Below are 120000 nucleotides of genomic sequence, written 5' to 3'. Positions count from 1 at the left end.
AACGAGAAGTCTGAAATACTGGAGAATACAGTCTGGTCAGATGAGACCAAAACTGAACTCTTTGGAGGTCATAATACACACCATGTTTGGAGGCCAAAAGGTAAAATAACCCCAAAAACACCAACAACAGTGAAGTGTGGAGGTGGGGACATCACGGTGTGGGGCTGTTTTTCAGCAGACGGCACTGGCAAACTTCATATAATTGAAGGAAGGATGAATGGAGAAATGCACAGAGACATTCCTGATGAAAAATCTGCTGCCATCTACCAGGATGATGAAGATGAATCGAGGCAGGACATTTCAGCAGACAATGATCCCAAACGCACAGCTGAGGAAACACTCAACTGGTTCCAGAGAAAGAAAATGAATCTGCTAGAATGGCCGAGCCGATCACCAGAGCTGAATCCAATAGAAAACATATGGAAGGAACTAAAGCTCAGAGATCATAGAAGGAGCCGGGACCTGCAGGATGTGGGGAGTGTGTGTGGAAGAATGGACAAAAATCCCACCTGAGCAATGCACGCGCCTAGTGTCTCCATACAGGAGGCGTCTGGAAGCTTCATCACCAACAAAAGCTTTTGTGAGAAGTATTAAATAAATTGCAGTAACGTGTTCAATACTTTTTCCCTGAGTTATTTCTATCATTCTAATTTATATTATTACACATCACTAGATCTATGAACATCTATTGTTTGATTTTTTTTGCCTGTGTGCATTGGATGGGTTGTTACCGACATCTGGTGAAAAATTCATGTTGATAGCACCTTTACAAATCACTTTTACATTATATCACAAAAGTGAGTACACCCCTCACATTTTTGTAAATATTTTATTTTATCCTTTCATGGCACAGCACTGAAGATCTGACACTTTGATACAATGTACAATGTCAGTGTGCAAATTGTATAACCGTGTAACTTTGGTGTCCACTAAATAACCCAACACACAGCCACTAATGTCTACACAGCTGGCAACAAAAGTGAGTACACCCCTAAGTGAAAATGGCCAAATTGTGCCCAAAGTATAAATATTTTGTGTGGCCCAATTTTTCTCCTTAACTCTCTTGGACATGGAGTTCACTAGGGCTTCACAGGTTGGACGTAAGCCCCGATGGGACCAACGAAGCAATGTGAAAGCACCGAAGACCTGTCAAATATTGCACATTAAAGTTGTTGTTTCATCTGCATTAATGGGTAAAATAGCAACACGCTGCAAGAACTAACAACTGTGCAATTTGCCTTTTTCTAAATCTTCTCCAGACTCATGAACAATGGGATTTTTTTTATTCTATGGTTTATAGCTTATTGCCTAGGTTACCAACTACCTCAGAGGAGGCCAGTTTCCTAGGCAAGGAAAGTGCGCTTGCAAGCTGTTTGCTATAGAGCTTGTAAGTGCTGCTCTAACGCCGGTTGGTTGGGGTGCGCTTCAGTGCCCTTGTGCTTCTTTGATGCTGCACAGTTTTGGGCTAGCAGCTCTGCCATGCCATCGGCCTGAATTGTCAGTCATCAGGATTGCACCTCAAGATGGCAGGAAGCTGGAAGACTGGGGGAATGGGGCACTCCGGAATATTGAGGATGAGGACACCACTTCAATAATAAAATTACCTTTTCTGCACAACCTTTTAAGCTTGGTAGCCACTTCACAATATTAGATAACGGCAGGAGAGCAATGTGTCAAATGTCAGTTGTTAATGTAGAATTTTGCACAAATTGCAACATAACACCTAGTCTCTTTTTCCATTAATTGTAGGGGCCAAAAATATATCAGTACTCCCTCTTCTCTCCAATAAGTGTTGGTGCCAAAAAGATATCTGTGCCCCCTCTTCTCTCCATTAAGTGTTGGTGCCAAAAAGATATCTGTGCCCCCTCTTCTCTCCATTAAGTGTTGGTGCCAAAAAGATATCTGTGCCCCCTCTTCTCTCCATTAAGTGTTGGTGCCAAAAAGATATCCATGCCCCCTCTTCTCTCCATTAAGTGTTGGTGCCAAAAAGATATCTGTGCCCCCTCTTCTCTCCAATAAGTGTTGGTGCCAAAAAGATATCTGTGCCCCCTCTTCTCTCCATTAAGTGTTGGTGCCAAAAAGATATCTGTGCCCCCTCTTCTCTCCAATAAGTGTTGGTGCCAAAAAGATATCTGTGCCCCCTCTTCTCTCCATTAAGTGTTGGTGCCAGACAGATATCCATGCCCCCTCTTCTCTCCATCAAGTGTTGTTGCCAAAAAGATATCCATGCCCCCTCTTCTCTCCATCAAGTGTTAGTGCCAAAAAGATATCTGTGCTCCCTCTTCTCTCCATTAAGTATTGGTGTCAGAAAGAGATCCGTGCCCCGTCTTCTCTCCATTAAGTGTTGGTGCAAAAAGATATCTGTGCCCCGTCTTCTCTCCATTAAGTTTTGGTGCCAAAAAGATATCCGTGCCCCCTCTTCTCTCCATTAAGTGTTGGTGCCAAAAAGATATCCATGCCCCAGCGGCATGGCTCCGGGCCCGAACGGCGGGGATCTGCTGACGCTACCGGAATCAGATATGTCTTCTGATGGAGCAGTGGACCGCGGGGTTGAACTAGATGGACTTAAGGCAACTTTACACACAGAGATAAATCTTTGGCAGATCTGTGGTTGCAGTGAAATCATGGACATATTGTTTCATTTGTACACAGCCACAAACCTGGCACTGATTGTCCACAATTTCACTGCAACCACAGATCTGCCGCAGATTTATCTCTGTGTGTAAAGTGGCCTTTAGAGTCTCCCTTCAACCTTAAAAAAAACTATGCCCCCTCTTCTCTCCAATAAGTGTTAGTGCCAAAAAGATATCCATGCCCCCTCTTCTCTCCAATAAGTGTTAGTGCCAAAAAGATATCTGTGCCCCCTCTTCTCTCCAATAAGTGTTGGTGCAAAAAGATATCCGTGCCCCCTCTTCTCTCCAATAAGTGTTGGTGCCAAAAAGATATCTGTGCTCCCTCTTCTCTCCATCAAGTGTTAGTGCCAAAAAGATATCCGTGCCCCCTCTCTTCTCTCCATTAAGTGTTTGTGCCTAAAAGATATCTGTGCCCCCTCTTCTCTCCATTAAGTGTGGGTGCCAAAAAGATATCCGTGCCCCCTCTTCTCTCCATTAAGTGTGGGTGCCAAAAAGATATCCGGGCCCCCTCTACTCTCCATTAAGTGTTAGTGTAAGGGCCAAAAATGGAGTAAAATATTGATAGATTTGGGGAATTAAATGTTGCAAATTGTGCAGCGATACATGTCCTAGAGAATGTGACTAGATGTTTTCTAGAGGTTCTAGAAGTTCTTGAAGTGATAAAAATGGGTAGGAAGGGATAGAAGAGAGAAGTATCATCTAAGAAGCACTGACCACTGGACCCAGTTTTAGGGAAGTTGGAGACGTCTTTAATGTTCATTGTATAGAGGATGAGAATAAGAATGAAAGTTACCATGTTCTGGTAGAAGACAGGAGACGGCTGGAAGGCTTCTTCCTGGAAGCACAAAGACTGGTTCTGGAATATGGTGAAGCTGGAGTCTGTGATGGGCTCGGGGTGCAGGTAGGCGTCCACAAGGCTTTCCTCCGGGGCACCATAGATGGGGGGCTGTCGGGTCTCGTGGTAACTGGGTGCGCAGGGCGCCGTATGTTCGTATGCACTTATCATGTCTAGGATTAGGACACAAGACCATGGTTAGTTTCACCTATACACTGGAAGATTTGCATATCAAACATGAACACAATCTTTTGCATAATCTTATTTGCCTTGAACAACAGACTTTATATTTTGATCCTGGTCAGGAGTGGACGCCGGCTCCTCACATAAGCCTCATTGTTCTTATCTACAATCTTAGATGCTTCCATTCATAATATTTCAAGGATCTGATGTCACATAAGATACAATATCGATTTGCTACAAATTGGTGATGCCGGTGTCCTTAATGACTCGGGGTGACCTTACAAGCCATTTCCATTCTCCTCCAGCTCCTACCAATCTCCAATGATAATCTAAAAAAAAAAAAAAAACCACCAAACCCCTTATCTGAAATGAGGATCAGCATAAGAATAAAGCGGCCGCTATAAACCTGCGAGACGTAAACCAGATTTAATCTCTTCTCTGCAACAAAGAAACCAGTTTGCAGGTTTAAGGGTAATATTCTATTTCTTAAGGTTCCGAGATCAATTATGTCACCAATTAACCCTTTATACGGTTTTCTCCTTCTCGTCTGCATTCCTTCTGATCCTATTGGTCGGAGTAATGATTGAGTGGATCTTAAATCGAGCCGCCAGCTTTAAGCCTGACATCTATGAAGAATTTCCTCTGGCTTTGTCACGATTTTAACATTTTTTTTTAGATTTTTTTTTTTTTTAAAATACCAACCTGACGAAGGAGGAGGAGGAGGAGGAAGGATTGGATGGGAAGCTTGCATTTTGTTCTGTCTGGACTCCTGCAGAAAAGATAAATTTTGGATTAGATAAGATAAAGAAGAAGATATTGGGGGTAAGTTTATATTTCATTTTTTGCTGGTCTTTTTTGAGATGTGTTCATTTCTTGTGTTGTTTTGGTAACATTATGTCTGCAAGTATGATACAATGTTGCAAGAATCTTCAATATTTATGGAAAAAATAAGTAAACAAAATGCACTGCAAGATACAATGTTGCAAGAATAGTCAATATTTATGGAAAAATAAATAAAATGCACTGCAAGATACAATGTTGCAAGAATGGTTACTATTTATGGAAATATAAGTAAATAAAATGCTCTGCAGGATACAATGTTGCAAAAATAGTCAATATTTATGGAAAAATAAATAAAATGCACTGCAAGATACAATGTTGCAAGAATGGTCAATATTTATGGAAATATAAGTAAATAAATGCACTGCAGGCTACAATGTTGCAAGAATTTTCAATATTTATGGAAAAATAAATAAATAAAATTCACTGCAAGATACAAAGTTGCAGAATGGTCAATATTTATGGAAAAATAAATAAATAAAATGCACTGCAAGATACAATGTTGCAGAATGTTCAATATTTATGGAAAATTAAATAAATAAAAAGCACTGCAAGATACAATGTTGCAAGAATGGTCAATATTTATGGAAATATAAGTAAATAAATGCACTGCAGGATACAATGTTGCAGAATGTTCAATATTTATGGAAAATTAAATAAATAAAATTCACTGCAAGATACAAAGTTGCAGAATGGTCAATATTTATGGAAAAATAAATAAATAAAATGCACTGCAAGATACAATGTTGCAAGAATGTTCAATATTTATGGAAAACAAGTAAATAAAATGCACTGCAGGATACAAAGTTGCAAGAATAGTCAATATTTATGGAAAAATAAATAAAATGACTGCAAGATACAATGTTGCAGAATGTTCAATATTTATGCAAAAATAAATAAATAAAATGCACTACATTATTAGAACTATATTATTGCTGTTCATCTTAAAATCCCCAACGTCTCCCATTAATTTTATTTCTATAGTGAAATCTTAAAATCATGTGCCTTGCTTTAGATTTCCCATAAAGGATCATTGCAGAGGTAAAACCAATCCAGCAAGGAGGGCGTTAATGTTTAAAGGGACTAAGGTGTCCCAGGAGCTGCTAATTGAGGGGGGGAGGAGGGGGGAGCGGTGCCCTCTATTGTGTTTTATTGTTCCAGATTTCAATGATGTGAACCAGGAAGAGCTAATGATTTACCCGGCTGCTCCCAAGACAAATATTTCCTAGTGCAAAACCCTTCAAACTGTTATTAATGAAAGCAGAATGAAAACATCAAATCTAAACTAGGAAAAAAAAAAAAGGAAATAAAGGAATAAATATTGAAATAAAAACAATAAATATTGAAATAAAAAATAAATAAATAAATGTGGATGCTTTTGTTTAGTGCACTTTGTCAAAGTGTAATAAGGCCCTGTATCCAAGCTGCGGATTTTGACGCAGATTTTCAGAAATCCGCAGCAAAATCTGCATGTCCATTGTGAAGCCAGCAAAGTCTATGAGAATTCAGAAGTGCTGTGGCCACGTTGAGTATTTTTCCCTTGCGCATTTGGTGCAGATTTCTTTTTTTCTGCACCAAATATGCAAGGGAAAAATAAGCAACGTGGGCACATCACTTCTGAATTCTCATAGACTTTGCCGGCTTCACAATGGACATGCAGATTTTGCTGCGGATTTCTGAAAATACGCGTCAAAACTACACAACGTGGGCACTGGGTCTTAGGCTGTGGGAGCACGCTGCAAATTTGGGGCAGACATTTTCTGCATGAAATCTTCACCTTTTCGCAGAAAAAGGCGCTAAAAACGCACCAAAGCCACAACAAAAAAGGCACCAAAACCACAACAAAATAAGCACCAAAAATGCACCAGAACCACAACAAAAAAAATGCACCAAAAACGCACCAAAACCACAACAAAAAATGCACCAAAAAAGCACCAAAATCACAACAAAAAATGCACCAAAAACAACCACAACAAAAAGTGCATTAATAAGGCACCAAAACCACAACAAAAAATGCACCAAAACCAGAACAAAAAAATGCATCAAAAAAGCACAAAAAATGCATCAAAAATGCACAAAAAAATGCACCAAAATCACACCAAAAAACGCATGCGTTTTAGTGCGTTTTTGTGCCGTGCGTTTTTCTTAATAAGGTCAATGGGTGGAAAGGCTAAAAACCGCTAGAAAAAAAAAGAAAAAATGCACCATCAATCGACATGCTGCAGATTATTTTCTGCAACAAATCTGCACGTAAAAAATAAGTGCGCACAGCACTTCAGAATTCTCCTTGACTTTGCTAGGATAAGGATAGGCATGCAGATTTGGGCCACAATCTGCACCAAATCTGCATCAAAAAACGAACTGTGCGCATATAAAAGAACATAGAGGAAGAGGACGATCCTCAGCATCTGATTTATTGTGCTTGCTGAGAGTTGTAATTTTTGCAGCCTTTTTGGACTCGGCTGACTATCATTTTGCACTTTTTTTGGCTCCATTCACTCATCCGTGTGTTACGGTCCAAGTTTTGGACCGGCTGAGGGTCTCCTGAGCTCAACTCAATAGCCTCAAAGGCTTATATGAAGCTGTGGAGTTTGGTACCGTGCCGCCTGTGTTTTTGGTGGGCAGCACACTACCTTGCCGCCTGTGCTTGGTGGGCAGCACACGGATGTATGAATGTCGCCTTACACTGCGATGTTGGTGTCTTGGAATGGAATATACCGGCATGGAGTTTGTATGTTCTACATGAGTTTGCACGGATTGTCTATGGGGACCTCCTTGTAGGTGGCGCAAGGAGAGGGAAGGATAGAGCTGTTGCATTTCCAGCCTCATTCCACTCTCTCCATTCAAAGCAAGTGCTGAACTGAGCATGCACATTAATGTGGGGGATGGGAGAGGTATCTGGCAAACGAAGCATAGGCTTCAAGGTGCACCTTCATCAATTTCTAGGCAGTCCTCTCATCTTGGGATCTTCCATATCTCTTTTATTGAGGTTTTGGATTTTTGCAAGGGGAGGTGATAACTTGATTTTCTTGGGGGTCTGACCACTGGGACCCCCAGCGATTTGGAGAAAAGGGCTAGTGAAATGCGTTGTTCTCGATCAATGAGCGGAGCCGCGGTGCATCCACAACCCCATCACACCAGGACAATTCACAGCCATCACTGAGCGGAGCCACGGTGCATCCACAGCCCCATTAACACCAGGACACTTCACAGCCATCAATGAGCGGAACCGTGGTGCATCCACAGCCCCATCACACCAGGGCAATTCACAGCCATCAATGAGCGGAGCCGCGGACCATCCACAGCCCCATCCAATGAGCGGAGCCGCAGTGCATCCACAGCCCCATCACACCAGGGCAATTCACAGCCATCAATGAGCGGAGCCGCGGACCATCCACAGCCCCATCCAATGAGCGGAGCCGCAGTGCATCCACAGCCCTATTGCACCAGGGCAATTCACAGCCATCAATGAGCGGAGCCGCGGACCATCCACAGCCCCATCCAATGAGCGGAGCCGCAGTGCATCCACAGCCCCATCCAATGAGCGGAGCCGCAGTGCATCCACAGCCCCATTGCACCAGGGCAATTCACAGCCATCAATGAGCGGAGCCGCGGTGCATCCACAGCCCCATTAACACCAGGACACTTCACAGCCATCACTGAGCGGAGCCGCGGTGCATCCACAGCCCCATCACACCAGGACAATTCACAGCCATCACTGAGCGGAACCGTGGTGCATCCACAGCCCCATCCAGTGAGCGGAGCCGCAGTGCATCCACAGCCCCATCACACCAGGACAATTCACAGCCATCACTGAGCGGAGCCGCGGTGCATCCACAGCCCCATTAACACCAGGACACTTCACAGCCATCACTGAGCGGAGCCGCGGTGCATCCACAGCCCCATCACACCAGGACAATTCACAGCCATCACTGAGCGGAACCGTGGTGCATCCACAGCCCCATCCAGTGAGCGGAGCCGCAGTGCATCCACAGCCCCATTGCACCAGGGCATTTCACAGCCATCACTGAGCGGAGCCGCGGTGCATCCACAGCCCCATCCAATGAGCGGAGCCACGGTGCATCCACAGCCCCATTAACACCAGGACAATTCACAGCCATCAATGAGCGGAACCGTGGTGCATCCACAGCCCCATCCAATGAGCGGAGCCGCAGTGCATCCACAGCCCCATTGCACGAGGGCATTTCACAGCCATCAATGAGCGGAGCCGCGGACCATCCACAGCCCCATCCAATGAGCGGAGCCGCGGTGCATCCACAGCCCCATTGCACCAGGGCAATTCACAGCCATCACTGAGCGGAGCCGCGGTGCATCCACAGCCCCATCCAATGAGCGGAGCCACGGTGCATCCACAGCCCCATCCAATGAGCGGAGCCACGGTGCATCCACAGCCCCATCCAATGAGCGGAGCCGCGGTGCATCCACAGCCCCATTACACCAGGACAATTCACAGATCCACCCCTGAGTGGGGGTCCCGGCAGACAGGGGATCGCTTGTGAAGATGGAGAGAAACGCTAATGAAACCTACAATCCACCTGTCTTATATTAATCACCAAATCCCAGAATTACATAAGTGACTCCATGGCGTCTCACACACGCGGACAGTCCTATAATGCATGTAGACGGATCAGCGTAATATGGAGGCGGAGGACCAAACCGCACTTTCATGCAGCACAAAGCCATTGTTCTCCTGGAACCGGCCCTATTAATAATTACATATATCTGGCAGGGACTTAGCACAGGTGAGAAAAGCAAATAGCGCTATGCGTCTGTGGCGGCAGATGGCGGTATTAACGCTTGGTGTCATGGTCTGGTTGTCTGCAGCGCTGCAGTGTGGGGGATGGGAGACTTACTGAGTTGGTCTTTTCTGCTTGTAGCGCCCTCCGCTGTTCCAGCATCTCCTTCACAGTCATCCTAACTTTAACCCCTTGGTACACCTTCGGTTTGGCTGAAAAACAAATGTCAGAAAATGAACATTTGCATCATGAGAAAAGCAAATAAGAGAGTTCAAAACATTGAACCGGTTACACTGCCGATCAAGAGCAAGCAGACAGTGTCTGGGTAAATAACGGGCATATTACACTTTTTGTAGTGCAATATTGATAACCTACGATCAGGCACTCCCACAATCAGCTGATTAATGGTTGTGAACGGTACTGTGCGCTCCCATACACAAATATGGGAGACAGCTTGCAGTACCAATCATAGTCACTATAGAATATATAGCGCTGTTCCTCTTCTGTGGCTCAGCTCTACATCACATAGTGGCCATGAAAGGTACTACATCTCCCATATATTGTAAGTGTATGTGCGCAGTACCAGTCACAAACACTATACATTGTATGGCGCTGTTCCACTTCTGTGGCTCAGCTCTGTACATCGCATAGTGGCCATGAATGGTACTGCATCTCCTATATATTGTAAGTGGATGACTGCAGTACCACTCACAACCACTATACATTGTATGACACTGTTCCACTTCTGGGGATCAGCTCTATACATCACATAGTGGCCATGAAAGGTACTACATCTCCCATATATTGTAAGTGTATGTGCGCAGTACCAGTCACAAACACTATATATTGTATGGCGCTGTTCCACTTCTGTGGCTCAGCTCTGTACATCGCATAGTGGCCATGAATGGTACTGCATCTCCTATATATTGTAAGTGGATGACTGCAGTACCACTCACAACCACTATACATTGTATGGCACTGTTCCACTTCTGTGGCTCAGCTCTATACATCACATAGTGGCCATAAAAGGTACTACATCTCCCATATATTGTAAGTGTATGTGCGCAGTACCACTCACAACCACTATAAATTGTATAGCACTGTGCCACTTTTAGTGCAATCTGCTGATCAGTAGGATTTGACCTCCATTGGGTGAATGGAGATCTATGGATGTATTTGCCCTACAGGCCAAACACTTTACTGCAGAATATGGCAACTTATTTTGAATGCACCCTTATCTGTGTGCATAGTCTTATTATCCTCTATTACGCAAGTCTCCAGTAATACAATGGGGCAGGTATAAGGTGTCCCGCCCACTGCTGACCCTCCCCCAGTCTACAAAAAACCTGGAAATATCAACCTATTCTCACAATATCAATGGCCAGCGAGAAAAGGAAAAATTTAGCCTTTTGTATAAAGACATATTTTGCCCATAAGTCTTATTAGGACATAGTAGGGGGTCAGGACCACCCAGTAGGAACCAGGATGGACTGACTTTTATTTAAATGAGCTCATTGTAACAATTGCAAGAAATAAAAATATACTTTGTGTCAAACTCTTAAAAATGATACATTTGGATTGATACATTCGGAATGATAGATTCAGATTGATCGATTCGGATTGATACATTCAGAGTGATACATTCAGAGTGATACATTCAGAGTGATACATTCGGATTGCTACATTCGTAATGATACATTCGGATTGCTACATTTGGAATGATACATTCAGATTGATACATTTGGATTGATACATTTGGATTGATACATTCAGAGTGATACATTCGGATTGCTTCATTCGTAATGATACATTCAGATTGATACATTTGGATTGATACATTTGGATTGATACATTTGGATTGATACATTCAGATTGATACATTCAGAGTGATACATTCGGATTGCTACATTTGGATTGATACATTCGGAATGATACATTTGGATTGATACATTCGGATTGCTACATTTGGAATGATACATACGGATTGATACATTTGGATTGATACATTCGGAATGATACATTCGGATTGATACATTTGGATTGATACATTTGGATTGATACATTTGGAATGATACATTCGGATTGCTACATTTGGATTGATACATTCGGATTGCTACATTCGGATTGCTACATTTGGATTGATACATTCGGATTGATACATTCGGATTGATACATTCGGATTGCTACATTTGGAATGATACATTCGGATTGATACATTCGGATTGATACATTCGGATTGATACATTTGGATTGATACATTTGGAATGTTACATTTGGAGTGATACATTTGGTGAAGCGCTTACACAATTTATCTCACGTCGCCCCGTGGTTTGCATACTGTAAATTGCAGCACTATTTTTTATGAAAAAAAATGGTGACCAAACTGAAAAAAACTTTGAATCCACTTAAAGAGGAGATCTTTTAAAAAATAAACTGCAAAAATGTCCCAGATTATTCAGTAAAACACAAAAAGACACAGTCCTTATTGGCAGCCGTCTGTCGTCTCTGTCTGGATTCTGTGTCGCTCCGATAGTCGCGCCTATTCTTCTGTACAAAGGATCAGAGAAGTTGAGTCCACCACGCCCAATCCCTTTTGCCCTGATAACTGCCCCTATATTATAAACATAAGATAGTTTTACCAATATTTCTCTTATGTGTGTATAAATCCCTCCCGTTCAAATTAGAGAAAAGTTGGCCAAACCTAACAATTTCGACAGGTCTTGCCCAAAATTAGAGGCAAGTGAATCTTTTGAGTTTTTGAGTTTTTTTTCCCCAAAAATTAGACTACAGGTGACAAAGATCTGATTGTCCCGACACTTTGAGGTTTTCTAATTGTGTATCAAAACCATTTTCAGCTCTTAAATGCAAGAACAGCGTTAGTAATGTCAAAGTGATCTCAATATATATGGCTGCGGGTAACGGATGGTAACTTTATCACTGCTGTCCCGTCACACAAACTATCTGTAATGTTTATTCAGTGTTTTATGGATTTCTCTCCCTATCTCTATGGCCCCCTTCACACGCACGTGTCTCTGGTACGTGTTAGGTCCGTTCCTGCATGTTCCTGAGACACAGACACACGTACTCCAATGTTAATCAATGTATGGAGTTACACGTGCGTTATTCCATACGGTGTGTGTGTCCGTGTGCGTGATACGTTTGTTTGTCCGTAAAACATGGATGCATGTTCGTTTTCTGCACGGAACACGCACACACGCACCCATTAAACTCAATGGCTCCGTGAGCACACGTACGTGACACGGATGCATCTCCGTGTGGTCTGTGTCCGTTTTGTGCTTTTTTGAAGCGATGTCGGTCAATCTTTTTTTTTCTGTGTATGTCAGTCAATCTCCCTCAGTCCGTCAGTCGGTCTCTCTCTCTGTCTCTCCCTCTCGCTGTCTGTCGGTCAGTCTCCCCCCTCTCTCATACTCACGGATCCCCGATCACCGGCGCGGCGCTACATGGCTGTCACAAAGCTCTGGCGGCTTTTACTATTTTGAAAATGCCGGCCGCTCATTATTCCATCTCGTATTCTCTGCTTTCCCCGCCCACCGGCGCCTATGATTGGTTGCAGTGAGACACGCCCCCACGCTGAGTGACAGCTGACTCACTGCAACCAATCACAGCCGCCGGTGGGCGTGTCAATATCGAGCAGTAAAAAAAATTAAAAAATAATCAAAAAAAAAAGACGTACGGTCCTCCCCAATTTGGATACCAGCCAGGGTAAAGCCACACGGCTGAAGGTTGGTATTCTCAGGATGGGGAGCTCCACGTTATGGGGAGCCCCACGTTATGGGGAGCCCCCCAGCCTAAAAATATCAGCCAGCAGCCGCCCAGAATTGCCGCATACATTAGATGCGACAGTTCCGGGACTCTACCCGACTCATCCCGAATTGCCCTGGTGCGGTGGCAATCGGGGTAATAAGGAGTTAATGGCAGCAGCCCATAGCTGCCACTAAGTCCTAGGTTAATCATGGCAGGCGTCTCCCCGAGAAACCTTCCATGATTAATCTGTAAGTTTAAGTAAATAAACACACAAAAAGAAAAATCCTTTATTTGAAATAATAAACAATAAAAAACACCCTCGTTCACCACTTTATTAAGCCCCAAAAACCCCTCCATGTCCGGTGTAATCCACAGAGGTCCCACGATGCTCTCAGCTCAGCTACATGAAGCTGACAAGAGCTGCAGTAGAACACCGCCGCTCCTGCCAGCACCACACAGCAACTGAAGTGAGTCGCACGATCACCGATGATGTCACTCAGGTTACTTGCGGCCACCACTGGATCCTCCAACTGTGACAGCAAGTCGCCCAAGTGACTGAAGTGAGCTGCGCGATCAGCGCTGAAGTCACAGGTGAGTTGCGGTTGCGGGTGGAGGACTCCAGCTAGCCGCAGATAGCCTGAGTGACAGCAGCGCTAATCACGCAAACAATTGACTTCCATTATTCTCGGTACACGAGTCGGGCTCATCTGAGCATCCGACTGCTGGTTACGAGTACCGAGCACTAGAGTATGGTAGTGCCCTTCATCACTAGTTATGAGTACTGAGTACCCGAGCATGGTAGTGCCCACTCATTACTAGTTACAAGTACCCAGCACGCGAGCATGGTAGTGCCCGCTCATCACTAGTTACAAGCACTGAGCACCTGAGCATGGTAGTGCCCGCTCATCACTAGTTACAAGCACTGAGCACCTGAGCATGGTAGTGCCCGCTCATCACTAGTTACGAGTACTGAGCTCCTGAGCATGGTAGTGCTCGCCCATCACTAGTTATGAGTACTGAGCTCCTGAGCATCGTAGTGCCCACTCATCACTAGTTATGAGTACTGAGCTCCTGAGCATGGTAGTGCTCGCTCATCACTATTTATGAGTACTGAGCACCCGAGCATGGTAGTGCCCGCTCATCACTAGTTACCAGTACTGAGCACCTGAGCATGGTAGTGCCCGCTCACCACTAGTTACCAGTACTGAGCACCCGAGCATGGTAGTGCCCGCTCATCACTAGTTACCAGTACTGAGCACCCGAGCATGGTAGTGCCCGCTCATCACTAGTTACCAGTACTGAGCACCCGAGCATGGTAGTGCCCGCTCATCACTAGTTACCAGTACCGAGCACCCGAGCATGGTAGTGCCTGCTCATCACTAGTTACCAGTACTGAGCACCCGAGCATGGTAGTGCCTGCTCATCACTAGTTACCAGTACTGAGCACCCGAGCATGGTAGTGCACGCTCATCACTAGTTACCAGTACTGAGCACCTGAGCATGGTAGTGCCCGCTCATCACCAGTTACGAGTACTGAGCACCTGAGCATGGTAGTGCCCGCTCATCACTAGTTACCAGTACTGAGCACCCGAGCATGGTAGTGCCCGCTCATCACTAGTTACCAGTACTGAGCACCCGAGCATGGTAGTGCCCGCTTATCACTAGTTACGAGTATTGAGCACCTGAGCATGGTAGTGCCCGCTCATCACTAGTTACCAGTACTGAGCACCCGAGCATGGTAGTGCCCGCTTATCACTAGTTACGAGTATTGAGCACCTGAGCATGGTAGTGCCCGCTCATCACTAAAGCTTGTCAATCGCAAAAATTATTTATTATAGGAGCTGCTATTTGTGGTGCCAGGCCCTGAAACCCCCACGACTGGTCAAAGCATTGGTCTGTACTCCCCTCTGTCCGGACTCCACCAATCAGCAGCCTTTACATACTATATGTAAGTTGGATAAGAATTTTGAGCCTGTGTTAGAGATAAGCCACAGCCAGAGACCTGGAGGGGGGAGGGGAGGGGGGGTGTTGATCAGGAGGATGAAAACTCAAGTGATCTTTTGGATGTAATGTACAACTACATAAAGGGTTATGGATATATATATATATATATAGGGATGGATGAGGAAGCTACAGACTAATGTGTACAGCCACCCAGGACTCTGCATGTCAGTGGAGGCAGGCGCTGGTTCTGCACTGTCTCTGATCCGCTGAGCACAGAAGCTGCACACATAGAATGTAGAATAATTACTTATTATCAAACCCAATTCCTGTTTTGCCGCCAGAGCTGATAGTTTCTAATACAAAATAAGATACATATAGCATTAACCCATTAATCACCAAAATGTAGGAGCTCGTCCCCTGCAGGCAGCCACAGACTTCACAGCATCTACTACGGCTCGGGAGACTCCGATATGCCCGACCAAAGGTGACCGGGGAGTGGAGGCAGGGTGAGGGGTAGGGGCGCAAGGTGAGGGGCAGGGGTGCAGGGTGAGGGGCAGGGGCGCAGGGGCAGGGGCGCAGGGTGAGGGGCAGGGGCGCAGGGTGAGGGGCAGGGGCGCAGGGTGAGGGGCAGGGGCGCAGGGTGAGGGGCAGGGGCGCAGGATGAGGGGCAGGGGCGCAGGATGAGGGGCAGGGGCGCAGGGTGAGCGGCAGGGGCGCAGGGTGAGGGGCAGGGGCGCAGGGTGAGGGGTAGGGGCGCAAGGTGAGGGGCAGGGGCGCAGGGTGAGGGGTAGGGGTGCAAGGTGAGGGGCAGGGGCGCAGGGTGAGGTGCGTAGGGTGAGGGGCAGGGGCGCAGGGTGAGTGGCGCAGGGTGAGGGGCAGGGGCGCAAGGTGAGGGGCGCAGGGTGAGGGGCAGGGGTGCAGGGTGAGGGTCAGGGGTGCAGGGTGAGGGGCAGGGGCGCAGGGTGAGGGGAGCAGGGTGAGGAGAGCAGGGTGAGGGGCACAGGGTGAGGGGCGCAAGGTGAGGGGCGCAGGGTGAGGGGAGCAGGGTGAGGGGCGCAAGGTGAGGGGCGCAGGGTGAGGGGCCGGCGCAAGGTGAGGGGCGCAGGGTGAGGGGAGCAGGGTGAGGGGCGCAAGGTGAGGGGCGCAGGGTGAGGGGAGCAGGGTGAGGGGCGCAGGGTGAGGGGCGGGCGCAAGGTGAGGGGCGCAGGGTGAGGGGCGGGCGCAAGGTGAGGGGAGCAGGGTCAGGGGCGCAGGGTGAGGGTCAGGGGCGCAGGGTGAGGGGCAGGGGTGCAGGGTGAGGGGCAGGGGTGCAGGGTGAGGGACGCAGGGGCGCCTCCGTGCACGGTTCCTGCTGCTGCTGCTGCGCTCAGGGCTCCAGGTAACTGCCGGGGCGAGGACAGAAGCGAAGGAAGCAGGAAACGGAGGGAGCGAGAAGAGAACGGAAGCGGGAGACGGAGGATCCGAGGAGAGGAAGGGAACGGAGGGTCTGAGGAGAGGACAGAAGTGAGAGACAGAAGGTCCGGGGACAGGGCAGAGGCAGAGAAAGGAGAGTCCGGGGAGATGGCAGAGGTGGGAAACTAAAGGTCTGGGATGCGGACATAGGCAGGGAATGAGTGTACCAGGGTTCGGGAAGAGGGCAGAAGCGGGGACAGAGGGAACGGAGGGTCCGGGGAGAGGATACAAGCTGGGGACAGAGGGAACGGAAAGTCGAGGGAGAGTGCAGAAACAGTGAAGGAGGGAACGGAGCAAGGACAGGAGCAGTGACAGAGGGTCTAGGAGAGGACAGAAGCAGGAGATGGAAGGTCTGGGCGAGGGCAGAGGCAGGGAATAGAAGGTCCTGGCAGAGGCAGGGAGTGGAAGCTTCGGGGTCGAGGAGAGGTGAAAGGAAACGGAGGGTCCAGGGACAGGGCAGAAGTAGGGGATGGAGGGACCAGGGTGAGCACAGAAGCAGGGAACTAAAGGTCTGGGGAGAGGACAGAAGCAGGAGACAGAAGATGAGGGGAGAGGACAGAAGCAGGAGACAGAAGATGAGGGGAGAGGACAGAAGCAGGAGACAGAAGATGAGGGGAGAGGACAGAAGCAGGAGACAGAAGATGAGGGGAGAGGACAGAAGCAGGAGACAGAAGATGAGGGGAGAGGACAGAAGCAGGAGACAGAAGATGAGAGGAGAGGACAGAAGCAGGAAACGGAGGGTCCAGGGAGAGGGCAGAAGTGGTGACAGAGAGAACAGGGCAAGGACAGAAGCAGTGACTGAGGATCCAGGGAGACGACAGAAGCAGGAGACAGAAGGTCAAGGGAGAGGACAGAAGCAGGAGATGTAAAGTCCAGGGCGAGGGCAGAGGCAGAGAACAAAAGGCACGGAGAGAGCGCAGAGGCAGGGAACGGAGGGTCCAGGAAGAAGGCAGAGGCAGGGAACGAAGGGTCCGGGAAGAAGGGAGAGGCAGGGAACGGAGGGTCCGGGCAGAAGGCAGAGGCAGGGGTCCAGGGATAGGGTAGAGGCAGGGAACGGAGGGTCCGGGAAGAAGGCAGAGGCAGGGAACGGAGGATCCGGGAAGAAGGCAGAGGCAGGGAACGGAGGGTCCGGGAAGAAGGCAGAGGCAGGGAACGGAGGGTCCAGGAAGAAGGCAGAGGCAGGGAACGAAGGGTCCGGGAAGAAGGGAGAGGCAGGGAACGGAGGGTCCGGGCAGAAGGCAGAGGCAGGGGTCCAGGGATAGGGCAGAGGCAGGGAACGGAGGGTCCGGGAAGAAGGCAGAGGCAGGGAACGGAGGATCCGGGAAGAAGGCAGAGGCAGGGAACGGAGGGTCCGGGAAGAAGGCAGAGGCAGGGAACGGAGGGTCCAGGAAGAAGGCAGAGGCAGGGAACGAAGGGTCCGGGAAGAAGGGAGAGGCAGGGAACGGAGGGTCCGGGCAGAAGGCAGAGGCAGGGGTCCAGGGATAGGGCAGAGGCAGGGAACGGAGGGTCCGGGAAGAAGGCAGAGGCAGGGAACGGAGGATCCGGGAAGAAGGCAGAGGCAGGGAACGGAGGGTCCGGGAAGAAGGCAGAGGCAGGGAACGGAGGGTCCGGGAAGAAGGCAGAGGCAGGGAACGGAGGGTCCGGGAAGAAGGCAGAGGCAGGGAACGGAGGGTCCGGGAAGAAGGCAGAGGCAGGGAACGGAGGGTCTGGGGAGAGGGCAAAGGCAGGCAATGCAGAGGCCTGAAAGAATGCAGAAGCAGGGAATGGAGGGAGAGGGCAAGGGGCAGGGATCGGAGGCTCCAGGGAGAGGGCAGAGGCAGGGAACGCAGCGGTCCATGTGGGCTCCAACCTGCCTGTATACAGTATATAGCGGCCTGCCGAGGATACAGCCCTGCTGTGTATACTGTGCCCTGCATGTCTGGAGATAAAGGGACAGAAATGTGTGTATATGGGGTACGCAGCGTATCCCTGACCCCTCCTTATATACAGCCTGGATCCCTGATCCGGGGAGGGACACAGAAGAGGCCGCTATGCAAGAACAGTAAGTGGGCCCTTTCAATCCAATAGTTCCTAATTCTCAATTCCACCTACTCTTGAGGTGGCCCCTTAGGCCAGTTTCACACTGCGTTCTTTCCCCCCAATTCAGTGGTCCCGTCAGCGCTTATGTCTGACCCCCTGCAAAACGAGATACGGATGAATGTACCAATCGGGCCATTGACTATAATGGTGCAGATGGGGTCATTATGTGCCCTGTAGTGCACCAGTGTCAGGCGTATACACCTTTGAGAGGCGGACATTAGTCTAAGTCTGGGTGTCCACCTCCAGTAGACGAATACGCCCAAAAATGGGGCACGACAGAATACACGGTGACTCTTGTCACCACAATTATAGTCAATGTCCCCATCGGTGCCTACAGTCTCATTATGCGGAGGGTTCAGACATAAGCCCCGACGGGACCACTGAATGGGGGGGAAGAACGCAGTGTGAATGCACCCTTACTTTTTGGGCTACTGGAGGGTGCAGCTGCAGAGGTTGGACCAATGGTATGTTCACCCTGCCCTAAACTCCCCTAGTATATAGTATAGACACTGCCCTCCCCTTGTATACAGTATAGACACTGCCCTCCCCTTGTATACAGTATATCCAGTGCCCTCACCCAGTGTTGAGCGAGTGGTTGACTATTCGTCCTCGCTATGCTGTTAGTGAGTACTGTCCGCTATTCGCATATTCCTTACGAGTAGTGAGCACAATGTAAGTCAATGGGAAATACTCGCTAAATAGAGAATATCGTGAAAGCCGCGCTAGTCGTGTGAGTAGAAAATAATACGGCTTTTGGGTTATTCTCTGCTTAGCGAGTATTTCCCATTGACTTACATTGTGCCCGCTACTCGTAAGGAATATGCACATAGCGGACAATACTCGCTAACAACATAGAGAGTACAAATAGTCAACTACTTGCTCAACACTCCCCTCACCTTATATACAGCATATACCTAACCTCAATCTATGTACAGCATATCCCTGACCTAAACATATACACAGTATATCCACTGCTCTCACCTTATATACAGCATATCCACTGCCCTCAACTTATATACAGCATATCCCTGACCTAAACATATACACAGTATATCCACTGCTCTCACCTTATATACAGCATATCCACTGCCCTCAACTTATATACAGCATATCCCTGACCTAAACATATACACAGTATATCCACTGCTCTCACCTTATATACAGCATATCCACTGCTCTCACCTTATATACAGCATATCCACTGCTCTCACCTTATATACAGTATATCCACTGCTCTCACCTTATATACAGTATATTCACTGCCCTCACTTTATATACAGTATATTCACTGCCTACACTTTATATACAGCATATCACTGCCCTCACCTTATATACAGCATATCCACTGCCCTCACTTTATATACAGCATATCCACTGCCCTCACCTTATATACAGCATATCACTGCCCTCACCTTATATACAGCATATACACTGCCCTCACCTTATATACAGCATATCCACTGCCCTCACCTTATATACAGCATATCCACTGCCCTCACTTTATATACAGCATATCCACTGCCCTCACCTTATATACAGCATATCACTGCCCTCACCTTATATACAGCATATACACTGCCCTCACCTTATATACAGCATATCCACTGCCCTCACCTTATATACAGCATATCCACTGCCCTCACTTTATATACAGCATATCCACTGCTCTCACCTTATATACAGCATATCCACTGCCCTCACTTTATATACAGCATATCCACTGCCCTCACCTTATATACAGCATATCACTGCCCTCACCTTATATACAGTATATCACTGCCCTCACCTTATATACAGTGTATCCACTACCCTCACCTTATATACAGTATATCACTGCCCTCACCTTATATACAGTGTATCCACTACCCTCACCTTATATACAGCATATCACTGCTCTCACCTTATACACAGTATATCACTGCCCTCACCTTATATACAGTATATCACTGCTCTCACTTTATTTACAGCATATCACTGCTTTCACCTTATATACAGCATATCACTGCCCTCACCTTATATACAGTGTATCCACTACCCTCACCTTATATACAGCATATCACTGCCCTCACCTTATATACAGTGTATCCACTACCCTCACCTTATATACAGCATATCACTGCTCTCACCTTATATACAGCATATCCACTGCCCTCACCTTATATACAGTGTATCCACTACCCTCACCTTATATACAGCATATCACTGCTCTCACCTTATACACAGTATATCACTGCCCTCACCTTATATACAGTGTATCCACTACCCTCACCTTATATACAGCATATCACTGCCCTCACCTTATATACAGCATATCCACTGCCCTCACCTTATATACAGTGTATCTCCTACCCTCACCTTATATACAGCATATCACTGCTCTCACCTTATACACAGTATATCACTGCCCTCACCTTATATACAGTGTATCCACTACCCTCACCTTATATACAGTATATCCGCTGCCCTCACCTTATACACAGTATATCACTGCCCTCACCTTATATACAGTATATCACTGCTCTCACCTTATTTACAGCATATCACTGCCCTCACCTTATATACAGTGTATCCACTACCCTCACCTTATATACAGCATATCACTGCTTTCACCTTATATACAGCATATCACTGCCCTCACCTTATATACAGTGTATCCACTACCCTCACCTTATATACAGCATATCACTGCCCTCACCTTATATACAGCATATCCACTGCCCTCACCTTATATACAGTGTATCCACTACCCTCACCTTATATACAGCATATCACTGCTCTCACCTTATACACAGTATATCACTGCCCTCACCTTATATACAGTGTATCCACTACCCTCACCTTATATACAGTATATCCACTGACCCCACCTTATATACAGTATATCACTGCCCTCACCTTATATACAGTGTATCCACTACCCTCACCTTATATACAGTATATCCACTGCCCTCACCTTATATACAGCATATCCACTGCCCTCACCTTATATACAGTGTATCCACTGCCCTCACCTTATATACAGTATATCCACTACCCTCACCTTATATACAGTATATCACTGCCCTCACCTTATACACAGTATATCACTGCCCTCACCTTATATACAGCATATCCACTGCCCTCATCTTATATACAGTATATCACTGCCCCCACCCAGTATAGGGACAGGCAGAATATTACTACGCGCTGTATATGGGATATTTGTGCATATTTAGGTCTTTGATGTGTTCTGTGCATTATAGTCTCTCCATATTAGTGTTATATAATTGTATGTGATCTGATATATATATATACAGACAGTATATAGGAATGTGTATACTTTATGGTGTGAATACTATGGTGCATTTGATCTGTTAGGTGCATGTGCAGAAATGTCCGCAGAATATGAGTGTTACATTGTATCTGCTGCAGGAGGTGACTGATCACAGCAGTGCAGAATATGAGTGTTACATTGTATCTGCTGCAGGAGGTGACTGATCACAGCAGTGCAGAATATGAGCGTTACATTGTATCTGCTGCAGGAGGTGACTGATCACAGCAGTGCAGAATATGAGCGTTACATTGTATCTGCTGCAGGAGGTGACTGATCACAGCAGTGCAGAATATGAGCGTTACATTGTATCTGCTGCAGGAGGTGACTGATCACAGCAGTGCAGAATATGAGTGTTACATTGTATCTGCTGCAGGAGGTGACTGATCACAGCAGTGCAGAATATGAGTGTTACATTGTATCTGCTGCAGGAGGTGACTGATCACAGCAGTGCAGAATATGAGCGTTACATTGTATCTCTGCTGCAGGAGGTGACTGATCACAGCAGTGCAGAATATGAGTGTTACATTGTATCTGCTGCAGGAGGTGACTGATCACAGCAGTGCAGAATATGAGCGTTACATTGTATCTCCGCTGCAGGAGGTGACTGATCACAGCAGTGCAGAATATGAGTGTTACATTGTATCTGCTGCAGGAGGTGACTGATCACAGCAGTGCAGAATATGAGCGTTACATTGTATCTGCTGCAGGAGGTGACTGATCACAGCAGTGCAGAATATGAGTGTTACATTGTATCTGCTGCAGGAGGTGACTGATCACAGCAGTGCAGAATATGAGCGTTACATTGTATCTGCTGCAGGAGGTGACTGATCACAGCAGTGCAGAATATGAGTGTTACATTGTATCTGCTGCAGGAGGTGACTGATCACAGCAGTGCAGAATATGAGCGTTACATTGTATCTCTGCTGCAGGAGGTGACTGATCACAGCAGTGCAGAATATGAGTGTTACATTGTATCTGCTGCAGGAGGTGACTGATCTCAGCAGTGCAGAATATGAGCGTTACATTGTATCTCCGCTGCAGGAGGTGACTGATCACAGCAGTGCAGAATATGAGTGTTACATTGTATCTGCTGCAGGAGGTGACTGATCACAGCAGTGCAGAATATGAGTGTTACATTGTATCTGCTGCAGGAGGTGACTGATCACAGCAGTGCAGAATATGAGCGTTACATTGTATCTGCTGCAGGAGGTGACTGATCTCAGCAGTGCAGAATATGAGTGTTACATTGTATCTGCTGCAGGAGGTGACTGATCACAGCAGTGCAGAATATGAGTGTTACATTGTATCTGCTGCAGGAGGTGACTGATCACAGCAGTGCAGAATATGAGCGTTACATTGTATCTGCTGCAGGAGGTGACTGATCACAGCAGTGCAGAATATGAGTGTTACATTGTATCCGCTGCAGGAGGTGACTGATCACAGCAGTGCAGAATATGAGTGTTACATTGTATCTGCTGCAGGAGGTGACTGATCACAGCAGTGCAGAATATGAGTGTTACATTGTATCTGCTGCAGGAGGTGACTGATCACAGCAGTGCAGAATATGAGCGTTACATTGTATCTGCTGCAGGAGGTGACTGATCACAGCAGTGCAGAATATGAGTGTTACATTGTATCCGCTGCAGGAGGTGACTGATCACAGCAGTGCAGAATATGAGTGTTACATTGTATCTGCTGCAGGAGGTGACTGATCACAGCAGTGCAGAATATGAGTGTTACATTGTATCTGCTGCAGGAGGTGACTGATCACAGCAGTGCAGAATATGAGCGTTACATTGTATCTGCTGCAGGAGGTGACTGATCACAGCAGTGCAGAATATGAGCGTTACATTGTATCTGCTGCAGGAGGTGACTGATCTCAGCAGTGCAGAATATGAGTGTTACATTGTATCTGCTGCAGGAGGTGACTGATCACAGCAGTGCAGAATATGAGTGTTACATTGTATCTGCTGCAGGAGGTGACTGATCTCAGCAGTGCAGAATATGAGTGTTACATTGTATCCCTGCTGCAGGAGGTGACTGATCACAGCAGTGCAGAATATGAGTGTTACATTGTATCTGCTGCAGGAGGTGACTGATCTCAGCAGTGCAGAATATGAGTGTTACATTGTATCTGCTGCAGGAGGTGACTGATCACAGCAGTGCAGAATATGAGTGTTACATTGTATCTGCTGCAGGAGGTGACTGATCACAGCAGTGCAGAATATGAGTGTTACATTGTATCTCCGCTGCAGGAGGTGACTGATCTCAGCAGTGCAGAATATGAGTGTTACATTGTATCTGCTGCAGGAGGTGACTGATCACAGCAGTGCAGAATATGAGTGTTACATTGTATCTGCTGCAGGAGGTGACTGATCTCAGCAGTGCAGAATATGAGTGTTACATTGTATCTGCTGCAGGAGGTGACTGATCACAGCAGTGCGGTGTCACATAGCCCGGGCCGAGGCTAAATAAACAGTTATTTGCATGTGGAATCCTGGTGTATGATGCGCGCACAAGCTCCGGGTGACAGGGGCTAAAGATGCGCTGCAGCAGCCGCGGGAGCAGGGGCTCGGGCCGGGGGAGAGGGGACGAGCGCCCGCACACAGCGACGCCTGCCGGTGACAGGCGGAACAGCCGCGCCGTCCTCTGCGAGTCCCGAGCGCACGGAGATCAGACCCCCGGGGAAAGAAATCCGGCTTAAAGGGACTTGCCAGTGACCCTTGTATTTGTGCGGATATGAGAGGGAGGAGGGGATCCTCCTGCAATCCCCTATGGCTCTGATCGCTGCTTCTAGCCATAGGGGAAAAGAGAAACGCCCAGTTTCCCCGGGCAGAGATAGGGGGGGATCCACAATGTGCGATTTCTAATCTCTCTCCTTTTTTTTTTTTTTTTTTAAAGTTCAATGTCACTAAAATCATTGGAATTGTCCTTGAATTGTCACGATCATCCCAGCTGCAGCAATGCACTGAGTGCGAACAATGGCAAAGTGCATTGTGTCCTGCAATTGTTAGCACTAAATCATGCAAAATGCAAAATATGCAACAAAAAGTGCAATAAACCACAATGCAGAAATGCCATCCACCTGCAGGGAAATGCACCAGCAGCCCTGATCCCCCCAATGCCATAGTCACCTGCCTGCATGCCCCCCACCCCCCATTATAATATCAATAAAAAGTGCAAAAGTAGCAAAAAGTACAAAGTATCTGCAGAGTATCTTTGTTTTGTAAATATGCAAAATATTGAGCATTCAGCCTTTGTGTGATTTGCACTTTACAGCAATCTGCATATTAATGAAGTCTCTCCTTTCTCTTTTAAAGGTACAGCATATAGGAAGAAAAAGTCTGCAAATCTGCCCCCCCCCAAAAAAAAAAATAAGGGGGGACACAATAAGAATAAAATCAACTTACCAGACATTGGAGAAGATTAATTTTTCCTTTCTCTGATTTTAAAGGAGAAATCTCCAGGGAGGCTGCAAGCCTTGTACAGGAGCAATTCCCTCTCTAGAAAGGCAAAATAAGGCTGAAGAGTGTAAATTCTCCAAAGTTCACGAAATAAAGCAAGTCCCCGGCCGCAATAAAGACTGAGGCTCCAGAATACAAAGGTATTATGGCTACAGATATAGGTTTGGATTTTTTCCCCACCATGCCATCTATTTAAAAACTCTAGAAACCAATGATTTGACAATCAATGATTGCGCGATAGTTTCAATTTGAATATTCAAAGCCCTAACAAAAAGACAGATCTTTTGGTGAAACAAAGCCCTTGTGCCTGGAACTGAGGGTCTTTAGGAATAAGATTTGATGTCAATCCCTCCCACAATGCTTTTTTGGAAGAAATTTTCAATATTTTATAAAGGTTTCCCCCAAATTAGGAGTAAGAAGGCAAATAAGCCCAGTAATTGTGCAGCAGAGAGCTGCAGAGCCCCACACACTGGTTTCTATGGCAGAGCTTTTGTTGTGGGATCTTATGGGGCAGGGGACACATTTTGGGGGGTCACATAGGGCTGATTAGAGGGGATTTTTGGGGGATACAAGGCAGGTAGGCCAGCAGGGGGCGTGGCAGCTGAGCAGACAGCATTGTGTGAGAGGAGCAGGCCGGGCGCCTCTGCTCTGTGCAGCCTTATGGCACTAACCCTGCACCTCCGGGCCGGAATCACAGAGCGCTGCAGATATAGGGGTGCACAAAAGCAAGGGACGCACCGAGTTCTAGTGTCCTTATAGTGCTACATTGTAATGTTTAATATAGTAAGTGTTCATCACGTATGGGATTACTAGGCATTCTGATACTATATTAGATAGATAGATACTAGATCACACACAAATATATATATATATATTCTGCAGATATAGGGGTGCACAAAAGCAAGAAACGCAAAGAGTTCTAGTGTCATTATATTGTTACATTGTAATGTTTAATATAGTAAGTGAACATCACGTATGGGACTGCAATGCACACTCACACTATATAATCACACACAAGTGTGTGTCTGTATAGATATATTCTGCTGATATAGGGGTGCATAAAATCAAGGAACGCACCGAGTTCTAGTGTCCTTATAGTGCTACATTGTAATGCTTAATATAGTAAGTGAACATCTCATATGGGACTGCAATGCATGCTCACACTATATAATCACACACAAGTGTGTGTTTGTATATATACTCTTCAGATATAGGGGTGCACAAAATCAATAAATGCACCAAAATTCAATAGTTCTTATATTGTTACATTGTAATTCTTAATTCAGTAACATCACGCACAGGATTACAATGCACATGCTCACCCTATATACTCACACACAAGTGTGTATATATATATATATATATATATATATATATATATACACACGTACATATATATATTCTGCAGATATAGGGTTCACAAAAGCAAGAAATGCACAGAGTTCAAGTGTCCGTATATTGTTGCAATGTAATCCTTAAATTAATAAGTGAACATCACGTATGTAATCGCTATACATGCTCACGCTATATAATCACACACAAATATATTTCTACATATATATATATTCTTCAAATATAAGGGTGCACAAAATCAATAAATGCACCAAGTTCAAGTGTCCATATATTGTTACACTGCAATCCTCAATTTAGTAAGTGAACATAACGTATGGGATTACTATGCATGCTCACACTATATAATTACATATAACACACACACACACACACATGTGTTCATATTCTGCAGATATGGGGGTGCACATAATAAATGCACCAGAGTTCGATAGTTCTTATATTAGTGAACATCACATACGGGATTCTTATGTATGCTCACACTGTATAATCACACACAAGTGTGTGTATATATACATACATATACATATTCTGCAGATATAGGGGTGCACAAAACCAATAAAAGCACCTGAGTTCCAAGTGTCCTTATATTGTTACATTGTAATTCTTAATATAGTAAGTGAACATCGCATATGGGATTGCAATGCATGCTCACACTATATAATCACACACAAATATATACATAATATATATACATATACCGTGGGCACAAAATCAATGAATGCATCATGTTCAATATTCTCATATTGTTACATTGTAATCGTTAATATAGTAAGTGAACATCACAGATGGGTCTGCAATGCATGCTCACACTATATAATTACACTATATGTATATTTATATTCTGATTATATATATTTATATTCTAGAGATATAGAGGTGCCCAAAATCAATAAATGCACCCGAGTCCAAAAATATAGTAACATAGGCACAAATTGCAAACATACTATGCAATAAAATATACAGTCAGTATATAACAACTACATGTTAGTATATAGACCATATATTACAGATCAACACTGTCTAATGACATATATACACTACTACCATATACACACTTTATAAAAAGATGTAGCCGGAATAATACAGCAAATTTACAGTATATAAACCTTATAATGAAATGTGCGCACTATATGACTAATAAACAGTAAATAACAAGATATACAAGTTGTAATTGGATGAATAATACACCATACAATAAGACATACGCATTATATAATAAGATGTTAGCCCTTTATACATGACATAACATGCACATATTACAGTATTAGTGTATATATATATATATATATATATATATATATATAAAAATATATATATATTTATTTATACAGATATACACAATAGAAACATACTGCACAATAACATTTACACTGTGTAAAAATATGTTACCTATCTAATAACGGATATGATTGATAGAATACAATATATACCCTATAATAAAGTACATTTTGCACCTTTGCCCTCCTGTGTGTGATATATGGCGATATATTGGGCAGTTTGCAGTGACATGTCTGCACTCTGTAACTTTTCAGTTCTATTCTTGACCTTTGGGGGATTTTTCCGTGTCTTGTCTACTGCTGGAATACAGGTACCATGATAAAAAATAGTCATTGGGGGTGTAGAATAGTGTGTAGCATAATTATGTTTTTATTATATATTTGTATTTTTTTTATATATTTGTTAGGGATTATCAAAAATAATAAAAATATGACTTGATTGTGACTTTTATTCAAGTTCTGTGCGCAAAAGTTTTGAAGATGTGAGTTTGTGCTTCGCTGTGAATAGTAATGGTTACACCGCCACCTGCTGGATCCAAAGAGTACTGCACCTTTGTGTTGGGTTTTGGTCTTTTCTACGCTTCCTATCCAGTAAGTATAATTGTGATGTTACATTGTTGTTTTTGTTCCTGGCTTATGAATTTTTAATGTTTTATAAAAAGAAAAATAATTCTGTTTTTGTCATTTATTTTGTATATTTTTGTCATGTTATGTTTATTGTAATAATATCTGGTTGTTGCTGCTTCTTCGTTTCTGGTCGTTTTCTGATACATGTGACGGAGGTTTTTCGTTGTTTGATATCACATTCTGCCCCCTCTCACCGGTATATAAGTCTCCTGTGTGTTTTATTTTAGTGTAAAAGACCAATTTGGTCCCGAATTTCTAATGAATAAAAAGAAGAAGAGAACAACTGGTAAAAGTTCCTGTAAACTCGATGTGCCGGAGTTTTATCAGGTCAAAAAGGTGAGGATTTATTTATTTTATTCCCTTGCACAGCCCCATTAATTCCACAACGCTTTACAAATTTTCGGCAACCCTGTCCCCATTGGGGCTCGCAATCTAAATTCCCTATCAATATGTCTTTGGTGTGTGGGAGGAAACCTATGAAATATGGGGAGAACATACAAACTCCTGGCAGATGTTGTCCTTGGAAAGGATTTGAACCCAGGACCCAAGCGCTGCAAGACTCCAGTGCTAACCACTGAACCACCATAGAGTGTTAACCACTGAGCCTCTGTGCTGCCCTATATATAGTGCAGTGCTAACCACTGAGCCACAGTGCTACCCTATATATAAGACAGTGATGACCACTGAGCCTCTATGCTGCCCTATATCAAGTAGAGTGCTAACCACTGAGCCACCCTGCTGCCCTATATAAAGTACAATGCTAACCACTGAGCCACCATGCTGCCCTATATATAGCACAGTGCTAACCACTGAGCCACCATGCTTCCCTATATATAGCACAGTGCTAACCACTGAGCCACCATGCTGCCCTATATATAGCACAGTGCTAACCACTGAGCCACCATGCTGCCCTATATATAGCATAGTGCTAACTATTGAGCCACCATGCTGCCCTATATATAGTGCAGTGCTAACCACTGATCCACCGTGCTGCCCTATATATATATATATATTAGTACAGTGACAGCGCTAACCACTGAGCCACCATGCTTTTCTACATAGTACAATGCTGACAAATCAGCCACCATGCTGCCCTATATATAGTACAGTGCTAACTATTGAGCCACCATGCTGCCCTATATATAGGGCAGTGATAACCACTGATCCACCGTGCTGCTCTATATATATATATATATATATATATATATATTAGTACAGTGACCGCGCTAACCACTGAGCCACCATGCTTTCCTATATAGTACAATGCTGACCACTCAGCCACCATGCTGCCCTATATATAGTACAGTGCTAACCACTGAGCTACCGTGCTGCCCTATATATAGTACAGTGCTAGGGACTGAGCCACTGTGCTGCGCTGTTTCCAGTGTACAGCGTGCGGATGAGGGCATTGTGTGGTTTGGGGGATTGTGCGGATGTGGGCAGCGTGCATATGTGGGCAGTGTGCGGATGGATGCAGCATGCGGATGGGGGCAGCGTGCATATGTGGGCAGTGTGCGGATGGATGCAGCATGCGGATGGGGGCAGCGTGCATATGTGGGCAGTGTGCGGATGGATGCAGCATGCGGATGGGAGCAGCGTGCAGATGGATGCAGTGTGTGGATGTTGGCAGCGTGCGGATGTGGGCAGCGTGCGGATGGATGCAGCATGCGGATGGATGCAGTGTGCGGATGGAGGCGGTGTGCAGATGGATGCAGTGTGTGGGTGTATGCAGTATGCGGATGGATGCAGCGTGCGGATGGATGCAGCGTGCGGATGGGTGCAGTGTGCGGATGGAGGCGGTGTGCAGATGGATGCAGTGTGTGGGTGTATGCAGTATGTGGATGGATGCAGCACTCGGATGGAGGCAGCGTGCGGATGGAGGCAGCGTGTGGATGGATGCAGCGTGTGGATGGATGCAGCGTGTGGATGGATACAGCATTTGGATGGATGCAGCGTGTGGATGGATGCAGTGTGTGGATGGATGCAGCGTGTGGATGGATGCAGCGTGTGGATGGATACAGCATTTGGATGGATGCAGTGTGTGGATGGATGCAGCGTGTGGATGGATACAGCATTTGGATGGATGCAGCGTGTGGATGGATGCAGTGTGTGGATGGATGCAGCGTGTGGATGGATACAGTGTTTGGATGGATGCAGCGTGCGGATGCGGGCAGCGTGCGGATTGGGGCGGTGTGCGGATGGATGCAGCATGCGGATGGGGGTGGTGTGTGGATGGATGCAGCGTTTGGATGGATGAATTGTTTGGATGGATGCAGCGTTCGGATGGATGCAGCATTTGGATGGATGCAGTGTGTGGATGGATGCAGTGTTTGGATGGATGCAGCGTTCGGATGGATGCAGCGTGTGGATGGATGCAGCGTGTGGATGAATGCAGCGTTTGGATGGATGCAGCGTTCGGATGGATGCAGCGTTTGGATGGATGCAGCGTGTGGATGGATGCAGCGTGTGGATGGATGCAGCGTGTGGATGGATGCAGCGTGTGGATGGATGCAGCGTGTGGATGAATGCAGCGTGTGGATGGATGCAGCGTGTGGATGAATGCAGCGTGTGGATGGATGCAGCGTGTGGATGGATGCAGCGTGTGGATGGATGCAGCGTGTGGATGGATGCAGCGTTCAGATGGATGCAGCGTGCGGATGCGGGCAGCGTGCGGATTGGGGCGGTGTGTGGATGGATGCAGCGTGCGGATGGGGGTGGTGTGTGGATGGATGCAGTGTGTGGGTGTATGCAGTATGTGGATAGATGCAGCGTTCGGATGGATGCAGCGTGTGGATGGATGCAGCGTGTGGATGGATGCAGCTCTCGGATGGATGCAGCATTTGGATGGATGCAGTTTGTGGATGCAGCGTTCGGATGGATGCAGCGTGTGGATGGATGCAGCGTGTGGATGGATGCAGCGTGTGGATGGATGCAGCATTTGGATGGATGCAGCGTTCGGATGGATGCAGCATTTGGATGGATGCAGTGTGAGGATGGATGCAGCGTGCGGATGTGGGCATTGTGCGGATTGGGGCGGTGTGCGGATGGATGCAGCGTGCGGATGGGGGCGGTGTGCGGATGGGGGCAGTGTGCAGATGGATGCAGTGTGTGGGTGTATGCAGTATGTGGATGGATGCAGCGTTCGGATGGATGCAGCGTTCAGAGGGATGCAGCGTGCGGATGCGGGCAGCGTGCGGATTGGGGCGGTGTGCGGATGGATGCAGCGTGCGGATGGGTGCAGCGTGCGGATGGGGGCGGTGTGTGGATGGATGCAGCATGTGGATGGATGCAGTGTGTGGATGGATGCAGCGTGTGGATGGATGCAGCGTGTGGATGGATGCAGTGTGTGGATGGATGCAGCGTGTGGATGGATGCAGTGTGTGGATGGATGCAGCGTGTGGATGGATGCAGCGTGTGGATGGATGCAGTGTGTGGATGGATGCAGTGTTCAGATGGATGCAGCGTGCGGATGCGGGCAGCGTGCGGATTGGGGCGGTGTGCGGATGGATGCAGCATGTGGATGGATGCAGCGTTCAGATGGATGCAGCGTGCGGATGCGGGCAGCGTGCGGATTGGGGCGGTGTGCGGATGGATGCAGCGTGTGGATGGATGCAGCGTGTGGATGGATGCAGCGTTTGGATGGATGCAGCGTTTGGATGGATGCAGCGTTTGGATGGATGCAGCGTTTGGATGGATGCAGCGTTCAGATGGATGCAGCGTGCGGATGCGGGCAGCGTGCGGATTGGGGCGGTGTGTGGATGGATGCAGCGTGCGGATGGGGGTGGTGTGTGGATGGATGCAGTGTGTGGGTGTATGCAGTATGTGGATGGATGCAGCGTTCGGATGGTGGCAGCGTGCGGATGGATGCAGCGTTTGGATGGATGCAGTGTGCGGATGGTGGCAGTGTGCGGATGTGGGCAGTGTGCGGATTAGGGCGGTGTGCGGATGGGTGCAGTGTGCGGATGGGTGCAGTGTGCGGATTGGGGCGGTGTGCGGATGGGTGCAGTGTGCGGATTGGGGCGGTGTGCGGATGGGTGCAGTGTGCGGATTGGGGCGGTGTGCGGATGGGGGCAGCTTGCGGATTGGGGCGGTGTGTGGATGGATGCAGCGTGCGGATGGGGGCAGTGTGCGGATGGGTGCAGTGTGCGGATGGGGGCAGTGTGCGGATGGGGGCAGTGTGCGGATGGGTGCAGTGTGCGGATGGGGGCAGTGTGCGGATGGGTGCAGTGTGCGGATGGGGGCAGTGTGCGGATGGGGGCAGTGTGCGGATGGGTGCAGTGTGCGGATGGGTGCAGTGTGCGGATGGGGGCAGTGTGCGGATGGGTGCAGTGTGCGGATGGGGGCAGTGTGCGGATGGGGGCAGTGTGCGGATGGGGGCAGTGTGCGGATGGGTGCAGTGTGCGGATGGGGGTAGTGTGCGGATGGGGGCAGTGTGCGGATGGGTGCAGTGTGCGGATGGGTGCAGTGTGCGGATGGGGGCAGTGTGCGGATGGGGGCAGTGTGCGGATTGGGGCGGTGTGCGGATGGGTGCAGTGTGCGGATTGGGGCGGTGTGCGGATGGGGGCAGCTTGCGGATTGGGGCGGTGTGTGGATGGATGCAGCGTGCGGATGGGGGCAGTGTGCGGATGGGTGCAGCGTGCGGATGGGGGCAGTGTGCGGATGGGGGCAGTGTGCGGATGGGTGCAGTGTGCGGATGGGGGCAGTGTGCGGATGGGGGCAGTGTGCGGATGGGGGCAGTGTGCGGATGGGGGCAGTGTGCGGATGGGGGCAGTGTGCGGATGGGTGCAGTGTGCGGATGGGGGCAGTGTGCGGATGGGGGCAGTGTGCGGATGGGTGCAGTGTGCGGATGGGTGCAGTGTGCGGATGGGGGCAGTGTGCGGATGGGGGCAGTGTGCGGATGGGTGCAGTGTGCGGATGGGGGCAGTGTGCGGATGGGGGCAGTGTGCGGATGGGGGCAGTGTGCGGATGGGTGCAGTGTGCGGATGGGGGTAGTGTGCGGATGGGGGCAGTGTGCGGATGGGTGCAGTGTGCGGATGGGTGCAGTGTGCGGATGGGGGCAGTGTGCGGATGGGGGCAGTGTGCGGATGGGGGCAGTGTGCGGATGGGGGCAGTGTGCGGATGGGTGCAGTGTGCGGATGGGTGCAGTGTGCGGATGGGGGCAGTGTGCGGATGGATGCAGCGTGCGGATGGGTGCAGTGTGCGGATGGGTGCAGTGTGCGGATGGGTGCAGTGTGCGGATGGGTGCAGTGTGCGGATGGGTGCAGTGTGCGGATGGGTGCAGTGTGCGGATGGGTGCAGTGTGCGGATGGGGGCAGTGTGCGGATGGGTGCAGTGTGCGGATGGGTGCAGTGTGCGGATGTGATTTGCAGGATCCCACTCATTTTCCCGCTTCTTTAATCCACGTGATCATGAATGCGGTTCCCGTCTGATCGCTCCTCCAGGGCCGGTGCTGCACTCTCCATGTATAAAGGAGAGGGAATGCAGAAGTGTTTATTTACAATAGTAATGTATTATTTATGTACACAGTATAAATCCCAGTGCGGGGTCTGTGGAGCGGATTGCTCATTGTGGATAGGTTCACGGCTCTATCGCTTGCAGTGATGTAGCGCGGTGCACTTTTTGGGGTGCGATCTGGGTGCAGCTGGGATCAGACCCGAGGCTCCACAACTTCAAACGACCGACCCACAACACAGAAGGTTTGCTCAGCAATTGAGGAGCTTTACTGCTCCGCCTCATGCACACAGCGGCTCAGCGCGCCTTTCACTGTATATAAGCTTCTATTAATGCTGTTGATTTACGGCTGCGCTCTGGAGCCTCCGCACACACCTTGTACATGTCCTAGCGGCTGCGCTCTGGAGCCTCCGCACACACCTTGTACATGTCCTAGTGGCTGCGCTCTGGAGCCTCCGCACACACCTTGTACATGTCCTAGCGGCTGCGCTCTAGAGCCTCCGCACACACCTTGTACATGTCCTAGCGGCTGCGCTCTGGAGCCTCCGCACACACCTTGTACATGTCCTAGCGGCTGCGCTCTAGAGCCTCCGCACACACCTTGTACATGTCCTAGCGGCTGCGCTCTGGAGCCTCCGCACACACCTTGTACATGTCCTAGCGGCTGCGCTCTGGAGCCTCCGCACACACCTTGTACATGTCCTAGCGGCTGCGCTCTGGAGCCTCCGCACACACCTTGTACATGTCCTAGCGGCTGCGCTCTGGAGCCTCCGCACACACCTTGTACATGTCCTAGCGGCTGCGCTCTAGAGCCTCCGCACACACCTTGTACATGTCCTAGCGGCTGCGCTCTGGAGCCTCCGCACACACCTTGTACATGTCCTAGCGGCTGCGCTCTGGAGCCTCCGCACACACCTTGTACATGTCCTAGCGGCTGCGCTCTGGAGCCTCCGCACACACCTTGTACATGTCCTAGCGGCTGCGCTCTGGAGCCTCCGCACACACCTTGTACATGTCCTAGCGGCTGCGCTCTGGAGCCTCCGCACACACCTTGTACATGTCCTAGCGGCTGCGCTCTGGAGCCTCCGCACACACCTTGTACATGTCCTAGCGGCTGCGCTCTGGAGCCTCCGCACACACCTTGTACATGTCCTAGCGGCTGCGCTCTAGAGCCTCCGCACACACCTTGTACATGTCCTAGCGGCTGCGCTCTGGAGCCTCCGCACACACCTTGTACATGTCCTAGCGGCTGCGCTCTGGAGCCTCCGCACACACCTTGTACATGTCCTAGCGGCTGCGCTCTGGAGCCTCCGCACACACCTTGTACATGTCCTAGCGGCTGCGCTCTGGAGCCTCCGCACACACCTTGTACATGTCCTAGCGGCTGCGCTCTGGAGCCTCCGCACACACCTTGTACATGTCCTAGCGGCTGCGCTCTGGAGCCTCCGCACACACCTTGTACATGTCCTAGCGGCTGCGCTCTAGAGCCTCCGCACACACCTTGTACATGTCCTAGCGGCTGCGCTCTGGAGCCTCCGCACACACCTTGTACATGTCCTAGCGGCTGCGCTCTGGAGCCTCCGCACACACCTTGTACATGTCCTAGCGGCTGCGGAGACACAGGATCAGGGCTTTGTTTGCTGCAAAATGTGTAAAATGGTTTTCAGCGGCCGGTGATGTAAATGGGGCAACACCTCAGTATGTGGAGGAGTTGATACAAGTGCTTTCCTGACAGATCCCATAGGGTTTACCTTTCCTTTCACACAAACCAGGTAGAAATAGTTGATCGTGCTGTTCTCAACCCCCACAACAAGGTAAAACGTCTTCTGGTGCATATAATAATAATAATAATAATATTTATTCATTTATATAGCGCTTTACATACATCAGGAACGCTGTCCCCATTGGGGCTCACAATCTAAATTCCCTATCTGTATGTTTTTGGAGTGTGGGAGGAAACCAGAGAACCCGGAGGAAACCCACGCAAACACGGGGAGAACATACAACTCCTTGCAGATGTTGTCCTTAGTGGGACTAGAGCCCAGGACCCCAGCGCTGCAAGGCTGCAGTGCTAACCACTGAGCCACCGTGCTGCCCTATAGCAGTCTATATGAGCAGGCACTGCCCTGGCTCTTTTGTTCTGAAATTTGCCTTCCACTCTTGTGCCATGGGTAATTTTTCTCCATCAGCATTCTGTTAGCACTATAGGTGCTGGAGCTTCATTTCCCCTCATTTTCAAGCATGTATTGCTCTTTTCTAATGTTTAATGGCTTAGCTGCTGTGAACTGAAAGCCTGCCTCTCTGTTCTGCCTGTATGTTGTTTGCCAGACAGAACGTGTAATGAAACCAAGACCCACCCCAGTTCTCATAGATAGAGACAAAGACCCGCCTCCACTTCCTGTAGATCTTCCAAGACCCACCTCCACTTCCTGTAGATCTTCCAAGACCCACCTCTATTTCCTGTAGATCTACCAAGAGCCGCCTCCACTTCCTATAGATCTATCCAAGACCCAAACTCCATATGTCAAACTTTGGTGGCGTATAATGGTCACAGTAAGGGGTACTTTGCACACTACGACATTGCAGGTGCGATGTCGGTGGGGTCAAATTGAAAGTGACGCACATCCGGCATCGCATGCGACATCGTAGTGTGTAAAGCCTAGATGATACGATTAACGAGCGCAAAAGCGTCGTAATCGTATCATCGGTGTAGCGTTGGCGTAATCCATAATTACGCTGACGCGACGGTCCGATGTTGTTCCTGGTTCCTGTTGCAGCACACATCGCTGTGTGTGAAGCTGCAGGAGCGAGGAACATCTCCTACCGGCGTCACCGCGGCTCCCATAGGATATGCATAAGGGAGAAGGTGGGCGGGATGTTTATATCCCGCTCATCTCCGCCCCTCCGCTCCTATTGGCCGCCTGCCGTGTGACATAGCAGTGACGCCGTACGACCCGCCCCCTTAATAAGGAGGCGGGTCGCCGGCTAGAGCGACGTCCCAGGACAGGTGAGTCCATGTGAAGCTGCCGTAGTGATAATGTTTGCTACAGCAGCTATCACAAGGATATCGCAGCTGCGACGGGGCGGGTACTATCGTGCTCGGCATCGCAGCATCGGCTTGCGATGTCGCAGCGTGCAAAGTGCCCCTAAGGGCTAAGGGCCTGCAGAAGGAAGAAAAGTGGGAGCAATCGCCCTGCAAACAATTGCAGATAGGTAATAAAAAAAAAAGGCGTGGGTTTCCTCCCTTTGTTGATAACCAGCGCAGGTAAAGCAGACAACTGGAGGCTGCAACTCTCAGCTGTCTGTTTTATCTTGGCTGGTTATGAAAAATAGGGGGATCCCACGCTGTTTTAGAAATTATTATTTTTTTTAAACAGCGTGAGGTGCCCCCATTTTTGATAATCAGAAATTGTAAAGCAGACAGCTGATGGCCTGTATTAGACTGGGAAGGCCTGAGGATATTTGGCCCTTCCCAGCCTAAAAATACAAGCCCTCAGCTGCCCCAGAATCGGTGTATCCATTAGTTGAGTGAATTCTGGCGCTTTTGTCCGGCTCTTCCTGATTGCCCTGGTGTGGTGGGAATAATGGTAATACTTGTGGGACTTATGTCAGCTGTAAATTGACAGCTGGCATCAAGCTCAGGGGTTAGTAATGGAAAGGCGTCTATCATATACACCCATTACTAACCCAGTAAGTGTAGAGTTAAAAAAACACACACACAGAGGAAAAAATTGTTTATTTAAATAAACACTCCATCACACTATCACTTGTTCACCAATTTACAGTATTAATTAAAAAAAATCCTTGAAGCTCCGACGTAATCCAGTGGAGTAATGTCTCACAACGACCATCAAATCCTATGGAGCTTCATTCATAGAACAAAGCTCCATAGGATTCGATGGTTATCATGGGACATTACACCACTGGATTATATCGGAGCTTTGAGGATTCCTTTTTAATCAATAAATTGGTGAAACAGGGGCTTAACTTGTGATTTCCGGCCAGCCAGAATTTACAGTCACAAAATGGTGACTCCAAAACATGGTGCAGACACTGGATGGCGACTATAAGAATGGAGTCAGGGAAATTGCACTCCAGCAGTGGAAAAAAACAACAAAATATTGGAGTGTTGCTTCACCTGTCCGGTGATTTCATGAAAACTTCACCCACTGAACTCTGCGGTTTTGGTGTTTTGTTTTTAGTTTTTTTCTTCTAGTGGCGTCTATCTGGAACCTAAATAAAGTACTGTATGTAAAACATCAAAGTTTCTCATTTTCAGTGCAGAATCAAAGAAAATTGCAACTTTCTGTCCAGCGGCCGGGGATGCTACAGGTAAGAGATTGCAGCTTTCTGTCCAGCGGCCGGGGATGCTACAGGTAAGAGATTGCAGCTTTCTGTCCAGCGGCCGGGGATGCTACAGGTAAGAGATTGCAGCTTCCTGTCCAGCGGCCGGGGATGCTACAGGTAAGAGATTGCAGCTTTCTGTCCAGCGGCCGGGGATGCTACAGGTAAGAGATTGCAGCTTCCTGTCCAGCGGCCGGGGATGCTACAGGTAAGAGATTGCAGCTTTCTGTCCAGCGGCCGGGGATGCTACAGGTAAGAGATTGCAGCTTCCTGTCCAGCGGCCGGGGATGCTACAGGTAAGAGATTGCAGCTTTCTGTCCAGCGGCCGGGGATGCTACAGGTAAGAGATTGCAGCTTCCTGTCCAGCGGCCGGGGATGCTACAGGTAAGAGATTGCAGCTTCCTGTCCAGCGGCCGGGGATGCTACAAGGTAAGAGATTTGCGGCCTCCAATCCAGTGGCCGGAGATGCTAGAAGGTAAGAGTTTTGTGGCCGCCCATCCAGCCGCCGAGGATGCTGGAAGATAAGAGATTTGCGGCCTCTCGTTCAGCCGCCAGAGATGTCACATGGTAACAGATTTGTGGCCTTCCATCTTGTTGCCGGGGTTGCAGCCTCCCGTCCAACTGCTGGGGGTGCCAGAAGATAAGAGACTTGTGACTTCCTGTCCAACTGCTGTGGATGCCGGAATATAAGAGATTCATGGCCTCCCGTCCAACTGCCAGGGACGCCGGAAAGTGAGAGATTTGCAGCCTCCCTTCCAGCTGCCGTTGATGCCTGAGGGTTAGAGATTTGCAGCCTCCCTTCCAGCTGCCGTTGATGCCTGAGGGTTAGAGATTTGTGGCCTCCTGTCTAGCCCCCGGGGATGTTGGAAGGTAAGAGATTCATTGCTTCCCGTCCAGCCACTGGGGATGCCGGAAGATAAGAAATATACGACCTCCCGCCCAGCCACCGGGGACCACTGACCTGGACACTGGACCGGAGTCCTATGAATTGGTCTGATCATCTCTAGTCCCAACCTTACCATATACAGAGGACAGCCCCGGATTCAGGTCTACACCGCACTGCCCCGGGTGTTTGCTGAATGTCCCTCGCTGCTACCGCCGCTCTGAAAACTCCTGCTACCAAGGTAGAAAGAAATGGCAAATAGGTGTGGTTTGGTTGTGACTAGGCGCATGGACAAAATTTGCCGCAGCTCGTGTAGTGCCCCTCATAATTTGTCCCTCTTTCTGTACCTCCAAAGTTGGGAGCTATGGTTTAGGTGAATATCTGGCTAAATCCATTTTATACCTGTCCTCAGAATAGAAAATGTCTGATTAATGGGGGTCCAGCTGCGGGAATGAGGGTCCCAAAGTCCTCTGTGTGGAGCAATAGTGCGCATGCTCGGCCTTCACTCCATTCTCTGTGGGAGCCGTGGTTGAGCATGCGCACTTCTGCTGTTTTCATGGGATTTCTTTTCCAAAAGAATAAGATCCCGTTAGCCATTCTCCAGCCCTCCACATCCAGGACCCCACATTGCCCCACAGCGCCCGCTGGCTCCTCTGTCTATGATGTCTACTCTTTTCGGGGTCAATTTGCTGTTGATTTTCTAAAATTCTGTCCTACAATAAAATTCATGAAGTGCCCTTTAAAGTCCAGGTCACCGTCTAGTAAACGTCCCCCCTGAGGGCGTGAGGAGTTTATAACCTTTATCACAAACATTCCCTAGATCCACATCTTTACTTTTGGACACACGAGTAGTTATAATGTACTGTGTATACTGTGTATTCTGTGTATACTGTGTATAATGTCTATACTGTGTATTCTGTGTATAATGTCTATACTGTGTATTCTGTATATTCTGTGTATTCTGTGTATACTGTGTATTCTGTGTATACTGTGTATTCTGTGTATAATGTCTATACTGTGTATTCTGTGTATAATGTCTATACTGTGTATTTTGTATATTCTGTGTATTCTGTGTATACTGTGTATACTGTGTATTCTGTGTATACTGTGTATAATGTGTATACTGTGTATTCTGTGTATACTGTGTATTCTGTGTATTCTGTGTATAATGTGTATAATGTCTATACTGTGTATTCTGTGTATTCTGTGTATACTGTGTATTCTGTGTATACTGTGTATACTGTGTATTCTGTGTATAATGTGTATAATGTCTATACTGTGTATTCTGTATATTCTGTGTATACTGTGTATTCTGTGTATACTGTGTATACTGTGTATTCTGTGTATACTGTGTATTCTGTGTATTCTGTGTATGATGTGTATAATGTCTATACTGTGTATTCTGTATATTCTGTGTATACTGTGTATTCTGTGTATACTGTGTATTCTGTGTATACTGTGTATTCTGTGTATTCTGTGTATGATGTGTATAATGTCTATACTGTGTATTCTGTATATTCTGTGTATACTGTGTATACTGTGTATACTGTGTATTCTGTGTATAATGTGTATAATGTCTATACTGTGTATTCTGTATATTCTGTGTATTCTGTGTATTCTGTGTATACTGTGTATAATGTGTATTCTGTGTATATTGTGTATACTGTGTATAATGTGTATTCTGTGTATACTGTGTATACTGTGTATAATGTGTATTCTGTGTATTCTGTGTATACGGTCGTGATGAAGACTGCGGGAAGAAATCTGTAACAAGAATGTAGCAAAGCCGATGGAGGATCCCTGCCATCCTGGAACATTACAGCTCCCGATACTTCATAGTGACTTTTGGATGCAAGGTATATACAGTATATAATGTTTCTGTCTCATGTTTCCATACGGTTAAATTCTGAAGCGCTTGTAACAATAATTTTGCCATTTGTTACTTATAATAAGTCCTTGTGGCCAGTAACCAAAGTAAGGAGAGTGCGCCAGGGGTGAGCTCTGCGCTGTAGAACCTTCTATAGTAGATAACACAGGATCCACCATTCACAATAGGTGATGTCACAGCTCACCTCCTCCTTCTGTACTATGACTGATAACACCTCTATATACAGTAGATAACACAGGATCCATCAATCATAATGTGATGTCACAGCTCACCTCCTCCTGTACACTGATTGATAACACTTCTATATATAGTAGGTAACAGGATCCACCATTCACAATAGTGATGTCTCAGCTCACCTCCTCCTCCTCCTGTACAATGACTGATAACACTTCTATATACAGTAGATAACACAGGATCCACCATTCACAATAGGCGATGTCACAGCTCACCTGCTCCTGTACATTGAGAACAGCTCTATATACAGTAGATAACAGGGTCCACCATTCACAATAGGTGATATCACAGCTCACCTCCTCCGCCTGTACAGTGACTGATAACACCTCTATATACAGTAGATAACACAGGTTCCACCATTCACAATAGGTGATATCACAGCTCACCTCCCCTTTCTGTATAATGACATAACCTCTATATACAGCAGATAACACAGGATCGACCATTCACACTAGGTGATGTCACAGCTCACGTCCTCCGCCTGTACAATGACTGATAACACCTCTATATAAATATTAGATAACACAAGATCCACCATTCACAATAGGTGATGTCACAGCTCACCTCCTCCTCCTGTATAATGACTGATAACACCTCTATATACAGTAGATAACAGGATCCATCATTTATAATAAGTGATGTCACAGCTCACCTCCTGCTAATGTACAATGACTGAAAACACTTCTATATAAATATTAGATAACACCGGATGCTCCATTCACAATAGGTGATGTCACAGATCACCTCCTCCTCCTGTACAATGACTGATAACACTTCTATATACAGTAGATAACACAGGATCCAGCATTCAGAATAGGTGATGTCTCAGCTCACCTCCTCCTGTACAATGACTGATAACACTTCTATATACAGTAGATAACACAGCATCCACCATTCACAATAGGTGATGTCACAGCTCACCTCCTCCTCCTACACAATAACTGATAACACCTCTATACACAGTAGATAACACAGTATCCATCATTCATAATCAGTGATGTCACAGCTCACCTCCTCCTCCTTCTGTACAGTGGGTTAATCTTCATTCTTGTCTATGTGATTTGTGACTCCTGTGGAGTCGGGATTGTTAGAAGTGCAGCAATTAGTAGCGTCTGATTTCTCTGTGAGTCTCTTTGCACTTTTCTTTGTTGTTGTTTAAAAAGATGCAAAATTATTCATACCCTCTGAGCATAGTGAGGTGTTTTCCCCGTTTTAAGGGAAGGTTGGGGGTTGAATAGTTTTCCCCGTCACCTTCTTGTTGCATTATGCAGGCAGAGCTCCTCCTCAGTCCATGGCATCAGTCTGAAATAAATATTCTATACATTTCTAACATATTATTGCGCTTTTAATGACAAAACAACCTCCCGTGGGTTCGATTTTTACAATATTTTCTTATATTTAATATCAACTATAATACAAAAATAGCAAAAATCAGAGTCATATCTTGTTGCTCCATATTAAAAATGTACGGACATAAGCAATAATGCCCCTAGGTGGTCCCTGTCCCCCCTCCCCTCCCCTTCCCCTCCCCCCTCCGTACCTTTCAGATTAGAAAACCAACACCAAAAAAGTAAACCTTTCACTTCCGCACCTAAATGTATCTCTGGGACAACAACACCCGTAAATATTTACACTTTTATACATATCTCACAAAATACTGTTTGGTTAAAACCAAGTCCGTTCTAAGCAGAAATGTGACGCTTCAAAAATCAAAATATTTTTTTATTGGTACGATTGCACCATTATATATAAAAACAACGTCTAATATGTTCCAAATAAAAATCTATTGTCCGATACCGCAGATGGCGTAAATGTGTACCTGGCTGTACAGGGTTAAGCTCGGTACAGAAGATTTGTCCCAAGATTTTGCAAGATAAGCTGCATACATTAGACCCGATGGGGCTGGTGTACTTACTTTCTTTGATATCCATGTCAAAATGGCCAATCTTTTTTTTTAAAGTTTACATGTAATCTCTGCACTCCTAGAAGGTTGTCAGCTCCTCAGTGTACCTCTTCCCTGCTGCTGCTTAATCTCTACCAATCTAGGTTGATTGACAGCCCCTCAGTGTCCCTCCTCCCTGCTACTGCTCAATTTCTGAGCACCCAAACTAATTGACAATCCCTCATCATCCTCCTCCCTGCTGCAGCAGCTGAATCTCTGACCACCTAGCTTGACTGTCAGTTACTCAATGTCCCTCCTCCCTGTTGCAGCTGAATCTCTCCTTAACTAGCTTGACTGAGAGTTAGTCAGTGTCCCTCCTCCCTGCTGCTATTGAATTTCTGCCCACATTACTAATTGACAGCCCTGCAGTGTCCCTTCTCCCTCCTACTGCAGAATCTCTGCCCACCTAGTCTGACTGACAGCTCCTCATTGTCCTCCTCCCTGCTGCTGCTTAATCTCCACCAATCTAGACTGACAGCTCCTCATTGTCCTCCTCCCTGCTGCTGCTTAATCTCCACCGATCTAGACTGACAGCTCCTCATTGTCCTCCTCCCTGCTGCTGCTTAATCTCCACCGATCTAGACTGACAGCTCCTCATTGTCCTCCTCCCTGCTGCTGCAGCTGAATCTCTGCCCACCTAGATTGACTGACAGTTACTCAGTGTCCCTCCTCCCTGCTGCTACTGAATCTCTGCCCACCTAGCCTAATTTACAGCTCCTCAGTGTACCTCCTCACTGCTGCTGCTTAATCTCCACCAATGTAGACTGACTGACAGCAACTCGGTGTCCATTCTCCCTACTGCTGTTTAATTTGAGCACTTAAACTGATTGACAATTTCTCATTGTCCTCCTCTATGCTGCAGCTTAATCTCTGACCACCTAGCTTGACTGAGAGTTACTCAGTGTCCCTCCTCCCTGCTACTACTGAATCTCTGCCCACCTAACCTAACTGACAGCCCTTCAGTGTCCCTTCTCCCTGCTACTGCAGAATCTCTGCTCACCTATCCTAATTTATAGCTCCTCAGTGTACCTCCTCACTGCTGCTGCTTAATCTCCACCAATCTAGACTGACAGCTTCTCATTATCATCCTCCCTGCTGCTGCTGCAGCTGATTATCTGCCCACCTAGACTGACTGACAGCTCCTCAGTGTACCTCCTCCCTGCTACTACTGAATCTATTCCCAACTAGCCTAATTTACAGCTCCTCATTGTCCTCCTCCCTGCTGCTGCAGCTGAATCTCCACCCACCTAGCTTGACTGATAGTTACTCAGTGTCCCTCCTCCCTGCTGCTACTGAAAATCTGCTCACCTAGCCTGAATGGCAGCTCCTCAGTGTACCTCTTCCCTGCTGCTGATATTGAGATTTCACACTGCTCAGTACAAGCTGCAGCTGTCAGTCAAATCGGGTGGGTGGAGACGGGAGTCTACTTGGACTTATAAAATGCACAAAGTAAGTACACCAGCTTCATCAGGTTTGAGTATCTATTTAATAGTGCATTCAGCTTGTATTGTGAAATGTGGCAGATGCACTCTAAGAGCAATGTGATTGACCAGCGCATTAAACATATCGCTATATATACATAGGAACTTCATAGAAATATAGATAAATATTCTCGGATTAAATCTTGTGCAAGTCTGATTCAAAGAACTTCTCCTTTAAGAAGAAATTGAGGTTTGAAAATGAGTGGATGGAAATGTTTCATTCACGAATCCAAGTGTAAAAGTTTAAAGGGAACCTGTCATGTCCCCAATTGCTATTAACCTGCGGGTATAGGGTTAATCTACTGGTTAATAGTGATGCAATGTTGTCTCCCCTCCTTACTGAAAGTGTGGCTATTGGTAGGAAATGAGCTTGATTTCTGCTGTGATCCGCCGGCTTTCAGTCGTAGAGGCGTTACTAGGGCAGGGAAAATAAACACGCTCCAGAAGGAAATGAGCTTGATTTCTCGTGGGATCCGATAGCTTTTAGTCGTAGAGGCGTGACCAGAGCAGGGGACATAAACACCCTCCAGAAGGAAATGAGCTTGATTTCTTCCGGGAGCTGCCGGCTTACAGTTATAGAGGCGTGACTAGAGTAGGTGATATAAACAAGCTCCAGAAGGAAATGAGCTTGATTTTTCCTTGGAGCCGCTGGCTTTCAGTTGTAGTGGTTGGACTAGAGCAGGTGATTATAAACACGCTCCAGAAGGAAATGAGCTTGATTTCTCCTGGGAGCCGCCGGCTTTCAGTCATTTAGGCATAGCTAGAGCAGGGGATATAAACACGCTTCAGAAGGAAATGAGCTTGATTTCTCCTGGGAGCCGCCAGCTTTCAGTTATTTAGGCATAGCTAGAGCAGGGGATATAAACACGCTTCAGTAGGAAATGAGCTTGATTTCTCCTGGGAGCCGCCGGCTTTCAGTTTTACTGGTGTAACTAAAGCAGGGGATATAAACACTCTCTAGAAAGAAATGAGCTTGATTTCTTCCAGGAGCCGCCGGCTTTCAGTCGTAGAGGCGTGCCCGGAGCAGCAGATATAAACACATCCCGCCAGCTCACCGTGCACAGCTGTGTTGTAGAGCCGGCTGTCAAATCAAAGTGTCAGGACATGTTTAGAGTTGCTGCTCCCAGTATAATGAGCGATGACTTTCTGCTCCGCCTCTCCGACTGAAAGCTGGCAGCTCCTGGGAGAAATCAAGACTAATTTCCTATGGATAGCCGCACTTTCATTTAGAATGGTGGACAACATTGTATCACTATTAACCTGCAAAGTATCCCTATATCTGAAGGTTAACGCATTTTGAGACCTGACAAGTTCCCTTTAAAGTTGCTTGAATTCGAGAAGCGTCCTTCATATGGTGATCGGCCTCTGAGACCCTCTCAAAGGTGGAGAAAAGTCACATTAACCATAATCTAAAATTAGGCACTAAAATAGCGACAAAACATTACACAAAAGTATAAATAATACAAGTGTTAGTAGTTTCTCCGAAGTTCGTACGGGCCCCATACTGTGTTTGCGTCATCCTTTGGCCAAGAATTGTCTTGCAGAGTATTTGTCTCCGAAGAGTCCTCCGGGGAAAGATGGTGGTGGACCATCTTGGGGGTCAGTTCATTGGAAACTGTCATAAATGGAGGGAATGTATATGAAGAAGTGGTCGGAAAGTTTCTTGGGTAATGGACGTCGTCCAGAGAGTGCAGGGAGTAAGACTGGGTGCCTTGCGTGGATGAAGACCCTCTGCTCGCACTCCGGTAGTGGACGGCGCCATTTTCAGAGGGAAGACAACTGGTGGAGGATGAGACGGTCTGTGACGCGTCGGCGCACAATACATCCAGCTGGTTCATGTTGTCAGGGACAGTCTGCTCCCAGGACTCTCTCTGAGGACCAAACATAGCCGTGATGAGATGATGAGAACATAAAGACGGTCACATTGCAAAAATCGTCAACTGCAGGAAACCTTTACGATGATTGAGACCTGCGTATCATGAAACTCTTCAGAATTTGTGTGAACAAAAATAACACTATTTTCCACTCTGCAAGCTCTAGCTTTAATTTTCAGTTGTCTCTGAGCTGGTGGGGGGAGTGTCATGGGTGACTAGGGGGCACAGGGGGAACCTATGCTGGAAGTAAGACTGCGACCCCTGCGCTCACTCTTACACTGGAGGTACCTTTAAAGGTAGGGAGGTCCGGGCCCCCGACCTGGCCTTGTCTCCTGCCGAGCCCTGACCTAATACCCATGAACCTTTTCAGAATTTGTGTGAACAAAAGACATAACACTACTTCTAACCATTATAAGACTTGTATTTTCCTTACTTTTCCACTCTTCAAGCTCTAGCTTTAATTTTCAGTTGTCTCTGAGCTGGTGGGGGGAGTGTCACGGGTGACTAGGGGGCACAGAGGGGGGAATCTATGCTGGAAGACTGCGACCCCTGCGCTCACCCTCACACTGGAGGTACCTTTAAAGGTAGGGAGGTCCGGGCCCCCGACCTGGCCTTGTCTCCTGCCGGGCCCTGACCTAATACCCATGAATCTTTTCAGAATTTGTGTGACCAAAAGGAATAACACTACTTCTAACCATTATAAGACTTGTATTTTCCTTACTTTTCCACTCTTCAAGCTCTAGCTTTAATTTTCAGTTGTCTCTGAGCTGGTGGGGGGAGTGTTATGGGTGACTAGGGGATCTATGCTGGAAGTAAGACTGCGATCCCTGCGCTCACCCTCACACTGGAGGTACCTTTAAAGGTAGGGAGGTCCGGGCCCCCGACTTGGCCTTGTCTCCTGCCGGGCCCTGACCTAATACCCCCGCACTCCCAACCCCCTTATTGGACAGTACACAAAGTAATAAACCTCCCACAAGACAAAAACAAGGGGGTAAAAGTGAAATTCCTGCACACCGCAAATATCCACAGAGGAGAGGCAAAAAGACACCGGAGGAGATAAATCAAAGGGGAAGGAGAAAGTCACACCAATGTACTTTCATACAGCGCAGACAACAAGTCGCAGGTCACCAAACAGAAGATCACCATGGAAGCCAGGATATCGCAACAGCCAAGCAGAAACTATCTTCGGCAATCTCCTACTACACTCCCTAGTTTTAAATAGGAGGAGGCCAGCTGTGGAAGGAAATCAGCAGCCTGGCTCTCAGAGGAGTTGCACACTGCTCCAAAAAGGATTAACTCCTGCACGACTGGGAGCAGTGAAACAACTCAGCCGACGCCCAGGTGAGCTGAGCACTTAAAAGAGACCAGGTTGCTTGTCGGACTCTGCGATGTGAACAGAGTTTGATATGTGTGGATTCGGACAGCGCATAACAGGGAGACTATCTGCTATTGCATTCCTGCTCTCCCTGTAGCACATTTTCCAAAAATCAGCATCATAGAGTAAATTATGCAGCAGTACTGAGCGGTGTAGCTGTGAATCCAGCACTGGGGTGAGATAACACTAGAAACTAGCAGCACCTCTCCCACTATTCTCCTCTTTATCCCCTCTCCTCTTATTATCTGATTATTGAGTTAGCTGACTGTCCATCCTGTTTTCACCATACAAATGTAAGCTTTTTTCAGAGTGAATGATGAGATCAGGATGCAAGTGGAGGGAAAGAAGTGGCTCATAAGTGGAGAAAAAAGTAGATTTTTTTTGCTAAGATATATTACAAAGGTTCTTATATTCCCTAGTGCTTGTGATTTGTACCAAGTTTGTTGAAATGACCACAAGATTTTAAGTGAAACGATTCTTCGTTATCTTTTTAACACCTTACGACATCCGGTCAACACAGACCAAAACCTCACTTTGTCTTTAAAGGGAACCTGCCATCATGAAAATATAGGGCAATCTACCAGCATCATGTAACAGAGCAGATTGATATCATTCCGGTTACATTGTATCTTATTCATTCAAATCTGTCACAATGAGTATGTGCTCCTAAGCTGTCACTATCCCTAACCTCAGGGATACTCCTGGTGGTGGAGATGCCTGAGTCTCCTTCTCCGGACCAGTCCTGATCTGATTTTCCCTCCCTCTTCCCTCAGGAAGGGACAGAACAGAAGTTTGATGAAACCCACAAATAAAAACAGACAAGGGTAAACCAAAACTCTGTCACATGCACACACGCACGCACGTGAAAAGACAATAAGTGGTTCAGGAGGAAATCAAGAGCAGAAAGGGAGTACAAAACAACAGGGGAAAACTCCACAGCCACACCAAACAATAAGTACATCTTTCACTAGACAGTCTGAGACACCACACCTCACAGACCAACATATAACAAACTATAGCTGGCATGGGTGTAAGGGTTCAACCAGCATAAATAGGAGAGGAGCAGATATGATTAACTCTTGCTAGCCTGCACTGTCACTGGCTCGGATATGCATGTAAAAGTGATGACTATTTGATATTTCTTACCAATAAATAATGGGATGGGTCACCGGAGAAATGAGGTAGAAGAGGCGGCAGCGATGAGGCGCTGAACAGCGAGCTACCGGCCGATGATAACGATGAGCTCCTGTAGTCACCTATAGTGTCGGAGAAATAGGGATCCAGCAGTGGTGGATAGCTCTGTATGGACGTGGGCTCACATCCTATAGACTTGGACCCCAGGGGTGACGGGTAGAGGTCAGACGAGTATTGCTTCGCAGAATGGAACTCGGAGTCGGGAAGGAAAGATCCTCTGACTCCATAATATCCCGATAATACCGGAGAACCTGGCGGGAAAAGAAGCAACTTCATCAGCTCTGGACACATTAAGTGGATATTCAGCGAGAAAGTGGGAAACAAAACACTAGGGGGCGCCATAACGAGTATATAACAGCGATATTTACACATAGATACATTTTATTAAAAAAAAAACCTAAATTTAAAAAATGTAATGTTTTGCCAGATCAAACAGAGAAATGTAACCTCTTAGCGACATCCACTGTATGGAGCTGAAAAAATCCAGTCCAGGTTTTGTTGTGTCAGTCTGTTTGCAGATTTTGGTGCAGATTTTGGTGCAGATTTTAGCCTCTGCATAACAAAAAGGAAAATCCTTGGTGAAAATCCACAGAAAGAAAATAACAATGCAGATTAAAAGCAACAGCATGTTTCTGCGAAGAAATGATTGTCAGCACGTAGATGAGATTTTTTCAGTTATATTCACTTTGCTGAAATCCACAGATTTTACAGACAGAAGCGTAAAAATCATTAGGCTATGTTCACATAGTGGGTTTGTGCTGCATTTTTCTGCAGCAAACCTGATCTCTTGGTAGTAAAAAAGCTGTATTTTTTGCTGGGTTTCTGCTGCATTATTGTTATTGAGTTTTCTTTTGCTGTGATTTTTGCTGCTTTTTTTTTTGCAGCTTTTTTTTCCTGTTTTATGCTGTATTTTTTGCTGCATTTTTACTGCTTATTTGCTCCATTATTGCTTCTTCTTTTGCTGCTTTTTTGGTGCGATATCGCTTCTTTTTTTGCTGAGTTATTGCTGCGTTTTTGCAGCTTTTTTTTGCTGCTTTTTTTTTTGCTGTTTTATGTTGTATTTTTTGCTGCATTTTTACTGCTTTTTTGCTCCATTATTGCTTCTTCTTTTGCTGCTTTTTTGCTGCGATATCGTTGCTTTTTTTGCTGCGTTATTGCTGTATTATTGCTGTGTTTTTGCTGCGTTATTGCCGTGTTTTTGCTGCATTTTTGCTGCTTTTTTTTGTGTATTTTTGCTGTATATTTCCAGGCAGGTTTGCATCTAGAATATATAGCGTAATACCATCCTAAGTAGATAGTCAACAAATATCTTCACATTGCAGATATTGTAAACCCATGTGCACATGATGAGTATTTGGTGCAGAAATTTTCTTCCCCATATCTGCATCTTGAAGCAGAAAAATGCACCAAAAACACAGTACTTGTTTGCAGTTTTTTGTTTCATGTTTTTGCATGTGTTTTTCATAATGAAGTCAATGGGTGGAAGGGCTGAAAAAACGCAATAATTGAGATGCTGCAGGTTATTTTCTGCACCAAGTCTGGAAGGAAAAAATAAGCAACGTGAACACAACACTTCAAGATTCTCATTGACTTTGCTGGCATAAAGATGGTCATGTAGATCTGTGACAAATCTGCAAAAAAAAAACAAACAAAAAAACGCAGTGTCTGCACATGGCCTTTTATAGTGCAGATTTTAAAATCTGTGGCATCATTTATTTTTGCAGATTTTGCAATGGAAAAGGCAAAATCTGCAAGAAAATCAGCAGCAAAATCTATATGCAACACGCACAGATTGTTCTGCAAATATTTAGCGGAAATATCCACATCAAATATTGAACTTATCCCGAGCTTTGTAGTAAAATACAAAGTGGAGAAATCCGCTCCAAATCCTGAATTTATTGCAATGTGCAAAAACACCCCAATTTTTTTCTGCTGTGTTTTTCTACAGGTGTCAACACCAAAATACTCAGTAATATTCTGCTCTGATTATTGCATTTTTTTTTCATGTATTGCCCCCATTTATTTATTGAGTTCAGATTTAAAGCTGCTTTTTTTTTTCTTGTATTTTTAGAGTAGAAATGTTGGGATTCAGCACTTAAAGAGCACCAATCACCAGGATTTTCCTAGATAGCGCCAGTATAGCACTGGCTATAGGTTATCAGGCTGATTCTATGCATACCTTTAGTTGTCAGCTAGGATGTATAGGTTTTGAAACACAAGCAAGTAAAGTTTGTAAAATGAGCAGCTTTTTGAGTGACAGCAGCTGCCGATCAGCTGATAGCTGGGGTGGGTATTCATAGTTATTCCCGTCCCCCTGCCTGTTTGTCCTCCCCCTGTTATTTATGCTAATTCTATTATAGAATCATTTTACTAAGTGGCTAGAAGGACCTGTGCTGATGTCATACCCATGTGACCAGAAGGGGCCGGACCCCGGCCAACAGAAAAGTAATGTTGCTTCCTGGTATCAGCTATGTTGGCTGAGGCTCCACCCTTTCTGGTCACATGGGTATGACATCAGCACAGGTCCTTCTAGTCACTTAGTAAGACGATTGTATAATAAAAATAGAATAAATAATGGGGAGAATGGACTTTCAGGGGAGGGAATCACTATGAATACCCACCCCAGCTATCAGCTGATCGGCAGCTGCTGCCACTCAAAAAGCTGCTAATTTTCCAAACTTTACTTGCTTGTGTTTCAAAACGTATACATCCGATCTCACAGCTAAAGATATGTATAGAATCAGCCTGATAGTGCCAGTATAGCACTGGCTTTAGGTTATATAGGAAAAGCCGAGGCAATAGCATTTTTTGTAAGAATTTTTTTAGGTTAAATGAATCAAGAATCGCACATTTCATCTGCATATTTAAAGGCACAGTGGGCATAATTTCCATGAAATCACATCCACTTTGTCTGAACTGGTAAATACAGCGGATTTTCTGCACAAAAAATGGAATGGTTACAATATGAGGAACATGGCCAAAAGTGTGCAGATTTTTAGCAATAGTTAAAAATACTTGATATAATCCATCAACAGTAAATAATAATCCATTTGATTAAGGATCCATCCTACCTGTCACAGCTATAAACAAAAATTATGACCTTAGGCTAAAAAAAGAAGCTAAAAATACTGATCTCGGTGATAATAAAAACAATATTTAATACTTTATCATAAAATATTATAAGTGGATTTTGTGTAGGAGAAGTTTAGTCATAGAAATTGGATAAAATAAGAACATTTTCACGGTACGTTTTTCGCCAAACGCTAGACGTGCCGTGATTGATATTACCTTGCACAAAATACTTACTTGACATTTGGACAAATGGAGTCTGGGAAGCGTTGGTACCGCCCTGCAAATGAAAGACACGTTTCAACCCTTTAATACCAAGAGCGATCCAAGTTTTAAACAAAATTGTAAAACATGCAATATATCAGCCATTCCTGAATTCCAGAGCAAAACTATGTAAAATAGTAAGAATGGGCTCAAAATCCAGCAAAAATAGAGAAAATATTGCAAAATGCAAAGAGTCATGTCCCAATGATCCTCAGTATATGGACCGTTCCGCGGCTGTGAGTCCTTGTATAATGAAGACCTTGCACCCCACCAACCATATGAGAGTTTAGAGGGAGCAGTGCTAGATTTTGAGGGGTCCAAAGACTTTAATGCCAGGTAGAAAGACACCGATGTTAAAAAGGGCATGTGGAAGACGGGGCTTACAACCTCTCTTAAATGTTGCCTTCATAGGCCCTGGGATGTCTGTAATGAGAATATTGCTCCACTCCGGTGATATGTGAGTATCAGTGAGGTATCAGTTTTGTTTTTTGAGGGGTCTAAAGACCCTAAAGCCAAGTAGAAAGACACCGATTTTAAAAAGAGCATGTGGAAGACGGGGCTCACAACCTCTAAGCTATGCAAAATAGGATTAAATGTTGCCTTCATAGGCCCTGGGATGTGTGTAATGAGAATATTGCTCCACTCCGGTCATATGTGAGTGTAGAGGTATCAGTTTTGTTTTTTGAGGGGTCTAAAGACCCTAAAGCCAAATAGAAAGACACCGGTTTTAAAAAGGAGACATGGAAGACGGGGCTCACAACCTCTAAGCTATGCAAAATAGGATTAAATGTTGCCCTCATCTGATATTATAGGCAATCTGTCAGCACAAAATGACTGATCAAACCAAGCACAGGAAATAGGTGCACCCCTGGTGTGTGTATAATGAGAATATTGAACCCCACCGGTCATATGACAGTGTACAGGTAGCAGTCCTGGTTTTTTAGGGGTCCAAAGACCTTAATGCCAAATAGAAAGACACCAGTTTTAAAAAGGACACATGGAAGACAGGACTCACAACCTCTAACCTATGCAAAATAGGATTAAATATTGCCCTCATCTGCTATTATAGGGAATCCGTCAGCACAAAATGACATGTCAAACCAAGCACAGGCGCTCGGTGCACCCCTGAGGTGTGTATAATGAGAACATTGCACCCCACCGGTCATATGAGAGTGTACAGGTAACAGTCCGAGTTTTTGAGAGGTCTAAAGACCCTAATGCCAAATAGAAAGACACCTGTTTTAAAAAGGGCACTTGGAAGACGGGGCTCACAACCTCTAAGCTAGGCAAAATAGTATTAAATTTTGACTTCATCTGGCATTATAAGCTATCTATCTCTTATCTATTATCAGCACAAAATGACTGATCAAACCAAGCACAGGAGCTCGGTGCAGCCCTGGTGTGTGTATAAGGAGAACATTTCACCCCTCCGGTCATATGAGAGTGTAGAGGTAGCAGTCCTGTTTTTTGAGGGGTCCAAAGACCCTAATGCCAAGTAGAAAGACAAAAAGTGCACCTGGGTGACGGGGCTCACAACCTATAAGCTATGCAAAAAAGAATGAAATGTTGCCTTCATCTACTATTATAGGGAATCTGTTAGCACAAGATAACTGTTCAAACCAAGCAGAGGCGCTCAGTGCACCCCTGGTGTGTGTATAATGAGAACATTGCACCCCACCGCTCATATGAAAGTGTAGAGGTAGCAGTTTGGGTTTTTGAGGGGTTCAAAGACCCTAATGCCAAAGATCAAGACACTGGTGTTAAAAAGGGCATGTGGAAGATGGGGCTCACAACCTCTAAGCTATGCAAAATAGTATTAAATGTTGCCTTCATCTGGTATTATAAGCAAGCTGTCAGCACAAAATGACTGATCAAACCAAGCACAGGCATTTAGTGCACCTCTGGGGTGTGTATAATGTGAACATTGCACCCCACCGATCATATGAGAGTGTAGAGGTAGCAGTCCTGGTTTTTGAGGGGTTCAAAGACCCTAATGTCAAGTAGAAAGACACCAGTATTTAAATAGGCACTTGGAAGACGGGGCTCACAACCTCTAAGTTATGCAAAACAGTATTAAATGTTGCGTTCATCTGCTATTATGGGCAATCTGTCAGCACAAAATGACTGATCAAACAAAGCACAGGAGCTCGGTGCACCCCTGCTATGAATGAACAGTTCAGTGCACCTTTCCACAGACTTGTTTTCTACCTCCTCCCTCCTCTTCAATGATTGACAGCTCTGGCTTTACAGGGGATAAGGAAGTCTGCGATTGACGAAAAATGAGTAGGTGGGAAAGTGCCTGGAAATGCTCCGCCACAACAGGGGTGCACCGAGCGCCTGTGCTTGGTTTGATCAGTCATTTTATGCTGACAGGCCCCCTTTATAACCAAGCTGGATTCTGTCGCTGTGTGCGCGCGCTGAGTTTTTTTGTTGCAGATTTGATGCAGTTTATGATGCAGATTATGGCCCAAATTGGCATGTTTATCCTTATCCCAGCAAAGTCAATGAGAATTCTGAAGTGCTGTGCACACGTCGCTTCTTTTTTTCTTGCAGTTTTGGGTGCAGATAAAACCTGCAGCATGTCAATTGTTGGTGCATTTTTTTCCTGCATTTTTTAGCACTTCCATGCATTGATTTCACAGAAAAACACAATGCACAAAATACATCAAACAATGCACCAAAAATGCACCAATAATCGCATGCATTTTTTTTAATGTGTTTTTCTGCCACAAGGTGCGTTTTTTTGGTGTAGAAAATTTCTGCACCAAAAACTCAGTGTGCGCACATACCCCTATTGCTTTGAGAGGAGGCACCACATATATACAAAGTATCAGTTATTACTGCATTGACACCAATTATACAGAGGAAATTGCAACTTTTTGTGCTTTTTACAGCATGAGCCAAACTTATAAAACAATTGCAACATATTTCTATTATTTGTCAACTTATCTGCCACTTTTCTATTTTGTTGGCCATAATTGGCACAATTTTAGCATTTCCTATATTTATTACACAGAATTTTAAAAATAATTTTAGTAGGGCCGTGGCGTAAAAGTGAGAATATCTTCTCCGAACCAAAGTGTTTTGTTTAATAAATACGTCAAATTTAGTGCAATATTTTGTAAATATGGTAAAAACAGCCAACACTTAGAAAAAAGAAAAAAAAACCAACTACAAAAATCAATTAAAAAATGCCCAAAATGATACATGACCACAGTAAAGTTGTGACCCCATGGACATAAAACCCTTTTTATTTTTACAAATACTAAGAGGGAGTTGAATTTTGCAGAATGACCTTTTAGGTAACTATATGGGGTTTTTGGTCATTTTAAAGGACATTTTAAAATAGAGGAAAAAACCTCTTGATTTTTTATTTTTTTTTACTTAACTGCATGTCATTTGGGCTAAAAATTATTTTTTTGCAATTGTATTTTATTAAAAATGTTGCATTATTTTGCTTTCACAATGGCTTTGTTTCCCTGCACATTGTTGGCTCCAAAATGAGAATAAAAATGAGCTGTCAGAAGGTTTTTGCTATATAAACTGACAGCAGGATGATGTAGGGGCAGAGACCCTGATTCCAGTGATGTCACTTAGTTTACTGGGTGCAGCAGTTGTGATACAATCACAGGTTTCTCTGCTGTAGATCTTGGAAGGTTGAGCTGTGTATAACCCCGCCCACACCACTGATTAGTAGCTTTCTGTCAATATACAGTATGCACAGAGAGCTAACAATCAGTGATGGGGGCAGAGTTGCACAAAGCAGTAGGACTAGGAGGCACAAGACACCTAGTCCTGCTCGTAAAACACTGATTGTATTGAAACAAAAGCGCAGCCGCGTAAGTGACACATAGCTGAAATCAGGCTCTAAGTCCTTACATCATAGGTTAAGATTACATAGCAAAAACCTGCTGACAGATTCCCATCAACTAAGAATCTGTCAGTGAGTTTGTTCTGACATAGGGTTTTTAACTCTTTTATTCTTCTCTTTTTTTTTTTTTTATCTCTTTTTGCCGTCTATAGCATGAATGCAGAATGAGTAAACTAAGAATCTATCATTGAGCTCATTGTTACAGAGCATTTGTAATTATTTAATCTGTATTTTACAAGGCCATAGATGACTTAGAGGGAATCTGTCACCAGGTGTTTGCTTCCCTATCTCAGAGCAGCTTAATGTAGAGACAGAGAGCCTGATTCCAGCGATGTGTCACTTACTGAGCTGTTTGCTGTCATTTTGGTTAAAGGCTACTTTACACACTGCGATATCGGTCCCGATATCGCTAGTGTGCGTACCCGCCCCCATCTGTTGCGCGACACGGGCATATCGCTGCCCATGGCGCACATCGCCCAGAGCCGTCACACATACTTACCTGTCCGGCGACGTCGCTGTGACCGGCGAACCGCCTCCTTTCTAAGGGGGCGGTCCGTGCGGCGTCACAGCGACGTCACTGAACCACCGCCCAATCGCAGCGGAGGGGCGGAGATGAGCGGGACGTAACATCCCGCCCACCTCCTTCCTTCCGCATAGCGGCCGGGAGGCAGGTAGGGAGACGTTCCTCGCTCCTGCGGCGTCACACGCAGCGATGTGTGATGCCGCAGGAACGAGGAACAACCTCGTTACTGCTGAAGTAACGATAATTGGGAATGGACCCCCGTGTCGCCGATTAGCGATTTTTCACTGTTTTGCAACGATGCAAAATCGCTAATCGATGTCACACGCAACGGCATCGCTAATGCGGCCGGATGTGCGTCACGAATTCCGTGACCCCAACGACTCCGCATTAGCGATGTCGTAGCGTGTAAAGCCCGCTTAAGTCACAGTTTTCTCTACTGCAGATCTAGCAGTTCTACAGAGCTCATGAATATGCTGCAGCAGGCAAAGTAGTCCAGTAATGATAATCTCCTGCTGATTAAACTGTGATTTTATCAAAACTACACTAATTAGGCCAGTAAGTGACTCATCGTTGGAATCAGGATTTCTGCCCTTACGTTATTCTGTTCTCAGATTAGGTGGCAAAAACCTGGTGACAGCTTCGTGATCTATGGCTCTGTGAAAGACAGAGAAAATAATTACAAATGCTTTGTAAGAATTAGCTCACTGATAGATTCTTAGTTTACTCATTCTGCGTCAAGACTATAGAAGGCAAAAAGAGTAACATTAATTAATTGCAAAAATATTTTTTAACCCAAAACAAGTGGATCCAATAAAAAAAAATGGATCCCCAAAGGTTTCTGTATCCGTTAGGACTTTGCACACAGCCGACACGATTAATAACAAACAAATGTTACTGCACAAACCATCATGTAATGGTAAAAGCAAACACCAGCAATAAAATAAACAACAAATCAGCAGCTCTAACTGCGAGCAATTGCAGGTTTTCAGACAAAGGAGATGACGATTACTGCATTTTTTTTTGCATACGGCAAACAGCGAGTTCCTGCGACGTTCAGCAGACAAATTCAGAGGTGAGAATTTGAATGTCATTTGCCCATTCGAGGTTTCCTCCAAAGCAGCAGCTGTCCAGAGACAAGGAGGCCGGCATGGATGCCGAAAACAGCCGCGGGTTTACCGGTCGCCAGCCTCAAAAAGCCGATCGATGGAAGTCTGTCTCATGGAATCCTCAAGTAGCTGGTTTGAGAGTTTAGGAGCAATTAGGAATTGATCTGTGGATGGGTCACCAGTATCACAAGGTCGGACAATTCCTTTAAGTGCCTATATACTATCCTATATTACTGGGAGAGACACACAGAGCTCACATCCAGCCTATATTACTGGGAGAGACACAGAGAGTTCACATCCAGCCTGTATTACTGGGAGAGACACACAGACCTCACATCCAGTCTATATTACTGGGAGAGACACAGAGAGTTCACATCCATCCTATATTACTGGGAGAGACACACAGAGCTCACATCCAGCCTATATTACTGGGAGAGACACAGAGAGTTCACATCCAGCCTGTATTACTGGGAGAGACACACAGACCTCACATCCAGTCTATATTACTGGGAGAGACACAGAGAGTTCACATCCAGCCTATATTACTGGGAAAGACACACAGAGCTCACATCCAGCCTATATTACTGGGAGAGACACACAGAACTCACATCCAGCCTATATTACTGGGAGAGACACACACAGGTCACATCCAGCCTATATTACTGGGAGAGACACACAGAGCTCACATCCAGCCTATATTACTGGGAGAGACACACAGAGCTCACATCCAGCCTATATTACTGGGAGAGACACACAGAGCTCACATCCAGCCTATATTACTGGGAGAGACACACAGAGCTCACATCCAGCCTATATTACTGGGAGAGACACACAGAGCTCACATCCAGCCTATATTACTGGGAGAGACACACAGAGCTCACATACAGCCTATATTACTGGGAGAGACACACAGAGCTCACATCCAGCCTATATTACTGGGAGAGACACACAGAGCTCACATCCAGCCTATATTACTGGGAGAGACACACAGAGCTCACATCCAGCCTATATTACTGGGAGAGACACACAGAGCTCACATCCAGCCTATATTACTGGGAGACACACAGAGCTCACATTCAGCCTATATTACTGGGAGAGACACACAGACCTCACATCCAGCCTATATTACTGGGAGAGACACACAGAGCTCACATACAACCTATATTACTGGGAGAGACACACAGAGCTCACATCCAGCCTATATTACTGGGAGAGACACACAGAGCTCACATCCAGCCTATATTACTGGGGGAGACACGCAGAGCTCACATCCAGCCTATATTACTGGGGGAGATACACAGAGCTCACATCAAGCCTATATTACTGGGGGAGATACACAGAGCTCACATCCAGCCTATATTACTGGGAGAGACACACAGAACTCACATCCAGCCTATATTACTGGGAGAAACACACAGAGCTCACATCCAGCCTATATTACTGGGGGAGACACACAGAGCTCACATCCAGCCTATATTACTGGGAGAGACACAAAGAGCTCAAATCCAGCCTATATTACTGGGGGGGAGACACACAGATCTCACATCCAGCATATATTACTGGGAGAGACACACAGAGCTCACATCCAGCCTGTATTACTGGGAGAGACACACACAGGTCACATCCAGCCTATATTACTGGGAGAGACACACAGAGCTCACATCCAGCCTATATTACTGGGAGAGACACACAGAGCTCACATCCAGCCTATATTACTGTGAGAGACACACAGAGCTCACATCCAGCCTATATTACTGGGAGAGACCCACAGAGCTCACATCCAGCCTATATTACTGGGAGAGACACACAGAGCTCACATCCAGCCTATATTACTGGGGGAGACACACAGAGCTCACATCCAGCCTATATTACTGGGAGAGACACACAGAGCTCACATCCAGCCTATATTACTGGGAGAGACACACAGAACTCACATCCAGCCTATATTACTGGGAGAGACACACAGAGCTCACATCCAGCCTATATTACTGGGAGAGACACACAGAGCTCACATCCAGCCTATATTACTGGGAGAGACACACAGAGCTCACATCCAGCCTATATTACTGGGAGAGACACACAGAGCTCACATCCAGCCTATATTACTGGGAGAGACACACAGAGCTCACATCCAGCCTATATTACTGGGAGAGACACACAGAGCTCACATCCAGCCTATATTACTGGGAGAGACACACAGCTCACATCCAGCCTATATTACTGGGAGAGACACACAGAGCTCACATCCAGCCTATATTACTGGGAGAGACACACAGAGCTCACATCCAGCCTATATTACTGGGAGAGACACACAGAGCTCACATCCAGCCTATATTACTGGGAGAGACACACAGAGCTCACATCCAGCCTATATTACTGGGAGACACACAGAGCTCACGTCCAGCCTATATTACTGGGAGACACAGAGCTCACATCCAGCCTATATTACTGGGAGAGACACACTGAGATGACATCCAGCCTATATTACTGGGAGAGACACACAGAGCTCACATCCAGCCTATATTACTGGGAGAGACACACAGAGCTCACATCCAGCCTATATTACTGGGAGAGAAGCACAGAGCTCACATCCAGCCTATATTACTGGGAGAGACACACAGAGCTCACATCCAGCCTATATTACTGGGGGAGACACACAGAGCTCACATCCAGCCTATATTACTGGGAGAGACACACAGAGCTCACATCCAGCCTATATTACTGGGAGAGACACACAGAGCTCACATCCAGCCTATATTACTGGGAGAGACACACAGCTCACATCCAGCCTATATTACTGGGAGAGACACACAGAGCTCACATCCAGCCTATATTACTGGGAGAGACACACAGAGCTCACATCCAGCCTATATTACTGGGAGACACACAGAGCTCACGTCCAGCCTATATTACTGGGAGACACAGAGCTCACATCCAGCCTATATTACTGGGAGAGACACACTGAGATGACATCCAGCCTATATTACTGGGAGAGACACACAGAGCTCACATCCAGCCTATATTACTGGGAGAGACACACAGAGCTCACATCCAGCCTATATTACTGGGAGAGAAGCACAGAGCTCACATCCAGCCTATATTACTGGGAGAGACACACAGAGCTCACATCCAGCCTATATTACTGGGGGAGACACACAGAGCTCACATCCAGCCTATATTACTGGGAGAGACACACAGACCTCACATCCAGCCTATATTACTGGGGGAGACACACAGAGCTCACATCCAGCCTATATTACTGGGAGAGACCCACAGAGCTCACATCCAGCCTATATTACCGGGAGAGACACACAGACCTCACATCCAGCCTATATTACTGGGAGAGACACACAGAGCTCACATCCAGCCTATATTACTGGGAGAGACACACAGAGCTCACATCCAGCCTATATTACTGGGAGAGACACACAGAGCTCACATCCAGCCTATATTACTGGGAGAGACACACAGAGCTCACATCCAGACTATATTAGTGGGAGAGACACACAGAGCTCACATCCAACCTATATTACTGGGAGAGACACACAGAGCTCACATCCAGCCTATATTACTGGGAGAGACACACAGACCTCACATCCAGCCTATATTACTGGGAGAGACACATAAACCTCATATCCAGCCTATATTATTTTCTTATCTCAGGAATTGAGAGGTGCAGGAAGAATACAGCATCTGGTTCAGGGCAACTGCGGCAATTACATGGAATAAAAAAAAAATATTTAAATAAAGTGTCATGTCTTCTTTAAGAGCCTTGTAATATGACTAGGGACATTAGCCAATCCAGACAGTAATTTACAGACAGCTGTTTCAGGGTATGTGCCCCTCATCAGTGCTAGCAGAGTGTGGCTGACAGAATGAGAATTTATGCTAATTGTAGAAGCATTTTACTTAGCAAATCCCACCAAGGACATCTGCAAGGACTTTGTATGTTCTCTCCGTGTTTGCGTGGGTTTCCTCCCGGTTCTCTGGTTTCCTCCCACACTCCAAAGACATACAGATAGGGACCTTAGACAGTGTTGCCATTGTATGTAATGCGCTATGGAATTAACAGTGCTATATTAATTAATAAATATTATTATATATGATTATTAGTGACTAGAAGGACCTTTTAATGATGTCATACCCATGTGACCAGAAGGGATGGTGCCTTAGCCAACATAGCTGATACCAGGAACCAACATTATTTTTCTGTTGGCTGAGACCCCACTCCTTATGGTCACATGGGTATGACATCAGCAAACGGTCCTTCTAGTCACTTAGTAAAACTCCTTCTACAATTAGCATAAATAACAGAGGGAGAATGGACAGGCGGGGGGAGGTCACGATGAATACCCACCTATCAGCTAATCAGCAGCTGCTGCCAATCAAAAAGCTGCTCATTTTACAAACTTTACTTGCTTGTGTTGTAAAACCTATACATCCGAGCTGACAGCTAAGGGTATGTATAGAATCAGCCTGATAGTGCCAGTATAGCACTGTATGTATAAAATCAGCCTGATAGTGCCAGTATAGCACTGTATGTATAAAATCAGCCTGATAGTGCCAGTATAGCACTGTATGTATAGAATCAGCCTGATAGTGCCAGTATAGCACTGTATGTATAGAATCAGCCTGATAGTGCCAGTATAGCACTTTATGTATAGAATCAGCCTGATAGTGCCAGTATAGCACGGTATGTATAGAATCAGCCTGATAGTGCCAGTATAGCACTGTATGTATACAATCAGCCTGATAGTGCCAGTATAGCACTGTATGTATAGAATCAGCCTGATAGTGCCAGTATAGCACTGTATGTATACAATCAGCCTGATAGCGCCAGTATAGCACTGTATGTATACAATCAGCCTGATAGCGCCAGTATAGCACTGTATGTATACAATCAGCCTGATAGCGCCAGTATAGCACTGTATGTATACAATCAGCCTGATAGCGCCAGTATAGCACTGTATGTATACAATCAGCCTGATAGTGCCAGTATAGCACTGTATGTATAGAATCAGCCTGATAGTGCCAGTATAGCACTGTATGTATAGAATCAGCCTGATAGTGCCAGTATAGCACTGTATGTATAGAATCAGCCTGATAGTGCCAGTATAGCACTGTATGTATAGAATCAGACTGATAGTGCCAGTATAGCACTGTATGTATAGAATCAGCCTGATAGTGCCAGTATAGCACTGTATGTATAGAATCAGCCTGATAGTGCCAGTATAGCACTGTATGTATAGAATCAGCCTGATAGTGCCAGTATAGCACTGTATGTATAGAATCAGCCTGATAGTGCCAGTATAGCACTGTATGTATAGAATCAGACTGATAGTGCCAGTATAGCACTGTATGTATAAAATCAGCCTGATAGTGCCAGTATAGCACTGGCTATAGGTTATAGAGGAAAATCCTGGTGATTGGTGCGCTTTAACTCAACATTTATTGAAACAAATTGCCAATAAATAATACAAATATAGTAAAGCTGTACATAGCTTTTAACTTTAGGCTGCTTTCACACTACGTTTATTTAAAATGCCTTATGAACATTTTTTTGCTGCAAAAGCGGATCCTGTTTTTGCAAAGAGAAATGCATGTGTTATTTTGCAGGATCCTGTCACTTGAAATTATGGGTGGGTATTGGAGTCATGCAATCGGGAGTGAGGGGAACTGAACGTGACAGACTGGAAATTCAGACGCAGCTGGGAGCAAAAGAGAGAGAAGAGATGAGAAGAGATGAGAAGAGATGAGAAGAGAGGAGGAGAGAGAGAAGAGAGGAGAAGCGAGGAGAGAGACGAGAGAGAAGAGCGGAGAAGAGGAGAGATGAGAGAGGAGAGAGAGAGATGAGAGAGGAGAGAGAGAGAACAGAGAGGAGAGAACAGAGAGGAGAGGAGAGAGAGAAGAGAGGAGAGAGAGGAGAGGAGAAGCGAGGAGAGAGAGGAGAGAGAAAAGAGGAGAGAGGAGAGAGAGAACAGAGAGGAGAGAGAGAGGAGAGAGAAGAGAGGAGTAGAAAGAGGAGAGAGAGAGGAGAGAAGAGGAGAGAGCAGGGAGAGGAGAGAGAAGAGAGGAGAAGAGAACAGAGAGAAGAGGAGAGAGCAGAGAGGAGAGAGGAGAGAGAGGAGAGGAAAAAAGAGGAGAGAGCAGACAGGAGAGAGCAGAGAGGAGAGAGGAAAAGAGAGGAGAGAGAGGAGAGAGAAAGGAGAGAGGGGAGAGAGGAGAGAGAAAAGAGGAGAGAGGGAGAGAAGAGAGGAGAGAGAGCAGAGAGGAGAGAGAAAAGAGGAGAAAGGGAGAAAAGAGAGGAGAGTGAGAGCAGAGAGGAGAAGAGAGGAGAGAGAGAAGAGAGGAGAGAGCAGACAGGAGAGAGGAAAAGAGAGGAGAAGAGAGGAGAGAGAGAGAAGAGAGGAGAGAGGAGAAGAGAGGAGAGAGAGAAGAGGAGAGAGAGAGACTGATCACACCAGGCTGGTTTCTGGCCAGACAGGATCCTGTCTATCAGCATGCCACCGTTCACATGCGTTGCGTGCTGTTTAGTCAGGATTCAGCGACTTGCAGTATTTGGACGCAGTTTAAAAACGCTACGAAAAAAGTAAAACAAAACGTAGTGTGAAAGCCGCCTTACCTACAATATGTCCAAATGCAATTGTTTTGCCCCCAAATCTGCTTTTCTGATATAGCTGAGAAATGTGAGGCTGTGATTGTTCCATTGAAGCGCTTCCATCGAGATCCTTTTTTGGAGACGTGGCGTTCCTTTTCTTCAGGCATTGTATCCAAAAGAAATCCATGGACTTTGTAAGGAGAGGATTAGGATGATAATAGACAGAGGTGGGTGCGTCCCCGCTACCGGGCATCATAAACAAACTGGAGGCTGATTTCCATAAAGCTGGTGGCCGCTGTTACCGCACCGTGTAACAAATGGCGATGGAATGAGTCCGAGCCTGTCCTCCTCTATAGGCAGCGCACGGCATTGTGCCGGTATTTGAGCAATGGCTTTATTGTGTGTTTACGCTTGATGGGAGCAATAATGCACCACATTCCGCACAATGGATACAATATTTTGTTACATTTTTATAAATTGAAATCTGCGGTTGAATTCCTGACCCCGAGGTCAGATTTTTGTTTTCGAGTCAAAGAATTACTAATCCTAAATACTTTTCCTGTGTTTACATTCATTATAGCAGATTATAGGCAGAGACGAGAAAAATGTTTTCACTAAATTTTTCACAAAAAAAAAATCTGATTTATTTGATCCCCTGGAATTGAGCAAAATGCGTGGTGGCTGCTTGATTTTGTGTAGAGAAGGGGTTAAAATATAAAACAAAATTTTATTCCCAAATCGGCTCTCACTTGTTCTGATCACAGTAGCTCTCTGACCAGTCCTCTGTTGGATCGCTGTCTTCCTGTAGCTCTCTGACCAGTCCTCTGTTGGATCGCTGTCTTCCTGCAGCTCTCTGACCAGTCCTCTGTTGGATCGCTGTCTTCCTGCAGCTCTCTGACCAGTCCTCTGTTGGATCGCTGTCTTCCTGTAGCTCTCTGACCAGTCCTCTGTTAGATCGCTGCCTTCCTGCAGCTCTCTGACCAGTCCTCTGTTGGATCGCTGTCTTCTTACAGCTCTCTGACCAGTCCTCTGTTGGATCGCTGTCTTCCTGCAGCTCTCTGACCAGTTCTCTGTTGGATCTCTGTCTTCCTGCAGCTCTCTGAACAGTCCTCTGTTGGATCGCTGCCTTCCTGCAGCTCTCTGACCAGCCCTCTGTTGGATCTCTGTCTTCCTGCAGCTCTCTGAACAGTCCTCTGTTGGATCGCTGTCTTCCTGCAGCTCTCTGACCAGTCCTCTGTTGGATCGCTGTCTTCCTGCAGCTCTCTGACCAGTTCTCTGTTGGATCACGGTCTTCCTGCAGCTCTCTGACCAGTCCTCTGTTGGATCGCTGTCTTCCTGCAGCTCTCTGACTAGTCCTCTGTTGGATCGCTGTCTTCCTGCAGCTCTCTGACCAGTTCTCTGTTGGATCACGGTCTTCCTGCAGCTCTCTGACCAGTCCTCTGTTGGATCACTGTCTTCCTGCAGCTCTCTGACCAGTCCTCTGTTGGATCGCTGTCTTCCTGCAGCTCTCTGACCAATCCTCTGTTGGATCACGGTCTTCCTGCAGCTCTCTGACCAGTCCTCTGTTGGATCGCTGTCTTCCTGCAGCTCTCTGACCAGTCCTCTGTTGGATCGCTGTCTTCTTACAGCTCTCTGACCAGTCCTCTGTTGGATCGCTGTCTTCTTACAGCTCTCTGACCAGTCCTCTGTTGAATCGCTGTCTTCCTTCAGCTCTCTGACCGGTCCTCTGTTGGATGGCTGTCTTCCTGCAGCTTTCTGACCAGTCCTCTGTTGGATCGCTGTCTTCCTGCAGCTCTCTGGCCAGTCCTCTGTTGGATCGCTGTCTTCCTGCAGCTCTCTGACCAGTCCTCTGTTGGATCGCTGTCTTCCTTCAGCTCTCTGACCGGTCCTCTGTTGGATCGCTGTCTTCCTCCAATTCTCTGATCAGTCCTCTTTTAGATCGCTGTCTTCCTGCAGTTCTCAATAAATATCAAAAAAACTGACCCGCACATCCAACAAATGTGAACAGGTGCTAACTGAAAAAACATAGTAACTATAAAATGCATACGGCTGCACACTGAAAAGCCAAAAATGTACAAGGTAAAATATGGCACTGCATTACTGCAAAAGAGAGATATTTAGTTTATGTATTGGCCAATGCATGTAAGCCCAGAAACCAACGGCAAGGTATATCTCTGTAATCCGGGAACCTAACTTAAATGCCACTATCTAGGTTAAAAACATCCGTGTCTTGGGAAAAGGCCACTATTTGGACTACAAACCTCCATGTATGGGCAGCTAGGCTCCTGCTATAATGGTTATGAACACAGCCAGGTCTTAGGGTGTTCATACCCATTGTAGCAGGAGCCTAGCTGCCCATACATGGAGGTTTGTAGTCCAAATAGTGGCCTTTTCCCCAGACACGGATGTTTTTAACCTAGATAGTGGCATTTAAGTTAGGTTCCCAGTATACAAAGATTACCTTGCTGTTGGTTTCTGGGCTTACATGCATTGGCCAATACATAAACTAAATATCTCTCTTTTGCAGTAATGCAGTGCAATATTTTCCCTTATACATTTTTGGCTTTTCAGTGTGCAGCTGTATGCATTTTATAGTTCCTGCAGCTCTCTGACCAGTCCTCTTTTGGATCGGTCTTCCTGCAGTTCTCTGACCAGTCCTCTGTTGGATCACTGTCTCCCTTTTATCTTCTGTCTTCAATCTTCAGCACCTTTGATGATGATTAGTAACATCTTGGCATCGCCTAAGGACTAGGGAGCGCTGGAGGCGTAGAAGAGAGAAGACAGAAAAGAACGCTGGAGCCAAAAGGGAGAAAATGAGCCAACGTAGGACCAGACAGGGAGCTTCACTGGCAGGATAGGTGAGGGGCAAGGTGAGTATAATATTTTTTATTTTTTTTTAATGCCTTTATTTATTATGCTTTACGGACTGGCAATACCTCAGAGCACAATTTACCAGCAATTCGCTTTGCATCAATTTCAAAGCTAAATTAAAGCGAATCTGGGGAATAGAATTACTGCCTCTGTTATGTATAGAAATGCTTTTATTGTGTATGTAGCAGTTTCAGATACAAAAGCAGCAAACACGCTACTACCGGTATATAAGAAAGGTCAACAATAAAAAGTAATCAATACACAGATGTAAAGTGGACGTCCTCACTCCTGACTTGCCTTGTTTAGTAAATATTTGTATTTCCTGTGAAATAAACATTTCGGATCACCGCTTTTTTAGATCTCATTTTTGTGCTATCCCTCTGTAATTCCTCCTGGAAATGTATATATAAATCAATTACTGTAGTGACCATTCTGCTAGTCACAGGGGCGTGTCCCTAAATAGTCAGCAGTGATTGGACAGTGTCACACTGTGTAGGACACGCCCCCCGATTGGTAACAGTTATCTTTTTATTCATAAGATTCTATGAAGAGTTCGCAGGATTCTAAGAAGAAATCCAGACTTCTTTTCTCATTTGTCATAAGCAGGGCACGGTCACAAGGCCGTATAACACGGACGACGATCGCATTGCAGTGCTCGGACTGACCGGCGGCTCTCCGGACCGGACTATACATTTCAGGCAATAGAACGTTGCATTCACCTATTGAATGAGATGGTCCCTTCTTGGAAACACTTTAAAAAAGGGCACAAGGTGGTAAGAAGAGAAAAACAAAATCAGCACTCAACTACCGGGCCGACACTGTTTCCCACTACTATGCACTTGATCAATCAATGGTCTCCTGGCTTCTTCGAGCAGGTGAAGTCGCGTGGCACCCTGCAATCAAACAAAGGCCACGAGTGGCTGCAATCTTCACACTTTATCCGAGTGGAAGAAACAGTCTCTGAAGGCTGCAGCTGATTGACCGCAGTGGTCACAAAACACCACCCGTTAGAAGAAGTCATAAGACCAGCGAGGACATAGTAGAACAGAGTAGTGATGAGCGGGCACTACCATGCTCGGGTTCTCGGTACTCGTAATGAGCAGTTGCACGCTTGTATGTACCAAGTATAATAGAAGTCAATGGGAAACTTGAGCATTTTTCTGGAAGATCTTCTGGAAAAAAGCAGGTCAATTGACAGTTGTGTTGCAGCTACTAAATATAAAAGGTCTGGCGAGGCCAAGAAGGGTGGATTTGGTGTCAGAATCCTGTTTCAGGAAGGTATTGTGGCAGTGAAGTGGGCTTACAGGTCCATCACCACAAAAAGGTGCTAGAATGGTCAGATCCTAGAGAAGGTCTAAGCTGTGACATCCATGACCCGAGCTAAGAGGAAGGTCCATGACCCAAGCTGAGAGGGAGGCCCATGGCCCGGGCTGAAAGCAAAATACATGATCTGAGCTGAGAGGAAAATCCATGACCCGAGATGAGTGGAAAATCCATGACCCGAGCTAAGAGGAAGATCCATGACCCGAACTGAGAGGAAGATTCATGACCCGAGCTGAGAGGAAGATCCATGACCCGAGTTGAGAGGAAGATCCATGACCCGAGCTGAGAGGCAAATCTATGACCCAAGCTGAAAGGAAGATCCATGACCCGAGCTGAGAGGAAGATCCATGACGCAAGCTGAGAGGAAGATCCATGACCCGAGCTGAGAGGAAGATCCATGACGCAAGCTGAGAGGAAGATCCATGACCCGAGCTGAGAGGAAGATCCATGACCCGAGCTGAGAGGAAGATCCATGACCCGAGCTGAGAGGAAGATCCATGACCCGAGCTGAGAGGAAGATCCATGACCCAAGCTGAGAGGAAGATCCATGACCGGAGCTGAGATGAAGATCCATGACCGGAGCTGAGATGAAGATCCATAACCCGAGCTGAGAGGAACATCCATGACCCGAGCTGAGAGGAAGATCCATGACCCGAGCTGAGATGTACATCCGTGACCTGAGCTGAGAGGAAGATCGGTAACCTGATCTGGGAGGAAGATCTATGACCCGAGCTGAGAGGAAGATCCATGACCTGAGCTGAGAGGAAGATCCATGACCCGAGCTGAGAGGAAGATCCATGACCCGAGCTGAGAGGAAGATCGGTAACCTGATCTGGGAGGAAGATCTATGACCCGAGCTGAGAGGAAGATCCATGACCCGAGTTGAGATGTAAATCCATGACCCGATCTGAGAGGAAGATCTGTGACTTATACTGAGGGGAGGATCCATAACCCAAGCTGAGAGGAAGATTAGTGACCTACGCTTAGAGGAAGATCCATAACCTACGCTTAGAGATAGATCCATAACCTATGCTTAGAGGTAGATCCATGACCTGAGCTGAGAGGAAGATCGGTGACTTAAGCTAAATAGAAAACCGTGACCCATGCCAATAGAAGCCCATGATCAGCGCCAATGGAAGCCCATTAACTGTCCTAGTAGAAGGACCTGAGGAAGACCAGACTACGCCAGTCAATGTCCAGAGCACTAAGTTTAAGTTGAAGCTGCAGACTGTGCTGGTTAAATTTCACAGCCGGGTCATTGCTTTACAGTATTGAGTGGGGACTGCGGCCGTGCTTCCAAGGATTAAGGTGGTCACCCTGTAAAGTGTGTGCAGAAGTCCCTTGATTTAGACTTGTGGCCTAGCGAGTAACGTCTTTGACTGCATTAGGGGCTGTACACTCTATGGTATTGTTAAGTTAAGTAGACGACAGTAATGAATAGAATGACACAGAAGATTTAATTTAGAAGGATCTAGAGAACGATAACACTGATGGTGACCATTAATCAGTGATAGGAGTAACACTGCATTATTGTATTCCGGATATCTGTGCTGCTGATTTATCCCATGTAAAGTCCTCTGATTTCCATTGTTACTTGTGTCATATTTCTCATTATCCTCATTATCTCTCATTCAGATCCCCATTTTCTGCACCGTTGCTTCTGATCACCTGCTTTCGGAGGGCACCTAACAGGACATATTGCACATTTTTCTTTTTTTGACGCAGATTGTAGCCAGGCCCTATGTTGTTGGTTTGGTATATTGGAGTGTCTACCTGCCTGATAGCTCTTAGACCAATAATTAAGAAATGAAATAACAAAAAGGAGACAGTTGCCTTCTATAGTGCTAAGATATGTGGAACAATGAATATGGGAATATAGACTTGTATTACTGCTATGAAAAACATGGGAAAATTGAGATACTTAGCACATAAAAATGGCCAGTTTTATGTGAGCCCAACAGCCAACGGCAAGGCGACCTCTTTGTTGGGTCCCTGCCTACTCTAATGCTTCTCTTTGGGTTAGCCTTAGGTAACTTTAATGCTTAGTTTTCAGGTTTCTGTAAGGTTTTTTTTAACCAAAAGAGAGGCATTAGCTTGATAGGGACCCAAAAAAACAAGTTGCCTTGCCCACTGGCTGTTGGGCTCACATAAGACTGGTCATTTTTGTGTGCTAAGTATCTCAATTTTCCCATGTTTTTCATAGCAGTAATGCATGTCTTTATCCCCATATTCATTGTTCCACATATCTTAGCACTACAGAGTGCAACTGTCTCCTTCTTGTCACCAACAAAAAGAGGTCGCCTTGCTGCTGGCTGTTGGGCTCACATAAATCTGGCCATTTTTGTGTGCTAAGTATCTCAATTTTCCCATGTTTTTCATAGCAGTAATGCAAGTCTATATTCCCATATTCATTGTTACACATATCTTAGCACTACAGAGTGCAACTGTCTCCTTCTTATCACCAACAAAAAGAGGTCACCTTGCCATTGGCTGTTGGGCTCACATAAATCTGGCCATTTTTATGTGCTAAGTATCTCAATTTTCCCATGTTTTTCATAGCAGTAATGCAAGTCTATATTCCCATATTCATTGTTACACATATCTTAGCACTACAGAGTGCAACTGTCTCCTTCTTATCACCAACAAAAAGAGGTCGCCTTGCCATTGGCTGTTGGGCTCACATAAATCTGGCCATTTTTATGTGCTAAGTATCTCAATTTTCCCATGTTTTTCATAGCAGTAATGCATGTCTATAATCCCATATTCATTGTTACACATATCTTAGCACTACAAAGTGCAACTGTCTACTTCTTGTCACTATGTTTCATGTTCAGTTTGCACCTGTTCACATTAGAAAGGTAGGAGGTGCCATCATCAGTCTTTTTCTTAAAAAAATAAAATAGTCCCGGACAGCCCCTTTAATAAGCCTGATACTTACATACAGGGTAACCAGCAGATACAGAGAATGTTACTATCCTGTACATATCCCCACGGTGTTGTATCTCCTATGGGTTCATATTACTTATCAGCATTACTTTCAACTTTAGTTGCACGGATCTGTTATACGGAAATTCATTTTTATGTAAAATCTTTTGAAATAGTTTTTTTTTTATTATAACATTATCCAGATTGATTTTATGTATAAAATACTCAGTAAAATACTCCTTAACCAAAAATGGCAACAAGAAAACTTTTGAAAGATTGTATCCACTTTTAGGGAAGTGGTTGCCAAATTCTGTAAAATATCTAAAATAAGAAGCACAGCCGGTATTCGCCCTTCCTTAGTTGCAGCTGCTGCTTTAGCCAATCACAGCCAATGCTCGAGCCTCTGAGCTCAGTGATTGGCTGTAGCAGGTGTCGTGATGTCACTACTGTGGCCATAACATTGAGCAGCAGCGAGGAGCCGGCACTGGACCCCGAGGATCCTGTGATTGATATTTTATGTATTTTACAGCGTTTACTCTCCTTTTTGGTGGACAATCCCTTTAATAAAGCAATAGCATTGGTTGCAGTTTGTTTCATAGTGCCTCTAGATACATTGAATTTGTGGTATTGTAGAAACTCACATTGATCCTGGACCCCGGTGTCTGCCTGGACCTCTTCTCTGCTAGGAGATCCTTGACTGTGTGTTTCACGCGAACTCCTTGGTAGACTCGCTTGTTGAAGTCAGTTGGAACTAAAAAAACCCCACAGAGAACACAAAAGCTGGGATTAGGGCAAATACATTTCTAACGGAAAAAGTAAAAGTGTAAGAAAGTTTCCTAGAGCTCTGCATAGGCAGGACATCTCTGAAACTTTGTCTATGATGAGCAGCGGAGAAATGGTGTCACAATAACTATGAGATACTAGGAAACTAGGGCTCCTAAACTGTCCCTAAGGGTGCCTAAGATATTACTAATCTCAGGGATACTCCTAATGGTGGAGAGGCCTGAGTCTCCTTCCTGGGCCCTACTCTAGTCCCAATCTGATACCCCCTCCCCCAGAGAGGGATGGGAAAGATGCAATGAAACCAACAGAAATAGACAGGGGAAACCAAAATTCTGTCACTCAGCACACACATATGGTGGTAAAAGACAATATGGGATTAGGAAAAAAACAAGAGCAGGAAGGAAGCAACAAGGCAGCAAGGGTAAACTCCACAACAACACCAAGCAAAAAGCAACACTTCCACCAGAAAGTCTGGGATACCAAAGCTCACAGTCCAACACAGAATAAGCTATAGTAGGCATGGATAGAAGGTTTCATCCAGCATAAATAGGAAGGGAGCAAATGTTATTGGTTTCTCTACCACATGTGATCAAAGGAGCCTCACAAGCAGACTAGCAGAGATTAACTCTTGCTCGCCTGCCTATGAATCAGCACACGGCAGGGCCACGCCCGAGTCTGCCTGTGTTGATCACACCAGAGAAACCATCGGACGGAACGTCGGAATCTGTAATGTGGACAGAGCCTGATGCCACTGTGAAGTTTGTGCCAAATTGTATGTGACAAGTGGGCATGTTTATTACCATAGCGAGAGGGGGTTTCACAATGGATGGTCCCTGGTTCAGTTGGAAACCCATGATCAGAGATCACTCAACCCAAACAAGGGTCCACGTACAGCATTAACACTATAGACTCCACTTAGCAGGTCCCCGAGCTTCCTTTCTTTTCATCCTATCACCATGATATGGGATTCAGGCTGTTGTTGCTGGCCGGTGAAGCGAACTAAAGGTCAGTAGAAGAAGAAAAGTGTAGCCAAAACCATAGTCATAGTCAAGTTCAAGTCTAGGAGGTCAGGGTGTGATAAGAGGTAAAGACAGAGACCAGACAGTCCGAGTGTCGTAATGAAAGCCAACATGGCCAATTCCTCTACATATCAATTATGCAAGAGCTAAGAGCCCCCCATATACATTAGAACGGTACAAGAGGTTTATGAACTTTTCCCCACTTTCCAAATCAAAGTAGAAAGGTTATATATATATATATATATATATATATATATATATATATATATATATAATGTGTGTATATGTGTATATATATTATATAATATATATATTATATAATATATATATTATATATATATATGTATATGTATATATATAATATGTATATATATATATATATGTGTGTATGTATATACACAGGTTTTATATATACAGTTAGGTCCAGAAATATTTGGACAGTGACACAAGTTTTGTTATTTTAGCTGTTTACAAAAACATGTTCAGAAATACAATTATATATATAATATGGGCTGAAAGTGCACACTCCCAGCTGCAATATGAGAGTTTTCACATCCAAATCGGAGAAAGGGTTTAGGAATCATAGCTCTGTAATGCATAGCCTCCTCTTTTTCAAGGGACCAAAAGTAATTGGACAAGGGACTCTAAGGGCTGCAATTAACTCTGAAGGCGTCTCCCTCGTTAACCTGTAATCAATGAAGTAGTTAAAAGGTCTGGGGTTGATTACAGGTGTGTGGTTTTGCATTTGGAAGCTGTTGCTGTGACCAGACAACATGCGGTCTAAGGAACTCTCAATTGAGGTGAAGCAGAACATCCTGAGGCTGAAAAAAAAGAAAAAATCCATCAGAGAGATAGCAGACATGCTTGGAGTAGCAAAATCAACAGTCGGGTACATTCTGAATTGAATTATGAAAAAGGAATTGATGAGTGAGCTTGGGAACTCAAAAAGGCCTCGGCGTCCACGGATGACAACAGTGGTGGATGATCGCCGCATACTTTCTTTGGTGAAGAAGAACCCGTTCACAACATCAACTGAAGTCCAGAACACTCTCAGTGAAGTAGGTGTATCTGTCTCTAAGTCAACAGTAAAGAGAAGACTCCATGAAAGTAAATACAAAGGGTTCACATCTAGATGCAAACCATTCATCAATTCCAAAAATAGACAGGCCAGAGTTACATTTGCTGAAAAACACCTCATGAAGCCAGCTCAGTTCTGGAAAAGTATTCTATGGACAGATGAGACAAAGATCAACCTGTACCAGAATGATGGGAAGAAAAAAGTTTGGAGAAGAAAGGGAACGGCACATGATCCAAGGCACACCACATCCTCTGTAAAACATGGTGGAGGCAACGTGATGGCATGGGCATGCATGGATTTCAATGGCACTGGGTCACTTGTGTTTATTGATGACATAACAGCAGACAAGAGTAGCCGGATGAATTCTGAAGTGTACCGGGATATACTTTCAGCCCAGATTCAGCCAAATGCCGCAAAGTTGATCGGACGGCGCTTCATAGTACAGATGGACAATGACCCCAAGCATACAGCCAAAGCTACCCAGGAGGTCATGAGTGCAAAAAAGTGGAACATTCTGCAATGGCCAAGTCAATCACCAGATCTTAACCCAATTGAGCATGCATTTCACTTGCTCAAATCCAGACTTAAGACGGAAAGACCCACAAACAAGCAAGACCTGAAGGCTGCGGCTGTAAAGGCCTGGCAAAGCATTAAGAAGGAGGAAACCCAGCGTTTGGTGATGTCCATGGGTTCCAGACTTAAGGCAGTGATTGCCTCCAAAGGATTCGCAACAAAATATTGAAACTAAAAATTTTTTTTTGGGTTTGGTTTATTTGTCCAATTACTTTTGACCTCCTAAAATGTGGAGTGTTTGTAAAGAAATGTGACAATTCCTACAATTTCTATCAGATATTTTTGTTCAAACCTTCAAATTAAACGTTACAATCTGCACTTGAATTCTGTTGTAGAGGTTTCATTTCAAATCCAATGTGGTGGCATGCAGAGCCCAACTCGCGAAAATTGTGTCACTGTCCAAAGATTTCTGGACCTAACTGTATATACTGTGTGATTGTGAATACATATAATTATATATATATATATATATATACACTATATACTGTGTATATATATACGGTATATATACACATACAGTGTGTGTGTATATAATAAATATAAATATATATATATATAAACTTTGTATTAAACTATTGTTTCTATTGCATTGATATTGTATCAGTTTACACTAATGATATGAATGTTGCTATTTTTAGTATCTAACAATTCCCATGTATCAATTTTAGACTTGGTATGGGTGGAATGGTAGGTATGATTTACTGGACAAGAAACTGGTGAAAATAAAAGAGGAGACAAAAGAAATGAAAACACAGATATGTATCAATCTGAAGACGGAAAGCGACATCCAGCTCACCCAAGCACGGGATGGATGCATCGAAACTGAACCGATAAAATGGTAAAAAAGTGCAAATTTGCTTCTTTGAACTGGTTCCTGACATGTAACTTGGCTCAGTTCCTGACTTGGTGAATGCTGGCTGTGTTATACAGCTGACCTCCATGTGTAAAAGGATCAAAAACTTATCTGCACCTAAACTTGGTACCATTGGACAACAACAGATCATTCTGCAAATAAAGAAGCTCCATCGATGAAAAAGTAATACAAAGGTTTCGGGTTTCAGAATATAACGACAGAAGCAGAATGTTTACTGTTTAATAAACGTTTGAATTTTTCAAAAACAAACAAATAAATCTATAGAAATGTGGTATTTGTCAAATAGTACCGACCCTCAGAGTAATATGTTATTTTTCTGTTTGTTGTCATTGATACACTTTTGCATATTTCTTGAGAAAAAGGCACGAGCTTATCCCGGGCACGACCAAACGTCTGGTGAATTGGGCACGAGCCAGGCCTTGTCTCTGCAGAGCAAAGTAACAGAAGATTCCTTCCATGGAAAGTCAGGAGGTGGCGGAGACGATGTCAGGACAAAAGCCGAAAAATGAAATGAGGATATTGTGTTCTGTACATGGATTACTGGATCCGACACCGACCTGGCATGGAGCGGACACACAGGGATATGTTTACTCTATAACGATTTCTTCTTTTTTTTTACATTCTTTTTTGTATACACTGAACAAAAATAGGAACACAACCCTTGTGTTTTTCTCCCATTTTTCATGAGCTGAACTCTAAGATCTAAGACTTTTTTATGTAACCAAAAGGCCTTTTTCCCTCAAATATTGTTCCCAAATTTGTCTATATCCATGTCAGTTATCACTTCTATTCTGCGGAGATAATCCATCTACCTCACAGGTGCGGCATATCAACATGCTGATTAGAGAGCATGACTATTGCACAGGTGTGCCTTAAGGTCCAGTCACACATAACGAGATCGTGAACGAGATCGCTACTACGTCACACTTTCTGGATCGTTTATGAGTCGTTGTTGAAATCGCATGTTGGGTGTCACACATAACGAGTTTATGAACGAGCATGCGTCCCGTATAACGATCTTTCAAATCGCTGGGACCCTGTCACACAGCAACTATGTTAACGATTCCAATCCCATTAGGGGCGTAGTAAAATGCAGTGAGTCACGTAGGCGTGCATTTGCATCGCCTTTTCCATACCCCCCTCCGCTTTCATTGGCGGCCAATACTGCGTTCTGATTGGGCATGCAGGGGGCGTATCTAGCGGTTAAATTTTGGATTGCGTCACCCTTTGTCACTTCTTTTGCGCTTTGCTTTGAGATAGAACCTGCGTCTCCACCCTGATTCCTTCGTCCATTGTACCTTTGTCGGTGTGTTTTTCGGATCGAAGCCGCACCTGCACCTGGAGCTAACCAATCGGTGCAGAGAGGGGCGCGGAAACGGGGACGCAACAACACGCCTTCGTGCATCTCATCTAGGTCGTCAACGAAATCGTTAATAGGGTGTCAAACATACAGATTCATGCAGCCCAGCAGGACTCCAACGAGCCAAAAATGGCCCAAGCTGTTCGGCATCGATCAGCGATTTCGCAGCAGGGGGTGAATCGTTGGTACGTGTCAAACGTGACGAGATCGCAATTGAAGTCGTTCTTGCGTCACAGAAACTGTGACGTAGTAACGATCTCGTTTACGATCTCGTTATGTGTGAAGTGGCCTTTAGGCTGGCTAGCATGATTATTGCACAGGTGCACCTTAGGCTGGCCAGCATGATTATTGCACAGGTGCACCTTAGGTTGGTCAGCATGATTATTGCACAGGTGCGCCTTAGGCTGGCCAGAATGATTATTGCACAGGTGCACCTTAGGCTGGCCAGCATGATTATTGCACAGTTGCGCCTTAGGCTGGCCAGCATAATTATTGCACAGGTGCACCTTAGGCTGGCCAGCATGATTATTGCACAGGTGCACCTTAGGCTGGCCAGCATGATTATTGCACAGGTGCGCCTTAGGCTGGCCAGCATGATTATTGCACAGGTGCCCCTTAGGCTGGCCAGCATGATTATTGCACAGGTGCCCCTTAGGCTGGCCAGCATGATTATTGCACAGGTGCGCCTTAGGCTGGCCAGCATGATTATTGCACAGGTGCCCCTTAGGCTGGCCAGCATGATTATTGCACAGGCGTGCCTTAGGCTGGACAGTATGATTATAGCACAGGTGTGCCTTAGGCATTATTGCACAGGTGTGCCTTAGGCTGGCCAGCATTATTGCACAGGTGCGCATGATGATTGCACAGGTGCACGTTAGGCTGGATAAACAAGAAAGTTCAAACATTTAGTCAGCTCACTACTCCTATAAGGTCTTGTTACATGCAATGCATGAAAAATCCAGTCCGGCTAACTGGCTTGATATAAGTCAATACCAAACAGACAAAAGGGAGGTATCCAGCACTCATGGCCGTAGGAATCCAAAAAACTAGATTAAAAACATCACGTTTATTTATTAGTTTTTGAAAATGGAAAAAAGTCCACGACCTGGAAGTAGACACAGTCTACGCATTTCGAGCACGCAAGCTCTAAATCATGATGCCTTAGGCTGGCCAGCATGATTATTGCACAGGTGTGCTTTACACTGGCCACAATAAAAGGCCACTCCTAAAACGTGCAGGTTTATCACACAGCACAATGTCGCAGGTTTTGATGGAGCGTACAATTGGCTGCTGAATGCAGCAATGTCCACCAGAGCTATTGCCTGTGACATGAATTTTCATTTCTCTGCCATAAGTTATCTCCTAAGGCATTTCAGAGAATTTGGCAGAACATCCAACCGTCCTCACAACCACAGACCACGTGTAACCGCAGCAGCCCAGGACCTCCACATCCAGCATCTTCACCTCCAAGATCATCTGAGACCAGTCTCCTGGACAGTGGCTGCAACAATCGGTGCAAATTTAAAGAATTTCTGCACAAACTGTCAGAGACCGTCTCAGGGAGGCTCCTCTGCTGCTCGTCATCCTCATCGGAGTCTCCACCTGACTGCAGAGAGTCATCGTGACCGTCATGAGTGGGCAGATGCTCACATTCGATGGTGTCTGGCACACTGGAGAGACTTCTCTTCAAGGATGAATCATGGTTTTCACTGTACAGGGCAGATGGCAGACTGGCAAATGGTGGTCACACTATATGGTTATCTCACTCTCTTGGGCCCCCCAATACTGTAAAACTGCACATGTGGCACCCCTGAGGCTTCAGTCACCACAGGGTACTGCATCTCACCAGTGGTGCAGTATTCATCCCGGATAAGGAAGAGGTCGGTGCCGGTTCACAACATCCACCACCGCACATAAGCCAGTGGCCCTCTCACCAGGACGGGGTTAGGATAGGGTCCTTTAGGATGGTCACAATATCGTCTGGGGCCTCCCACCCACTAACTCTGGGGCTTGGGTGGGTGGGACGACTGATCTGGGGAGCAGGAGCCACGCACATAATTATTCAGTCTAGCCACCACTGGGAACCAAGTGAGACACAGGAGAAAACGCTCGCTGAGGGGAGAGCTCAGGACCGGCGCACATCTCAGGGTGCGGAGCCCTAGGCTGGTGGACAATTTACTGGTCGCCAGCAGAATCCGCCGGGCAGAGAATTTCAAGTCGTCTGGCCCACAACAGAGCCCGGGGCACAGCAACATATAGAGCCAGGAGCCGTGACCATAGGGCGGCCCATCAACGGACTCGCACTGCCTGCTAGACGGGACGGGGAACATAACCACCCCAACGGACAGAGGTCCCTGTGTAGCTTCAAGCTGCAGGGACCCACACAACAGAGCGCAGGGAAGAAAAACTCACGAAGTATCCCACCGGTACTGGCCCCAAACTATCCGGGATCGTCTGGAGCCCATCACAGCGGGGTCTGGCAGTCCAACGGCAAGAGCAACTCAGTGAGTAAACACCTTAAACTGCAACCTCTGTGTCGTCTGATCCTTCCTGCGCCCCGTGCTTCCTACACTGGAGTGGACTATGACCCCCAACATGCTCCCTGGGGCCAAGCTCTGCCTGTGGAGAGCTGTAACAGCTGAGCTGCGTTATCATCCGCCCCAGCCGAGAGACCCAGCGCAGCAGCGGCTCCCATTATAGCCGCATACCACAGGTGGCGTCACGAAAGACAACTACCCCCTCCATCACCGCAATCATCCGCACCATCCCTCATCATTCTTGGTTGACACCGTGGCTCACGGAGTCGGGCCAGGCCACTGTGACAACCCAAAATCCCCCAAGCACCGGCCCGGTGACGAGTAACCCCCAAGATCCCGCGGGCGCGTGACACATTTTAGAAGGGCTGTTTATTGTGGCCAGCCTAAGGTGCACCTCTGCAATAATCATGCTGGCCAGCCTAAGGCACACCTGTGCAATAATCATGCTGGCCAGCCTAAGGCACACCTGTGTGCCACATCTCTTCCAGAGTGCTGTGGAGCTCAGACTTGGCCGAAGGTTCACCTTCCAACAAGACAATGACCCTAAGCACACAGCTAAAATAACAAAGGAGCGGCTTCACAACAACTCTGTGACCATTCTTGACCGACCCAGCCAGAGCCCTGACCTAAACCCAATTGAGCATCTCTAGACAGACCTGAAAATGGCGTCCACCAACGTTCACCATCCAACCTGATGGAACTGGAGAGGATCTGCAAGGAAGAATGGCAGAGGATCCCCAAATCCAGGATCCCAAGAAGACTCATGGCTGTACTAGCTCAAAAGGGAGGGTGCCTCTACTCAATACTGAGCAAAGGGGCTGAATACTTATGTGTTATTACCGTGTGATATTTCAGTTTCTCTTGTTTAATAAATTTGCAAAAATGTCTACATTTCTGTTTTTTTCTGCCAAGATGGGGGATGGGGTGCAGAGCGCACATTAGGCGGCTTTCACACTACGTTTTTTAACATGCGTCATGAACGTTTTTTTAACGCAAAAACGGATCCAGTGCAAATGCGTTTTCATTTCAATGCATTTGCAATGGACTCGCATCAACATGCGTTCACCTGCGTTATAGTGAGGATCCAGCGACTTGCAGTTTTTTAACTTTTTTCAAAAACCCTACTTGTAGCATTTTTGAGCTGCGTCCAAATACTGTTTTTCACTGGATCCTGACTAAACAGAACACAAACGCATGTGAACACTGGCATGCTGATAGACAGGATCCTGCTTGCTCTACTGAGCATGCCCAGAAACTAGCCTCGCGTGATCAGTCTCTCTCTCCCCCACCTGAGAGCGGCGGATGCTCGTAATCAAGGTAAATATCGGGTAACCAAGCAAAGCGCTTCGCTTAGTTACCCGATGTTTACCTTGGTTACGTGTGCAGGGAGCAGGCAGCCCGGCTCCTAGCAGCTACGGACGCTCGTAACCAAGGTAAATATCGGGTATCCAAGCAAAGCACTTTGCTTAGTTACCCGATGTTTACCATGGTTAACAGCGTCTGCAGCTGTCAGATGCCGGCTCCCAGTCTATCACGTTCAGTTCCCCTCACTCCCGATCACATGACTTCAATGCCCGCCCATAAACTTCAAGTGGCAGGATCCTGCAAAATAACACTTGCGTTTGCATGCGTTTTTTTTTTGGAAAAACAGGATCCACTTTTACAGCAAAAAAACGTTCATGACGCATGCTAAAAAAACGTAGTGTGGAAAAAAAAATGAACTTTCTTTAATTTACCAAATGCCTGCAAGGAAACAAAGAGTTAAAAATGTAAAGGGGTCTGAATACTTTCCGTACCCACTGTAACTGGTGGAAAGACTCTTTAAAGGGTTAATATTGAATTTTAGGATCTTTCTCTGTCCTTAGAGACCCTGTTCTCTTCATTTGTAGAAAAAGCAATTTGCATATTTTGAAATAAAGCACAATATTTACTAATAAAGGACACAATATGGAGAGTGGATACATTTGTGAATCACTGCTCTGCATTTCTGATACATTGTTTCCTTCTCCGTTGATACTTATGGGAAACGTCGACATCTGCGGTCTATAATAATGGATTTAGTGCTTTATATGGAGCACAAAACAATAATTTAAAGGGAACCTGTCACCAGAATTTTCACTATGAAACTAAAAGAACCCCCTTCTGCAGCTCCTGGGGTGCGTTCTATAAAGGTTCATCTTGCTACTGCCCCCCCCCCCTTTCAGACCTACATAACAACTTTATAAACTCTTACCTTTTGGTATGCTAATGAGCTTTGCTGGCCCCGGGGGCGGGCTGTATTTCTCCCGTTATTCCCCCTCCTGCCGCTGTTCGCCATCCCCCAGCATTGATTTACATAGATGAGGCCACCGCCATCATCTTCCGCAGTGCTCCTGAAGTCTCGCGCATGCGCAGTGGCACTATCGCAGGACTGAGCGCTGCTCAAATCGCGATGTAATTGCGCAGGCGCGAGATTATGGGCGGCGCTGTGAATGTTATCACCAGCGTCATCCAAGTACCCACCCATAATCTTGTGCCCCCGGTAATAGGTAACGTGGATGATATGGCCAGTGCTAGCGCATAACGGTGGAGGCAGAGGGAAAAGCACGGGCACGAGATTACGGGCGGTTACACTGGTGATGACATTCACAGCGCCGCCCATAATCTCGCGCCTGCGCAATTACATCACCGGCGCTCGCGATTTGAACAGCGCTCACTGCGCATGCGCGAGACTTCAGGAGCACTGCGGAACATGAGGGCGGCGGCATCATCGATGTAAATCAACACAGGGGGACGGCGAACAGCGGCAGGAGGGGGAATAACGGACACAATACAGCCCGCCCCCGGGGCCAGCAAACCTCATTACCATAGCAAAAGGTAATATTTTATAAAGTGTTTATTTAGGTCTGAAAGGGGGGGCCAGTAGCAAGAGGAACCTTTCCAGAATGCAGCCCAGGAGCTGCAGAAGGGGTTCTTTTAGTTTAATACCGAAATTTCAGGTGACAGGTTCCCTTTAAGCGGTGGAAACATCTCATTCAGAGGAAATAGCCTCTGACAGGTCATTCTGCGGAGGTGAGACAGCACTTTATAGAGAGTATACACACAAATAAAGCCGATATTGTAAAACAGAGGGGAAGAGCAGGATACAGATACACACAATACACAGGGACCACTTACACAACGCCGATGCTAATCAGTGGCGGCAGGTGCACATCAAGCTCCAATACTTATATATGGAGCTTGGATTCACTGTCCAAATAATCACAAAGACTTGTTTTTCATTTCCTCAGTAAACACCAGGATTAAATACATCCTCCTGGTGATAGAAAGCGTTGACATATGTCGACTGTTCAAATAACGTATTCTCTGATGGTTTCTAAAGGATTCCTTCATGGGATCGGAGGCACCTCCAATGCTGTGCGCAGCGATGGGAAACTCATCATCATCATGGTGCACATAGGAAGAACAGAGGTGACCTGCATTTTTACTAAAAATGTTGAAAATTGTTCGCTAACTTTATTAGTGAAAGGAAAAAAGAAGAAACGAAACAACAAAACTCTACGCTCATACCTATCTCAAGCAATAGCAAAGGTCTGTGCAAAAACATTGTTTGTTGCTCCTCATATTGAAGATCTGCACCAAAATCTGCATGCCTATGCTGAAGACAGCTGTCATGACTATAGCTGGACACTGACGGGGTTGTCAGGTGGGAGGGGTGTACTCGGTTGTGCCGCATTCCGGGGCTCACACCGCTTTATCATGGTGTGAACTCCTCCGGAACACCGCCAGTAATAGTTCCTGCTCCTCCCTGAGCTACCCAGCTTACCTCTCCCTTGGCTCCGTTTCCCTTGTACTGTTTGTCCGCCCCATCTCCCTGACCCTGCTCCCCTCCCCCTCCTTTGTACTTACTTGCTCTCCCGGCCTCTGACCTCGGTTACGTTTCCTGACTTCCGCTCTGCTTCCCCTGTTTGGCTTTTGACGTGACTTCTCGGCTCCTGACCCTTTTTGCTTCCACCTTTTTATGGCTTGCTCTCTCCCCCTGTATTGACGTGACATCCCAATTTAGACTAAAGGCCGCTTTACGCGCTGCGATCTCGCTAGTGAGCATACCCGCCCCCGTCATTTGTACGTCACGGGCAAATCGCGGCCCGTGGCGCACAATATCGTTAGGCCCCGTCACACGTACTTACCTTCCCTGCAACGTCGTTGTGGCCGGCGAACTACCTACTTTCTAAGGGGGTGGTTCGTGCGACGTCACACGGCAGGCGTCCAATAGAAGCGGAGGGGCGGAGAGCAGCCGAAGGAAAGATACGCCCACCTCGTTGCCGGAGGACGCAGGTATGATTTTGTTCATCTTTCCTGCGGTGTCACGCGTAGCGATGTGTGCTGCCTCAACCTGCGTGCAAAAGCAGCAACAATAATCGGGAATAGAGCACCGTGTCAACGATCAACGATAAGGTGAGTATTTTTGATCGTTAGTGGTCGTTCGTACGTTTCACACGCAACAACGTCAATAACGAGGCCAGATGTGCGTCACGAATTCCGTGACCCCAACGACATCTCGTTAGCGATGTCGCAGCGTGTAAAGCGGCCTTTCGGCTTGCTCACTACTCTTTCTGGTGATTGCGCCCTCTTGTGGGCTTTTGTCTAACTGCACTTTTGAGTTCTGCGCCCCCTGGTGATTTTTGCAGTGCTGTGCACACATTGCTTTTATTTTCCTTGCTGAATTGGTGCAGATTTTGGTGTAGAAAAAAATTACAGCATGTCAATTGTTGGGGCGTTTTTTAGCCTATTCAGCCATTGACTTCACACAAAAAAACGCATGGAAAAAACTGCACCAAAATGCATGCGTTTTTTGTTGTGTTTTGTACAGATTTGATGCAGAAAATTTCTGCACTAAATCTGCAGCGTGCGCACATGCCCTTACTTTTCTACAGTAACTTTTAGAAATTGAGTTGATGCAAATTGAATTTTCGTCCTATGCTCGGAAATTTGCAATTCAACTAATGGAATTGCCAAAATATTCCTGCCACCATTTTGCACAAAGAAAAAGATTGCATTGGCCAGAGAAGGCTCACATGACATCAGACATGGCCGCTAAATCTTCTCCATAATGCCTTGCAGCTTTCACATCATATAGAGCAGTCAGGACTATCATACCCACTATAAAAGTAGAGGCAGGGAATGCAGCAGCCATTTAATGCAAGTCTATGGGTGTGAGTAAAAATAATCGGATGTCACACGCACCATCTGTTTCCTGGGCAATTTTTATTTTTGCACCCATTGACTTGCATTGATGAGTCTCCTGCGATATATGCGACCATATGCTGCAATCTTTTCCTCAGCCCAATTACAGCTGGGGAAAAAAGTTGCATATGTATACAACCTCAATGAATAACTGCTGCGATTTCAATCTGTTTTGTTATCACTCGTCGCGAGGCTTTACCCTAATTTTTCGGGGCATTTGGAGACTGAAGTTTTTGTGATTTACAGGCAAATCGATTCACTGTGAATTCCATGTTTGGGAAAAATTCATGGAACCTTGAAAATTCAAATTTCAAAATGTTCCATAGGATTCTATATGTTTTATATCCTCAACAAACTTTCATCGTAAATGTGCAAAAGTTGTTAAACTATTATAGGTTTATAAGACTTCGGTGTCACCTGCTCGGGTCTAGCTATAGAAATGTTACTAGTTTCCTTACAAGATCCCTATAAAGGACAGGTGTATAGTAAAGATAAAAGCAGAATCTACATAATCCTGACATCTATATCCTGTATTAATGTGTAACTGCACTTTTAGCCATGTTTGAGCCTGAAGAAGAGCTCTATTTCCAGTATTACATGATTTGTATCCTTCATTTCTATTTATCTGCTCAGCCTTTTCCTCCTTCCTCTTCTCCCCTGCACTCTTCAAGCAGCAGATGATATTTGATCTTTCACTGAAGACAGATCTGTAGACAGATTCGAGCCATTTTTGAGATTGAATGATCAGCACTGGAGACGTGAAGTGACTGATAAGTGCAAATACAGTAGATGCATTCTCCTTTAATAAGTATCATGATAAAGTTCGTGATCATTGCCTGATTATTGATTTATAAAAACAATTAAAAGTCTAATTATTACTTAAGAGTTCAGACATTAAAGTACCATCTTACTTTATGTTTCCATTGGGAAAAATTAGACAATTTTTACTAGAAATGCAAAAAATGGCACAACTGTGCATAATAATAGTAATGTACTCTGTAGTACAGTTCGACGTTCGACCGTTAAGAACAGAAATGTTGCTCATATCGTTAACATATCATTAATGTATCCTCTAAACTGACACTGTTTCTATCCACATTTCTGTCAACTTTATGGAAAGCTTAAAAAATAATATTGCAGTTTTATGAGTTGGATCCATTTTTTTCTGTGTGCACCTTGGTCACTCCAGCTCTTAACTAGAATATGTAATTGTCATGCGTGTATCTTCCTCGGGGGAGACCCTGAGTGAATTTGATGTCAGAAGGTCACAGCGACTTGCCACTGGCAGGTCCACTGCTGTTATTTAATAACATCTCCTTCCTTGTTGTGCTGTAAGGGTTAAGCACCCTTTCCTGCCTGGCTGCGGGCTGTAGCTTCCAATCTCAGATGTGGCTCTTTGGGATCACTCCCCTTCCCTATTTAAGTCATGTGATCTGATCACTTGATGCCTGTGATAGAAACTGAATCATCATTCTTATGTGGTCCACTTTGGAAGGAGCGAACTCTGGAAGAAGAAGTCTGTTGTGTAGTGTGTAGCAGTGGTGTTTGCTGCACTGAAGCCACCTGGATTATTTTTCCTTGGATGTCTATTTCCTCTGTTTGTATTCCTTCCCTTGTGTTTCTGTATTGTAGTGGCGAGTCTAGCGAACTCATTGGCCTGCTCACTAGCCAGGGTGAGTACAGGACTTTGTGAGGGTCTAAGGTATCCGACTCAGCGACAGCTTTAAAGAACCTGTATAGGGACGCTAGGGAGCTCAGGAGTCAGTATGAGGTGAGTTCAGGAGATGTCCCCTGTACCCCTCTCCCCAGTGGCAGGGACCTCCGTTGTATCGTGACTCTTGTGTCTCCTGTGGGTTGTAACATCTTCTGGGGGTTTACCAGGTACTAGGTAAACCCTGGTAGTCACATGCGTGATAGTAATGAACTTACAATAGTGAGACAGCTGTACTGAATATTTTGTTTTTTTGGGGGGGAAATGTTTACTTTTTATTCATTTTTTGTGTTCAACCCTTTTAAAGTGCTTTTTTTTTAAAGAAAAGCCACAATTCCACTTTTTAAAAAAGTGCAGTTGCAATTTAACATGCGCATGTCAGACTTAAAAGGATGCAGTCGGCTTGTATTCATCTGGAGAAACATTGTTCTTGCAGTTCCTCTCCCTGAGTCATCATTCATTTTCCGCTGTTTGTTATCCCTTTGTATTCTTCAGCGCTTAGTGAGATTGACTAAGCGCTCATCCCATCCGTTCCCTACCTAGGGCCTATGTCAGGGTCAGCCAGGGTCAGGTATCCTGCTTGGCGCATAGGTGCAGAACCTATCTGTTACGCTCACCGAGGAGCGGCGAGCGGCCGGAAGTGGACCCACTGGACCGTGCACCGGACTCCCCTGAGAAGGCGACCAGCAGCGAACCCCTATACAGGGACTGTGCGGCGCCTCCCCAGAAGGCCTAAATGCACGGCAGCCAGGAACTGGTAGTAGGAGTCTCTGTAGGGCCAGGTGTAGCAAGGTTGTGACGTCCACAGCCGACAGGACACGGAAACTGCACCGGAGATGTTCACAGCAGGTGACGTCCGCCGCAGGTACGGCACGGATGATGTCCACGGCAGGTAGGGCACGGTGACGTCCACTGTCGGTATGAGCGGTGACGTCCCCAGCCGGAATGGTACGGATGGCACTACGGTGAGACAAGGGATTAGAACCAGGTATCAATGCACAGAAAACAGATAACAGCACAAGGGGTCTGGACACTGGCAAGGCTCTAATGGAAGCGTTGCTCGGGCGCCTGCTGCTGGGGTAGGTGAACCTAAATACCCATTAAGTAACAGGTGACCTCTGAGGTCACTTCCAGAAAACGGGGCATACCGCTTTAAGAAAGGGGGCGTGGCCTCGCGCACAGCCTAGAGTCACTTACTGCAGCTCTGTGTAAGGACAGGAGACAGGAAGAGGCTGCAGCATGCCTGGGAGCAGGAGCAGCGCCTGCAGAGCCCTGGGACCGGTAAGAGGAAGGCCGTCGCTGCCTGGGGCTATGACTGGGAGTGGTAGTGGGAGCCATGCTGGGACTGGGCACATGTGAGGGAGCGAGCCCCCCACGAGGTCTGGTGGGACCAGGCGCTACAGTACCCCCCCCCTGAAGACCCCCCCTCCTCAGGAAGCTCCGGAGGAGACGAGGAGCATCCACGTCCTCCGCAGGAACCCACGTCCTCTCCTCAGGACCGAACCCCTTCCAGTCTACCAGATAGTAGGTTCTACCTCGGACCTCCTTAGCCGCAAGGATGGCTTTTACCTCATAGACGTCGTCACCACCAACAGGAGGAGGCGTATTACCAGGATCACTGTGGAAACGGCTCAGGACCACCGGCTTGAGGAGGGACACATGGAAGGAGTTCGGGATGCGAAGTGTAGACGGCAGCTTCAACTTGTAGGACACCTCATTGATCCGTCGAAGCACTTCAAAGGGACTAATAAAGCGGGGACCCAGTTTGTAGGACGGCATCTTCAGGCGGACATACTTGGATGAGAGCCAGACTTTATCTCCGGGTTGAAAGAAAGGAACATCCAGACGTTTCTTGTCAGCGTGTTTCTTCATGCGGACAGAGGAATGTTCCAGAGCCGACTTGGTCTCAGCCCAGACGGCGGAGAAGGACCTCACAAGGTCATCAGCTGCAGGGTTGCCGGAAGAACATGTCACAGGGCACGGCACTTTGGGTCGCTGTCCATACACCACCTGGAACGGGGATTTAGCAGAGGACTCACTGTCATGATTGTTGTAGGAGAACTCGGCCCATGGAAGCAGGTTGACCCAGTTGCTATGGTGTTCGTCCACGAAGTGGCGGAGATAATTAGTCAAGACTTGGTTAATGCGCTCCACTTGCCCATTGGACTGAGGGTGGTAGGCAGAAGAAAAGTCCAATTGTACCTCCATCATTTTGCAGACTGCTCTCCAAAACCGAGCGGTGAACTGGACCCCTCTGTCGGACACGATATGGAGAGGCAAGCCGTGAAGCCGGAAGATATGTTGAATGAATAAGTCAGCAAGAACCGGAGCGGACGGTAGCCCGGAGAGTGGTGTGAAGTGGGCCATCTTGGAGAACCGGTCCACCACCACCCAGATGACTGTGCAGCCAGACGATTTTGGCAGGTCCGTGATGAAATCCATGCCGATATGTTGCCATGGAGCGGATGGTACGGGTAAAGGAAGCAAAGGGCCCACCAGAAGAGTCTTCGGGACCTTGTTCCGGGCACAGGAGGAACAGGATGAAACAAAGTCCTGGATGTCTTGACGTAGCCCTGGCCACCAATAATATCGGGATATCAATTGCAGACATTTCTTTTGACCCACATGACCTGCTATTCGGGAAGAGTGTCCCCACCGGAGTACACGTTCCCTATCGACCTCAGCAACAAACGTCTTACCTGGAGGAAGGTGGTGCATGTCAACTGGTGCCGCCATTAGCTTGGAAGGTTCAATGATGTGCCGAGGTTCATCTTCCTGATCCTCTAACAGGAATGATCGAGACAGTGCATCGGCCTTCAGGTTCTTCTCGGCTGAACCGTAATGCAGAACAAAATCAAAGCGGGCGAAGAATAATGACCATCGGGCCTGTCGGGGGTTTAGCCTGTGAGCTGTCTGGAGATATGTCAGATTCTTGTGGTCAGTATAGATGGTAACTGGATGTAATGACCCTTCCAGCAGGTATCGCCACTTTTCCAGGGCCAGCTTGATTGCCAGCAACTTACGGTCTCCGATTGAGTAGTTTCGTTCTGCTGGGGAGAAAGCCTTAGAAAAGAAGCCACAGGTTACTGTCTTACCCTCTGACGTTTTCTGTGTAAGAACCGCACCGGCTCCAGATGAGGAGGCATCTACCTCAAGGATAAACGGCTTGTTAGTGTCGGGTCTGTGTAAGGCTGGAGCAGAAGCGAAGGCTCGTTTAAGGGACATGAACGATTCTTCAGCTTCCAGGGTCCATTTCTTAGGGTTCTCCCCTTTGCGAGTGAGAGAGGATATGGGACGCACCAGAGATGAGAAGTGTGGAATGAATTGCCGGTAATAGTTGGCGAATCCCAGGAATCGCTGGATAGCCTTCAACCCTTCCGGACGGGACCAATTCAGTACGGCTGATACCTTATCGGGGTCCATCTTCAGGCCAGTATCAGAGACTATGTGGCCAAGGAAGGGTAGCGAGGTCTGCTCAAACAGGCATTTCTCGAGTTTGGCGTAAAGGCGATTCTCTCTCAATCTCCGCAGGACAAGACGGACATGTCTTCGGTGGGTATGCAAGTCCGGAGAGAAGGTAAGGATGTCGTCTAAATACACAACCACACAGATGTATAGAAGGTCACGGAAGACGTTGTTCACAAACTCCTGGAAGACCGCTGGAGCGTTACTGAGCCCGAAGGGCATCACTCGATATTCATAGTGCCCATCCCGAGTGTTGAACGCAGTCTTCCATTCGTCTCCCGACCGAATGCGGACCAGATTGTACACACCCCGGAGATCTAATTTGGAGAAGATCTTGGCACCTTGAAAGCAGTCAAACAGTTCAGACCCCCGTCCTTTTTCCCCACAAAGAAGAAGCCTGCTCCGGCAGGAGAGGAGGATTTTTGGATGAAGCCTCGTGCTAGATTTTCCTTTATGTAATCAGACATGGCTTGGGTCTCTTCTCGGGACAGAGGGTAGATGCGCCCACGCGGAGGGGTTGACCCGGGGAGCAGGTCGATGGGACAATCGTAGGGTCTGTGTGGCAGCAACGTCTCAGCCTCTTTCTTGTCAAAGACATCGGCATAGGCCCAATAGGCAGGGGGTAAGCCGGGAAGGGTGACCGGTTCAACGGGTCGGTGCGGAGGATGCACTGGTTTCAGGCAGTTGCTGTGGCAAGACGCACCCCATTGCAGGATGTCTCCAGAATCCCAGTCCAGTACTGGCTTGTGCGACCGAAGCCAGGGAATTCCCAGTAGTAGGGCATGCGTCATGCCAGGGAGTACGTGGAAGGCGATGGTCTCAGAGTGTAGCAACCCCACTTGCATAGTACAGTTCTCCGTGATGTACCAGATGGGTTCGGATAGCGGTTTTCCATCCACGGAAGAAAGACTGATGGGGGTAGCAAGACATCGGACGGGAATCTGGTGTAGGTCCACCACGGCTTGTTGGATAAAATTCCCGGCAGAGCCTGAATCCAGGAACGCATGCTCTGACAACCGGATGGAACCACAGGACAGGGATACAGGTACATGGAGAAAAGGAGAGGACTTGGCATGACCTAGGGTGGCCTCTCCGATGGACCCTAGGCTCTGTAGTTTCCCGGCTTTACTGGACAGTCCTGAATCAGATTTTTGGCACTTCCGCAGTAGAAGCACTCTCCTGCCATTCTCCGATTCCTCTGTCGCAGTCTGGACTCACTGATGCGATCGACCTCCATGGGCTCGTGCGGAGCAGTAGGCCGGGTGGAGGGAGGTGACAACGGCCTTTGGAAGGTGGGTGCAAGGCGCGGGGTTCTTCTCGCCTGGGTGACTTCTCTGGCACGCTCTTGGAAACGGAGATCAATACGGGTAGCCATAGAGATCAGCTCTTCCAGGGTGGTAGGTACATCCCGGCTGGCCAGTTCCTCCTTGATTTTACCAGATAACCCTTCCCAGAAGGCAGCTACCAAGGCGTCATTGTTCCACTTGAGTTCGGAGGACAGAGTGCGGAATTCGATTGCATACTGTCCCCTGGTGGATTCTCATGAGCGAAGAGGCAGTAGACGAGAGACGGCCTGGCTCATCGAACACCTTACGGAAGGTGGTCAGAAAGACGGACAGGACTTGAACGGTCGGGTCATTCCTCTCCCAGAGTGGATTCATCCAAGCCAGAGCCTGACCAGTCAGATGAGACATGATAAATGCGATTTTCGAGCGATCAGTTGCTCGCTGCAGCGGCGACAGCTCAAAGTGCAGGGAGCACTGGTTTAAGAAACTGCGACACAAACGGGGATACCCTCCATACATGGGTGGGGAGGCCAGGCGGGAAGGAGACATGCATGTCGATAATCCCGCAGAATCGGGGGTTGTTGAGGAGGCCGGATTCTGCAGGCCGTATAGACGGGAATCCACGGACGCCATATATTCGGCCATGCGTCTCTGGGCCTCATGCTGGCGGGATAGTTCCTTCTGTAGTTCACTTAACTGGGAGCCGTCGGAGGATCCGGAGGTTTGCATGGATGCCAGACGGGATTCCACAGACTTCATGTGAGCCACTAATCTTGCTTGGGTCTCGCGTTGGCGGGAGAGCTCCTGTTGCAGGTCAGTCAGCGGGTTAACCTTGATCCCGGCGGAGTCCATGGCCCGAGCAAACTGTTACGCTCACCGAGGAGCGGAGAGCGTCCGGAGGTGGACCCACTGGACCGCGCACCGGACTCCCCTGAGAAGGTGACCAGCAGCGAACCATTATACAGGGACTGTGCGGCGCATCCCCAGAAGGCCTAAATGCACGGCAGCCAGGAACCGGTAGTAGGAGTCTCTGTAGGGCCAGGTGTAGCAAGGTTGTGACGTCCACAGCTGGCAGGACACGTAAACTGCACCGGAGATGTTCACAGCAGGTGACGTCCGCCGCAGGTACGGCACGGATAATGTCCACGGCAGGTAGGGCACGGTGACGTCCACTGTCGGTATGAGCGGTGACGTCCACAGCAGGTACGGCACAGATAATGTCCACGGTAGGTAGGGCACGGTGACGTCCACTGTCGGTATGAGCGGTGACGTCCCCAGCCGGAATGGTACGGATGGCACTACGGTGAGACACAGGATTAGAACCAGGTATCAATGCACAGAAAACAGATAACAGCACAAGGGGTCTGGACACTGGCAAGGCTCTAATGGAAGCGTTGCTCGGGCGCCTGCTGCTGGGGGAGGTGAACCTAAATACCCATTAGGTAACAGGTGACCTCTGAGGTCACTTCCAGAAAACGGGGCATACCGCTTTAAGAAAGGGGGCGTGGCCTCGCGCGCAGCCTAGAGTCACTTACTGCAGCTCTGTGTAAGGAAGGGAGACAGGAAGAGGCTGCAGCATGCCTGGGAGCAGGAGCAGCGCCTGCAGAGCCATGGGACCAGTAAGAGGAAGGCCGTCGCTGCCTGGGGCTATGACTGGGAGTGCTAGTGGGAGCCATGCTGGGACTGGGCACATGTGAGGGAGTGCGCCCCCCACGGGGTCTGGTGGGACCAGGCGCTACACTATCTAGGGTGGTGAGGGACCTCAGGGACCAGCACTAGGAATACCTAGGGTCAGGTATCCGGCTTGGAGCATGGGTGCAGAACCTATCTAGGGTGGTGAGGGACCCCAGGGACCAGCGGTAGGTTCGGTCATCGGTCACCATCTCCTCCTTCCTTAGACACAGGGTTTCCCTTCCCTTTCTCCGTTCACTTGGTACTTCCCCCTACCCAGCATGCCACTAAATTTTTGGCTGCAGGAAGAAAAATTTTGACCAGCTCCAGCGCTTTCCCAGAAAAGTAGCTGATCATTGCTGGATCCTCAGTGATCACTATCATATCTATAAGTCTTGTCCTTGTGATAGCCAACCTTCATATAGTATCCTAAATGAGCCATGAAAACCCAGTACAAACACTTACTGGGATATTCTATTCTGAGCAAGTTATAACTAATCCAATTGTTATTGTGATCTGTTAGATCGGTGTTGATCCCACTTAGTGCCGGATCGATTCCCGATGCTGTACATGTGAAAAGGAGTTTACATACAAAATACAAATTACAAAGAACAAACTAACAATGGCCGCCTAGTAGAGAGGGGAGAGGTCCCGGCACTTGCAGGCTTAAAGTTTACAGAATAGCAGGGAGGAGTCAGTAGGTTGGGGGTTGCGGCAGCTCCGGTGGTGGTGAGGTGTCAGCGGCGTCATTGCAGGCTGTAGCTTTATAAAGAAATGGGTGGTCAAGATTCGTCTGAAAGTTCTGAATGTGGAAGATATTGGACGCATCAGTGCACAGATTTCCAGAGGACGGGGAATACTTGGGAGAAGTCTTCGGTGATAAATGTGCAAGTATGGAGGAGAGAAGGAGGTCTTTTGAAGATCGGAGATTACGGGATGGAAGATATCAGGAGATTAATTTGGAGATATATGGAGGACACAGATCATGGATAGCTTGCAGGTGTAGCAAGCATGGCGTGATACGTTAAGACCTATGTGCGTCTGAAGCACACCATAAAACACAAGAAAAGGTGGGCACCAGGAAAACACAAAAACAACAGGAGGCCCTGAAACTTGTGAGAGGGGTTGGTGGGCACCTTCTAACCTCACCTGCAGCTACTCCTCATCTCCTCACCAGTCCCTAGGACACAGAGGAGGATGTTGCAGTAGTCAAGGCGGGAGATGATGGGGGCATGCACTAGCATTTGAGGTTGAGGGAAGATCGAATTGTGGAAATATTTTTGAGTTGGAGGTGGCGAGAGCTTGGATGTGTGGTGTGAAGGACGAGCAGAGTCAATGTTATTGATGAAGATCACACTTGGTTTTCTTTGCAACTTCAGTGCCATAAACTTTGAGTGGAGCAGAAGAACTAATGTCCGACCACTCGTTCCAATCAACTCCTCCTGGCCATGGTCTCGTGGAAGGAAAAATGGTGGTCACCAGTCCTCCATTCCAGCAATACGTGGGGTCCACAGTTATCACCTATCCAGTGATTAGACCAGAATAATCCCTTCAGTATCAAAATTCCAGAATAAAGTCACATAATCATACAGGTCAGGAGAAATCTTACTTTGTAGCTTTTTTTAAGGCCGCACAATAGAAGCCGCTGATAGAAGTAACCTTCCTACAAAGCCTCCGGTATCACAACTGCAGCTGCCGTGTGCGGTGCACAGACAAATAAACCTTTTGTACGACGGTCATAATACAATGGAACCTATAATACAATACAATGTATCACACAATATCACTTTTCTTCCGCTGTTTGCTTAGTGCATATTCTACTAATACCATTAACGTGCTTCCATCATTGTTCTACTGTACATATTAGGAATCACCGGGCAATGAATAGCGAGACGTCTCCATTATAGAAAGTCTCCACCGCCACCATCGACCTTCCATTATACGGATATCTGCAGCTTTAGTACTTTATATAAAGAGACAATGCACCGGCACAGCAAACACAAATCCCATACTTGTGTATCAGGGAGACAAAGCGGGTTTTCAGAATGTTTACACACGCCCTGATACAATGCACAACTGAGCCACGATGAGTTGGGTGACTTGGAGAATAACTTTCCGTTTTCGTCATTTTCTAGATCCCTTTGGTTGAGCAGATTGTCCTCCAAACAATAAGATTTGCCATTGAGTCCACAAACAAGCTGCAACGCGACCCAACGACTCTGATCACTGCATAGTGATGCAACAACGACAATTTGTAAACCATAGACCACAGAATGTAATAAAGCAGGGGCGAAGCGGAGATGTATTAGGGGGTCTTCTCTGGCCACTAGAGCTTTGCTACTTTTCTTGCTTCCTCTCTACTCTTGTGCTTCAGATTTACCAGAATGTGCTACATTTTTTGCCTCTAAAATGTGCCGAAAAGTGACGCTAGCTTGTAAATACATGTGAGCCGATGACTAAGGGAATGTTCACACAGTGCTCTTTGCTGAAGCAAAACCTGCTCTCTTGGCAGTAAAAAAAAGCTGCTTCCAAAAACCAAGTTTTGCTGATTTTTTGTTGTCTTTTTGTTGCGTTTTTTAGCTTTGTTTTTGTTGCGTTTTTTAGCTGCGTTTTTGTTGAATTTTTGTAGCTGTATTTTTGCTGCGTTTTTAGCTGTGTTTTTGTTGCCTTTTTAGCTGTATTTTTGTTGCCTTTTTCAGCTGTGTTTTTGTTGCAATCTTAGTTGTGTTTTTATTACATTGTTTAGCTGTGTTTTTGTTACTTTGTTAACTTTGTTGTGTCCTGTTTTTTAGCTATGTTTTTGTTGCATTTTCTTAGCTTTATTTTTGTTTATTAGCTGTGTTTTTGTTGTGTTTTTAGCTTTGTTTTGTTTCATTTTTAGCTGTGTTATTGTTACATTTTTAGCTGTGTTTTTGTTGCATTTTTAGCTCTTTTTGTTGCGCTTTTAGCTGTGTTTGTATTACTTTTTAGCTGTGTTTTTGTTGCGTTTTTTAGCTGAGTTTTTGTTGCATTTTTTAGCTGTGTTTTTGGTGTCATGTCTTTGTTGTGTGCCATTTTTTAGCTATGTTTTTGTTGCGTTTTCTTAGCTGTGTTTTTGTTGTTTTTTAGTTTTGTTTTTGTTGCATTTTTAGATGTTTTTGTTGCCTTTTTAGCTGTGTTTTTGTTGTGTTTTTTTTAGCTGTGCTTTTGTTGTGCTTTATAGCTGTATTTTTGTTGTGTTTTTTAGCTGTTTTATTGCGTTTTTTTATCTGTGTTTTTTTTACTTTTTTAGCTGTGCTTTTGTTGTGTTCTCTAGCTGTGTTTTTGTTGCGTTTTTAGCTGTTTGTTGCTTTTTTAGCTGTTTTTGTTGAATTTTTTAGCTGTGTTTTTTTGCGTTTTTTAGCTGAGTTTTTGTTACTTTTTAGCTGTGTTTTTGTTGCTTTTTTTAGCTGAGTTTTTGTTGCCTTTTCTAGCTGTGTTTTTGTTGCGTTTTTTGGCTGAGTTTTTGTTACTTTTTAGCTGTGTTTTTGTTGAATTTTTTTAGCTGTGTTTTTGTTGCGTTTTTTAGCTGAGTTTTTGTTACTTTTTAGCTGTGTTTTTGTTGCATTTTTTAGCTGAGTTTTTGTTGTCTTTTCTAGCTGTGTTTTTGTTGCGTTTTTTAGCTGCATTCTTGTTACTTTTTAGCCGTGTTTTTGTTGCGTTTATTAGCTGTGTTTTTGTCGCGTTTTTAGCTGTTTTATGTTGCATTTTTAGCCGTTTTTGTTGCATTTTAGCTGGTTTTGTTGCGTTTCTAGCTGTGTTTTTGTTGCATTTTAGCTGTGTTTTTGTTGCATTTTTTAGCTGTGTTTTTGGTGTGTCATTTGTCTTTAGTACATGTTTAAAAAAAGTTTGTTTCATTCACCTCAAAAGCATAAAAAACGCAACAAAAAATGTAGCTGGTATTTGCACTCTCTCATTGCTTTCAATGGTGAAAAAATGTGCAAAAACACTGAAAGAATTGACCCACTACTTCTTTAAAAAACTCATTTCAGTAAGGAAAAAAGCAATTATGTGCATGAGATTTCTGAACTCTCATAGTTGTTGCTGGTAGTGTAAAAACAGCATAAAACTCATAAAAAAAGAAAGAAGCGCTGCAAAAAAAAGCAGCAAAAAAGCAACATGTAAATATAGCTGCCTGCATACTTTATTAAAAGGATTTTCCAAGATTGGAAAAACTTGTCTAAAGCAAGTGACTGCTTTCCGTAATGATTGGCTGCAGCCATCACATAACTTAGCATGACTGTCTGACCTATCGGCAGATTCGCATTTCAGACTTGCATAAATGCCACAAAAAAAACTAAAAGCAGCATAGTTTTCTCAGTATAAAATGGAACCAATTCATAATCAAAATAAACCCAAAAAAGCTTAGTGCAAAATGTGGTAAAAGTCACATAAAAAACGAATATAAAGCGCTGTGGAATTAATAGCGCTATATAAATGAATAAATTATTATTATTATTATTATTAATATCTGCATTAAAAACTCTTTTCTGCCTTTGCAGCATTAATTTTTCATCATGCCCACAGACATCAGAACGGAACATGACAGACCCTTTTATAGGTCAATGGGGTCCACTCGGTGCTGCTGGAGACTAATGGAGTCATAATGTAGATGTAAACAGAGCCTTATACAGAGGGAAATAGCCTGGGGGAAAAACCTCCAAGAGATCCTGAATCCAATGATGTATCACTGAGATTACGGTATGTGGTGCAGCCATTCTGACACAGTCAGAATTTTTAGATTTGAGAAAGCTGTCCCCGCCCACCCCAAACTCTATGTGTACAACGTCTATAGAAAGTGAGATGCTAATCACAGCAGGGGAGCGTGATATACTAGCTGACCTCGTCTGGCAATGATAATCTCCTGAAGCTAAAACAGACATTGCAGGTAACAACAACACACAGTGTAATAAGAGGCGCATAGCTGAAAACTGTGTGTTAACCCCTACATCATGCTGTCTTCAGATTACTTAGCAAAATCCTGCTGACAGATTCCTTTGAAAGGCAATAGACACCTCTAATATGGGACAAACATTTTTTCCATTTTGTTCGTGGTTATATTTTGTTCTTAATAAAATTGCACTACATTTCAGTCTGTAATCTTCATCCCTTCATGCACCTTCCTTCCCTGAGGTGAGTAGCTTTACTCAGGAGTATAGTAACGCACAGGACTCCGGCATCTCCACCATCAGGGGTAATCTGGAGGACTGGGATAGCCTAGGTTCCCCTAGCATGAGGGACAATATAGGAGCCACCTGTCCCTTGCTATCCCACAGTCACATCGTGACATAAAGTGGGAATTCTATTAGGAGCATTCTGGAATAACGCGACTATAAGACCATAAGTTAATTAATTTGTATAACTTCTACACTTGTTTTACATTTGTGTCTTTGCTAAAATCTAAAAATGTTTACAATTTATTGGTCATATAGATAAAACCCAAATTAAACTATATAATGCTCATCAGTTACCACAGTTCTGATTTATAGAGCCCTAGTGTCACAATTCTTCACATACTAGGAGATTCTTTGCTGTATGTTCCTGAGCACTTGGCTGGCAGGTTGATTGACAGCGCTGGCTTCAATGCTGGTTCTGGGAGGTGCTGATTACTCAGGTTTTCCATTTTTTGGGTAATTGCTCTGCTTCTTTACTGAGCATGCTCTCTCAGAACCTCGCCAGTTGTACATTCTGGTTCTGTAGTTGTGCTGTTGGCCTGTGTTCCTGCTTGTGCTCTGATCTTTGTTTCTTGACCCCGGACTGTTGTTTGACTCCTCTCTGCCTGCTCCCTGTTCCTGTTGTAACCTCATGGCTTTTGACCTCGGACTGTTACCTGACCATGTCTCAGTTTACCCCCTGAACTTATTACTTGCCTTCCTGGAATTCTAACCCTCGTATTGTGACCTGACTACGCCCCTGTGTCCTCCCTGTGTCCATACGTGTCCTCCTGTTTCCTGACCCCGGCTTGCCTGACTACTCTTCCGTCTGTACTATCCGTAAGTAGTGACTTGCATTGCACCTAGACTCCTTGGGACCTCTCAACGTTTCCTGTAATATTCTTACCGCATTTATAGGATCCTTTAGGGATTGTCCACCTTTGGTGACAATTTTTTTTTTTTTTATTGAAATGCAAGTTTTTGAGGCTAAAAATCATGTGTTTCATAAATATTTTGCACCATTTGGATTCTCCAGGCCATTTTCTGATGTATGGCCGACAACCCAAAGATGCCTTAAATTCAATATGGGCTATAGGTTCCTGATTGAGAAATAAAATTCTAGTCTTGTCCCTCTTCATTGTGTGAGATTAGGACAGACTAAAACGGCACCAATCTATTTTGTGGCATCCGCCTTATAATAAAAATGGAACATCTTACTACATTGATCCTGTATATTGGACTTTATTTCCATCTTGATAAATCTTCCCCCGTTGCGTCCTCCCACGCCGTGTCTTCTCAGTGACCCTCCCTGGATCCATTTTTCCTCCCCTGTGTCACCGCACAATACAATATGGATGACTATGGCCACTTCTGTCCCGATTGCATTGAATATATGTATAAAGGATTTCGGAGACACTTGACAAATATCCAACTTACGGGAGTGTAGAAAGACTTTCACACCTGGATTTGTGGATTTTCTTAGGAATCACTGACAAGAACTAATAGAAGAAACTAAATATAATGAAACCCCGCAGAGTAAACAGTGAAGGAATGCGTCCTGCCTGCCCAAAACACAAAAAGAAGAGAAAGAAACTCCTTGAGATGTCACCAAACTTTTTTTTTAAAATATTGATTATTGATGAACATTCAGAATTAAAAAATAAAACAAACCCAGATTTTATTTTTTCTGAAAACTTGTTTTCAGACTTGGCACGAAGAGACGCTTATAACAGTAACAGCTCGTGTGAAATAAGTCTCAGGGTGAGACGAGACGTAGAGCATAAACATAATGCGACAATGTATCATTAAATCATGATGTGAGAACTTTACAGCGCTCTCTTTCCGGCACAATGCAAACTGATGAAGAAGCGGAGAACTTGTTACAGTGCAAGCCTCATATAGAAGATACATTTCTATACTGCCGGCGTTCCTGCACCCCACCCGGCATGGATGCGGATGCACGCACTCACCCCGCTGTCCAGCTACTCCTGTTCCAGTCCATGCCGCGCAGGTCTCTTGGGAGCACGATAAGGGTGCGAGCATGCACAATCTCCGCTTCTTGAAAGGGCAGTGCATGCACTCTGGAAGTGTCTGCAGTCAAGGTATTTAAGGCACTCTCCCCCTTTGGAGGGTGCCTGAGCAACGTGTATATTCAGTTTGTCTGTATGTTTGATTGTTGTCAGGTCCCCGACACTTTGTGCTAGTTCTGTGTTCTTGAACCTGTGCTCCAGTAACTGGTATCAACCCTATATTTCCATACCACAGTTCCAGAACCAGAACCTGTCTGGTGTTCCTACACCTGTGTTCCTGTCCTACCTGTACCAGCCATCGAACCTGTACCAGCCATCGGACCTGTACCAGCCATCGAACCTGTACCAGCCATCGAACCTGTACCAGCCATCCATCCTGTACCAGCCATCCTGCCTGTACCAGCCATCGAGCCTGTACCAGCCATCGAGCCTGTACCAGCCATCCTGCCCGTACCAGCCATTGAACCTGTACCAGCCATCGGACCTGTACCAGCCATCGAACCTGTACCAGCCATCGAACCTGTACCAGCCAATCCTGCCTGTATCCGCCATCCTGCCTGTATCCGCCATCTAGCCTGTACCAGCCATCCTGCCTGTATCAGCTGTCTGTTACCCTGAGTCCATGCCTGCATTCCTGACCCCTTGGACCAGCTGCTGCAGTACCAGGGACTGTTGTGGAGTGGCACCTGACGGCTACCTGCAGCAGCAAGCTTAACCACACCATTAGTATCACATCAGCACATATAGACCGTTACCATGCAGCGCAACACAACTGTAACTACGGAAATGGTATAGAAGAAAGGCCCTGGTGATAAGGAAAGGGGAGAAGGGACATGTCCTGCAACTCCCCTGAGTCTGTACCCTAATAACCTTATATGGCTCCTTCCCCCTGTCGCCGCTACGTGTATAGGCCATCCCTTGACCTGAACTCAACCTGGCTAGTAAGAGGGCTGGCAACAACACTAGTCTCATCACTGCAAAAATACAACACAAGGTAAGGGAGACAGACAGAGAGCAAATAGACACAAAAAGGAAAAAACACCAATCTTCTCCAATGCAGCTAAACACCACAGCTGCCAAAGTCAAGACCTCTCTCCATTATCCAGAGACAGGTTCCTTCTAAAGTGGTCAGCGTAGAAATGAGAATCTGTGACCAGCATCAGATGGTAAGACACTTGAGATCAAGGTTACCAAGAACAGTCAGATAGGAATGAGTCCTTAACCTCTATAGCAATAAAATAAAAGTAGATTCCCTCAAGTCCTTGTTTTAGACTTGCAAACTATAAGGTATCGTGACCTTCTGGCCCCAGACTCGCCAGAGGACTCCCCAGAGCGTGATACACTTATGACAAACAGTGGCTGTAGTGAAGAATCAGGTAGCAAGTTATTCAAGCCCCTCCAAGGTAAGCCCGAATCCATGGTGCAGTGGGTTCACACCCACAAGCATACCAGTTTCCTCAGGTCATAGACCCCGCTGGCTCCAATACTCCCCTGCTCTCAGAGTTGTTCCAGAAGATGACCCACCAACGAGAGCAGCAGGATAAAATCCTGGCCTACCTTCAGTTGGTGAATGTCAGTCTCAATGATGTGATGTTGGCTGCTTCTTCTAGGCCAGCCCAAGCTGCAGCTACCCCAGCGGGTATTCCTCAGTCCCCATACCGATGTACCTGGAACTGGTCTCCACGATTTGACGGAGATCCTAAGCAGTGCCATAGTTGTTTTATAAATCAGTACACACTGTACTATGAATTGCTGCCCCATCAGTTTCCTTCAGATTGGGGCATGATTGCATTCCTAATGTCCCATCTAGGATGAAAGGCTATCGCATGGCTCAATCACTCATGGGAGATCCTGTGACCTTGGATCTGCAGACCTTCCTGGTGGTGTTTTGCAGGGTTTTTGACGAGCCTGGCCATATCACCTTTACCGCATCCTCTCTCCTCCTCAGACTGTGACAGAGAAGTCAGATTGTCACCCAGTATGCAGTCTGATTCCACACTCTGTCTTCCAAACTTGGCTGGAACAATGATGTGCTGGTGGACGCCTTCTGGGAAAGTTTGTCCAGAAGAATGAAGGATAAACTTACTGGTCGAGAGACATTCCCACTACTCTAGATGATCTGATTTTGCTGGCAATCCAGATCTACCTCAGGTTCCAGGAACGTTCTAGAGAGGTGATCCAAGAGAGGAGGCCGATGTATCTGGCTCCATCATTCCAGAGACTTCTCACTCCACAGCTTGCCGTGACTGCCTTCACTCCTGAATCTATGCAGAGGGACCATGTTAAGTTGGTAGAACAACAGCAGGAACAAAGTCATGCCAAAGGGTCATGCTTCTACCGTAGTAGTACTGAACATCAAATCTGCTCCTGTTCTAAGAAGCCTAGAATCTGCCAAGCCTAGGGCCTGTTGGAGAGGCTATCCTTGGCGAAAACAAGTATTCTTTGCCATTGACTCTATCAGTATCTGTGATTTGTGGAGAAATCCGGTTCACCGAGAATGCCCACCTGGATTTTGGTTCCACTGGGAACGTCATGAAACAGGCTGTGGTGGATCGGTATCAGATTCCAGTACGATGTCTCCAGACTCCACTGGTGGTCTTGTCGGTCCATGGAAGAGCCCTATCAGAACCCATACTTTTCATTACTGAGCAGGTGGAGCTGCAAATATTAATACTGCATAAAGAGAAAATTGCCTTTCATGTGCTTCCTAGCCTGTTGCATCCACTTCTTCTGAGTCTGTTGTGTCTATGTGTTCACGAACCTGTTCTAGATTGGAGATCTGGTGAGAAGCTTTGTTGGGGACAATCTTGCCATAAGAGGTGCCTCACTCTTATATGTTGTGGCTGGCCACCTGTGCCACCATCTAGTCTACTGGGTCTGCATACCACTTACTGGTCCTACACAGACATCTTTGACAAGACAGAAGCGGAGATGTTACCTCCACGTAGGCCATATGATTGTCCCATTGACTTGCTCCCGGGATCTTTACTTCCAGAATTGTCTACAAGATCAATCTGTGAGGAGCATAGAACCAAATCTGCATACTCCAGGGAGACAAATGGAAGACCACTTTTAAGACCCAGGATGGTCAATACAAGTACCATGTCATGCCATTTGGGCTCGGTAATGCCTCAGCTGCCTTAGTGGAATTTGTGAACAACATCTTCTGTGATCTCCCTTACACTAGCATGGTGGTGTACCTAGATGATATCCTGATCTTATCTCCGTATTTACCTACCCATAGGAGACATTTTTGCCAGGCGTAGAGATGTAGGGAAAATCACTTGTATGGCAAGTTTAAGAAGTGTTTCTTCGAACAGACCTCTCTTCTCTTCCTAGGGTATTTCATCTCTGATATGGGAACGAGGATGGATCCCGAGGTGTCTTTAATTTTCAAGTGGTCTCGTCCTTCTGCAATTAAGGCAATAAAACGTTCCTTAGGATTTGACAACTATTACCGGCAGTTTATCAGTCAATTCTCACCTCGGATAGCTCCAATTTCTGGGATGATCCATAAGGGCACTAATCCAAAGATCTGGACTCCAGAGGCTGAAGATGCTTTTCTCTCCATGAAACTTGTCCTTCTCTTCTGCTCTTGTTCTTCACAGACCTGAGGTTGACAAGCAATTTTTTCTAGAAGTAGATGTTTCGTCCTCTGAGGCTAGGGCAGTTCTCACACAGAAGACTTCATCTTGTACCAGCTGTCCAGCCTGTACCAGCCATCCATTCCATGCCGGCCATCCCATCTGTTACACTGAGTCCGTAACGGCATTCCTGACCACTATGGACAGCTACAGCTCAACAAGAGACTGCCCTGAAGTAGCACCTGGTGGCTACCTGTAACAACAAGCCTAAGCACACCATCAATAGCTCTAATGAAGAATCATGTAGCCTCTTAGTCAAGCCCTTCTAAGGTGGGCCAGGGCCCTGTGGTGCAGTGGGTCCACACCCACCAGCGTGACACCATGTATCAGTGCGGCACCATTTCTGCCCCTCCCTAGTCCTCTGCAATGTATCACATTAGAGAATGTCTGCACTCCGTGGTATTAGCAGTGGAATCCATTACCTGGGACTCTCTATTTGCTTATGTGATGCACATGTTTGTCTTAGTCTGGGGCTTTGCCCGAGGACAGCACTTTTCGCTGGGCCTCCTTTATACATCTGAAGCCCCAGCACCTGCTCCTCCGTCTTCTGTCTCTTTATGGCTTCTGCATTCAAATAATATGGTGATATGTCTTTGTGTAAAACAAACATATGGCCGGCGTTATATTCAGGCTCGGAGACGGGCCATGTACAGATGTGTCCGGCTCTATTAACCGCTTTCTTTTCGCATCTACTCATAATTCTCACTGACTTTGTATTGTTTCTAGTGCTTGTGAGTAAATCCTTGTACAGAGCGATGCAACAGGCGGGATTAGTGCCTAGTAAATATACCGAGACCTCACGGCAAAAAAGGGTCATACATGAAAAGTACGAAATAAGATTGGAAGACTTGGGTGCAAAGTTCTGTTCCATATGGACACGCTAACGCTTTGTCTACGTATTGTCATGATCCGCGATGCTTTGCTCTCCAGCAGAGCCAATGTTCCGTGTTATGCTCCAGGCCACGGGTTGCTTCTCAGCCTTTGGGTCCTGCGCTGGTGTGGGAAGGGGTCTATTTTCAGGCACCTCGTTCCAAGTGAGTGCTCGGCTTCATTAGAGAGCAACTTCACCCGGAATGCTGCCAGTCATAGTTCCTGCTCTGCAGTGAGTTCTCTGGCTCCCTTGAGTTTTGTATTTCTGATCTTGTCATCCCTACCCCAGACCTTTGTTACCTTTCTCTGCCCATGCACCTGACTCTGATTTTATCGCTCTGGCTTCTGACCTCCGGCTTCTACCTTGTCCTTGGCTCCACTCGCTCCCTGTGTACCTTATCTGACTTCCTGGCTCCTGAACTACGGTTTTTACCCTAACCTTGGCTCTGCATGCTCCCTGTGGACTTTATCTGACTTCCTGGCTTCTGAACTCTGGTTCTTACCCTAGCCTTAGCTCTGCTTTGTCCCTGTGGACCTTATCTGACTTCCTAGCTTCTGAACTCCAGTTCTTACCCTAACCTTGGCTGTGCTTGCTCCCTATGGACCATATCTGACTTCCTGGCTTCTGAACTCCAGTTCTTACCCTAACCTTGGCTCTGCTTTCTTCCTGTGGACCATATCTGACTTCCTGGCTTCTGAACTCCGATTTTTACCCTAACCTTGGCTCTGCTTGCTCCCTGTGGACCTTAACTGAGTTCCTGGCTTTTGAACTCCGGTTCTTACCCTAGCCTTGGCTCTGCTTGCTCCCTGTGGACCTTATCTGACTTCCTAGCTTCTGAACTCCGGTTCTTACCCTAACCTTGGCTGTGCTTGCTCCCTATGGACCTTATCTGACTTCTTGGCTTCTGAACTCCAGTTCTTACCCTAACCTTAGCTCTGCTTGCTCCCTGTGTACCTTATATGACTTCCTGGCTTCTGAACTCCGTTTTTTACCCTAACCTTGGCTCTGCTTGCTCCCTGTGGACTATATCTGACTTCCTGGCTTCTGAACTCCAGTTCTTACCCTAACCTTGGCTCTGCTTGCTCCCTGTGGACCTTAACTGAGTTCCTGGCTTCTGAACTCCAGTTCTTACCCTAACCTTGACTCTGCATGCTCCCTGTGGACTTTATCTGACTTCCTGGCTTCTGAACTCCGGTTCTTACCCTAACCTTGGCTGTGCTTGCTCCCTATGGACCTTATCTGACTTCCTGGCTTCTGAACTCCGATTTTTACCCTAGCCTTGGCTCTGCTTGCTCCCTGTGGACCTTATCTGACTTCCTAGCTTCTGAACTCCAGTTCTTACCCTAACCTTGGCTCTGCTTGCTCCCTGTGGACTTTATCTGACTTCCTGGCTTCTGAACTCCAGTTCTTACCCTAACCTTGACTCTGCATGCTCCCTGTGGACTTTATCTGACTTCCTGGCTTCTGAACTCTGGTTTTTACCCTAACCTTGGCTGTGCTTGCTCCCTATGGACCTTATCTGACTTCTTGGCTTCTGAACTCCAGTTCTTACCCTAACCTTAGCTCTGCTTGCTCCCTGTGTACCTTATCTGACTTCCTGGCTTCTGAACTCCGGTTTTTACCCTAACCTTGGCTCTGCTTGCTCCCTGTGGACCATATCTGACTTCCTGGCTTCTGAACTCCAGTTCTTACCCTAACCTTGGCTCTGCTTGCTCCCTGTGGACCTTAACTGAGTTCCTGGCTTCTGAACTCCAGTTTTAACCCTACCCTTGGCTCTGCTTGCTCCCTGTGGACTTTATCTGACTTCCTGGCTTCTGAACTCTGGTTTTTACCCTAACCTTGGCTCTGCTTGGTCCCTGTGGACCATATCTGACTTTGTGGCTTCTGAACTCCAGTTCTTACCCTAACCTTGGCTCTGCTTGCTCCCTGTGGACCTTAACTGAGTTCCTGGCTTTTGACTCCGGTTCTTACCCTAGCCTTGGCTCTGCTTGCTCCCTGTGGACCTTATCTGACTTCCTAGCTTCTGAACTCCGGTTCTTACCCTAACCTTGGCTGTGCTTGCTCCCTATGGACCTTATCTGACTTCCTGGCTTCTGAACTCCAGTTCTTACCCTAACCTTGGCTCTGCTTGCTCCCTGTGGACCTTAACTGAGTTCCTGGCTTCTGAACTCCAGTTCTTACCCTAACCTTGACTCTGCATGCTCCCTGTGGACTTTATCTGACTTCCTGGCTTCTGAACTCTGGTTTTTACCCTAACCTTGGCTCTGCTTGCTCCCTGTGGACCATATCTGACTTTGTGGCTTCTGAACTCCAGTTCTTACCCTAACCTTGGCTCTGCTTGCTCCCTGTGGACCATATCTGACTTCCTGGCTTCTGAACTCCAGTTCTTACCCTAACCTTGACTCTGCTTGCTCCCTGTGGACCTTAACTGACTTCTGAACTCTGGTTCTTACCCTAACCTTGGCTCTGCTTGCTCCCTGTGGACCTTAACTGACTTCTTGGCTTCTGAACTCCAGTTTTAACCCTACCCTTGGCTCTGCTTGCTCCCTGTGGACCTTATCTGACTTCCTGGCTTCTGAACTCCGGTTCTTACCCTAACCTTGGCTCTGCTTTCTCCCTCTGGACCTTATCTGACTTCCTGGCTTCTGAACTCCGGTTCTTACCCTAACCTTGGCTCTGCTTGCTCCCTGTGTACCTTATCTGACTTCCTGGCTTCTGATCACTAGCATGTTTGACTTCCCTGTCTCTAGTAGCTTCTAGTGACACCTAGTGGCGTATTGTCACAAACCTTTACTATTGCTCTCCATGACAGCACAAATTTTTCATTTTTGTGCATTACTTTCTTTCCTTCTTTTCTTCCCAGAGCCATAACTTTTTTTGTTTTTTCCGTCGACATAGTCATATAGGGTCTTGTTGTTTGGGATAATAACAAGAATGGGGTGAAACAATGAAAAAATTGATTATTCAATTGCTTTTTGCATATTGGGAAAAAATGAACTTGCCGAGTAAAGATCCGTCCGAATCCTGCAAAATAGTGGCTGTTGAATGGCTAACACTTTGCTGGATTTATAAAAGTCCAATTCCACCAAATTTTGGATATTTTAGAATTTGCAAATTTTGGGAAATTCTAAACACATTTTATTCATTTGCAATCGATTTGGTCGTGTTAGAACCCCCTATATGAAATACACCATAAAGACAAATGATTGCTCCAAATGGGGTCATCTTCTGCACGGCCCCTGATGACCATGATTGTATCAGAGCTTCACCACTGCCTAGACTCCTTTTTGCGCCACTTTTTGTTTGCCTTGTTTTTAATAATTGGCCTTCTATAGTTGTAATCTTAAAAGGTGACATTATTTGTTTTGTTTTTTTTCCACCTGTCGTAGAATTTGCTTCCTCATTTTTCCATTTTATGATAATAAGTCTTCTGCGCCAAATGCTCCCAGGTTGTGCCAAGAATATTGGATTACGGAATATAGATATAGACTGAACTAATGGGCAGCGACGTCTAGTGCCAGGCGGCACACAATGTCCTGCGGCATCACAATGTAGTGCCCCTGTGTATCCGTAGGCGCGGAGGTGAGACGACCCGGGCACACACTGCACATTCCTTAAGAAGTGCGGATTAGGCGCCTCCTAAAAGTTTATTTTTTAATATAAGAAGGCGTACAGCCAAGGATCTCGAATTCTGCACCTGCTTTATCTGGCAATGGTCATTTATCAAAGTTTATTCATAAACAGCACAAAAATGCACAAACAATACCTCTCCAAGTTTTTATTACCTACAGCAAATCTTTTTTATTATTTATTATTATCAGTTTGCTGCAAGAATAAGAAATGTTTAGTTTTTAAAAGTTTCCATATGACAGTTTGTCTTTTTGTGGGAGGAGGTGCTATCTTGTGATACACGTGATGTGATGTGTTACACTGTACAAAGGGCTGGTATGAAGTAGTACAGTGTACTCCCCACTAGGTGGCAGCAGAGTAGTGAAGGAGATTCAAAGTAACACTATAACAGAAAGGAGGCTGAGTAACTTCAGCAGGCAGTTCACAGGTCTACCACCAGGGGGCAATAGAGTAGTCAAGCAGTCAGGGTCAAGCCGCGAAGTCAAGTCATTGCAAAGGGAGGATCAAAATCAGGCCTGAAAACAGAACCGAGGTTGGATGCCGGGAGATCAGGTATGCAGAGGGAAACACAAAGAGCACAGGGAGCTGAACACAAGAACAGAGGGTGACGAGACACACGGGAGGGGGGGATGAACCAGGATGGGTAAACAACTGACATGAGCGGGAAGTCAGGGACTGGGGCAGATGGACGAACTGGGGAGGGTACAGGTCAGGGCACGGTAACAAGGAGTCAGATCAAACAGGAAATCTCAGCAGAACCAGTCACAGGCTGCAGAGCAAAACTATAACCGGCACTGGAATGCAGGTGCAGCGCCCAGATCTCCTAAAACCGTAACGAGGCTGATGGAAGTTAACCCCTGACATAACCAGGCCGGGTCTGGGAAACTCTGGAGCGGGGAATACCGGGCCTGGATCATGACAGATGGAGATTTGTTTAATTTGAATTTTTTTTTACAATGTTCACTGCACAGTGAATATGATGATAGCATGTTTCCCTGAAAATAAGACAGGTTCTTATATTATTTTTGCTGGGGCTTATTTTCAGGGGATGTCTTCTCTTTTTCCATGAACAACAATCCACATTTATTCTTGAACAAAAAAAAAATAAAAATCAACATTTATTGAAATCTTATCGTCATCACATTCTGGAACATCAACATTTTATATTCATCTCATTACTGGTTCAGATGCAATTCCTTATCTGATTTGCTATTCTCATGGTACAGAACCCGTTCTATAGTGGTGGGTATATACATTATATACAGGGGTTTAAATTACCCGCTTAAATTTATTATTCTCTGTGTATTGCTAATTTTACCCCCAAAAGAAAACAGACACCCCCTAAAAGAATTGCCCTTACCAGACCACAAACAATTAGATTTGCCAAGTGAATGGGCTCTCATATACAAATCAGCATCACTATCAGGTCCCCGTGCGTTCTACAGTGGTTGTCTCCCCCTGGTGACTGGAAGCAGTATCACTTGCATGTTGAATACTTGCACCCGATCTGCTTGTGAGAGCTGCAGTATAATGCAGCTGGAACAGTGCGGGACCTGACAGCGACACAGATCTCTATGTCAGAGCCCATCCACCATCAGCACTTGCCAACTGTAATTATTTGGGGTTATGTGAGTGCAATTTTTTTTTTGGGGGGGTAAAGGGCAGGGGGTGTCTGCTTTCTTTTGGGGATGTCTGTTTTCTTTTAGGGTTTGTCTTCTCTCTTTTAGTGGTGTCTGCTCTCTTTAATGAACAGTTCTGTTGTATTCTTTAACTTTTTTAGCTGCATGGACACTTCATTATGGAACCATAACTAGGGCTTATTTTTGGGGTAGGGCTTATATTTTAGGTATCCTCAAACAAAGAGGACCCAGAATCCTACCAAGGCTTATTTTCGGGGTAGGTCTTATTTTTAGGAAAACAGGGTATCTTTTTTGGAGGACATTATCCTCTTATTGTTGCTTTTTTTATATTTAGTGTAGGGACCTACAGACATGAGGTCCCTTGACGAGGGTGTAGGCTTACGTTTTATGGCCATAAATACCAACAAAAACCTCATATTTTTTTTTTTTTTTTTGTTTGTACAGGATACAGCCAGGCCCCTTTCTGTTGGGCCTTGCACTGTAGAGTGTCTGTCCGTGCATGATATACAGTGGAGTACGGCTTGGCAGCCCGCCTGATCTAATAGAAGGGCGTTACCTAATAGGCTGCGGGTTTGTGACTGTGTCATCTGCATGTGAACAGCGCTCTATGCAAGCCACTTGTGTGCAGTTTTATCATCTAGCAGTCACCTCCCCTCCATTCCATGAAGGTGTGTGTGTGATCTGCTTCTCCTGCACCTGTGGTGCCTCCACTTAGTGGGGGTTTAGCTGTATCCTGCTAGAGCATCAGTTTTTGGCCAGGGCGATGTACACACTGCAGCCCAACTTGCTGTGAGTTATATTTTTTAAGTTAAAACAATTACAACGATACCAAATTTATATGCTTTTATTTTATTGTTGCAACTTTTATCCAGTAAAATATATTTTGTTTAAATCAATTCATTATTTATTTTGCTTTTTCAGAAACCTGTAACTTTTAATTTCTCGATTTACAAAGCTGCAGGAAGACTTCTTTTTCATTGTTTTCATCAGGACTATTTTCAGATTTATGTCATTTCTTTCTTTTTTGTTTTCTTTTTAAATATTTGGGGAGGTGGATAAATGAAAAACTGGATTTTTGTCATAATTTTATTTTTCATGACATATTAAATAATGTGATATTTTTATAGTTTGGGTCCTTATTAATGGTGATATCAGTTATATGCATATTTTCAAGCAGTCTTTCTTTCTTTCTTTCTCTCTTTTTCTCTTTCTTTCTCTCTTTCTCTCTCTTTCTTTTGCTATGTCTTTCTTTTTCCTTCTTTCTTTCTTTTTCTCTCTTTTCTCTCCTGTTTTTCTCTCTCTCTCTCTTTCTCTTTTTATCTTTCCTGTATTTATTTTTCTTTCTTTCTCTCTCTGTTTCTATCTCCTTACCTTCTCTCTCGTTCTCTCTTTTTTTTTCTCTTTCTTTATATTTCTTTCTCTCTCTTTTTTTCCTTCTTTTTCCTTTTTCTCTTTCTGTCTTTCTTTTTCTCTATTTTCTCTCCTATCTTTCTATCCTTCTCTCTCTCTCTTTCTTTCTCTCTCTCTTTCCTTCCCTTTTTATCTTTCCTTCCTTCCTTTCTTTCTCTCTCTCTTTCTTTGTTTCTTTCTTTCTCTCTCTCTCCTTTTTACTTTCTCTCTTTCTTTTTTTCTCTTTCTTTCTTTTTCTTTCTCTCTTTATTTCTTTCTCTCTTTATTTCTTTCTTTCTCTCTTTCTTTTGCTATGTCTTTCTTTCTCTTTACTTCTTTCTTTTTTTCTCTCTTTTTTCTCCTATCTTTCTGTCTTTCTCTCTCTTTCTTTCCCTTTTTATCTTTCCTTTCTTTCTTACTTTCTCTCTCATTCTTTCTATTTATTTTTTGTCTCTCGTTTTCTTTCTCTCTTTCTTTATTTCTTTCTCTCTCATTTTTTCCTTCTTTCTCTCTTTGCTTTTTCTCTTTATCTCTTTCTTTCTCTCTCTCTTTCTTTCCCTTTTTATCTTTCCTTCCTTCCTTTCTTTCTTTCTTTCCCTATTTCTTTCTCTCTCCTTCTTACTTTCTCTCTTTCTTCTCATTCTCTATCTTTTTTTTTCTTATTTCTCTCTTTCTTTCCTTCTTTCTCTTTCTTTCCTTCTTTCTCTTTCTTTCTTTCTTTCCTTCTTTCTCTTTCTTTCTTTTTTTATTGCATGATAGTGAATAAATTAAGGGGAAAACAAGATTTTTTATTTTATTTTATTTATTTTTATATGTTTTTTTTTTCTTTCATATCACTTGGGATCTTGACGTTTAGTAGTAATTAAACTTTTTTTTTTAAATCAATTTGTTCATCATGGAAAGTTATGAAACTTTGCAAATCATATCACTTTACTAGGGAATTTGTCTTCATTCCTTTGACAACACAATGCACATAAGAGGCCTCCAAACCTTCGCTTTCCTCCGGATTATTTGCTGCCTTTAGTTTTGCCAGCATTTACTTTTACCCAACCTCTTGGTTCTGTTGCTACTATGATAAATCTGATGTCTACTTTTTTATCGAGCTGAGCCAGCCCCCCTTTCTGTCTATACAATGGCTGTGCCAAAATCACTAACAAAGTGCGGCCACTAGATGTCGCCCTTCGCTTGCTCTTTCTGCCTGTTGTGGAGTGTCATCTGCCTCCAGCAGCGCAGATCTCACACTGCTCAGTACAAGCCGCACCTGTCACTCAGGCTGGGTGAGCAGAAACTGAATACATGCGGACCCTAGAATATTAATACAGCCATTCTGGCATTAATTTTTAATGTAAGTACACCAGCCTCATCAGGTCTAAGAACAATTTATTAATGTGTGCATTTGTATCATGAAATCTGGGGACAGATACCTTGTGTTATTTGGTACCAATATTTAATTAGCAGGTCATATAGTTAAGAGCTTGATTATCAGTTCTTCAGGCTTCTGAGTTCACATCATCTCCCATCATTGTCCATCATCTGATCAGAACTGATTCTGCTGATTTGCACCTGATAAAGGGTTCTCCCAGAAATGCAGCGCAGAACTTTGCTGAGATAAGTAATGTGGAGGATGTCTGTCATTGGATTTCAGCACCAACCAGCAGAATTGTGAATGCAGCTCTGGATCATAGTATATACGGTTGTTATAAAAAGTTTACACACCCCGGCAGATTTTTTGCTTTCTTGGCCTTTTTTCAGAGAGCATGAATGATAACACAATCTTTTTTTCCACTCATGGTTAGTGGTTGGGTGAAGCCATTTATTGTTATCTACTGTGTTTTCTCTTTTTAAATCATAATAACAACCAAAAACATCCATACGACCCTGATCAAAACTTCCAATACCTTGGTGATTTTGGCTGATAACATGCACAGAAGTTGACACAAATGGATGTGAATGGCTAATAAAGGTAATATCCTCACCTGTGACCTGTTTGCTTGTAATCAGTGTGTGTGCATAAAAGCTGAGTGAGTTTCCAGGATCCAGACAGACTCTGGCATCTTTCCTCCAGCCACTGACATCTCTGGATTGTGAGTCATGGGGAAAGCAAAAAAATTGTCAATGGATCTACAGGAAAAGATAGTTGAACTGTATAAAACAGGAAAGGGATACAAAAAGATATCCAAGGGATTGATAATGCCAGTCAGCAGTGTTCAAACTGTGATTAACAAGTGAAAAATCAGGGGCTCTGTAAAAACCAAACCATGATCAGGTAGACCAACAAAAATTTCAGCCACAACTGCCGGGAAAATTGTTTGGGTTGCAAAGAAAAACCCACAAATAACATCAGCTGAAATACAGGACTCACTGAAAACTAGCGGTGCGACTGCTTCAAGATGCACAATAAGGAGGCACTGGAAGAAAAATGGGTTGCATGGTCGAGTCGCCAGAAGAAAGCCATTACTGCGCAAATACCACAAAGTATCTCACCTACAAGATGCCAAATGGCACCGAAGAGACAAGCCTCCGAACTTCTGGAACAAGGTAATTTGGAGAGATGAGACCAAAATCAAACATTTTGGCCACAACCATAAACATTACATGTGGAGAGGTGTCAACAAGGCCTATGATGAAAGGAACACCATTCCTACTGCAAAGCATGGAGGTGGATCGCTGAGGATGTGGGATTGTGTGAGATACAAAGGCACAGGAAACTTGGTCAAAGTTTAAGGAAAGATGAATGCAGCACGTTATCAGCAAATACTGGAGGCAAATTTGCAGTCATCAGCCCAGAAGCTGTGCATGGGACAAATATGGACGTTCCAACATGACAACAATCCAAAACACAAGGCCAAGTCGACCTGTGATTGTCTACAGCAGAACAAAGTGAAGGTTCTGGAGTGGCTATCTCAGTCTCCTGACCTCAATATCATTGAGCCACTCTGGGGAGAACGCAAGTGCCCAGTTAATGCAAGAAAGTCCAGGAATTTACAGGAACTGGAGGCGCCAAGAAGAATGGGCGGCTTTACCATCTGACCAAGAAGAATGGGCAGCTTTACCATCTGACCAAGAAGAATGGGCAGCTTTCCATCTGACCAAGAAGAATGGGCAGCTTTACCATCTGACCAAGAAGAATGGGCAGCTTTACCATCTGACCAAGAAGAATGGGCGGCTTTACCATCTGAGAAAATAAAGAGCCTCATCCACAACTACCACAAAAAACTTCAAGCTGTCATTGATGTTAGAGGGGGCAATACACTGGATTAAGAACTAGGGTGTGTGAACTTTTGAGCACAACTGTATATAATTTGACTTAAATTTTATAGTGTACATTGTGACATAGTCAGTAAGGCTGAAAAGTCACCATTTCATGATATTCAACCTCTCATCCTACAGTGCTGGGTATTAAGCAATGTGATTTCAAAATAATTTTTAACGGAGATTATATGGAGGCTATTATAATATATTAGATGTCCCCTCTTCTGCGCAAGACTTTTGGCAATGTTAATAGTGATGAGCGGGTAGTACAATGCTCAGGGGCTTGAAATGAGCAGGTCAGACACTCTGAGGGGCTCGATTCAAGTCCTGAGGATATTGGAAGTCAATAGGAAATTCATGCATTTTTCCATAAAGTCTTCTCTAAAGTTGCTTGAGTTTCCCATTGACTACCATTATAGTTGGTACTCGAGAAGAGTCTGTCCGAGCATCCAACTGCTGATTTCAAGTAGCGAGCACCTCGCTCATCACCAATTATAGAGTCGTAAGCCGAGAGATCAGGTATACAGAGGGAAACACAAACAACAGACGGGAGCGGGAAGTCAGGGACTGGGACAGGCAGACGAACGGGGGACAGTCAATGTCAGGACACCATAGCAGGGAGGCAGAACAGATCAGGAACACTCACCAGAGCCAGTATACAAGCATCAAGGCAGAAATATCACTGGCACTGAGCCATAGGTAGAGAGGCAACATATACCATCCTGGGATCCAGAACGAGGCAAGGGAAGTTAACCCCTGACATGACCAGGCCAGAGGTGGGTGTAACAAGCAGCAGGGAAAAGCCGGCCTGGATCATGACAGATGCCTTTTAAATAAATTGACTTTCGCTGGTTTACATGGACACTGATGGCCCAATGCCGACTGCGGGGATTGTGTGCCCTCAGCATCACAGTGGGTTTGTCGTCTTCCAGACAATTGGGGAGCATCTTTAACCAAATCATACACCCACTAAACCCAGTAGACCTTATCATCTCCCAATATTTTCCCAATGGTAGACCCTTTATAGACCTCATGGACCAAGAACGGTCCTAACCAAGAAGTCCAATCTTGTTAAGGCCTTCTAAAAGCTCCATATATACATGAAATGGTCCCAATGTCAAAAATATAATAGAAAGGACCCTAAGCCACTGTAGCCATAAAGCAGAGCTGCTGTAAAAAGCGACTCATCATTTGGAGGACCCAGCCAGGTTTGTAGGCCTATTGAGCTTGATGGCCTGTGATCATCTTAGGATCAGAGATTTAATAAAACAGGAAGAGGTTGTACAAACTGGACCTTCCCTTCAACTTTAATCTCAATTTCCAGGTCCTGAGACTCGGATCAAACCCTCAAACCAAATAGTAGAAGTGCTCGAGCTCAAGCAGCGTCAGATGGGGACTCATAGACTTTCCACTGAGCTCCTGCACCGATCTGGTTTTACTTGAGTATGAGCCGAGTGCTACAACTCTTCGATTTAAGAAATCCATGAAGGTCTCAGAACCAGGACCTCCACCGATGAACGCGGTCCTAAGCGGAGACTACAACAAATCAAAAAGTTTTACAATTTTAGTTGGTCTTCGAATGTTTGATGATTTTTGTAGGACCTACCCCCCCACTATAGCCGGTAACACAGTGCAAAACAAGACTCACTGTCTGGTCTGGAGAACCCAACTTGTTGGTACAATACATGCAAGGCCTATAGAGCGTTCCGATCTGTGGGTTGTCCAAACTGGTTTAGGTCTGGAGGCCCTCATAGATCTTTCACGCCAAGACGTAAACACTCCCGGTTTATGCTTAAGTGTTAACAGACCTATGTGTGGACCCATTGACTTTCCATTGGAGCCATACATTATCCTCAATCTTCAGCCCCTTGGCTTGAGTGATACGTGAGGGTCTGAAGATTAGGACCCCCCTGATCAACAGTACTAAATAGAGGCTGAAACATATCAAAATCTTTTTAACTTTACTTAAAGGGGGATTCCCATCTCCAAGATCCTATCACAATATGTAGTAGGTGTAATAATAATATTAGCAAATACCTCCAATTAGAAATGCAGTATAGTTCTCCTGATTAGCTATGTCTCTGACCTCATCTGCAGGGCACTGCAGGAGCTTAGACATCCATGGTTATGACCAATCATATAGTGATGGTTAGTTAGTTGCTCGTGGTAGTCACTGTGAATACAGTACCTAAGCTGCAATGCCCTGCACATGAGATAACCATGGATTCCTAAGCTGCAATACCCTGCACATGAGATAACCATGGATTCCTAAGCTGCAATACCCTGCACATGAGATAACCATGGATTCCTAAGCTGCAATGCCCTGCACATGAGATAACCATGGATTCCGAAGCTGCAATGCCCTGCACATGAGATAACCATGGATTCCTAAGCTGCAATGTCCTGCACATGAGATAACCATGGATTCCTAAGCTGCAATACCCTGCACATGAGATAAGCATGGATTCCTAAGCTGCAATGCCCTGCACATGAGATAAGCATGGATTCCTAAGCTGCAATGCCCTGCACATGAGATAACCATGGATTCCTAAGCTGCAATACCCTGCACTTGAGATAACCATGGATTCCTAAGCAGCAATGCCCTGCACATGAGATAACCATGGATTCCTAAGCTGCAATACCCTGCACATGAGATAAGCATGGATTCCTAAGCTGCAATACCCTGCACTTGAGATAACCATGGATTCCTAAGCAGCAATGCCCTGCACATGAGATAACCATGGATTCCTAAGCTGCAATGCCCTGCACATGAGATAAGCATGGATTCCTAAGCTGCAATGCCCTGCACATGAGATAACCATGGATTCCTAAGCTGCAATGCCCTGCACATGAGATAACCATGGATTCCTAAGCTGTAATGCCCTGCACATGAGGTAACCATGGATTCCTAAGCTGCAATACCCTGCACATGAGATAACCAAGGATTCTTAAGCTGCAATGCCCTGCACATGAGGTAACCATGGATTCCTAAGCTGCAATGCCCTGCACATGAGATAACCATGGATTCCTAAGCTGCAATGCCCTGCACATGAGATAACCATGGATTCCTAAGCTGCAATACCCTGCACATGAGATAACCAAGGATTCCTAAGCTGCAATGCCCTGCACATGAGGTAACCATGGATTCCTAAGCTGCAATGCCCTGCACATGAGGTAACCATGGATTCCTAAGCTGCAATACCCTGCACATGAGATAACCAAGGATTCCTAAGCTGCAATGCCCTGCACATGAGGTAACCATGGATTCCTAAGCTGCAATGCCCTGCACATGAGATAACCATGGATTCCTAAGCTGCAATGCCCTGCACATGAGATAAGTGACATAGCTAATCAGGAGAACTATACTACATTTCTAAATGGAGGTATTTGCTAATATTATTATTATTTATACCATTTACATATTAGGATAAGACCTTGAAAATGGGAACACCCTTTAAGTTTAGTCAATTCATAGGTTTCATAGTTAAAGAGGACAAAGGCTGAAATTGCAGATATATTTGTGGTGGATAAAAACCATGTTCTAACATGTCATACCGGTATTATATTACCATTGGGTGCTCCATCCACTGATCTAACAAGTAAAAGGTCAGCAAAAATGGCACATATATAGAAATGATCCTCTACTGCTCACTGACCCACATTTCCCAGTCATCTGTGTGCCGAGCCGTCCTCCGAGCAGACGCTCCGCCATCCGCGCTACATTACAGCCAATCACCGCCCTTACTACACACTAACCTGTCTCCATTTTTGGCTTCCAGTGCTGCTGCTATACCCCGGTGTCAGCCGTCAGCATGAGTCCTCTCGAGCGCCCGGGAGGGAATTGACTGTGGATATGGTGTGATCATATTGCTAAGTACAAAGGTGGAGAGAAAGGGACATTTTCCCAGTTTGCAGAGTCCAAAATGACTTTTTCCCTTATTTGTTTACATGCAAATCCTCTTTTGCTTGTGTGTCTCCATGATTTGCATTGTCAGAGTAGACTGTGATCCCGAGCTATCATGTATATGCCTTAACAAGCCATGTATTATTATACACCGGACAATAAACTACATCTGTGTCGTTGCGCTACTGCATAGAATATTTTTTGGGGAGATTTACATTCGATTTTTCCCTTCCTTCTAGACTAAACGTCTCTGATTCCCTCCTGCACTGGTCGGAAGCAGAAGTATGCAACATTGCATACATACGACACTGCACTGGGGCACCTCGTGTAACCACTTTTACACTTTTATGCTGTTGAATGGTGATTTTTGCTACATTTGCACGAAAATAAGGCTAAAAATAATGGACTGAGGGTTTTTTTTGCATCTCAATAACTAGGAATGCCGAAAAAACAATGGAGGCCGTCACCACCTGCCAAAATGTATCACACATGGAGGTGGTGACGACCTCCATAGTAGGCTGAGCTCCTCCAATCTGTCCAAAAATTGTTTTAAATTGGTACTGGATCCTACCTGCATTTATATTTATGGGTTTTTGACCCAGGACATGCATGGTTGCTGGAAAGGTTCTTCCAGAAAAAGGAAAGGTCACCTTGTTGCGGTTGGTGGGCTCATGTAAACTGGACAGATTTCATATATTTATTGTTTGCATATATTTTGGTGTAAACAGTGACTGCTGTACTCTTATCTCTCTATCTATCTATCCCTCTATCTATCTATCTATCTATCTATCTATCTATCTATCTATCTATCCCTCTATCCATCTATCTATCTATCCCTCTATCTATCCCTCTATCCCTCTATCCATCTATCCCTCTATCCCTCTATCCATCTATCCATCTATCTATCCCTCTATCTATCTATCCCTCTATCTATCCATCTATCCATCTATCCATCTATCCCTCTATCCCTCTATCCCTCTATCCCTCTATCCCTCTATCTATCTATCCCTCTATCCCTCTATCCATCTATCCCTCTATCCCTCTATCCATCTATCCATCTATCCATCTATCTATCCCTCTATCTATCTATCCCTCTATCTATCCATCTATCCCTCTATCCCTCTATCCCTCTATCCCTCTATCCCTCT

General features: G+C 45.7%; 2 protein-coding genes across 2 annotated transcripts in view; both read right to left on the bottom strand.

The window, feature by feature from the left end:
- The window catches only part of POU2AF3 (POU class 2 homeobox associating factor 3), a 20880-nt gene extending 5383 nt beyond the window's left edge, over positions 1 to 15497 (bottom strand). Inside the window, exons 1-4 of the mRNA XM_075327685.1 lie at positions 15354 to 15497; positions 9366 to 9460; positions 4354 to 4420; positions 3427 to 3641 (exon numbers count right to left, since the gene is read on the bottom strand). Coding sequence (XP_075183800.1) covers positions 3427 to 3641; positions 4354 to 4420; positions 9366 to 9425 — 342 coding nt within the window. The 5' untranslated portion in view covers positions 9426 to 9460; positions 15354 to 15497. The remainder of the gene's footprint in view (positions 1 to 3426; positions 3642 to 4353; positions 4421 to 9365; positions 9461 to 15353) is intronic.
- Positions 15498 to 46214: 30717 nt separating this feature from the next.
- Positions 46215 to 93705, bottom strand: POU2AF2 (POU class 2 homeobox associating factor 2). Its single transcript, XM_075327346.1, has 6 exons — positions 93643 to 93705; positions 85697 to 85987; positions 72380 to 72541; positions 52495 to 52537; positions 49141 to 49439; positions 46215 to 46616 (listed from the first exon to the last, which is right to left on the bottom strand). The coding sequence occupies exons 1-6, from the start codon at positions 93703 to 93705 to the stop codon at positions 46215 to 46217; spliced, it is 1260 nt and encodes a 419-aa protein (XP_075183461.1).
- Positions 93706 to 120000: the final 26295 nt, after the last annotated feature.

Source organism: Anomaloglossus baeobatrachus, chromosome 11, assembly GCF_048569485.1.
Source record: "Anomaloglossus baeobatrachus isolate aAnoBae1 chromosome 11, aAnoBae1.hap1, whole genome shotgun sequence".
Classification (NCBI taxonomy): Eukaryota; Metazoa; Chordata; class Amphibia; order Anura; family Aromobatidae; genus Anomaloglossus; species Anomaloglossus baeobatrachus.
The sequence above is the reverse complement of the archived record's forward strand: the minus strand, read 5'-3'. Positions and strand labels throughout refer to the sequence as shown.

What these genes read in the sequence shown, in the direction of transcription:
- POU2AF2 (XM_075327346.1), bottom strand. Translation starts at nt 93,705, where the DNA reads ATGATAGTGATCACTGAGGATCCAGCAATGATCAGCTACTTTTCTGGG. An exon ending in CACCGGGGTCCAGGATCAAT is followed by an intron (nt 52,538 to 72,379) that starts GTGAGTTTCTAC and finishes TTTCATTTGCAG; the next exon opens with GGCGGTACCAACGCTTCCCA. An exon ending in TCCATTTGTCCAAATGTCAA is followed by an intron (nt 49,440 to 52,494) that starts GTAAGTATTTTG and finishes TTTTCCCGCCAG; the next exon opens with GTTCTCCGGTATTATCGGGA.